The following is a 144179-nucleotide window of genomic DNA, read 5'->3' on the forward strand; positions in this document are numbered from 1 at the left end:
ATCGAATGTTAGCCACGTGTTACTCAATATTTAATTCAAACCAGCAAACAGTCAGGTTCAGGTTCAGGTTCAAGGTTGAGGCATGGCCTTTGCAACGATGCCAGTCAAATAGGCAAGCTTTAAAGTTCATCCTACTCCTTATGACGTCACAAAGACGCATAACATTCTTCCTCTGATAAAATATGTTGTCAAAACATCTTACAAGGGACTGCCTCTATGTATTTTGAAGAGAATATATTTCTAATTCCATTAAAAAAACAATAAGCGTTTGAAAGCGAATTTAAGGAAATTCGGGCAGGTTTTTAAAAACAGCAACTTAAAACTCTCCGGCACCTTCGCTTGGCAGAATATTCTAATCCTCTGATTGGCTGCATCTTCTCAGTGGTGATTGGCTGTTGCCTTTGTTTACAAATTTACACGTATACATCTAACATTGTAGCCAAAACCCAGTTAATTATTATTTAGAAAATTACCTATTTAGTTAGCTTACGTATTTGAACAGGCTCTATTGCCTATTTTTGATAATGAATTAATAAAAAAAACTAGTTTTTTTCATAAAAATTGTAATTTTGAAGGCTTAATTTAAATACATTAAGTATAGATATTTTTTCACTACCAAGTTGAATTCATTCATAAAATGCGAATGTATGACGTCACATACAACCACCAATCACAGCATAGAACAAATCAGCCAATGAGACACCAGATATTTCTTGCTGAAGAAACGCATATAGTGGGAGGGTTCTCTGCACTATGGGCTGCTGTTGGCAAACGAGTCAAATTCACAAGAGAATTTTCTATCTTAGTCCTTATTTTACACATATAACATTATCAATGATATGTTGTGAAGTTGTTTAAAAAAAAAAAAAACAGTCAATTTATCTAGAATATGTATACTGCTGGCATTTACCCTACCCTTCATGGCGACATATTTCCTAATAAACGTATGTGATTTGGTAATCATTTGTTTAATTACGTTATACTTGAAATGTAACAAAATGCGAATTAAAATTACGTATGTCATCATTTCACTATTTAAACTTGATATAATAATAGCTCGCTCAAACCAGCTAACAAAATAAAAGACAAGCTGTAAAATTCTGCCACCCTTGATGACGTCACATAGAGGCATTTTCAGAAAGAAAATAAGGATTTAGTAATCACAACCTATGAAATATGTTATATATAAAAAAAAAAAAACTCCAGCTTCGCCCACCATAACTATGGAAGGAGATTTAGACAGGATTCTCGAACAATAGATTACTCGTTTTACACCAGGACTTTCTCTTGGCGGAAAATTCCTCTCCTTCAATTGGTCAAATCTTCCTCAGCTGTGATTGGTGGGTTCCTTCCTACAGGTTCTCTCTCTCTCTCTCTCTCTCTCTCTCTCTCTCTCTCTCTCTCTCTCTCTCTCTCTCTCTCTCTCTCTCTCTCTCTCTCACACACACAGACACACACACATTTCTTCGTATAATATCGGCCTACAACAAGATTCATTATTCATGCTATTACCAAATTAATTTAATAATTAATCTTTTTTTAACTTTTAGAGCATGTAGATATCTAACTTAAGATTTGTACAGGATTTCGAACAGCAACCCATAACGCGCCGGAATTCCCTCTTGACGAGATATTACAGTCCTTTGGTAGTTTCCTTCGCCAACTTTAACTACGCATAATGTGCGTCCTATACACGCTCACATTTATCATCGTAGCCAGAACACAGTCAAATATTCCTTAGAATAAAACGTATTTGTTTATCTTATACCCTTCAACAAGATTTATTATCTATTTATTAATCAATCAATACCCATTTTAAGTGCATTTCTGTAAAATTTGTAATTTTCAATCATAATTTATATGCAATAAGTATGGATTTTTTCCTCTTACCCAAATACACTCATGACGATTGTCTGACGTCACATATAATAACCAATCATAGTTAAGAAAGAATCAGCCAATGAGACGCCCGATATTTCCCGCTAGAATGCACAAGGGGAGAGAGTTCCTCTGGATTATGGGCTGCTGTTGGCGTACTAGTTAAATTTGTGCGAGGCATTTTGTTCAAGCGCTCTAGCTAAGAAATGATTTAGTGAGATACGAAATCTACAGGAGTGAGTCATTTCATTTAAACGTTCTAGTTAAGAATTTTGTTCATCCTAATTCATTTTATACATATATTGAGGATATTTAAGAAATATTTTACTTTCTCCGATATCTTCTAGATATCATTCAAATTTTTATACATTACATAGTTTCCCTTCAGTAATAACACTTCCTTCCTGAGTGAGAAACACATATGTTTTTATATAAATCTTATTACCACCATTATTTCCATCAGTCATTATCATGATAATTTTGAATATTTTGTGAGAATTTTGAGTTCATATTCATTGATTTTATAACAAAAAAATAAACTACCTCAAGTCAGAAGGTTAAAAAGAAGACATAGTGAATAGCAATGTATAGGTATGTATAGACCTGAATTTCTTTTTTATGTTTTTGTTATAAACTTTATCAAAACAATAGCTATAATACAGAATACAGACGAAGTGGCCTCGTTGTCATTATTATTATCATTATTAGCAAAGCTACAGCACTAGTTGGAGAAGCAGTATACTATAAGCTTACTGTAGGCCTACTTGTTGATCAGGGTAAAAAACTTTACTTGAGAACATACAATCAAACTGTACTGTATTGTCAAAATGTTTGATTTTCCCAAATTGATGAATCTATAGTCTAGCATTGGGGTCTGAGAGGCCGTTCATGTTCACTAATTCAGTGATTATCGTAACAGCGCATAAATAATGAATATGTGGTTACCCCTTCCCTTGATGCCCTAAGAACGTACCTATTTTGCCTATTGGTTAAGTCCAGCCATGTGTGAATTGTAAAACATAACACAATACGTGATAAGTAAATGAAACTGTTATGCTTTTGGTATTTTATGTCAGTCATCAAACGACTAAAATTAAATGAGAGCAGTACTGAGTTTATCATGGTGGGAAAGACAAACAGCGTAAGAAACTTGGGTGATATGCAAATAAACATAAATAGCGACTCTGTCCCGATATCTAGTATAGTTCGTGACCTGGGCGTATTTCTTGACTACTATGAGATTCAGGGCCTCTGTAACACGGTTTTTTCGCAATAACTTTTTTTCTATGAATTTCATAAATATAACGCTTACTCAGAATGCACATTATATCTACACATAAATTTTGACTATATTCTGCATTACGTAGGTTGAATAAATTTGGTACTTTATTAAGTAAAAGTGACGATTTTTGAAGACGGGCCAACTTACTCAGGGAAAATGTTTCGAACGCACTCGTTACGTAACTTATGACGGCATTTCTTCTGTCTTTCTCGATCGATGATTGGCTATACGTAACGAAGGCTCTACCTCTGCCAACAATGACACAAAAGTTTAAATAAAAGCAAAGCAGTACACCTTTATGAACTCTGAAACCTCTCCACTGATAATTGTCATAATGAACAAACCAACAAAATATGTTAATAAATACAAAAATACTTCGATTATTAGTCTAACTCACAAAATAAGTTTCCTAAGAAATTACAGTCTACTTATAGGTCACAATCAGATTGACAAGGTGTAGGGAATAGTTGGTAATTTTCAAAAACGTAGTGAACAAGCTTGATTTGATAACTGCTATATCCAATGTCAAGCAATTTTTATTTATTGTCTATCTACCTACCTATTTACTGTAAAAAAAAAAAAAAAAAAATTGCCGGTACCGTATTTTGGCTTTAAACCTTCACCAATAATTATCGTCAGGATGATGACTTCATGAGGCTCCACCCACTTTGGCCTGGTTATAATTCAGGATAACACTGAAGGCTATCATGGGCATTGATGGATCAGAAAATTTAAATTCTGGCTATAAAAACTCATTTCTCGAGTAGTTTTAAGAAGTGCTAAATGATCCTCAAGGATCCCAGCAGTTGGCCTAAACGTTTAATACTACTGCTACAGTAGTATTACTACGCTAGCACAGATACCCCACCCACATTTATGTATCGTTCCGCCATTCATAAAGTCTTTGTAATGTTTTTTCACTGTGCAATAAGCCATGGTCTCCTCAGAAATTAAGTTTAACATTAGAAGATAGGTTATTTCATTAAGCTAACAAATTATGGCAACTGGGTATGTTATTGCCGATGTTGAAGCTAAAGATAAAGTATGGTATCATTCCTTCATTGCATTTTCATCTTTACTACTATTTGTTTGGCTACATGTAGTAATTATTTTAAAGGATAAATTAATTATGTTCACTTTACTTCTATAAATTCCCATTAGATGTACAAATAAAACTCCTAAAAATATTCCTGATTTATTTACAAAATGCAGTCATGCCCAAAACATAGCCAACACGGTCGTACGGACTAAGAAGAAGAAAAAAAAATATATATCGGATGATCCGTTGGTCTGATAGAGAGTTTAGCACAAAAATCTTATTTTAACAAAAATAGTTATATAAAGACTGTTTACATACAATCTCTCTCTCTCTCTCTCTCTCTCTCTCTCTCTCTCTCTCTCTCTCTCTCTCTCTCTCTCTCTCTCTCTCTCTGGTGGCATAGTGAATAGTTAATGGAAATGTTCAAAAGCCTGAATGACATTACAAGTATTATAATCATGTTACGCTAAATACAAATCAGACCATAAACATTGGATTTAAACTAGAAACTGAATAATTACCTATTCAGGCGATAGTAAATATGGCCACGGGCTTTCTCTTGACTGTATAAAGTTGCAAGTCGTAAGACAAATGCAGTTTTGCAACAACGGGGCAATTCCAATTCCTGTTAGCCATTCTTGACTGTTATGGGTTTCAGAGCCGATGGAACAAGGTGAATGGGTGTCTGGTGGATGGGCGGGGCAAAATTTTGTCAAAAGGTGTTTACATACCTTACGTAATGAATGTTTTCGACTCTTGGCTCGTTATCACTGGCTATGGCGTCGACTAGATCATTTTTACTCTATAAAAATTAAAACTATCGGGTTTAGGTTATTGATAATGCTGACAAAATTTGTGTGTGGTTGTAAAATATACATATGTCAACTTTCAGCTACATCCGATGCTTTGATAAGGAGCAAAGTCCAAAAAACCGTGTTACAGAGGCCCTGAATCTCATAGTAACTTGTCTCTCAATGCTCAAATAAACACTGTAGTAAAAACTGCTGGTTATCATCTCGGAAACATTGCTTTTATAAGAAAATACCTGGATGAAAATTTTGTAAGGAAACCTGTGATAAACTGTATTATTTCTAGGATTGACTATTGCAACTCCATCTATTACAATTCACCAAAAATGCAGCTTTGGAAATTACAAAATATAATAAACTGAGGAGCATGATTGATGAAAGGTGTCCCACCTAGAGAAAGAATCGCCCCTATACTAATTGATTTACATTGGATGTCGATTAAAGCGATAATTTAATCTAAAATATGTACAATAACCCACCAAGTTATCAAAACCGGTCGTCCAAAATACCTAAGAGAATTGCTACATATTGCGCAGCCAACAAACTATTGGAACCTAGATACATGTCTAATGCAGGCTCCATAGCCTTTAAATATGCGAAATGTTGTAATTCATCTCGTGTGTGTGTATAACATATATGTGGGTGTGTGTATGTATAATGATGTTGTACTTACCCTTGTCTATTGCGCATGAAATAAATAACTCAGAGAATTTCAAATAAGGGTTATTTATGATACTATTACTAAATACGTGCCTTTCATGCATTCAGCCACAAATAGTTTATGATTTCAAATGAAATATGTGTCGAGAATACAGACATACGATTTTTTTTTCTTTTTTAATGGCTACGTAGGAGTTAATACAATAAGAAAACAACATAAACCACTAGTCCATTGAAGGCGATAAGAGTTTATATTGACCCTACTCTACTTATCTGTGATTACAATGGTTTTGGCACCACTGCTCGTGACTATCATAGATTTACTCTCAAATGTTGAATCCTATATAGTTTTTGACTTTGCGCAAGAACAGCGTCGTAGGAAAAACTAAAAAAAAACAAAAATACCTTAATTAAAGAATGAAACCTGAAAATAAATATAACTGACAAAATTAATATTTTCCACCAATATGCTGAGTTTAACAATCAAACTTTTATTTTTAAAAATCCCAAGTTTGATAGTCAAACTATTTTTTTGAAAACCCCAAGTTTAATAGTCAAACTTTATTGAAAACCTCAAGTTTAGTTTAACAGTCAAACTTTTTTTTTCCTTAAAATTGGGGGATCGTGACTCACCCCCTCTGGACCCGCTAGTGGCTGTACTTGTTTGAAAAAAAAAAAAAAAAATCTGAATACAAACCCAATATAATTCCTAGCTCGCAACTCACGGGTGTCTGCTCACAGTCCAAGTATCATAAGTTTTATTGGAGATAGATCAATCTATCTTATCGCGTACAATTTTCTACGAGAATAAAATCTGAAAAAATCAAAATTTTCCATGATGATGAAAAATCAGGTAGCAAGAAAAATATTATGTAAATGACGAGAGAGATAGAACTGTAGAGATCTTTAGATATGTACATTTTCTGTTTACATGGCTTGTTTACAATTACATTGTTTATAACCCCAGGTTTCACGTTCTTCATTGCTCAATCCACAACACTATTAATGTAGGCACACCACTAGATATGCAGTTTTTTTTATGTAATGTAGATTATTTCCTTCCTTGCGTTTACCTTTGTCAAGGTCATGTGTATATTCAGTTACCGATTTTATTTAACTTTATCTTGGATCTAACTACATATTTTATTGGGTAGTAGGTTGGTCAGGGCACCAGCCACCCGTTCAGATACTACCGCTAAAGAGTTAAAGGGTCTTTTGACTGGCCAGACAATACTACATTGGATCCTTCTCTCTTATTACGGTTCATTTCCCCTTTGCCTACACACACACACACACACACACACACACACACACACACACACACACACACACACACACACACACACACACCGAATAGTCTGGCCTATTCTTTACATATTTTCCTCTGTCCTTATACACCTGACAACATCGAGATTACCAAACAATTCTTCTTCACCCAAGGGGTTATTGCACTGTAATTGTTCAGCGACCACTTTACTCTTGGTAAGGGTAGAAGAGACTCTTTAGCTATGGTAAGTAGCTCTTCTAGAAGGACACTCTAAATTCAAACCACTGTTCTGTAGTCTTGGGTAGTGCCATAACCTCTGTACCATGGTCTACCACTGTCTTGGATTAGAGTTCTCTTGCTTGAGGGTACACTCGGACGCACTATTCTATCTTATTTCTCTTCCTCTTGTTATGTTAAAGTTTTTATAGTTTATACAGGAGATAATTATTTTAATGTTGTTACTCTTCTTAAAAGATTTTATTTTTCCTTATTTCCTTTCCTCACTGGGCTACTTTCCCTGTTGGATCCCCTGGGCTTATAGCATCCTGCTTTTCCAACTAGGGTTGTAGCTTAGATCCTACTAATGATAATAAAATGTAGTCGCAAACGCATATATTTTTTTTCACAGCCCTTATAGAAATAAAACACTTTCAATAACTAGTGAGGAGCCGTTACAAAGTCTGAAATCTAACAGTTGACTGGCAACCGGACACTTGACAAACATCGGGAAACGTGAATTTGGGTAATACTATTGCACAACGTGGTTACCCTATTACGTTTACCCTTTATTGCACTTTAACATTACCACTTTACCAACATTGAAGTTCATCGTCAAGAACGAATTCAAGTTTACGGCCTTTCGTGTTTTAAGTAGAAATGGAGGTGGGAGACGTTATTGTGTACGAGGGCTCGAATTTCTTCAGACAACGCTTAACGTTAGCCACTTTGAGTGGTAAAACGGTCAAAATCAAGAATATTCGAATAAAAGGGGAAGAGCCAGGCCTTAATGGTAAGTGTATGTTAGTGTCTGTTATATTCTTCTAAAGCATTTTAGGATGCGCCATACATCTTTCATATCTGTCTTGGGATAGAGTTCGGGGTGTCTGCCGTTTTTGGGGACAGGGATATCTTTCTTATTACTAGCCAAATCGTATTTCATTATGGGGTTGATGTTCTTTACAATTTTCTAACATACCATAATATGATGTTATTTTATCATTTTGAATAATAGCACAATTTACCTTTACCACGGCAATATTTTCTAAGTTCATCATGGTCCGTACGCAAGTCACGGGTAGCTCCTGCTTAGTTTCCAACTTTCCCGATAGATAGAGCCCGTGTCATCCCAGTCTAAGAATCGTTCGGTTTTACAATTTAATATTGTCCCGTCAATCTACATATTTACCCCTTAGTTAAGTATGTAGTTTTTAAGGACACGTCATGTATAGTGACATTTGATACTGCTGGGATATTTATCATGAAATGTTATGTTAGAAAAAGGCCGTTACAATGCGTCATACGCTGAAGCCACGCCCAACTTACTCGGTCGTAAAACTTCCCGCAATCATTGTTTCCTGCCTGATTATAATAACACACGTTTGGCGGCGCTCGATTCGCATATCAGCTGGTCGCGCAAGCATGAACAGTTTTCGATGTTCGTACGTATGTTTTCGCTAATTCCAACAATTTTCATTTTAATCTCTTGTTAAGATTGTTATTTCGTTCGAAATCGTCCCAAAATTATGCCGAATACTATTTTGTTTTATATACAAACAAAGGTTAGGTTATCCAACATCTAGTTAAGATATTTCGTGAGATAAAGCCAGTGTCAAACAAAGCAACCGAACTAACCCTTTCGTGGGCCGCGTGATTTCAAATTTTTAATCCCCCCCCACATGACCCGAGATTGACCTACAGCCGACCCTTTCCAACTCTAACCGCCGTGATGGATAGACCTGTTCCGTATAGTTTCTCTTTGAGTGATGTTTTCGAGTTTATCTCCCGTATTGATCAGATTGATGCAATTAAGACTCTCAGATATATACATCTACGTGATTTCACTCGTGTTACCCCCGAATTCTTTCACTATTTATTTTGAGAACCGGAGGATTTTGGTTTTAGCGACTACGAAATTTAAGGTAAGCCTGAGTAACCTATAATATGATCATGTGGATAAGATATAATTTTGAGTGCTGCCCAAAGTTTTTTTTGTGTAGGAGAGAGACTTACGAAGGGGGTCCGGGGGCTTGCCCCCGGGTAGGGGTAGTGACCTGGGAACTACTAGGATTGGTTAGGTTGGATTTGTGGGGTTTGTATGTTAGCAACAGTGTTTGGGGGGTCGCAGGGGGGCGTCAGCCCCCCTGTTTAGTTCACGATGAAGGTAAGGACATGGCTTGTAGGTCAGGTTAGGAGGGGAATTTTGGGTTAGTTGTCCATTTTTCTTGCACATTTCCGACATCCATGACCAGAGGGGTCCTAGTATGTAGATTGTTGGGACAAGCATTTACAAAACTAGTGATTTTAATATTTCATTCCATGATCATTCCCGCGAAAAAGAGCAGATTTTCCTACTTAGTTTCCAACTTTCCCGATAGATAGAGCCCGTGTCATCTCAGTCTAAGAAACGTTCGGTTTTACAATTTAATACTGTCCCGTCAATCTACATATTTACCCCTTCGTTAAGTTTGTACTTTTTAAGGACACGTCATGTAATCATTCCCGTAAAAAAGAGCCGATTTCGGATATTTTTTTTACTCGATTTCAAGAAACATTCGGTTTTACAATTTAATACTGTCCCGTCAATCTACATTATTTACCAAATCATTCCCGTAAAAAAGAGCCGATTTCGTACTTTTTTTACTCGATTTCCGGCCGGTCAAAGGGCTGTCCCCAAAAACGATTATTGAACAGTGCAATAATCTTTTTTTTGAAAATAAGACTTTTTAATGTATTCTGGGAGCCTGTGTTGTTATTACTCGGTTGTGACGGACTGTGACTAATTAAAATGTAAACAAATGCAAGAACATCACCGAACCTAAGGTTCCCACCTAACCTAACTTAGGAGCCGTATCCTTACCTGTGGGGCGTCTGCTACCCCTCTTAGACCTCTGTATCTTTACCTGTGGGGCGTCTGCTACCCCTCTTAGACCTCTGTATCTTTACCTGTGGGGCGTCTGCTACCCCTCTTAGACCTCTGTATCTTTACCTGTGGGGCGTCTGCTACCCCTCTTAGACCTCTGTATCTTTACCATACCCTAAGGCTAAGTCTCAACCATGGGTTTGCTTCCCAACTGGCTTCACTCATGGAAAGGTGACACCAATTCATAAAACTAACTCAAATTATTGTATTTCAGATCAAAGTGAACAACATTTTTTCCCCATATATGATATTAATTTGACAAGTAATAAGAGAGTTTACACCTGTCCTAACCAACTACATACTCCCAGGTGGTAGGAGGCTCTTGTGGCATGTCCTAAGATGACAAAAGGAGTAATTTTTTTTTTTTTTTTTTTTTTTTTTTTTTTTTTTTTTTTCAATTCTGTTAATAGAGGTGAGATGGAATTCAAAATTGTGAATTTGCAAAGAATTATTCAATTATGCAAGTTCCAATGCCCTAACTAATATTGCGGTGTTCTATAATGAAACCCGTTTTTTCAATGTTAATTTTACTCATTCGATTATTCACAATTAGAAATATTGCCACAATTTTAGTACTGTGTTGCATGTTATGGTAGGTATGCTAAAATATATTTATTCCATCACAGATATAAACTTCTGAGTCAATCAATTTATTCTTACACAGATATAAACTTCTGGGTCATGTAATGGGGTTACTTCTGTTTTTTTTTTTTTTTTTTTTTTTTTACGGCCAGACTTAAAAAAAGAATCGATAGATTGGGTCATGCTATGCTACTATGCAGCCACTGCGCATGATAGGTTATGCTTGGCTCAAGCGTCTAGCCACCCTTTGAGATACTACCGCTAGAGAGTAATTCAGTCCTTTGTCTGGCCAGAAAGTATTATATTGGATCCCTCTCTCTGGTAACAGCTTATTTCATCTTTGCCTAGACATACACAGAATAGTCTGGCCTATTCTTTCCTCATACACTTGACAACACTGAAATTTTCAAACAATTCTTCTTCTCTCAAGAGGTTAACTACAGCAATTGTTCAGTGGCTACGTTCCTTTTGATAATTGTAGAAGAGATACTTTAGCTATGGTAAGCAGCTCTCCAAGGAAAAGGATACTCCAAAATTAAACTATTGTTCTCTAGTCTTGGGTAGTGCCCTAGCCTCTACCATGGTCTTCGACTGTCTTGGGTTAGAGCTCTCTTGCTTGAGGGTACACTCAGGCACTATTCTATCTTATTTCTATTTCTCTTGTATTTTCAAATTTTTATAGTTTATATATAAAACATTTATTTTAATGCTGTTATTGTTCGTAAACTTCTTGTAGTTTTTCCTTATTTCCTTTCCTTGCTAATTTCCCTGTGGAGCCCTTGGGCTTATAGTATCCTACTTTTCCAACTAGAGTTGTAGCCTAGTAAGGAATAATAATGATAATAATAATAACACTTCTGGCCGTGCTGGCAGTTGGACGCACTGTACCTGTCTTCACTCCTACGATCAGATAATCGCATCACCAGCTCATCACCCTTATTTTTGCTTGTGCTTGTGTCTGTTTTTATGACGTTATTTGTCACTTGCATTGTTACTGTAATTGTATTTGTGAATTAGAGTGTATGCCTTTCAACTATTTTGACCTTGATGCATTCCTGTCCGGGCTGTAATGGTCGCCTTGTGGAACTTTTATGAGTCGGTTAGATGTGGATCTTCACCTGGTATGTCCATCATGTAGAGGAAAGAGATGTTCGGTCGAATCTCCATGTGAGTATTGTAGGGTGTGGTCATCCTCATGGTGGGATAGATATCGTTCTCGTTGGAAGAAGAGAGCCAAGAGAAATCGTTCTCCTCCTTTTCCCTCAGTAAATGATGAGAAGAAACACAAGTTACCAGTAAGTTGGGCATTGAACGTTATCTCCCTACCAAGTTCTGCATGTCAGAATCCCTCAGAGGTTACTGTCAAAGAGGACGATGTCCCTAATTTCGTGAACATATCTCCCAGTGTCAGTAATGTGCATTACGAAATTGAACCTGTTTTTATCGATCCCTTGGCTACGGAAGCTATGTTCCCTGAGCCAGATTCGCTGGATGCTTCTATCCCAGACAATGCATCTTTGTCTAGATCCCCCTCAGCCCCACGAGTGGGCTGATTACGCCAATAAGATGTTCCTTTAAAAGTGTCTCCTATCAGAACAATATCTTCTTGCCTGATACACTTAAGGGTCTTCAGCAGAAAACTCCTCTATAGTGGCCAGACTGCTTTGGCCATGTCCCTCCCTCCAGATTTAGCAATACCTTCATGCTCCAAACAGGCCTCTTCTCCCAAGCTTCCAAAAGCTGGGAAGTTGAGTGTAACTATTCCTGCCATGCCTACAATTTCTTTCAAGAATATCATCCGGCCATAACGTTCAGTTGTTCCGTAACCGAAATATAAACCACGCTATTTACATTGGGTTTACCTTTTAGCGCAGCTGAAATGGCGAGCCATTAGAATTTAACGAGGGTGTATTACCCCCACGCTAGTTAGCGGGGGCTAGGGGAGTGGTAGCTTGCTACCCCTCCCCCCCCCTCACACACCGGTGAAGCTCACTTTCACTTTTGGCTTGGACTGGGACAGACGTCTCTGTCTTTGTCCTCGCTTGGCAGCCATTGTTTGTTTTGTCTTTACTTAATCACTTACTTTTCTTTTACTCAATATATATGTAAATATTTTTCATGTTTGTATATATATTTGAGTATAGAAATTAGTAAGTTTCCTTTTCAGAGTTGTGTGTGTAGTGTACGATATCTCCGTGGAGCCCTCGGCAGTTTAGGCCACCACGGTGTAATTTTATGGGTTGCGGTCGAGTTTGACTTCGGTCTTTCTGTCTCTCTCGCTTGAGGTCGTTCACCCTTTTACTACGTTTACTACGCCCCTTGTAGCTTCTTTCCCGTGTGGGGGGGTTGCTACGCCGTACGTTTTGTCTCAATTAGTTTATGAATCTAATTGTATTTGTTAATTTTTCAGCTTTGTAGAACGATTCCTTTCGGGGTTTTCGTTCTTTCTTTAGTGTTCATTCATTTTTAAATTACATAATTACATAGTTTCATAATTATAATTGTTATAATTCTGTTTTGGTTACAGCTCTCCTTCCATGAGTGTAAGTGGTTGTGAGGGCACGTGCCTGTTGTGTAATTCTTGTTTCCTTTCCCTCGGGATTCCTCTTCGGAGCCTTCCCGGGGGAATGAATGTTAACTAATGATTTTTTTTTATTTTTTTACAGTTACCGATCTAGTTTGTTTCTGTAATATGGCAACAGTGTGAGCTGTCTTGTTGAGGCCTGGGGTTTCGGCTGTTGCTGCCTCCCCTTTGGATTTTCGTCAGGGGCGTGTCTCCTTCTACTGGAAGTACTCCCGTGACGTTTGACAGCTCTCCAGTTCATTTTAGAACTCTCAGGAGGCTTGCCTCCTTGGGTGGGTAACTTTCCTTCCGAGGGAAGTTCTTCCTGTCCAGGCTTGAGTTTTTCTCCTTTTGGGGGGTTCTTCTCTTGCCTTTTTTTCGTGCGACTATGCTCTTGGTGCTGAGCGGTCGCACCTGCAGTTTCGCTCAAGGGGCTGGGCAACTGCAGGAGTCCCTCTTCGGAGGATTGCTCCTTTTAGGTCACTGGCTGACCAGTCCCTTCTACGTTTCTCTTTCGTTTGCGAGAGCGTACACTCATAGAGACTCCTCTTCGGAGGATTCTTCTGCTGCTGTTGGCCTCCTTCGCCGTAAGGCTCACCGTCCGCCTCGTCGTAAGGGCCTCTCATCTCCCTATAAGGGTGCTAAGAGACGCCTTTTTGAATCTCCGTATGCAGCCTACAACTCCTTCTTCTTGATCTTCCGCCCCTGGTGCAGATGGTCAGCAGTCTGACCTCGTCTTCCGACGGGCAACGGTCTTCTCGACGGACAATGATCTTCCGACGGACAATGATCTTCCGACGGACATCAGTCTCCCGGCGGACAGACAACGGTCTTCCGACGGACATCAGTCTCCCGACGGACAACGATCCCTTTGGGGCAAAGGGTTGCCTCCCACAGGGGTTCTTTCCTTGCGTGTCAGGGTTCCCCTGCGCGCCCTTCTGCTCTCCTGCTCCTGCTCAGTGTTAGCGCACAGGCGCTCTCCTGCTCCTGCTCAGTGTTAGCGCACAGGCGCTCTACTGCTCATCAGCGCTTTCCTGATCATCAGCGCTTTCCTGATCGCTAGCGCTCTCCTGTTCGCCAGCGCTCTCCTGTTCGTCAGCGCTCTTCTGTTCGTCAGCGCTCTCATGATGATCATCTCTGCTGTTCCTGTTGGTTCCTGTTACGCGCCCTGTGCGCCCACGTTCGCCCTCGCTCTCTAGAACTTCGGTTCAGCTCTGGGTCAAGGACTCTTCTTCTACGCGCAGGCTTCCACGCGTTGCCTTCTGCTCGTCAGCGATCACCAGCTCGCCAGCGTCCTCAGACGCGTCAACGTTCACCTGCTCGTCAGCGATCTCCTACGCGTCAACGATCTCCATCGATCTGCAACGCGTGTCAGTTCCCCTGACCACCATCAGTAGCGATCTAGCGCTCGCCTGCTGTGGACCACGATCTCCGGTAGCTGAGTCTTGCCGTAGATCTTCCTCCTGCTCGCCAGCGCTCACCTTTACTTCTGTCCTTCTGCGCGCCAGCTTTCTTCAATTGCCAGCGCACATCTGCGCGCCCTTCTTTGCCACGCACCAGTGGGCGCCAACGGGTTTCTGACCTTCTAGGATCGCCTGATTAACAGCTTGCTTCAGCACTCACCTTCCTGATGCACCTGCACCTTCTGTTAGCGCAATGCGCGCTAACCATCACTAGTCTCTCGCGTTGGCAATCTCCTACGCGCCCGCGCATTTCTTCACCTGCGCGCTAGCGTTTTGTTAACGCACCACCGCTCGCCATCGCTTGCCAACGCGCCTTCACTCTCCTACGGGCTGTCGCTCACCAGAACGCGCCATCGGTCTCCCGACCGCTCACCCGCGCCACGTGCCCGCGCGACAGCACGCCTACGCTCATGCGCGACCGCGCACATGCTCACCAATGTTCGCCCTCGCGCGGACGGACGGTGTTCCGTCGCGCGAGCCGACTGTGTTCCTTCGCACGAACGTCAGCTTAATTCTTGCAGTATCCATTGCTCGCCTATGGGTTATCGCTCGCCGACCACCAGCTCTCGCCCTTCCTACCATGCTCGCCCTCCTGCGCTCCTTCGCTCACCTTCGTTTGCGTTCCTGCGTGCCCGCGCATGGGCGCTTCCACGTTTGCCCACGCGCAATTCATTGATTTACCATCGCGCGAGCTCCAGGGCGATTGCGACCGCGATTCCCATTGGGGTTTTCGCAGCATGGCCAGCCTGGCGAGTCTTCTGGAGTGTATTTCCAGAACACGGCCTCACCCCGTAAACGCAGAGCATGGCACATGCAAGAATAAGAAGAATCTTCTGGGAGGTCTGAGCAACATTCTTTTTTCCAGAACCTGGGTTAGCCCTTCCCCGTCATTCTCTGGAAGGATTTTGGGGGGGGGGGGGGCTTTCCGTTTGAGATTTCTCCATCGGCCAAGGGGTGACTGTTTCCCCCTTCCTCTTCTCCATCTCGTGAAAGGGGCTTACCAGGTCCTTTCCCTCCTCGGTTACGACCCGAGGTTTGGTTCAAGGAAGCTACAGGAAGGTCATGGGTACTTTCCTCCTCTCGGGCTCAAGCACCTTGGCGTTTCGTCGTCAAGTATCGAACTTGCGGGCAAACTCGATGTTGGACCATCTGGACGCAATGACCGAGGGCTTCCTTTCGGGTGTCTCATCCGTGGATGTCGACAACCTCAGACACTCTTCCATCCTTGAGAAGTGTTTGTTTGTGCCCAAGGACAGAGACATAGACAGTGGCTGTGCGGAGTAAGTCGACTTCCGTTTTCACTCCTCCAAGGCGCTTTCTTCCAGACCCTGCAGGGCTCCAGCGCCTCTTTCTTTCAGCCACGTCGGCCTAAATTATCGGACCGGCTACGACTACTGAGACAAGGTGTCCAATTGCAGTTCCCTCCTGTCAGGAACAGATGGCACGGGAGGCTCTCCCCGGAGGGGGGGAGGGGATAGTCCTAGAGGGAGTGGCAGAGTTCACGTACTCTAGGATTGGCACCCCCCCCCTTGCAGGTTTCACGCTGAGAGGATGCCTAAGGTTACTCATCCGGATAACAGCTTCCCGATGCCCATTCCTGCACGATCTCTGTGATCAGCCAAGGATATCGCGCCTGCCGTCTCTGTCAGCGAATTCAGTGTCTCTGAACCTCTATGCCATAGGGTCGGCAAAAGTTTGCCCGTTTGGGCAGAATGATCCATGCCTTAGGAGAAGGTCCTCCATAGGATCATCGACGGGTTCACCCCCGGCTTCTTCAGTCGATCCTTTCTTGTAAGGAAGTAGCTGAGTCGGGAGTTCCGTAGTCGACCTCTCAGCCCTGATCAAGTTTGTCGAACAAACTTCGTCCAGCGTGGAACAGCAGAATCGATCAGACTGGTAACGAGGCGACAGGACTCCTTAGACCCTGGATCGGAAGGACGGGTACTTTCAGTTTCCATTCCATCCATCTTCCAGGAAGCTCGTGGAATTCAGCCTAGACTGCAGGTATTCCTGCTTAAGATGCAGTGTGGCGATCCCGCCGTGGCATCGCAGGTTTTTTTCCCCAGAAAACTCTCCCTGCTTTCCTCATGGCCGCTCAGGTGCAGGCTTCCGCCTCCTTCGCTTTTTGGAGGTCTGGTCAACTCCGGTAGGCTCGGGTTCGACCTTCTTCAGCGCCGGGACAAGCTTCCGGATGCTTACCATGAGTGGGGGTTCATGGTATTTTGCTAGGAGCCTTCTCTTCTTCTGCCTCAACATCTGGAGTATCTAGCCATAATATTGAGTCAACAGCCTTACCACGTTGGAAACCTCGCTTCTCGTCCGTCCAGCGAGGTTAAGCAACGTCGGTTCTGGTTGGTACTTGGATGGGTGACCACCTGGGGACGCCAGATTCTGTGGCCACCTCCTCCGAGCCTTCCCTTCAGTTGACTGTGGCAAGGCTGAGGAGAGTCGCAGTACCTGTTCTCAGTCAAGCAGAGCTTTCAGCCCTACCTTGGAACGTTTCCTAGTTCTTTTTTCCTCCTTGACCCGTCTATAGTTCCGAACGGTCGCCTCAGGATAAGTTCCATGTGGGGCGGTCCAAGTTCCAGTGGTTTCAAGCAACGATTAACCGGACTTTCTGGCCCCTATGGGACCAGCGGAACGATTAGACCTGCAATGGGTGTTGACCTATGGAACCCCTTGATGGGAGTGGATATTCTCGTCCTTTCCCCATATTTTTTATGCTGTTCTCGGACTCGTTAAAGAAAAGGGGTGGGGGGGGGGTTCCGGTCCAGGCCTCTGGTCAGGACCTGAAGGATACCTCTCCATCATTCAGGCAGGCTTAGGGGCCGTAGTCTGGCCCCTCTACAGATCCTACATCTCCTGCTGAGTCGCTCCGTGCGCGTCGACTTCATGGTTCTGGCGTGTTCTAACCAGCAGGGGACGCATTTTCACACCTTCGCATCTTGCAGTAGAGATACCGAGATGATTGAGATACACTCAATACCACCATCGGCTCTCTCATTCCAGGCAGAGGAATGTTCTCTCCGACTATCCGAGCAGAGCCTCGTAGAGAGAGTGTACCTGGGGGTCTTTGGCCTTGAGTAACCAGCAAGTCCTGGTCTGGGGGACCTGATCGCGACAGCTTGGAACCTCAAGCTTCCGCTGTTCTTCCCCCCAGTCTCAGACCCCGAGACTCTGGCAAGATGCATTCCGGTGATGGTGGGACAACATCGACGCCTGCGTCTTCCCTCCTTTGTTGTCTGTTGAGAATGGGTCTCAACAAGACCAGGTTGTCTGTCAACCTTTCAATGGCCCTGAGAGCTCCACTGGGACTATGCGCAGAACGGTTTCCGGACCCTCTGCTTCCCCTGACGGAACTCCCGGGAGAGCTTCTCCCATGGCACAGGCTACTCAAACAACCACACTGCAACATCTTTCATGAGCCGGGGCGTCGCTTCGGCTTCATGCCTGGAGACACTACGCCTCCTCCTCAAGAAGAGACAACCCGCTAGAGTCGCGGGACGGAGGTCGCGTCATCTGCGATGGTCATCCGCAGGGGTCTTCCAGGCGAAGTGAAGAGTCTTCGGTGGTTGGTGTCTTGGGAGATATACCTCTTCTCCAGCAATAACGATCTTATTGCCTTTCGGCGGGAGGAAACTCCTTTCCGCTTTCGGCAATGAAGCCTGTCGCTCAGCCTTTCCCTGACCTTCAATCTTAAAGGAATAACTTTTTCCTTCCCGCTGGACCTTTCCTTGCTCATGCGAAGCTGCGAATGTCCCTGCCCTAGTCGGAGTGAGACCTCCAACATGGAGCATGGTTCGGACTTTTTAGTCCCTTAAGAGATCTTCTCAAGAACCTTTACGTCAGGCCTCTGATCGTATTCCGTTTTGGGGCTCCTTCTCACTCTGGCCGCGGCCAGTGTGTAAGCAATCTTCTTGGTCTCGTACGACTCTGCCCTTTCTAAGGAATGGGGGAAGGCTACATTCAGGTTCGCTCCTGAGTTGTTGACTAGACTCAGAATCTTGGGGTCCCGGCCCTTCGGTCCAATTCCTTCAAGATTTTGAGTGTCTATTCTGTATCTGATGTCGCAAGACCTTCTCCTTCTTGTCAGTAAAGGAATTGAGAGGTTAGCTTTGGGAACAGCTGCAGTTTGTCCTCAGTTGCAGCCGGTTTGGGAGCACAAGGACACGGGGGAGAGTCACCAGTATACCTCTTCAGCTCGGACTCAAGGACATTCATCTCGACCTGTCTCCAGACCCTCCCCCGTAACGTCGCTCTACAGCACGATGTCGGATACATCGCAACGTCCCCCGCCTTAGAGTAATACTACTCTGTGACGCAGGTTCTACAAGCTGGAGTCTGGAAGCGTCTAATGACCTTCGCAGCCCCCTTCCTGCAGGGCGTGACCCACAGGAGTTTCGATACGTTTTCTATCGCACTGTGGTGGCTACACAACAGCTGGTCTAACCTCAGGCTCCTTTTTGGACAGGTAGCAGAAGGTTGAGGGCATTGTTATCAGGTTTTAGTCTGCATGAACGAAAGAAGTATGTCTGGCCCTAACTTCTTTCTTCATCATCCCCTCTACGGGGAAGCAGCATCCTGGTCTCTGCATAGCTGACCTCGAACCTCTGCAGGTAAACCATGCTTCCTTGTGTTCCGAGTATTGAGTCAATACTGTCGCGTCCCCCATACCCTGACGAGGTGGTATTGGGAACGTCCTAACCCAGAGTTCCTTCTGGAACTCCAGGTCAACGGCCTAGGACGGGTCACACTTCTTCCTTCACACACAAGCTTATGTAGGCCACACGGTTCCTAGTGGAGCAAGGAACTTGTGAGGTGCTGGGACTCCTTTTCTCGGGTGCAACTCACTCGGATTCCGAGTCCCCGGGTAAAGCCAAAGCCAGTATGGCTGGGGACTTTCCACCCTACTTAAGGGGTAAGTCACCCAGTGTAAATAGCGTGGTTTGTATTTCGGTTATGGAACAAATGACGAATTCGAAGATAATTTGTATTTTTCCTAACCATACAAACCTTAGCTTTTTAAATATTAAACTTAGCCGGTGAATATATAAATAGCTGACGTCTCCGACGGCCCGACAGATTCCAAAAACTCACGAGCGATCGCCATGAAGGTTGCGGGTGTGTCCACCAGCGCCGACTATCGGCCAGATACCGCATATACTTCTCAACCACTCCAGTTCTTCTCTGTCGGTGTCACCGACAACATTGGTTCCGCTCGCTCTAGACTTCGAGTTTTCTACCGAATTGGTGAAGTACTTTGTTTTGGGTTTTATTGGCTTTCGCTGTGTTGGTGTGTTTCTTCAATAAAACTCTTGAAACCTTATTTGCTTTTGTTTTTTATTGATGAACTTGGCTTTACTTTGGATTTTCTCTGGTTGTTCATAATGGCTGACACTTCTCCTGTATATCGCAAATGTGCGAGAGATTGTAACAAACGTCTTCCGAAAGCCTCTATCGACCCTCATACTGTTTGTTCTAATTGCCGGGGTAAATCCTGCCAATTAGGAGATCGGTGTGAGGAGTGCATGGTTTTTTCGGAATTCGAGTGGTTAGAGTATGAAAAGTATACTCGTAAGCTCGAAAGAGATAGGGTGAGGAGAAGCTCATCTAGATCTTTAGAATTTTCTTCCTCCCATGCCCCTGAACCTAATCCTTCCCCTGTAGTGGTAGTTTCTGAACCCCCTAGTAGCACTCATGAACCTTCAATGCGCGATATGTTTTTAGCTATTCAAGCATTAGGTGAAAAGGTTGAAACCTTAGCCTCGGACAGGAACCAGCTTATGTCCGATGTTAAGTTGTTAAAGTGTCAAAGTGGTAAAGCAGAAAATCAAAGTGTTAAAGTGGAAAGTGCGCAAAATGTGTTTAGTGTTGCGACCGAGGGTTCGTCTGTTCGTGCTTGTCGATCCCCTAGTCCGAGACCTCTTTCAGGCTCCCCTGCACCAGGGAGAAGAAATGTCGTAGGACTTAGGGAGCGAGAGGTGTAAACCGACGTACAGACGTTCCCTCTTTGGTATCAGACGTTTCTCATCAAGAACGTCCTTACCATAAGACGGGGGAGACTAAGTTCTCCTCGTCTTCCGACGACTTGTCGCATAAGAAACCTTGGCATAAGGTTTCTAGACCCTTAAAGCGCAAGTCAGTCCCTTCAGGACAGGTCCAGCATCCTGGCTGTAGTCATTAGGGCAGCTCTGACCACTTGCAGTCATCGGATGGCTGTTCGCCTGTTAAGCGAAAACGTAACACGGAGTCCGAGGGTCTCGGTAGGTGCGATGATTTGCATGCACAGACGTTACTGACGTCACGGCCCGTTCCTGCGGGACATGCAGTCTAAACTTTCCTCCTTAATGGAAGATTACGAGCATGAACAGGTTCGCAATGATCCTTTGCTTGCGGTTCGCCAGTACGATAAGCGTAACTCTGGCCTTCAGCCGCCTAAACGAGTGTTTTCTCGTCCTTATGATGTTAACGCTAACGTTTCTAGTGCTTTTAAACGCGATTCTGATCGTGTTCCTCGTCATTCACGTCAGTCACGTGACGTGGAACCCCCTTTGCCACAGTCTTGAGCTGACGTTCAGCAGCTGTCACCGCAGCCCCGCACTGACGTTCGTCGACCGACTCCGTTACCCCGACGTGACGTTGAACGTCTGTCACCGCAGTCAGAGGTTGTTTTTCCTGCTCAGACCCTGCAGTCAATGCAGTCTCGACGTGATGTCGAACGGCAATCAACTCAGGCTGTTGTTGTTTGTCAGTCACAAGACTTTCAGTCTTTGCAGCCGCGGCGTGACGTCGTTTCCTCAGCTGTTGCTGCTGCTCCGTTGCATGTTGACATAGCCTGTCAAGCGTTGCCTCCTCGGCATGTCTCTCCGTATCGCGAGACTCGGCTGTTGTCGGACGAAGTTCCCTCGGATGAGGAAGTCGTTGATCCCCTTCCTACTGATATTCCTTTGGGGACTTTTTCGGATAGAGAGGAGCCTAAAGTTGCTCAGCCCTCTCTTGATTTTAAGAAGATCATGCTTATTTTTAAGGAGCTTTTTCCTGATCATTTTGTGTCTTGCTGCTCCTCGTTCACCACCATCAGAGTTCACGCTGGGCCTAGCTGCTTCGACTCCGTCGTTCACAAAGTTAGTGCTCTCTCGCTCTTCTAAGAGAGCTTTGCGTTTATTAGACGATTGGTTAATGACCAGGAGGAGTTTGGGGAAGTCAGCTTTTGCTTTTCCCCCTTTTAAACTGGCTTCTCGCGCTCGCGCGAGCGTCTGGTATGACACGGGAGAAGTTCTCGGCTTGGGAGTACCTGCCTCTGCCCAGGGAGACTTCTCAAGCCTCGTAGACTCTCCTCGTCGTCTGGCCATGAGACGCTCGAAGGTTTGCTGGTCCTCTTCAGACCTAGATCATCTCCTCAAAGGAGTTTATCGGGCCTTTGAAGTTTTCAACTTTTTGGATTGGTCGCTGGGAGCCTTGAGCAGGAAGATCTCCTCAGCAGACCGTGATGTCTCTGTGCAAATTATGTCCTGCATGGACAAGGCTATCCGAGATGGCTCTAATGAACTCGCTGCTACTTTTACGGCAGGAGTTCTTAAGAAGAGGGAGACTCTTTGTTCTTTCCTGTCTGCAGGTGTCACTCCTTGTCAAAGGTCAGAACTACTCTTTGCTCCATTGTCTTCTGCCCTGTTCCCGCAGCAGTTGATTAAGGATATCGCAGCGTCTCTAGTGCAGAAGGATACTCATGATTTGATGGCCACGTCTGCTCGTAAGGCTGTACCTTCGTCCTCTTATGTCGTCAGACCTAAATTTGATACTCCAGCGACAAGGTTTATCCTGCCCTTTCGTGGCAGAGCTCCCAGTAAGGGAGGCTCTCGTGCCGATAGTAAGAGAGGTAAGAGGAGAGGATCTAAGTCCTCCCGTGGCAGAGTCTGACTGCCCACGTCCTCAGACAGCAGTAGGGGCCAGATTGACCAACTTCTGGCAGGCCTGGGAGAAGAGGGGTGCAGACCGGGAGTCTGTTTTGTTGCTAAAGGAGGGTTACAAAATACCTTTTGTACGGAGACCTCCTTTAGTAAAAGATCCGATAGACCTCTCTCCCAGGTATCGAGAGGAGTCGAAGAGACAGGCATTACATCTGCAGGTGTCTCAGTTGCTAGAAAAGGGGCGGTGGTGAAAGTCTCGGACCTTCAATCACCGGGGTTTTACAACCGTCTCTTCCTAGTTCCAAAGCATACAGGAGGTTGGAGGCCGGTGCTGGATGTCAGTGCTCTCAACGTGTTTGTTGTCAAAACAAGTTTACGATGGAGACCACCAAATCCGTTCTAGCAGCAGTCAGAGAGGGAGACTGGATGGTCTCTCTCGACTTGCAGGATGCGTACTTCCACATTCCTATACACCCAGATTCTCAGCCGTATCTAAGGTTTGTATACAGGAATGTGGTGTGTCAATTCCGAGCACTGTGCTTCGGCCTCAGCCCTGCTCCTCTTGTTTTTACGAGGCTCATGAGAAATGTAGCAAAATTCCTACATTTTTCGGGGATCAGAGCCTCCCTGTACCTGGACGACTGGTTACTCAGAGCGTCGTCCCGTCATCGCTGTCTGCAGGACCTACAGTGAACGTTGGATCTTGCAAAGGAGTTGGGCCTATTGGTGAACATAGAGAAGTCTCAGCTGACTCCCAAACAATTCTCTATTTGGGGATGGAGATACAGAGTCTAGCTTTTCGGGCTTTTCCGTCTGCCAACAGGATAGAGCAAGCTTTGCTCAAAGTCTGTCTCATGCTAGAGAAAGACCATTGCTCTGTGAGAAGCTGGATGAGCCTCCTAGGGACGCTTTCATCCCTGGAACAGTTTATCTCTCTAGGGAGACTTCACCTACGCCCTCTCCAGTTCCATTTAGACTCCCATTGGAACAAGGAGAAAACTTTGGAGGCGGTCTCGATCCCGATCTCCGATCCAGTCAAGACTTGCCTGGACTGGTGGGACAGCAATATAAGACTTCGAGAAGGTCTGTCTCTGGCAGTCAAGAACCCAAACCGTGTGTTATTTTCAGACGCGTCGGATTTGGGTTGGGGGGCGACTCTGGACAGTCTGGAATGCTTGGGTCTTTGGACGGCAGACCAGAGGAGCCTTCACATCAACTGCAAGGAGCTGTTGGCAGTCCATTTAGCACTGACGAGTTTCGAGAGTCTGCTTCGAAACAAGGTGGTAGAAGTGAATGCGGACAATACCACGGCCTTGGCTTACATCTCCAAGCAAGGAGGTACTCACTCCCACGCTCTTTTCGTCATCGCAAGGGACCTCCTCATCTGGTCAAAAGATCGAAGCATCTCACTGTTGACGAGGTTCGTCCAAGGGTAGTTGAACGTCTTGGCGGACTGTCTCAGTCTGAGAGGTCAGGTGATCCCTACAGAGTGGACCCTCCACAAGGATGTGTGCAAGAGTCTTTGGATGACTTGGGGTCAACCCACCATCGATCTCTTTGCGACCTCGCTGACCAAAAGGCTCCCGACTTATTGCTCTCCAGTCCAAGATCCAGAGGCGGCCCACATAGATGCCTTTCGGTTGGACTGGTCTCACCTGGACGCTTACGCATTTCCACCATTCAAGATCCTCAACAAGGTGTTGCAGAAGTTCGCCTCTCACGAAGGGACAAGGTTGACGTTGGTTGCTCCCCTCTGGCCCGCGAGAGAGTGGTTCACAGAGGTACTTCTATGGCTGGTAGACGTTCCAAGGAGTCTGCCTTTACGGATGGATTTCTTACGGCAGCCTCATGTAAAGAGACTTCATCAAAGCCTCCCCGCGCTTCATCTGACTGCCTTCAGACTATCGAAAGACACTCAAGAGCTCAAGATTTTCGAAGGAGGCAGCCAGAGCGATCGCGAGGGCTAGGAGATCATCTACAATCAAGGTCTACCAGTCGAAGTGGGAGGTATTTAGAGATTGGTGCAAGTCCTCCTCTATTTCCTCCTCCAGTACCTCTGTAACGCAGATTGCGGATTTTCTCCTGTATCTGAGAAACGGTCGCTCCCTCTCTGCTTCCACCATTAAAGGCTATAGAAGCATGTTGGCTTCTGTTTTCAGGCATAGAGGCTTGGATCTTTCAAATAACAAAGATCTCCAAGAACTCCTTAAGTCTTTCGAGACCTCTAAGGAGCGTCGTATTTCAACTCCTGCTTGGAACTTAGACGTGGTCCTACAGTTCCTAATGTCAGACAGGTTTGAGCCTTTAAATTCAGCCTCCCTGAAGGATCTTACCCTCAAGACACTGTTTTTGGTGAGCTTGGCTTTGGCTAAAAGGGTCAGTGAGATCCATGCTTTTAGTAAGAACATCGGCTTCTCGACGAATAAAGCTATATGTTCTCTTCAACTTGGTTTTTTGGCCAAGAACGAACTTCCGTCTCGTCCGTGGCCTAAATCTTTTGAAATACCTAGTCTTTCAGAGATCGTAGGTAATGAAGTTGAAAGAGTGCTGTGCCCCGTTAGAGCTCTTAAGTTTTACTTGTCTAGAACTAAACCAATACGAGGTTGTTCTGAGGCTTTATGGTGCTCCGTTAAGAAGCCCTCATTGCCCATGTCTAAGAATGCGCTATCTTACTTTGTTAGACTTTTAATCCGGGAGGCACATTCTTATTTAAGTGAGAAGGATCGTAGTTTGCTTAAGGTCAAGTCTCACGAAGTGAGAGCAATAGCGACTTCGGTGGCTTTTAAGCAAAATAGATCCCTTCGAAGTATTATGGACGCGACCTTTTGGAGAAGCAAGTCAGTGTTCGCTTCATTTAACTTAAAAGACGTCCAGACTCTTTATGAGGACTGCTACACACTGGGTCCATTCGTTTGCAGCGAGTGCAGTAGTGGGTGAGGGTTCTACCACTACATTCCCTTAATCCCAATATCCTTTTAATCTTCTCTTGAAATGTTTTTAATCTTGTCTTGGGTTGTACGGAAGACTAGGAAGTCTTTCGCAATCTTTTTGGTTTGGCGGGTGGTCAAATGTTTCTTGAGAGCGCCCAGATTAAGGTTTTTGGTTTTTGATGAGGTCCTGTTATAGGGGTGTTTGCCCTGGATATAACAGCTCCTGGGAGTCTTTCAGCATCCTGAGAGGATGGCTGGGCTTCGTGAGGAAAGCGGACTAATGAGGCAGAGTAATCATCAGAGTCAGCTTCCTTACCAGGTACCTATACTTGGTTTTTTATGAAATATTTGTCAAAAACTCTTGAGCATATACGCCTTTATTGTATTAATACTGGTCTCTACCCACCACCATGGGTGTGAATCAGCTATTTATATATTCACCGGCTAAGTTTAATATTTAAAAATGATATTTTCATTATAAAATAAATTTTTGAATATACTTACCCGGTGAATATATAATATTAAAGGCCCTCCCTTCCTCCCCGATAGAGACCCAGCGGACTGAGAAGAACTGGAGTGGTTGAGAAGTATATGTGGTATCTGGCCGATAGTCGGCGCTGGTGGGCACACCCGCAACCTTCATGGCGATCGCTCGCGAGTTTTTGGAATCTGTCGGGCCGTCGGAGACTTCAGCTATTTATATATTCACCGGGTAAGAATATTCAAAAATTTATTTTATAATGAAAATATCATATTTACACATATTTGCCTGGCAGCCCTGTCCCCCAAGACAAGTCCTACCTCTAAGTGAAAGTGAGCTTCACTGGTGTGTGAAGGGGGGAGGGGTAGCTAGCTACCCCTCCCCTCCCCCCCCCCCCGCGCTAACTAGAGCGGGGGGGGGGGGGGGTAATACACCCTCTATAAATTCTAATGGCTCGCCATTTCAGCTGCGCTAAAAGGTAAACCCAATGTAAATAGCCAAGGTTTGTATGGTTAGGAAAAATACAAATTATCTTCGAATTTGTCATATTCAGAGGGATGAATGTGAAGTTGAAACCCCCCCCCCACTCCCCACCCTCCAGTAACCTAGGCAGGCTAACATGTCCAAGCAAGTTGTCACTCCCAAACGTCATGATATCACTGTATGCGCCGCTAGCTTAAAGCGTGGGAATATTCCTCCCCGTCATGATGATGTTAAGAATATGATTACTGTACATGTTCATCAGATGTTAGAAGACGTAATAAACCATGCAGCGTTCCACCGTAGTTTTTAGTTTTTTAAACTCTCAGCCAGGAACCAAAGAGATAGAACCTCACCCTATGCAGGTAAGAACCTTGTCTCTTATGCTATAGACAAAATCTGTAATTGTCCGAGTAGATCCCATTCTTACAATTGGTCTGACGATCATGACTACAGTACAGTACCAGGATAAGCGTTCTTCGGAACGCTATTTTTTTTATAGGAAATTCTTTACAGGTACAGGAAGTGTATCGTGGGCGTGAAAAATTTTCCCCCTTCCCAAAAATTATCCCCACATCCAATGTAAAAGAATGACTTGGCCGACGCCGTAGACATGATCCGTGCTGTAGATGTTCATAAAGACAGAATACTGAGAACTCTCTTTCGCCTCGTAAAATGAGTTCCGAGAGAGACTTTTAACTCCTCTGTTTCTTGATCAAGACATAGAAATGACCGCTCTTATGATTGGAGTAACTTAGACTCATCCCACTCCTTCTCTGTCTCCTCTTCCTGTATCACTCGGGAGAAAGGAAGGATAAAGAGGTTTGTTAGATCAGAAAACCCTCAACAGGATATCACAATTGGCGATTCCCCTGAGAATAACTTGACGTGTGAGAGTACAAGCTCTGATGACATACGCCCTCTTGAGACCCCAGTATCGAGCTCGGAAGCGTCTCATTTTATTAAGATCATGAGCCTATTCCATCACTTATGAGGCCTGGATGAGCCTCCCTAGCACAGACTGTTAATTGACGATGCGTCATCAACGATATATTCCTGCTGTCTCAGAACCCCAGACTTAGCTAAGTTACCTTTTCAATTTCTTAGATTTACTCTGGTAAGGGCCATTATTATTCACATTAAACATTACTGCATATTTTTGCCAATTAGGCTGTGGCTTCAAATACCTATTTCCAAAATGTGACCCATATGCGATGTTTTGGTAGGATTTTATCAACGAAAATCAATTGGATATGGCCCTGAAATCCATAGTAGGAGTCCTTTGGGTTTCTGTCACACAGAAACTTTGGGTTCTCGCTACATGGAACTTTCGGGTTCCAGTTATGTTGAGCCCTCGGGCTCGTAATGATGGTTACGTTGAGCCTTCGGACTCTCTTGCCATCAGTCACGCTAAACCTTCGGGTTCACATGGCAAAGAGATTTTGGTCTCCTGTTACGTTGATCCTTCCAGCTCTCGTAACACTTGTTACATTGAAGCACCGGGCTCTCGTCATGTTGATCCTTTGGGTTCTCGTGGCAGGGAAACCTAGGTTTCCCGTTTTGCTGACCCTTCGGGGTCTGTCAACCCTGGTTACGCTGAGCCATCGGGCTCTCGTGCCTCTCATTACGATGAGCCTTTGGGTTCTCGTGGGAGGGAAACCTAGGTTTTCTGTTGCTCTGACCCTTTGGGATCTCGCAACCCTGGTTACGTTGAGCCCACGGGCTCTCATCATGATGAACTCTCGTAACAGGGAAACCTCGGTGTCCCGTTGCGCTGACCCTTCAGGGTCTCGCAACACCGGTTACGGTGAGCCCTCGGGCTCTCGTACCAGACACTACATTGAACCTTCGGGTTCTCTTAGCTGAGAGCCCTCTCCTCGTCGAGCGAATCCTTTGGGTTCACGCGGTCACGCCGAACCTGTCGGTTCTCGTGACCCTCGTCATGCGGAGTTCTATTCCCATGACAGAGAGCCTTTAGACTTGAAGAACCTTCGGGTTCTCGCAGCCCTCGTCCTGTAGATAACCATCCTATAAGATTTGGCAACACTATCTCAGAGTCTTCGTCATTTGGTTTCTTATGGATCGCACGACCAGGAGTTATGCTCCACGGTAGCTACTCCCACTACTATGAGATTCAGGGCCTCTGTAACACGGTTTTTTCGCAATAATTTTTTATCTATGAATTTCATGAATGTAACGCTTCTTCAGAGTGCACATTATATCTACACATAAATTTTGACTATATTCTGCATTACATAGGTTGAATGAAATTGGTACTTATAATAGTAAAAGTGACTTTTTTTGAAGACGGGCTAACTTACTCAGAGAAAAGGTTTCGAACGCACTCGTTACGTAACTTATGACGGCCTTCCTTCCCTCTTTCTCGATCGATGATTGGCTATACGTAACGAAGGCTATACCTCTGCCAACAATGACACAAAAGTTTAAATAAAAGCAAAGCAGTACACCTTTATGAACTCTGAAACCTCTCCACTGATAATTGTCATAATGAACAAACCAACAAAATATGTTAATAAATACAAAAACACTTCGATTATTAGTCTAACTCCCAAAATAAGTTTCCTAAGAAATTACAGTCTACCTTATAGGTCACAATCAGATTGACAAGGTGTAGGGAATAGTTGGTAATTTTCAAAAACGTAGTAGACAAGCTTGATTTGATAACTGCTATATCCAATGTCAAGCAATTTTTATTTATTGTCTATCTACCTACCTACCTATTTACTGAAAAAAAAAAAAAAAAATAGCTGGTACCGTATTTCGGCTTTAAACCTTCACCAATAATTATCGTCAGAATGATGACTTCATGAGGCTCCACCCACTTTGGCCTCGTTATAATTCAGGATAACACTGAAGGCTATCATGGGCCTTGTTGGATCAGCAAATTTAAATTTTGGCTATAAAAACTCATTTCTCGAGTAGTTGTCAGAAGTGCTAAATGATCCTCAAGGATCCCAGCAGTTGGCCTAAACGTTTAATTCATGTATACTACTGTTGCGCCACTACTGCTACAGTAGTATTACTACGCTAGCACAGATACCCCACCCACATTTATGTATCGTTCCGCCATTCATAAAGTCTTTGTCATGTTTTTTCACTGTGCAATAAGCCATGGCATCCTCAGAAATTAAGTTTTCAATATTAATCTTACCCGATGATCATGTAGCTGTCAACTCTGTTGCTCGACAGAAATCTACGGTCGGGATACGCCAGAGATCGCTATACAGGTGGGGGTGTACACAACAGTGCCATCTGTGAGCAGGTACTCAAGTACTTCTTGTCAACAAGAACTCAATTTTTCCTCTGTCGTGCCACCGGCTAGACCTACTTGGATACGCTGTTGATTCTGGAGTTATTGTTCACGATTTGGTGATGTATTTGCTCTAGAGTTTAGCCTTCGCTATTCAGGAAGCTTTATCATTAGCTTAGCAAGCTTTTGGAATTAATTTGATTTAATTATGGTGACGAAGAGAGTATGGACTCTCTTTCACTTTTAAATGGCCGACCCTTCCCTTAGACGGAAGTGTTGGTGTGGAAGAGAGTATAGACTCTCTTTTACTTTTTATACCCACCCTTCCCTTTAATGGAAGTGTGTTTAGGTTTTTGGTAATTTTGCTTAACAAAGTTATAGTTTTATTTTATATCTCTCCGCCATTTATAGGCCTCTTCGATTAACTTCCATTTATTATAAACTTATAAAAATTAATTTTTATGTTTGTTTATATGCGACCTTTCCTAATAGTAGGCGGTCCTTACTTGGAACTGAAGTTAATTAACATTGAGCCCGTCATATCGTTTTTCCTGTTAAGAATTTATGCTATTTTAATGTTTTTGAAAGAATTTCTTTGATAGTCTCGTACTGTTTTCAAAGTTGAACTAACGTTTTGTTTAGTCTCCGCAGTTGTTGACGTTCAGAACGTTCAACTTGCGCTCTATCGTTACGATAGAGAGAGAGTATTTCACGGTTTCACGTTGCAGTAAGAGTAAACCGATTCTAGCGTTTCGTTCATTCTTTCTTAGCTTAAATGGTTTTAATTCTAATAAAGGAACTTTTTATTTGGGAAACCTTTCAGTTTTTTTCCTTTAACAAATAATATGTTTTAACGATATATATAATTGGGCTCATCTCTCAGGTTCTAAGTCAAGAGAGAGAGAGAGAGAGATAGAGACGGAGGGAGAGAGAGGAGGATAAACGTTTCGTTCAAGCGGGTAACGTTTTTCTCGTTTTTTGCTCTTCTCCCTAGTCGCTATAGGGGAAGAAGGTAAAACGTTTCTAGAGTTTTATTCTTTTTCCCAGGCTTTATGCGGTGAGAGATTTTAAACATAGTTTATTTGATCTAGTGTTTAGTCTCTTTTCCAGCCACTGAATTCTTTATCTTTCATTATGTTTTTCTGTTACATTGTAATACTGTTTTCGCAATTACTACCTTTTAATGAAGGATAGGATTGCGTGTTTCAGGTACAAACCACTTAAAGTTTCGAGTTCAGTGAAATAAGTGCAAACAGAAAATCAAAAGTGATAAAGTGATATGCGCAAAGTGTTACAGTGTTGCGTTCGAGGGTTCGTCTGTTCGTGCCAGTTGTTCACCTAGTCCGATACCTCTTACAAGCTCCCAAGCCCAGGGGAGAAGTAATGTCGAAGGACTTATGGTTTTAAGTGCAAGTCGGTCCCTTCCGCGCAAGTCCAACGGCCTAGGTGTAGCCACTGGGTCAGTTCGGACTTGCTGCAGTACGACAACTGCACACCTCCCAAGAGAGGCAAGGTGGTACCGCAACAGGCAGTAACTCCGTCTGTTGCCGCACCAGCTGTTTTAGACCCTCAGTCACAACGGACAGTAGCTCCGTTTGTTGTTGTCTTTCATAGACCCTAGTGGTCCATGCTGCAGACTATACAGTCTCAGCTTGCTCCTTCATGCAGGAGTATCATGCTGGAAGGTTGACAATGCACCTGTTAACCTACAACCCGCCGAGGTTGTGCGCTCAGCAGATACTGCGGCTGCCTGCTCCCACCCTCCACCTGTGAGAGCTCCACCACCGATGCGCAGTCCACCCTGCCAGACGCATGTTCTTGCTGCACCATCTGCTAACATGCGTGAGCTACCGCATCAGCAGTGGGAAGGTTCTGTAGAGCTGCCGGGTTCCAGCACTATGCGGCATTCTCCGCAGCCCATGCAGCATGCTCTGCATACCTTACAGCATGCTCCGCATACCATGCAGCATGCTCTGCATACCTTACAGCATGCTCCGCATACCATGCAGCATGAGCCGCATACCTTACAGCATGCTCCGCATACCATACCGCATGCTCCTCAACCCACCGCAGCCCCTCCCACGCTCCAGCACTCTGCTTTTGTTGTTGCCAGCTCCCACACTCCGACTGCGGAGAAGGTTGACGATGCACCCGTGGGCCTACACCTCCCACGGTTGTGCGCCCGGCATGGCTTCCTGCTCTCACACTCTTGTTGTGAGAGCTCCTCCACCCATGCACAAGTCAACCCTGCCAGATGTATGATGACTCCCACACACAGAGCACTCCGTTGCCGTGCGTGAGCTACCACAAGCTGCCGTGTTTTGACACGGTGTGTCAGCCTCCGCAACACACTGTGGTTACCGCCACTCGCCAGCAGCAAACTAGTCAGTCAGGAGTTGAGGCTTCCCCACACAACTTTGGTTGTTGCCAACTCACAAACTGTCATACAGTTACATGACGTTGCCTTCTGGTCTGCTACTTATACACCAGTGCTGTATGTCCTCACGCTCCTGTTGTGGTTGACAGTTCAGTTTTTGACAGTTCACAGACTGTCAAGCAGTTTCATAACGTTGCCTTCTGGTCTGCTGCTTTTGCACCAGTGAAACCCTCACTGAGAGAACCTAGCTTTTCTCGGATATGGTTCCTGTAGATGAGAAAGTGCTGTTCTCCCTCCTTCTGATATTCCCTTGAGGACTCTGTCATTTGGAGAGGAGCCTTAAGCTGCTTAGCCTCCTATGGACTTTTATTTAAGCATAACATGCTTCCAGGGAGGGTAAATGGTTCCGCTTCAGTCACTAACCCCGTCTGTTGCCACACCTGCTCCCATAGACCTTGGGCTTTGTTGCAAGACATGCAGTCCAAGCTTAGTCCTTGATAGAGGATTTTTTACGGAGTCAGTGTGTCACTGGGAAGACGTTCAACAACCAGCAGAGGTGTCTTGTTGTGACGCAGTGCGGCAACCTCAGCAACCCGATAAGGAGTTGTCTGTACTACCCAGACAGTCTAGACAGTTTCGGGTTGTCGCTGTACTTCCTCGCTTCCCCATGGTTGACAGTTCACAGACTGTGCAGCAGTACCATGATCTTGTGTCCGGCTCCGTCACGCATCCACCAGTGCGACCGGATTCAACGAGTCAGACGTTGCCCACTCCGTTGCCGTTTCCTCATCAGTTTCGGATGAGGAACCCTCTGATGAGGACATGGCTGAACGAGAAGATCAATCCCCAGCCCTGCTATCCATCCAGAAGATGCTGAAGAAGGAATACGGCCCTGTCAGGCTGTGGATGAGTCTGGTTAGGACACTGTCATCCGTGGTGCATTTGGTGTCACTTGGAAGACTACATCTCCGTCCTCTTCGGTTTCATCTAGCTCTTCACTGGAAAAGGACAAGACGCTACAAGCGGTCTCGATCCCGGTTTCCGGAAGATAAGTCTGGTCTAACCTGAGGAAAGGACTTTATCAACCTTTTATAGGGTCTTCCCCTGACTGTTCAGACTCCCAACCACGTTCTCTTCTCAGACGCATCGGACGTAGGCTGGGGTGCGACCTTAGGCGGTAGGGAATGCTCGGGATTATGGAACTCGCGTCAAAGGACAATGCATTTTAACTGCAAGAAGCTTCTGGCAGTAAGTCTGACCTGGAAAAGCTTCAGGTCTCTCCTTCAAGACAAAGTAATGGAGGTCAACACGGACAACTCCCTGCTTTGATGTTCATCTCCTAGCAAGGAGGGACCTACTCTCTGACATGGTGCGAGTTCGCTAGTGACCTCCTCTCCTGTTCAACAGGTCTTGACTTTTCACTAGTAACAAATTTCTTCCAAGGCAACTTGAATGTCTTAGCAGTTTGTCTCAGTAGGAAGGGACAATAATTCCAACATATTGGACCCTCCACAGAGATGTATGCAAGAGACTTGGGTCACTTGGGGCCATCCAACCATGGATCTCTTCGCAACCTCGATGTCCAAGAGGCTCTCAACAGACCCAGCAGTGGTTCTTTTAGATGCCTTTCTACTAGATTAGCCTCATCTAGATCTATATGCATTCCCTCCGTTCTAGTTTGTCAACAAGGTACTGCAGAAGTTCGCCTCTCACGTTGGGACAAAGTTGACACTAGTTGCTTCCCTCTGGCCCGCGAGAGAATAACTTACCGAGCTACTTCGATGGCTAGTAGACGTTCCCAGAACTCTTCCCCTAAGGGTGGACCTGCTACGTCTGCCACGCGTAAGAAGGTACAGTACTCCAAGGCCTCCACGCTCTTCGTCTCACTGCCTTCAGATTATCGAAAGACTCTCGAGAACTAGAGGTTTTTCGAAGGAGGCAACCAGAGCGATTGTTAGAGCAAGGAGAACATCCACCCTTAGAGTTTACCAATCGAAGTGGGGAATCTTCCTAAACTGGTGCAAGTCAGTATCCGTATCCTCGACCAGTACCTCTGTAACTCAAATAGCTGACTTCCTCTTATATCTGAGAAAAGAGCGATCTCTTTCAGCTCCCACTTTCAAGGGTTACAGAAGCTTGTTGGCATCAGTCTTCCGTCACAGAGGCTTAGATCTTTTTAACAATAAAGATCTACAGGACCTCCTTAAGTCTTTTGAGACCACGAAGGAGCGTCGTTTGGTTACACCTGGTTGGAATTTAGACATGGTTCTAAGATTCCTTATGTTAGACAGGTTCGAACCACTTCAATCAGCCTCCCTGAAAGATCTCACCTTTAAGACTCTTTTCCTGATATGATTTACCAGCTAAAAGAGTCAGTGAGATTCATGCCTTCAGCAAGAACATCGGATTTTCATCCGTAACGGCTACATGTTCTACATCTTGGTTTTCTAGCCAAACACGAGCTGCCTTCTCGGCCTTGACCAATATCGTTCGTTATTCCAAACTTATCGATTTGGTTGGAAAGGAACTAGAAAGAGTATTATGTCCTGTAGAGCTCTTAAGTTCTTTTTTTAAAAACCTTTATGAGGCCCGTCTGAAGCTTTATGGTGTTCAGTTGAGAATTCATCTTTGCCTATGTCAGAGAATTCTTTATCCTATTATTTTCAGACTGTTAATACGAGAAGCTCATTCCCTTCTGAATGAGGAAGACCAAGCTTGGCTGAAGGTAAGGACACACGAAGTTAGAGCTATCACAACTTCCGTGACCTTTTAATAAAATAGATCTCTGCAAAATATTCTCGACGCAACCTTTTGGAAAAGCTAATCAGTGTTCGCGTCTTTTATCTTAAGAATGTCCAGTCTCTTTACGAGAACTGCTACACTCTGGGACCATTCGTAGCAACGAGTGCAGTAGTGGTGGGGGCTCCACCACTACAATTCCCTAATTCCAGAACCTTTTTAATCTTTCTCTTGAAATATTTCTGGGTTGTCCGGAAGGCTAAGAAGCCTTTCGCATCCTGGTTGATTTGGCGGGTGGTCAAATTCTTTCTTGAGAAGCGCCTAGATTAGAGGTTGTGATGAGGTCCTTTAGTATGGGTTGCAGCCCTTAATACTTCAGCACCTAGGAGTCGCTCAGCATCCTAAGAGGATCGCTAGGCTCAGTAAGGAAGACGTACTTAAAAAGGCAGAGTAATGGTTCAAGTCGACTTCCTTACCAGGTACTTATTTATTTTATGTTTGTTATTTTGAATAACGGCTAAAATAAGATACGGGATACTTAGCTTCTTTGTTAACATGTATGCTGGTCTCCACCCACCACCCTGGGTGTGAATCAGCTACATGATCATCGGGTAAGATTATTATTGAAAAATGTTATTTTCATTAGTAAAATAAATTTTTGAATATACTTACCCGATGATCATGAATTTAAGGACCCGCCCTTCCTCCCCATAGAGAACCAGTGGACCGAGGAGAAAATTGAGTTCTTGTTGACAAGAAGTACTTGAGTACCTGCTCACAGATGGCGCTGTTGTGTACACCCCCACCTGTATAGCGATCGCTGGCGTATCCCGACCGTAGATTTCTGTCGAGCAACAGAGTTGACAGCTACATGATCATCGGGTAAGTATATTCAAAAATTTATTTTACTAATGAAAATAACATTTTAACATTAGATGATAGGTTATTTCATTAAGCTGACAAATTATGGCAACTGGGAATGTTATTGCCGATGTTGAAACTAAAGATAAAGTATGGTATCATTCCTTCATTGCATTATCATCTTTACTACTATTTGTTTTGCTACCTGTAGTAATTATTTTAAAGGATAAATGAATTATGTTCACTTTACTTCTATAAATTCCCATTAGATGTACAAATAAAACTCCTAAAACTATTCATGATTTATTTACAAAATGATGTCATGCCCAAAACATAGCCAACACGGTCGTACGGCCTAAGAATAGGAAAAAAAAATATATCGGATGATCCGTTGGTCTGATGGAGAGTTTAGCACAAAATTCTTATTTTAACAAAAATAGTTATATAAAGACTGTTTACATACAATCTCTCTCTCTCTCTCTCTCTCTCTCTCTCTCTCTCTCTCTCTCTCTCTCTCTCTCTCTGGTGGCATAGTGAATAGTTAATGGAAATGTTCAAAAGTCTGAATGACATTACAAGTATTATAATCATGTTACGCTAAATACAAATCAGACCATAGACATTGGATTTTAACTAGAAACTGAATGATTACCTATTCAGGCTATAGTAAATATGGCCGCGGGCTTTCTCTTGACTGTATAAAGTTGCAAGTCGTAAGGCAAATGCAGTTTTTCAATATTTAACTTAGCCGGTGATTATAATAGCTGCAACTCTGTTGCTCGACAGAAAAACTCTACGGAAAAATTCGCCAGCGATCGCTACACAGGTAGGGGGTGTACTCAACAGCGCCATCTGTCGTTCAGATACCCATTACTCATTGTAAACAAAGAACTCAATTTTCTCTCTGTCGGGCTACCGGCAAGACCTACTAATTCGCTGTTGCTAACTGGATTTGTTTTCACAACTATTTGGTGAAGTACACTATTCTAGTTTTGAGCTTTCGCTATGCAGGTGTTTTTACTTCATCTTAAAACTTGAACTCGTTTTGGATAGATTTAATTACGGTGACAAAGAGAGTATGGACTTTCTTTCACTTTTAAATGGCCGACCCTTCCCTTAGACGGAAGTGTGTTTAGGCTTTTAGTAATTATCTTATCACGTTATAGATTTTCCTATATACAGTATATTTTATATCTCTCCGCCTTTATTAGGCCTCTTCGATTAACTTTCCATTTTTTATAAACATATAAAAATAAATTTTAATGCTTTGTTTATATAGACCTTTCCTGAGAGTAGGCGGTCCTAACTTGGAAACCGAAGTTAATCAACGTTGAGCCCTTTATATCGTCTTTAGCTTTTAAAGAGCTAAGGATTTAAAACTTTTTAAAACTGTTTTCAAAGATGAACTAACGTTTAGTTTTTTATGCTACGCAGTTGTTGACGTTCAGGACGTTCAACATGCGCTCTATCGTTACGATAGAGAGAGAGTGTATCACGGTTTCACTTTGCAGTAAGAGTAAATCGATTCTGACATTTTGTTCATTCTTTCTTAGCTTAAATGTTTTAAATTCTAATTTAAAGGAACTTTTTATTTGAAAAACCTTTCAGTTTTTTCCTTTAGTCAAATAACATGTTTTTTTGACGATATATAATTGGGCTCTCCTCTTAGGTGCGAAATCAAGAGAGAAAGAGAGAGAGAGATAGAGACGGAGGGAGAGAGAGGAGAGAAAACGTTCCGTTCAAGCAGGTAACGTTGTTCTCGTGTTACTCACGTCCCTAGTCGCTGTACGGGGAGGAAGGATAAAACGTTTTAGGTTTTTATTCTCGTCCCCAGGCTATGTGCGGTGAGAGATTGAAAACGTAGTTATATGAACTAGTGTTTAGTCTCTTTCCCAGCCACTGATTTTTCTTTTTATCTTAAAATATGTTTTCTGTTTTTTGCTGGTATTATGAGCTTGCATTATACGACTAATTTCGCAATTACTACCTTTTAATGAAGGGTAGAATTGCGTGTTTCAGGTAGAAATAAGTGCAAAACAGAAAATCGAAGTGATAAAGTGATATGCGCAAAGTGTTACAGTGTTGCGTCCGAGGCGCAAAGTGTTACAGTGTTGCGTCCGAGGGTTCGTCTGTTCGTGCCTGTCGTTCACCTAGTCCGGGACCTCTTACAAGCTCCCAAGCCCAGGGGAGAAGTAATGTCAAACGACTTATGGGTTCGAGAGGCTTTGACCAACGAACAGACGTTTTCCCTCTATGGTATCGGGTGTATCTTACCAAGATCTCCCCTACCATAAGACGAGAGAGACGTTGTTTCTCCTCGCCATCCGTAGGCTTTTCGCATAAGAAACCTGTCACAAGGTTTCGAAGCCCTTAAGCGAAAGTCAGTCCTTTCAGGACAGGTCCAGCGTCCTGGTTACAGCCATTAGGACAGCTCTGACCCTATGCAGTCATCGGATAACTGCTCGCCGCCTAACAAAAGCGTAACACAGACTCCGAGAGTCTTTTTTTTGTAGGCAAAGTGTTGCGGTCACAGACGTTACCCTCGTCTATTACCACAACCATTTCCGTTGATCCTTAAGGGGTTGTATGGCAAAACATGCAGTATATGCTTGCCTCCCTTATGGAAGACTATTCTGCCGATTAGTCCGTTGAGTTTAGCCGTTTATCTCATCGATATCCTGGCTTTCAGCCAACCTAACGTTCCTTTGTGCTTACTGTTGACGTTGGCGTAGCTTAGTCACGTCAGTCAGGTTGTTTAGAACCACACTCAATGCGATCTCGTGTGGTTTTTCAGCCGCATTTGGACGTTAGGCCACTGGCTTATGCTCCTGTTGACGTTTAAGACGTTCACTAACAATCGGAGTTGACTTGTTTTGACGCTGTGCGTCAACCTCCGCATTCTAGAGTTGTTTTGACTGCTCAGTCTAGGCAGTCAAAGCAGTCTCGAGTGGACGCTGTGCGTCCTCAAGCACCTGTTGTGGTTGACAGTTCAGTTGTTGACAGTTCACAGACTGTCAAGCAGTTACATGACGTTACGTTCTGGTCCGCTACTAATGCACCAGTGAGAGACTCAGCTTTTATCGGACAAGGTTCCTGTAGATGAGGAAGTTGCTGTTCTCCCTCCTACTGATATTCCCTTGAGGACTCTGTCAGATGGAGAGGAGCCTAAAGCTGCTTAGCCTCTTATGGACTTTAATTAAATCATGATGATTTTTTTAAGGATCTTCGTCCGGATCTTTTTGTAACTGCTGCTCCTCGTTCGCCTAAACGTCAGAGCTTACACTAGGCCTAGCTACTTCGAAGCCGTTGTTTTTAAGCTAGTGCTCTCTCGCTCTCCTAGAGAGCGTTACGTTGGCTAGGCGACTGGTTTTTCACCAGGAGGAGTTTGGGGGATACAGCCTTTGCTTTCCCTTCTTTTAAACTGGTTTATAGAGCGAGAGTCTGATATGACACGAGAGAAGTTCTCGGCTTGGGAGTTCATGCCTCTGCCCAGATAGACTTCTCAATTCTGGTAGACTCTCCCTGGCGCCTAGCCAGGAGACGCTCCAAGTTGTTTACAGGTCAACTTCACAGCTGTTGTCGAGCCTTTGAAGTTTTGCTGTACTATTATGTCACGCATAACAAGGCTTTCAGGGATGGTAAACGGTTCCGCCTCAGTCGCTAACCCCGTCTGTTGCCACACCTGCTCCCGTAGACCCTAAATGGGCTTTGCTGCAAGACATACAGTCCAAGCTTGCGTCCTTGATAGAGGACTTAAATGCGGAGAAGAACCTTCTGGCCAACAACCTTCCAACCGGTCGGTTGTGCGCCCTGTTGACGCTGAGGTAACCTACTCGCGTCTGCCAGTTGAGGTGGTTACTCCACCGATGCGACCCAGGGTGGGTTGCCAGCCGCACGTTGACATTAAGCGACGCTCGGAGGTGGTTGTTGACGTTCAGGACGTTCAACAACCAGCAGAGGTGACTTGTTTTGACGCAGTGCGTCAACCTCAGCAACCCGGTAGGGTGTTGACTGCACAACCCAGACGGTCTAGACAGTCTCGGGTTGACGCTGTGCTTCCTCGCGCACCCATGGTTGTTGACAGTTCACAGACTGTGCAGCAGTTCCATGATATTGCGTCCGGCTCCGTCACGCATCCACCAGTGCGACCGGATTCAGCGAGCCAGACGTTGCCCACTCCGTTGCCGTTTCCTCATCAGTTTCGGATGAGGAACCCTCTGATGAGGACGTTGCTGAACAACAAGACGATCAGCCCCCAGCCCTGCTATCCATCCAGAAGATGCTGAAGAAGGAACGCTGCTCAGTCAGGCTGTGGATGAGTCTGGTAGGGACACTGTCATCCGTGGATCAATTTGTGTCACTAGGAAGACTACACCTCCGTCCTCTTCAATACCATCTAGCTTTTCACTGGAAAAAGGACAAGACGCTAGAAGCGGTCTCGATCCCGGTTTCCGAAAAGATAAAGTCTTGTCTGACATGGTGAAAGGACAATATCAACCTAAGAGAGGGTCTTCCCCTGGCTGTTCAGACTCCCAACCACGTTCTCTTCTCGGACGCATCGGACGTAGGCTGGGGTGCGACATTAGACGGTCGGGAATGCTCGGGGATATGGAACTCGAGTCAAAGGACAATGCATTTCAACTGCAAGGAGCTACTGGCAGTACGTCTGGCCTGGAAAAGCTTCAGGTCTCTCCTTCAAGGCAAAGTGGTGGAGGTGAACTCGGACAACACCACGGCTTTGGCGTACATCTCCAAGCAAGGAGGGACCTACTCTCTGACGTTGTACGAGATCGCAAGGGACCTCCTCACCTGGTCAAAAGGTCTAAACATATCACTAGTAACGAGGTTCATCCAAGGCAACTTGAATGTCATGGCAGATTGTCTCAGTCGGAAGGGACAAATAATTCCAACAGAATGGACCCTCCACAAGGATGTATGCAAGAGACTTTGGGCCACCTGGGGCCAGCCAACCATAGATCTCTTCGCAACCTCGATGACCAAGAGGCTCCCAATATTTTGCTCACCAATCCCGGACCCAGCAGCAGTTCATATAGATGCCTTTCTCCTAGATTGGTCACATCTAGATCTATATGCATTCCCTCCGTTCAAGATTGTCAACAAGGTACTGCAGAAGTTCGCCTCTCACGAAGGGACAAGGTTGACGCTAGTTGCTCCCCTCTGGCCCGCGAGAGAATGGTTCACCGAGGTACTTCGATGGCTAGTAGACGTTCCCAGAACACTTCCCCTAAGGGTGGACCTTCTACGTCAGCCACACGTAAAGAAGGTACACCAAGGCCTCCACGCTCTTAGTCTGACTGCCTTCAGACTATCGAAAGACTCTCGAGAGCTAGAGGCTTTTCGAAGGAGGCAGCCAGAGCGATTGCTAGAGCAAGGAGAACATCCACCCTTAGAGTCTACCAATCGAAGTGGGAAATCTTCCGAAACTGGTGCAAGTCAGTATCCGTATCCTCGACCAGTACCTCTGTAACTCAAATAGCTGACTTCCTCTTATATCTGAGGAAAGAACGATCTCTTTCAGCTCCCACTATCAAGGGTTACAGAAGCATGTCGGCATCAGTCTTCCGTCACAGAGGCTTAGATCTTTCCAACAATAAAGATCTACAGGACCTCCTTAAGTCTTTTGAGACCACGAAGGAGCGTCGTTTGGTTACACCTGGTTGGAATTTAGACGTGGTACTAAGATTCCTTATGTCAGACAGGTTCGAGCTGCTACAATCAGCCTCCCTGAAAGATCTCACCTTAAAGACTCTTTTCCTGGTATGCTTAGCCACAGCTAAAAGAGTCAGTGAGATTCATGCCTTCAGCAAGAACATCGGATTCTCATCTGAAACGGCTACATGTTCTCTACAACTTGGTTTTCTAGCCAAAAACGAGCTGCCTTCTCGACCTTGGCCAAAATCGTTCGATATTCCAAGCTTATCGTATGGTTGGAAATGAACTAGAAAGAGTCTTATGCCCTGTAAGAGCTCTTAAGTTCTATTTAAAACGAACTAAACCTTTACGAGGCCCGTCTGAAGCTTTATGGTGTTCAGTTAAGAAACCATCTTTGCCTATGTCAAAGAATGCTTTATCCTATTTTATCAGACTGTTAATACGAGAAGCTCATTCCCATCTGAATGAGGAAGACCAAGCTTTGCTGAAGGTAAGGACACACGAAGTTAGAGCTGTCGCAACTTCCGTGGCCTTTAAACAAAATAGATCTCTGCGAAGTATAATCGACGCAACCTATTGGAAAAGCAAGTCATTGTTCGCGTCTTTTTATCTTAAGGATGTCCAGTCTCTTTACGAGAACTGCTACACTCTGGGACCATTCGTAGCAACGAGTGCAGTAGTGGGTGAGGGCTCAACCACTACAATTCCCTAATTCCATAACCTTTTTAATCTTTCTCTTGAAATGTTTTTATTGTTGTTTTTGGGTTGTCCGGAAGGCTAAGAAGCCTTTCGCATCCTAGTTGATTTGGCGGGTGGTCAAAGTCATTTCTTGAGAAGCGCCTAGATTAGAGGTTTTGATGAGGTCCTGTTGTATGGGTTGCAACCCTTGATACTTCAGCTCCTAGGGGTCGCTCAGCATCCTAAGAGGATCGCGAGGCTCCGTAAGGAAGACGTACTTAAAAAGGCAGAGTAATTGTTCAAGTCGACTTCCTTACCAGGTACCTATTTATTTTGTTTAGTTATTTTGATAACTTCTAAAATGAAATAAAAATTCTTAGCTCATATGATGTAAACATATTTTGCTGGTCTCTACCCACCCTCCTGGGTGTGAATCAGCTATTATAATCACCGGCTAAGTTAAATATTGAAAAATGTTATTTTGATAATAAAATAAATTTTTGAATATACTTACCCGGTGATTATAAATTAAAGGACCCTCCCTTCCTCCCCAATAGAGACACAGTGGACCGAGGAGAAAATTGAGTTCTTTGTTTACAATGAGTAATGGGTATCTGAACGACAGATGGCGCTGTTGAGTACACCCCCTACCTGTGTAGCGATCGCTGGCGAATTTTTCCGTAGAGTTTTTCTGTCGAGCAACAGAGTTGCAGCTATTATAATCACTGGGTAAGTATATTCAAAAATTTATTTTATTATCAAAATAACATTTTGCAACCACGGGGGCAATTCCAAATCCTGCTAGCCATTCTTGACTGTTATATGTTCCAGAGCCGATGGAACAAGGTGAATGGGTGTCTGGTGGATGGGCGGGGCAAAATTTTGTCAAAAGGTGTTTACATTGCTTACGTAATGAATGTTTTCGACTCTTGGCTCGTTATCACTGGCCATGGCGTCGGCTAGATCATTTTTACTCTATAAAAATTAAAACTATCGGGTTTATGTTATTGATAATGCTGACAAAATTTGTGTGTGATAGTAAAATATACATGTCAACTTTCAGCTACATCCGATGAATTGATAAGGAGCAAAGTCCAAAAAACCGTGTTACAGAGGCCCTGAATCTCATAGTAGGTATCCTCCTCTTGCTCAAATTCAGTCACACTGCGCTGCATAATATATTAGGAGTGTCAGCGCATGACATATCAGTGTCTCGATCTAGGGAGGGTTATTGCAATTTTCTTTCCTTTCAGAACCTGACTCACCTCGCCCCCGTGGTTGCTTTGTCCTCGAAAGAAGTACCATCACCTTTTCTGGCTGCAGAAGTTGAACCTTCCGTTAGGAGAAATGTCCATCATTCTTTCCAGTCTCATAAGCTTCCACCACCCCAGACACATCAGTCGCCCACGCGACAATGCCCAGACCCTTTAAGGGGAGGCCTGTGCCAATCTTGCCTGCAGGTAAGCCTCCTATAGGCAAGAGCGATAAGAACCCTTTCGAGGTTCCTAAGCCCAGGAATCCGTGCCATCCCAAGGACCTCCCTACGACCCCCCATGGCTGCGAGCATTACTGTATTATGTAATGCGGCAAGATGTGACGTGGGTCATGTCCCGTTCCCAGTTCGTAGTAGGCACTCCTGGGATTCCTTTGTTGCCACCTCTCATTCCCTGGGCTTCTCCTCCTGCCGATTCTAGGAAGAGTTCTGAGGATTCTGCTCTGGCGGTTCCCCCTTGTAGAGAGAAACTCTTCTCCCCTCGGAAAAGACCTCGGGAAGAGAACGTGTCAAAATTACAAGGTAGTTCCTTGAAGTTCAAGGTCCCACAGGCTAAACCAAAGGGGAAGAGGAAGAGGATCAGTCCTTCATCCCCTAAGGAAGATTAGGCGATTTGCTACAGGGACTCTTTCCGTCCCTCACCGGTCGAGATAGTGCCTAAGGGGGTATGACCTTCGACCAGGTGTGACGTTCCCCCTCCTGCTGCAGATTCCCATCTTTTCTGCAGACCAGCAGAGCTTGCAAGACCCTCGCTGATGGAGGATCGCCTGCCCCAGAACAGGGAACCCAAGGATTTGTTTTAAGATTCCTGAATCCTCGGCTAGGCTTCCCCCTCCTCTGCCGGTTAGGCAGTTGGAAGTGAGCACGTCTACAGCAGGCACCCTGTATCCAGCTTATCCTGATGACGACTTGGACCCATTCCGGGTTCCTATGGGTGAGTGTTTGGAAGTGGAAGGGCAGAGCGATCCCGAGGACGACGCTCTGCCAGCTGCCGTTAGCCTAGGGGAGAAGAATAAGTCTGAACTGGTTCATCCTCCTCTCTCCATTCCAGCTCATCCTCCAAGCTTCTACCTCCGCCGTATGTTTTTCAGAGGTACAGAATTATGAAATCCTCGGAGAGTCTTTGTCAACTTTACCTCTTGATCATTCCATAGAGGCGCTTTCGAGGGCCACACTCTTCGAGAAGCTCACTGGACTTCCGGTCTCGTTCTCGGCCTCCGAGATACTCGACCAGGAGAAGGTCTCTAAGAACGCCATACAGGCAACTTCACGGCTCGACTTCTGGTTGGGATCTTTAGGACAACTGATTCGATCTAAGGATCTGTCTTGGCGGTGGCAGAGCATTCTTCGAGGCAGGTTTCCCGTTTGGGAAAAAGATGGTGCTTACGGTTCTTCGCCAGGGGCGGAGGTAGAACCTTGCCTTAAGCAAAGTTCTCCTTTGGGAGAACAAACCTCTTCGGGCGAGGTAGATCTCGAGCTGGAGCAGTCTCTCCCTTGGGCGGAGCCAGCTCTGCGTTCCTCTCCGGAGTTTCATAGGATGGAAGATTTTGTGACCCCTCACCATCTTAGACGTTCTTTTCCTCGAGCTGTGAGGAGATGTCTTTTTGAACCTGCGGGTTCTGCTCACATTGACCCTTCGGGGTCTCGTAACAATCGCCTTTTGGGCTGGCGTGATTGTGAGCTTATGGGCTCTCCTCATCTTGAGCCTCCGCGCTCCATTGACTCTGGGAGACCTTCCGGCCTCCGTCACACTGAACCTTTTGGGGGTCTCGTGACTTGGAACTTTCAGGTTCCAGTTACGTGGAGCCCTCGGGCTCTCGTAACGATGGTTATGTTGAGCCTTCGGGCTCTCATTCGATCAGTCACGCTGAACCTTTGGGTTCTCGTTACAGGGAGTTATCGGTCTCCCGTTACGTTGACCCTTCAGGGTCTTGTAACTCTGGTTACACTGAGCCCTTGGGCTCTCGTGCCTCTCGTTACATTGAACCTTCGAGCTCTCTTGACTAGGAGATCTCAGTTTCCTGTTGCGTTCACCTTTCGGGGTCTCACAACCTTGGTTACGCTGAGCCTTTGTGCTCTCGTCACGTTGAGCCCTCGGGCTCTCGTGGCAAGGAAACTTTTTTTTCCCATTGCTTTGACCCTTCGGGGTATCGCAACCCCGGTTACAGTAAGCCTCTGGGCTCTCCTTCCGGGCGCTATGTTCAACTTTGGGGTTCTCGTAGCAGGGAGTCCCCTACTTCCTGTTGCGTGAATCCTTCGGTTTCACGTGGTTACGCTGAGCCTGTCGGCTTTCATGACCATCATCATGCCGAGTCTCACTCTCAGGACAGTGTCTTCGGACTCTCGTCACGCAGAGCTTTCGGGCTCTTGTGACTGGGGCTATGTTGAGCCTATGGACTCTCCCAGCACTCGTCCTGAAAATGTCCAGCCTCCTCCAGGATTCGGTGGCACATTACCACAGGGGTCTTGTCATTTCGATTTCCATAGGTTGCGCAAGCTGGAGTCACGCTCCAAGGTTGCTCTTCCCCTTGGGATTCCTCCTCTTGCTCCAGTTCAGTCATGTGCTGCACCGTGCGACACATCAGCGTCTCACGATGCGTTGGCATCTTGTGTAGGAGCAATAGCGCATGACATGTCAGTGTCAAGTGTCAGAGAGGGTTCTTGCGATTTTCCGTCCTCGCGGAACCCATCTCGCCCCGCCCTTGTAGTTGCTTCGTCCCTGGACGAAATTTCCTCTCTGTTTTTGGCTGCAAAAGGTCTCCCTCCTCAGGGTGAACCTCCCGCCAGGAGAGATTTACGCCAACCTCTCCAGTCTCATGGGCTTCCACCAACCCAGAGACAACCGTCGCCCACGCGACAATGCCCAGACCTTTTAAGGGGAGGCCTGTGCCGATCTTGCCTGCAGGTAAGCCACTTACAGGCAAGAGAGCTAAGAATCCTTCAGAGGTTTCTAAGCCCAGGAATCTGTGCCGCCTTAAGGACCTCCCTCCCAGCTTATTGGCAGCCCCCGACCCCCCATGGCTGTGAGTATTATTTGATGTAATGTGGCAAGCTGTGAAGGGGACCTCTCCCCATTCCTAGTCCGTAGGGGGCACTCCTAGTATTCCTCTGTTGCCACCTCTGCTTGCCAGTGCCTCTCATCCAGCCAACCCTAAGAGGAGTATTGAGGACTCTGCCCTGGCAGTAACCTATTATAGAGAGAAACCCATCTCTCCTCACAAGAGACCTTGGGAAGAGAGCGTTTCAGATCTTCAAGGTAGCCCCTTGCAGTTCAAGGACCCACAGGCCAAACCAAAGGAGGAGAGGAGAAGGATACGTTCTTCACCTCCCAAGGAAGACCGGGCAATTTGCTACAGGGACTCGTTCCATCCCTCTCCGTTAGAGAGAGTGCATAAGGAGGCACGCCCTCCGACCAGGTGTGACGTGACCCCTCCTGCTGTGGACTCCCATCTTTCCTGCAGACCCTGTAAGGCCCTCGTTGATGGAGGAACTCTTGCCTCAGCGCAGGGAACCCAAGGATTTATTCATGATTCCTAAGTCCTCGTCCAGGTTTCCACCACCTCTGCCTGAGAGCCAGCACGTCTACAGTAGTTGCCGTCTCCAGCTTATCCTGATGACGACTTGAACTCACTCCGGGCTCCTATGGGTAAGAGCTCAGAAGTGGAAGGGCAAAGCGATCTCGAGGACGACGCTTTGCCTGCTGCTGCTAGCCCTAGGCTAACAGAGGATGAAAGGAACGAGTCGGAACATGGCTTCTGGCAGGTGCTATCCTGCATTCGCTCCATCAATGGGCTGCCAGAGCCATCGGCAGCCCCTCTAGATGGTAAGGAGATGGTCTTGGACCAGTTTTATGGTACTCAGAAACCACTGAGGGCCAGTGCAGCTCTACCCTGGTCAAAGTGCTAAACAGAAGGCAGTCCCCCAGGCAACTGGTTCTTCCTCTTTCCGTTCCAATTCATCCTCCAAGCTCCTCCCTCCTCCATATGTATTTCAGAGGAGGTACTACGAAATCCTCGGTAAGTCTCTCCCTACTTTTCCTCTCGACCACTCCATAGAGGCACTCTTGAGGAGCACGCCCTTCAAGAAGCTCATGGGACTGTCGGTCTCGTTCTCAGCCTCTGGGATACTCAACCAGGAGAAGGTTGCTAAGTTTGCCATGCAGGCTACTTTGTGGTTCAACTTCTGGTTGGGTTCTTTAGGACAAGTGATTCGGTCCCAGAACTGGTCTCTGGAGTCCTCCAGGAAGTCTATTGAGACTTTCTTATTGTCTGGTACTCAGGCCATTGAGTTTCTCTCCCATCAGGTAGTGAAACTCTTGGCCATCACCATCCTGAAGAGGAGGGATGCTGTCATAGGAAGAGTCCAGAGACAACTCCTTCAGGTCGAAATGGTGAGACTTAGAAACACACCCTTCGAAGTTAGCTCTCTTTTGAACCCTGAGGATGTCAAGCGGGTGGCAGAGAGGTGGAACAAGTCCAGCTAGGACTCCCTCATCCAGGTCTTGACAGCCAGGCCATACACTTCTCAGTCACAGCGGAAACCAGCTCCAAAACCGCAGGCGAAAAGGGTTAGAGACCCTAAACAACAGGGTCAGAAGGGGTCTAAACAGGCCTATCAAGAAAAGAAGTCCTTTCATGGAGGCAAAGGGAAGAAGGGATCCAGCCGAGGTTGATCCCACTAGAACAGGCATTCTTCCGATACGACCACCTGTGGGGGTATGCCTGCAAAGCCGCAGGTAGATTATGGGGCCGAGCCTTGGACAACCAATGCGATTTGTTAAGGGTATCGCATCTCTCTCTCTCTCTCTCTCTCTCTCTCTCTCTCTCTCTCTCTCTCTCCCCCCTTCCACTGACTTGAGTGCCTCTTCCATCGAACTCCTATGCGAAGGGATCTGCACAGGCAGAAGTCCAGACCATGTTGGAGAAGGGCGCTCTTCAAGAGGTCCTCGATGGGTCCCCAGCCTTCTACAGTCGACTCTTACTAGTGAGAAAGGCATCGTGAGTCATCGACCTCTTAGCTCTGAACAAGTTTGTCGAACAGACCTGTTCAAAATGGACATAGCCGACACAGTCAGACAAGCAATAAGACCGCAGAACTTCAAGTGCACTCTATATCTGAAGGTCACGTACTTCCAGATCCCAATCCATCCGTCCTCCAGGATGTATCTAAGATTCATTCTAGATCAGAAGCATTACCAGTTAAAGGTGCTGTGCTTTGGTCTTTCCAGAGAACCCCTGGTCTTCACAAGTGTGTTTGCCCTAGAGTCATCTTGGGCTCACAGAGTCGGCATCTGTCTCTTAGGATAATTGGACAACTTGCAGACTCGGATGTGGTCCTTCCTCGCCACTGAGACGAACCTCTTAGGTTTTGTCGGGATCTCGGGATTGGGGTATACCTAGAGAGTTCTCATCCGCTTCCCTCTCAAGAACTGGTATACCTGGGGATGCGAAGACACCCTAAGGCACAAAGCTTTCCCATCAGATGAAAAGATTCAGAGGCCGAGAAAGGTAGTACAGTCCTTCCTCAGACGAGAAGAGCTCCCAACACTAAGTAGGCTTTGCCTTCTCGGCCACCTGACTTCTCTGACCCGACTAGTTCCCAACAGTCGCCTGAGGATAAGATCTCTCCTTTGGCTCCTGGAATCCCAATGGAGTCAGTCTAGTAATTCCAGGGATTGTCCAGTCATATAGAACTAGAGGAACAGTCGGACCTCAAGTGGTGGCTGGCTGATCCAAACCTTTGCAAAGGGGTCGATCTTCTCGTTCCTCCCCTGAAATTGATGCTCTTTTCAGATGCATCAAAAGAAGGGTGGGAGCCCACTTCCTACACCACTACATCTCTAGCCAATGGTCCGAATCAGAAAGGTACCAGCACATAAACCTCTTGGAGATGAGGGCTGCCTTCCTGGCCCTCAAACAGTTCAGCCAGTTCCTAGCAGGGCACTCAGTGGTATAGTATTGGTGAGCGACAATACCATGGTAATAGCTTATGTAAACAAGCAAGGCAGTACCTTTTTGCTGCAGCTGTGCCATCTAGCAATAGAGATACTCCTATGGGCAGAAGACAACTTGGTGACCCTATCGACTCGCTTCATTCCAGGCAAACAAAATGCGCTGCAGACAATCTAAGCAGAACAACTCAGTGGGGACCGAGTGGTCTTTGAATCGTCTAGTAGCCAACAAAGTGCTGACTTTGTGGGATTCCCCGACTATGGATCTGTTCGCAATGGCCCTGAACTTCAGTCTCCCATTATAGTGCTCCCCAGTCCCAGATCCCAAGGTTTTTGGCATGATGCTTTCCAACAACAGTGGGTAAACCTGTACGCATACACATTTCCTCCGTTCTGTCTGATTACAAAAGTCCTCAACCAGGTACGAGCAAGCAGCAACTTACGAATGACTCTGATAGCTCCACTAGCCATCTTGCAGAGTGGTTGCCGGACCTCCTGCAGCTCCTCACAGAGATCCCAAGGGAACTCCCTCCATGGCACAACCTGCTCAAACAACCCCATGCCAACATTTACCACAGAACTGTAGCTTCGCTTCAGCTTCACGACTGGAGACTCTCTAGCACCACCTCACACAGAGAGGCTTTTTGCAACAAGTTGCGAAAAGAAGGGCTGAACACCTCAGACGATCGAAAGAGGCAGTTTACCAGGCAAAGTGGTCAGTCTTCTGTGGTTGGTGTTGTAGAAGGGGTATCTCTCCCCTTGATGCCTCTGTTCTAACTATAGCGAAGTTCCTTGTACACCTTCGGGAAGATATGCTTCTCTCGGTCTCGGCAGTCAAAGGCTACTGCTCAGACTTGAGTCTCGCCTTTAGACTGAAAGAAGTAAATATTTTCTCCTAGTTGGAACTTTCCTTATGCATACGTAGTTACGAGCTTACTTGTCCCTAGTCAGAGCTTAGACCTCCTTCTTGGAACGTGGTTCAGGTCCTTCAGTCTTTGAAAGGCATCCCCTTACGAACCATTACACCAAGCTTCTGATCGCCAAAAGAGTTTGTGAACTGTATGGTCTCTCTGCTGACGTCTCCCACTCCAGGAGATGGGGAGAAGTAATCCTCAGCTACGTCCCTGAGTTTATTGCAAAGACTGAAAATCCGGGTGTGATGGACTCCAGGTTCAGCCTATTCCAGATAGATAGTCTTCATTCCGTAACCAAAGATCCAGACCAACTGTACTATGTCTAGTAGGGAGTCTGAGGTGTTACTTAAAAAGAACAGCAGCAGCTCGCCCCTGTGTGCAAGCACTTTTCGTTAGCACGGGGAAGGTCAAGAGGAGTGTCACTAGGAATAAAATTTCTTCTTATATCAGGGAAGTGATTAAGAGAGCTCTCAATCCAGACCATCCTCTGTCCAAACAACCCAGAGCTCATCACGTTAGGGGTATTGCAACATCCCTGGCAGTCAAGAAAAACTACTTTGTGTCGCAGGTACTGCAAGCCAACGTGTGGAAGCATCATACGACCTTCACCACCTACTACCTGCAAGACGTAACCCACAGGAACATGGAGACTTTTTCCATTGGTCCTATGGTGGCCGCACAAGTGGTCTAACGCCTCAAGCTCCTTGACGGATAAGTAGCAGAGAGTTAAGGGCTGAGGTTACCCAGCTTAGTCTGGGGTGAATGAGTAGAAATGACTGACTCCTTTCTTCCTTTCACCTTCTCCCCCACCCTGGGAAAACAGCACAGCAAGCCTTGGTACAGCTGACCTCCCCTCTCTGCAGGTAAGATTTATTTCCCTTGCCCATTTTAAGTATAATAATAATACTTTATGTAGCTCTCGCACACAAGCTTCTGCAGGCCACTACCAATGTGTTACCCTATACTGGCACATGATTTTAGCGAGGGTAGGGTTCCTACTACTTCTCAATCTTGGATTGAATTAGAGAGAACCCCGGGTCATAGCCAATGCCAGTTGGTAAGGTCTGTTCCTTCGTCCCCAGTCGGAATTTAGACCACCTTCTTGGAACGTGGTTCGAGTTCATTCTCTGAAAGCTCCTACTTATGAACCATTACGCCAGGCAACAGATTGCCACCACGTGGAAGGTTCCTACTCTCTCTGGCCTCGGCCAAGAGCGTTAGAAAACTGCATGCTCTATCATCTGCTGTCTACCACTCCAGGAGATGGGGAGAAGAGACTTTAGCTATAGTAAGCAGTTCTTCTAGGAGGACACTTCAAAAACAAACCATTGTTCTCTAGTCTTTGGTAGTACCATAGCCTCTGTACCATGGTCTCCCACTGTCTTGGGTCAGAGCAAGGAGGTTGGTGGAGGTGGCGCAGATAGTCAATGATGGGAATCAGTAAAGCCAACCGTAAAAGTCGACCCCCCCCCCCCCCCCCGCACCGTGGGCAGAAAGGACCTGGGAGGAGAGTAATCAGCTATCGCTACTCTTGAGTATTATGATAATCCTAAGAAAGATCAATTCCTTGGACAGGGAAATTGAAGATGAACAAAGCGATAAAAATGTCGTTTGTAAACGGATAATTCCCTATAATGTTTTCATCAGGTACAAGGATTTAAGATAAAGTGACCTCTAGTCTCAAAAGTGAAGTAGTCAACTCTAGTTTGACATACAATTCATTTAGGAAGTGACTATTGGCCACTAAAGTGTATCCGTTTTTCATACGTCTGACAACTTCTCATTTTATTTTGCCCGTAATTTTGCTGAGAATTTTTTAGCAGCATAAAAATTTCTGATCTGCAGGTATTTTTCCGCCAAAGCTTAATAAGTAAAACAATGTGATTATTATGTGGTTCAGTTTTGTTCATATGCTTAGTGTTTTGAGAATATATTTATAAAAGTATAATAATCTGATACAGATTAAAATTTTTTGTATACAAGTACCCTTTTTATACAATTTCATATGGGTATCACTGCCAATTTCTGAATTTCTTTTCACAGAACAGGCATATATTTATCACGTCATCAGATGGGTGTATTAGAGCACCTTTAATTTTCAATCTGATTAAAGAATGCAAAGAGCTGTTATATCAGTACCAGTAAAAGCCTTAATACAGTATATGTTTGACACTTGAATAATTTTTCGGTTTTAAAGACAACGAATCCTGCAGTATAGGCAACAATGCTGCCTGAACACAATGACAAATGTTGACTACTGTATTTGGAAGGTACACTTAATCATCATTGTCATCAAAATCAGCTGCTTATTTTATCTCTAAACTTTCATCATTCAAAATTTTGTTCCTTTCCATTAAAGAATTTATGGCTTAAACAGAAGTGTTGTATGAAAGAGCCTAGTCCTTAACTTTGCTTGAAACTGAAAGAATGTTTACTGATTCCAGAGGTATGCAATTTCCTTTGAGCACATCCTGCAAGTCATTATGAACTAAAATTCGTTTGCAAGCCGCAGAAAACTGACTGGCAGTTGGGTTGTTATTGCAACCTCCCATAGTTTTTACTTGACAAAAAAAAATGAAGGAAAAAAAAAAAAAAGAGCGTTCCAGGTGTTATTGGCTCATCTTATGCAGAAACAAGAATTTTAATTGGGGTTCAGGACAACCTATTAGATTGTCATATATTTTTATCAAACTCAGTACAGTACACAAATTAATCCAAGAAAGCCAATTTTGCGATATGAATTCAACAAAGGTTTACCACATGGAAGTTAAAGTTGTCTTGGATATAATTCAGTATGGCCCAAAAAATCTTTCGTTATCCTTTTGTATTCGTCTTAAAATCCCACCCACAAAATTCATTGAATTCATCACATCAAATAAATTGTTTATAATAGTAATAAAATTGATTGACGCTTCGCATCCCATGAACTCCACAAAATTGTTATGAGGACAAAACTGGATTGATTTTGTGATAGATTGTCCTGCAAGTTTAACATTCATCCTTCTTTTTTCTTTAATCCATGCCTGATGTCTTGATCTGAATTAATTCGCAAAATGCCAACCTCCGCCTTCTTGAAGCTTATGTAATATTTCAATGAAATCCCACTTGATAAAGTTTCCCTCCCCATCAACAAAATTTTTTCCCCTGATGAATTCCTAATAAACATTCGCATATGGCAAGTTTAAAAAATTATAAATATCTGCTCTTGTGTCAGTGGATGAAGAAATTAAGTTTTTATATTTTCAGAATCAAGACTGCAACCAAGTTATTTGACCACAGCAGCATTCGTTGATAGTCCATCAAAAGTCAAAGAGATAATTTTGACCCCCCACTGAATGCATCATAGCCAAACGTTGCCTTAACAAATTAACACGTTCAGCTGCACCTATTCCGTTTATCAAAAAATAGCCTATTGATAATTTCTTGCTGCATTCACTAAGTTCACTATGAATACAAATGCTTCTCTTGCAACTCGAATGCTATCATCATCCAGTTCAGTATCCATGTCAACAAAACCGTAAGATCTTATGCTATCCCACTCGATTTTTGCTTAATTGCTATTTCATCCATTACCAATGAACACAATAATGGTTTACTGGTTTTCAGTGTTGTATCAGCTTTCATCTACAATCTTGAAAATGAAAAACTAGTGAATCCAGGTTTTCCATCAACTTGTTGGTACCATTTTGATAGAGTTCGAGGATGTGGTAAGCATAACATTAAAAAAAAAAGCACATGCCAATGAAATGTAATAGTAGGATTTAAATTTTTGTCTAATCTTGATTACATTCATAAGCATTATACAAGGTCGGCATTATTAACTGAAGAGCATTAATAGTTTGTGGCATGTCGATGCAGATGATGGACGTATAATTAGCTCCCAGCCATCAGGTCGCGACCTTTATACCTACACTTGGCCGAGACGGCCGACTTCACTTAATCTGCTTGAGGGCATCTCCAACCATTTAACCTCCTTGGGTTAGAGTTCTCTTTCTTGAGGGTGCACTTGGACACTATTCTATCTAGTTTCTCTTCCTCTTGTTTTGTTAAAGTTTTTATAGTTTATATAGGAAATATTTATTTTGATATTGTTACTGTTCTTAAAATATTTTATTTTTCATTATTTCTTTTCCTCACTGGGCTATTTTCCGTGTTAGGGCTGCTGGGCTTATAGTATTCTGCTTTTCCAACTATGGTTGTAGCTTAGCAAGTACTGTAATGATACTGATAAGAGTAAGTCACCTCTATAAATAGCGACGGGTTTGTATTTGTGATGGAACAAATGACAAATTTGTAAGTAATTTGTATTTTTCCTAACATTGAAACCTGAAGCTAATTATACAAATTGGCCCACCAGCCCTATCCCCCAAGAAGTCCTGCCATAAAGCAAAGTGGTTACTCAACCCAGGTGTGTGAGTGAGCAGGGTAGCTGGTCTACCCCCACCTGGTAACTAGGGGGCTGGGTGGTTACCCCTTGCTAAAAATTGTTCTAAGTTCGTCTTTCAACTTCGCCGAAAGGTAATCCCCTATAAAAAGCTCCAGGTTTGTATATTAGGAAAAATATAAATTTCTCACAAATTTGTCATTTTTGTGTCAATATGATATGTTTTGTAGGAATAATCAGTTATTTAATCTAATCTTTTTTCTTTTCAATTTAACTTCAACATTATTATGAAAGATTATTGTTCACATTGCAGAGTATGAAGCAAATTTTATACGCCTCTTGGACAGACTTTGTAATGGTAGTCATATTGAGGTAAATGAAACTGGAACATCTGTTCTTTATAAGCCTGGTGTTCTGATGGGAGGACGCATAGAACATACTTGCTCAAACAAACGGGGAATAGGGTGAGTCGTTTACAAGTTTTTTTTTTTATACTGTATTTAAACTTTTGAGAGACACTTAGTAGTACCATGCATTGACAAATGTTCGATTGATTTTTTATTCCAGAATAGCATTTATTTATAAATACAGAAAATTTTCAAGATGTCAACCATCCCTTTATATTCTGTAGTAGTCAGTAAAGTTAGTTTTGGATCACAGGTTTCTTTATCAAAATCCAATTATTAAATACTGGCTAGACTACATTATGATAATATATATTTGTTCCGACGCTAATACAAACTCTTTCGCTCTTTACTATATGATGTAAATTTATTTCTTAAGGCTGGCTAGAAACTAGCCATAAACTTTTACGTGATGTAGACCAACCACCCCACCCCGTTCACACAATCACTTAAGTGAATAATATTACTTTTTGTTTTTGGCTGTGTTAATAATGAAACTATCTGTAAACAAAAGTACAGTATTCTCGGGCAAGCGGGTTTTACTTTTTTCTTTGGCGCCTTGTTACCTCCCTGTGGCCTCAGCTCATTCTGTCTTCTTCAGAGGATGAACAAGCAAGAGTGTCATCGTTGACTCTTGGATAACCCTCAGTTTTGGAGGGCCTGGCTGCTTCCCCTAGCAATATGGCTGTGCCCACGACTTCAGGGGAGTCTCTCCCATTTACGCTTATCAACTCTTACCTTCCATGTGACTTTTAGGTCAACCCGCTAAAGAACGACTCTTGGAGTTGCTGATTCATAGGACACAACGGAAGCACAGGGGTCGTCCTGGGTCTCCCCACCCCCAGAACCTTTGTAGGGGTTTTCTCTCTAACAGGTCTCGTGCCCCTCGCTGATGCACTTTCCGTAAATTCATCGGCAGCAAAGTTGTTGCAGACGGGTTCTCTCCAAGTGCCTATCCGGCTGAGGGGCATTGCTCAGCATACCTAGCACACTCAACGGCTTGAGCTTGCTCAGCACACTGGGTTCCCTAGGCACCTCCCTGTCTCCGCAGGGACAAGTTCCAGCTTCTCCCCTTTGTGGAGGAGTCCTTCGCAACTCCTTGGCAGCAGAAGAGTTGCTGGCAAGGTCTCCCTAGAATACTTCCCTGGTGAGAATGCTAACTAATTTTGGTCAGCCAGTAGGCTGGATGTACTCACTCAATGACCTGAGCTTGCTCAGTGCTCCAAGTTCCCTCGGTAGGAAAGACATGTTTGCGCTATTCCTCCAACGTACAAGAAAGGTCCCCTTTCTCTCCAATGTGAAAGGGGTTCCTCACTTGAGGGGTTTCCCTCTCCAGTCTTAACAAGTCTCGTAAGATATAACCATTCAGGGTTATTGCCACAAGCCTTTACTCCCTACGAGATGGAGCCAGCTAGTCCTAACATTCACAAGCAATGGCAAATGAGTGTTTGCTTAAAGGTGCATGTTGACACACAATTTTGTCCGTCCCTCCTCTCCAACTGCGGACAATCTGATCGCTTCGCCTGCTGCATGTGCTGCTTTGCAGACGCATGCACGCTCGCAAACATGTTCATGATGCTATGACTTGTGAATGATCAATTCCTTTTGAACTACGGGCTGTGATCCTGACTTCAAACAAGCACTCTGATCTTTCCAGCAAGACTCTCCTTCCTCTCTGTTCATATGAGAGTATCCTCATCTAGATGACACATTGTCATATTTTGGTCTTTTCAAGTTGCGCTACTTTGGTAGTGCTTCCCACGATATGCAGTTGAAGGAGTTTAGTACACACTCCCTTCTTGGAACCTAACCCAGCACTCTCCATTGATGGGCGGGTTTAAGCACAAGTATCAACCTTGCCGCTTAATACCTCGCTTGCCTCCAGGAACTTGTTTCACACAAGTACTGTACAGGGTTATCGGTTCCCGATGATTTCATCTTCTTTAAACTTCATAGAGTCTGCGCATACGTTTGGCAGTCTTCTTCATCGGCTCTCCAGTCCTTATCAGCATTCATGAACATTTTCTTCGCGCCACAACCACTACTAGCACGACTTCTATTAGTGGGCTGACATGCCCTGTGTCTCTGTGACGAAGTCACCTCTTACGCTTTCTACCTCTTCCCTTGCATTACTTTATGGTAAATGGTTACCTTACAAGCCGACATCTTCATTAATTAGACCTTTATTAGTTGGACATGCACTATCACCTACAGTATATACCGCCTCTAGGCAGGTAGAACATAGTTCTACACAGCGGGCGTCGCAACAGAAGTCTTCTGACCACTCTCCTCTGCCGCTTTTCTCCTGTGATTCAGAACAAATCTTGTGAACATAATTTGTTCCGTAACTGGAATACAAACCACGCTATTTATTAGGGGTTATACTTTCGGCGGAGCTGAAATGACGAGCCATTAAAATTTAGCAAGGGTTAACTACCCACACTGCTAGTTAGGGGGGTGGGGGTGGGGTAGCTTGCTACCACTCCCGTTCACACACCTGTCATTTAGTCACTTTACTTTTGGCTCGGATTGAGAGCGGTTGTTTCCTCTCTCCTTCCTCGCCTATTCTGGACTGCCATTAAATTTTTTCTTTTAACTTACTTTTTCTTATACTTGTATATACAGTATATGAAAACATTCTTAATGTTTATGTATATATATGTGTATAGAAATGTGATAAGTTTCCTTTTCAGTGTTTGTGCTATGTGTGTGATAGATTTACGACGACACTTGCGTACATTAGCAAGGCCAGCACAGTTCCACTTCGTGGGGAACGACCTCTCCCTCTTTGGTCTATCGGTCTTCCCGTCGGCATATAACTGTTAACTTGGCCGCCGCAGGGGAATCGTCATTGCCTGGACCCTCTTCATTCAACTATTGTCTTCGCCTTTTCCTTTTTCCTACGGGAAACTTGGATTTCTGAGCGAAGGGAATGTGGCCTCTCAAAGATTGACTACAGTCTTTCTCTTCTCGAGGTTGTTCACCTTTACAACAACAGTGTACTATTGGGGAAGCTCCTTTCCCATGCGCGGGTTAGGTTGCTTTTCCGATTGTTTGTCTCAATTATTTTTAGTGAAGATATAATTGTATTTTAACTTTTCAGCTTTGCTCCGTGGGGAACACTTCCCTTCGGAGGGTCAGTGGTTCTCACTATTAGTGAATATTCTTAGCTGATTTAAATAATTGTAATTCTGTTTTAATTACAGTTCCTCCGCTCCCCCCTTCTCCCGTGGATGTCGACTGGGGAAGGAAGGATGTAATACTTAATTTTATGTTGTTCCCTCGGGGTTCCTCTTCGGAGTTCCTCCCTAAGGAATTTGTTGAATAATTAATTTTTTGTCGGCGCAATACTTATTTTATGTTGTTCCCTCGGGGTTCCTCTTACGGGTTCCTTCATACGGAATTTCTGTTAAATAATTAATTTATTTTTTCCCAGTTAACTATGCAGTTTTTCTTCGTTCGACTAAGAGTGCCGACGAAGCAGAGCTGTTCTGTTCATGCGTGGGGAATCTGCTGTCACTGCCATCCCTCAGAGGACGTCGTCATGGGCGTCATCCCTTCAGATCATCTTAGAACGCTAAAGGAGGTTCGCTTCTAGGGGTTGGACAACATCCCTTCTGAGGGAAGTTTCCTCCCCAGGTGTAAGGTTGTTTCTCTCTTCAGAGGGAGAACTTCCCACATCTTAATAAATTCATCGTCTCCGGCTGCTGTTGCTGCCTTCGCCCAGACTTCTCTCCCCCCTTGCTGAGTTTCTCTTCCTTCAGGGGCGGAGCACGGTCTTGGCACGTCGCTTCTATGAAGTGCTTACATCTCTCGTTCGCAAGAGAGGCCACTCATAGAGACTCCTCTTCAGAGGATCGCTACTGTTAAAGGTCAGCTTGCTGATCCACCGGCCCTCAATGGGCGTCTTCTAGTCTCTTCTACGAAGTGTTCACCTCTCTCATTCGCGAGAGAGGCCACTCATAGAGACTCCTCTTCGGAGGATTGCTACTGTTAAAGGTCAGTTTGCTGATCCACTGGAACTCATGGGCATCATCACGGGTGTCTTCAAGTCTCCGAGAGAGGCCACTCATAGAAACACCTCTTCGGAGGATCAAGCAGACCAACCAGGACCTACCGATCTACCAGCGCAACCTTGTACTGCAACGTAGTCCTTTGGACTTCGGTCCTGGACTCTTAACGCGGACCTTTTTACGGTCCCCATCGGTGGATGATTGCCCTTCCAAACGGCACATCCCAGTTCCTGATCGTCCTGCCAGCTGACCTGGCAACCTACTAGCGCTACCTTCGCGCGCGCCCCAACAGTCTTCCGTGCGCGCCCTCCGACAGTCTTCTGTGCGCGTCCTCCGACAGTCTTCAGTGCGCGCCCCTCCGAAAGTCTTCTGTGCGCGGGCGCCTTTTGACAGCCTTCCGCTTGCTGGCGCCGACGGTCTCCTGCGCGAGCACGACGAAGATCTTCCGCCCGCGCACCAATAGCCTTCCGCGAGCGCGCCAACAGTCTAATGCGCACGCGCACCGATAATCTTCTGCGCGCGGCCGCCGTTGATTTTCCACGCGCGCCAACAGTCTACCGCGCATGCGCCCCGAAGGTCCTCCGAGCGCGCGCGCCCCCCGACGGTCCTCCGGGCGCACGCACGCCCCGACGGCCTTCCCCGCACGCGCGCGCCAGTAGTCTCCACCTAGTACTCACGCCAATGTACCCGCCCTTGTGCAACCAGTCACACGCTTCGGCGCATTCTAGAGAGAATGCACAAAACTACACAGTGCCTTACTGCGCGCCAGCGCTCTTCTGCACTTTCCTGCGCAGTTACGGTCTCAGATCCAATGCACCAGCTCTTGTCTAAGAGCCAGCACTTGCCTGCTCTCCAGGCAGAAATTGAGCACCAGCATCATCCTGTGTGCCATCGCTCTAGTACTCTCCTACACACTCAAGCAATAGGCAGTGAACAGGAATAAAACTTTTTGGACAGGTCACCATTGCCCCATTCCTCCCTGCAGACACATAAACATTGCCACCGGGAAAGAGGAATAAGGCTTCACAGAAGGATTCAAGATCCTGAAGATTCCATCCTACAAGGGGAATCGAAACAGGGAATCCTGGGTCCCTGTCTCTTCTGAAGTTTCTTTTTTCCTTGACAGACCTCCATCAGCAAACGGGAAAACATCAACAGTCTGATCTCTAGATCACTGTTTGCTGATGGCAAGTTCATAGTTTACTGATCACTAGGTTGCTGATCACCAGATCGCCAATTGCTAGCTCAATGCTGATCTTTGACCTCTAGTCCCTCCAATGACTAAGGATCTCCAATTGCTAGCGTTTCCAATCACCGATTGCTAGTCAATAACCAGTCATCGGCTTGCTGATCACTTGATCACCGATGGGCAGCTCATCTTTCTTCGATCATTGAACTCAGCTCGTTGATCTCTGACCAGCCCATCCTTCAGCTTGCTCATCTGACCAACCAGGGGGGACCATAATCAGCTTGCTGATCTCACCATCGGCTCACAGACCGCCGATTCATCGGTCATCGGCAATTTGCCAGCAGTTCGTGACTCGAACTTACTAGTCAACTGCTTCCTGTAGTTTCCTAGATCATAAGGTGTACAACATACTTCTCGCTACTGGCCATTCGCCATCACAAACGTTCGACAACCCTCATCAACGGCTTGTCGACAGGGAACTACTTGCGAGCACTCTCCAACTGCACAGTAACCACGATACCCAACGGTTAACCATTGATTAACATTTGCCAGATTGATTCTATTCTAAGGAATAGCATCAATCCCATCAGGGCGCATGGTAAGGCCAAGCGTTGCCCTCCTTCTGTTAGTTAAAGGAATTCTCTCTAAGAGAAGAATTCTTACACTGGGTATTGCGCCTGATCCTTTACAACACAAGTCAAGACTCCAGCGTCGACAGTCTTCCATGCAAAAGGATCTGCAAGGAGTTGTCCCTTTGGGTCTATGTCCACACCATGTTGGAGTTTGAACAAGGGCTAAGACCTCAGGTCTTCATTTGCGCACTGGACTTAAAGGACACTTACTCCCAGGTCCAAACCATCCATCTAGGAATGTTGGAAGATTCAGTCTAGACTAACAAGAAACACCAGTTCAAGGCATTGTGCTTCGGTCTTTCCACTACACCCATCCTGGTCTCACAGGATCGGCTTCTGTCTCCTCTGTCTCGGGACGACTGACTGACCTTAGCAGACTCAGAGGCAACCTTGCATTAACACCGGAACTTCTGAAGTCTTTTTACCAAGATCCAGTGATCATGGTAAACCTATGGAAGTCTTCCCTACTTCCCTCTCAGAAGACTGGTGTTTCTGGGATTGATTCTAGACACCAATCTCCACAAAACCTTCACGAAACGAGAGCGACTCCCATTCCAAGAGACTTGAGTCAGAAAAAGAAGAGAGGAGGGACCATAGTGCTGCACCACACGACCTCAGCCCTCTGGACAGAGCCCGAAAGTACCTTCACTTGGATCTCTTAAGAGATGAAGGCTAACTTTCCGGACCTTCAGCAGCCTCATCGGTTCCTAACAGACCACTCAGTGATGTGATGGACGACACACCACACACCACATAGAGACTCACATTGACAAGCAAGAAGGAACTTGCTCGTAGCCTCTTCCAATCTAACAGTATAAACACTTAGATGGGCCAAAGTCCATTCGGTACCACTATCAGCCCCCTTCATTCCAGACTGGAAGAACGTGCTCGCCGACAATCTGTTCACGGCATCTTAGATAAGGTATACCGAATGCACTTTGGATCGCTATGTAGCCAACAAAGTTCCGACTTTACGAGGTCCTCCAACTAGGGGTCTGTTCGCAATGCTCCTGAATCTCAGGCTGCCGTTGCTCACCAGCTCTAGATCCCAAGGTTCTCTGGCAACAACGGTGGGTACAACAATGACGTTTACGTCTCGTCCCTGTTTTATCTGGAGAAGGGCACTCGAGGAGGCTAGAACATTGGTCAACCTCTCAAGGACTCTCCTAGCTCCGCTATGGCATTATGCAAAGCGGTTTCCAAACCTTTTGCAGCTCCTGATAGTCTCCAAGAGAACCCTCTCCACATCACAGACAACCCACTTCGACACCTACCACAAGCTATAGCTTTGCTAGGATTGTACGCCTGAAGACTACCCAATACCTCTTTGTGAAAAGGTTGTCTAGATATCTGAGGAATTTCTCAGCATCAGTCTACCAGGCAGTATAACGTCTTGTGTGGTTGGTGTCATGTGAAAGTGTGTGTCTTCACTCGATTCCAGCAATAGTAGAATCCTTGAGTATATACAAGAGGAAAAGACCCCCTATTCAGTTACGACAGGTAAAGATGATCACTCAAGCTTGATCCTTCACCTTCAAACTAAGGAAGGGACACCCTCTCATCGATAGACTTTTCCTAACTCATACGGACTTACAACTTGCCTTTCCTCAGTCGGAATTGAGACCTTCCTCTCTGAACATGGTTCAAATCTCCGATCCCTAAAGGGACCTCCTTATGTTCCACTTCACCAGGCAACAAATTTTCTCCTGATTTAAGAACAAAAATGTTCCTACACACTTGGACAGCAACCATACGAGTCAAGGAACTTAATGGTCTCTCTTTCGACATTGCCTATCATTGAGAAGGGCGAAAGACAATGTTAAGTTTCGTCCCTGAGTATGTCGCCAGACACAGCTTCCAGAGGTGACGGATCCTACACAAGTCTCAACTCTGTAACGGATGATCCAGATCATCCGTTACTGTACCCAGGGTAAGGTATGGGACTTTACCTAAAGAAAACGGCAACAGCCCGCCCGGGTCCCTTCTCTTGTCATCAGCACTGGAAGAGACTACAGGAGGATCACCGAAACATCATCTCTACATGACGACTCACAGTGTCAGGGGCATAACTATGCCCCTGGTCCTTCTTAGCAGATTACTCTGCGATGCAGGTTTTACAAGAAAGGATGTGAATGCTCCAGGTGACTTTCACAACCTTTCTCCTGCAAGACGTGACCCACAGGAACTCGATACGATCTCTATCGGTCCGGTGGTGGCTGCACAACAGCTGGTTGTATACAGTACCTCCAGCTCCTTATTGGACAAGTAGCAGAAGGTTGAGGGCACTATTACCAGGTTATAGTCTGCGTGAATGAAAAGATTTGACTGGGTCTTATTCTTTTCTTCATCCTACCCTCTCGTGGGGAAAGCAGCATCCTGGGTTCTCTGCATAAGCTGACCTCAAACTACTGCAGTTAAAGCATGCTCCCTTGTGTACCTAGTATTAAGCTAATACTGTTGCATCCCGATACCCTGGCGAGGTGGTATTGGGAAGTCTTGGTTACATCAGGTTTTTCTTACATAGACTTGGAATAACTTTACCTAGATAGTCACACTCCTGCACGTCTCAACACAGCTTGCATAGCAAGGTTTAGTGAGGGCAGGGACTCCTTATTTTTGAGTACTAACATACTCAGGTAAGGAGCCCCCGGGCAAAGCCAAAAGCCAGATTGGCAGGGACGTCCACCGTTCCTTATGGGTGAGCCACCCCTAATAAATAGCGTAGTTTGTATTCCAGTTACAGAACAAATGAAAAATTAGTAGATAATTTGTATTTTTCCTAACTATACATACCTTAGCTATTTATACAAACTTGCCCCCCATCCCTATCCCCCTTTAAGTCCTACCTCCAAGCAAAGTGACTAAATCACAGGTGTGTGAACGGGAGTGGTAGCAAGCTAACCCCCCTACCCCTGCTAACTAGCGGTGTGGGTAGTTAACTCTTGCTAAATTTTAATGGCTCGTCATTTCAGCTCCAACGAAAGTATAACCCCTAATAAATAGCTAAGGTTTGTATAGTTAGGAAAAATACAAATTTTCTACGAATTTGTCATCTTTAGGGGTTATTTGCTTCTCTAATCTCAACAAGTTTGAGACCTTATCGGATATCTCTATCACAGTTTTTGGGCAGATTCCTTTGATCTTCTCGGCCCTTCACATCTGCATCAGGAGACATAACCTTGTGGGGTTATTCCCTTCTGTCATCCCTCAGCCCTGTTCTATTGATTGAATTCAGCTCTTGCAATTTATAGCAACTTAGATGCAAGGATTCCTCTCGTCATGCTCTCTGTCTCCATCAGCCTAGGCATCCTCAGAACTTGTACAAGCAAAATCAACCCTCTTTCCGTGGGATTCTCCTCCGGAGAGGCTATACGACCAACCCTTAGTTTGACCTCAATCTTGTTCGTTAACCCTCTGACAATGAAGCTCTCCCACAGCCTGTGTTCGCCCATTGGCCAATGTTCTTCTCTACAGATAACTCCTTTCTTGTCCTCGAGTTAGGTTTGCCCCGTAGTGGGCAATCCCCTCTTACGAGTTCGAAGTACTAATCTCTTTTCGACAAGGACAAGAAATCCGCAGCTCAGCTACAAGAGCATGCACATCTCATCCACCCACCTGTTGAGGTGTAAGAGTAGTTCTCACCTTAATCTAAGCAAATTCAAACATCCAGTCAGACTCCAGGACTCGGGTATTATGTCTTTTTAGCAGAACGATGTGTTTTATCATGTATATCCAAGCTTATATAGTCATTTCTTTCCTATAAAAGTCTCCAGTTTTTGTTTTATCCTCCTGGAACAAGTTAGTTCATCAAAAGCTCTTCAGCAAAGAAAAGGCATACATGTAAACATACGGTTAATTCACAGGACTTCCTGTGCATGTTCGATCACTAGGACACTCCTGGTTTCTAAGACATCCGTCATCAAGGAAGTATCTTCGATCATACTGGTGCCACTCTCCTTTGCCGCCTTTCTCCAGTGATTCAGAAAGAGTCTTGTGAACATAATCTTTTTGGGTTATTTACTTCTCTTCTCTCAACAAGTTTGAGACCTTATCGGATATCTCTATGACAGTTTTTGGGCAGATTCCTTTGATCTTCTTCTCGGGAGACATAACCCTGTGGGGTTATTCCCTTCTGTCATTTCCCCCCAGTTCTATTGATTGAATTCAGCTCTTGCTTACGCTATGGTTATAGCAACTTAGATGCGAGTATTCCTCTTCTCTTGCTCTCTGTCTCCGTCAGTTTAGGCTCCCTTGGAACTTGTACAAGCAACATCAGCCCTCTTTCCGTGGTTTTGACAGCACCTCAGGTTTTCACGAGAGTTTTTACCCTAGAGTCAACCTGGGCTTACAGGATCGGCTATGTTCTCTGAAGTCTTCGGGACGACTGGCTGGTCCTAACAGACTCGGTGGCTTACCTTTGTCACCACTGAGATAACTCAGGTTTGCCGCAATCAGAGGATTAAGTAAAGCTAGCTCGAGAGATATCCCTGCTTTCTTATAAGAGACAAGTTTTCTTAGACATGTTCATCGTCATCAACCTGCTGGAGTTTCCAGAACGATGGGCTCCAAGGCTGGAGATGGCGTTGGTCTCTTCCTTCTAAGAGATGCACTGTTAGCCAGCAGTGGTTACGTCTCATGGGTAACTGTTTCACTCTGGTCCATCGGGCCCGCATTAGACTCCTTCGAATTATCTCTTCATTGGCAGTCAGCTGCTTCAAAGAAAAGGTGGGGGGCTCTTGCTGTACCACACGGCCTCCGGGATCTAGTTAGATTCCGAATGGTACTGTCATTTAAATCTCTTAGAGATGAGGACACCCTTCCTAACGGACAAGGGATAATCCCTTTCTCAGGCAACACTCTTATGTCGACCTTCAACTTGAGCTAAAGCTCGTTGATGGGAAACAGAGGGTGCTACCCGGAGGTTCACCTCCAGGTAGTTGGAACTTTCCCTTCCGAGGAAGAGTGCCTCCACCAGCTGCTGTTCAGAAATCTTCTGGCTTGTGGGAGAATTGTCAACAGCAGCAGAAACTGTTAGTTACCTTTTCCCATCCACAGGAATGACTTCCTTCTCTTGTTTATTCTTCCCTTTGTGGGATTCCTCCATTCCCCGCTCTTGCTCTTTGGAGCAGGCCTCTTTGTTGGCTGTCTTGTCTTGCCTCTCCCATCAAACTCGTCACGCCCAACTGACTCGTCTGCAACTCCCAACAGAGATCCCGAGAGAACTGCCTCCACAGCACGATCTACTCTTATCAGTCACATGTGAACATCTTTCACAAAGCCGTAGCTTCGCTGTGACTTCACGCCTGAAGACTATCTGGCACCTCCTCTCTCAGAGAAGCTTTTCCACAACAAGTTGCTAAGAGGAACTCTAGATTCCTGCATAGATCTTCGGCTTCAGTCTACCAGGCCAATTGGACTGTCTTCTCTAGTAGGTGTCATGGAAGAGGTATCTCTACCATTGATGCCACTATTCAAGTAATAGTGGAGCTCCTCGTTTACCTTCGGGAGGAAAAGCTTCTCTCGGTATAGCGATGAAAAGCCACTGCTCGTCCATGAGCCTCGCCTTCAGACCGAAAGAAATTAACCTTTCCTGTGCATCGGCATTGCCTCTCCCTATGAAGATTCGATCCTACCTTCCCAGTGTCAGAAGGGAGTTCTCCTCCATGGAGTATGGTTCGCATCCTTCGGTACTCCGAACAGTGCCCCACTTACGACTCAGGACGCCAAGTAGCAGATCTTCATCTGAACTCGACCCTCTTAATGAGAGAATGCCTTGATGAAGTCATTGAGCTTCAGCACGGCATTTCATTCCCGTGCTGAATCTTGGTGACGGGCAAGAGGGCTCTCGTACTTCGGGAAATTGCTCCCCCAATTCGAATCTAAATTTCTCTCTTTCATCTTTTTCTTCTGCTTAATATTACTTCGACCTTCTCCTAATTTTATCAAATTTCCTTTCTTTCATCTTGCTGTCCTATCTCTATGATTATTATTTTTCTTAGTTATATATATATGTAGATGTATGCATATATATATATATATATTTTTTTATTTTATTTGTTCATTTATTTATTTATCTATTTTTTTTTCTATTTTATTTAAATGGCGTGGATATTTCCACATTCGTTATTACTGCCTGCTTAGATGAATAGGAGAAGGGATCACGGTTGGGAGGTATTCGCATTCAAAGCTATATATGAGAGTATTGGATGATCTCAGCCATCCCAAAGATGGTTTGGACCTTTTTGGCGGAACTACTCTCAAGGGTTGGGTCATCGGAATCCAGGGGGATCCAATCCTTGAGGTGGGACTCTTGGCTTTTGGCCGGAAGCCCATCATTACAGATATGGGGAGGATGATTCCATATTACTTTGGTCTCAGTCCTAACAGGCGGGTTTAGCTTACACCTGTGCCTCTATATCTGTTTTGATGCTATCCTTCGGGTAGGGTATGGAGTGGACCATCGGGGAAATATACTATAATTGTGCCGATAGTGGAGAATGCAAATTTCCTTTCCAACGTATGATACTTTCTTATAATTCTCAAGCAGGTAGCCCAACAAAACAACAAAAAACCTGAAAATCCCACCCTTAAATATGGACCCTTCAAATACTGACTCCCCATCCCCTGGATTTGCTGACTCCCCCCCGGCACTGTTGACGACTTCTGCTACTGTAATTAAGGAAAACTCTGTTGACGACCTTCGAACTAAAAAGGACCACTCTACTGATGTTAAAAAATCTAGCAATTTGGGTAACACAGGGAAACTACGATTCCTTCATGTTTCCCAAATCCCATTAGAGACAAATTATGATGATATATATAGAGCATTTGAGTGCTATGGATTGATAAAGGAAATAAGGATGCGACTTGGAGATGAAAAATGGGACTCTTGGATATCTTTTGAAAGTCATGATGAAGCGTTTAATGCCATAAGTAATATTAGTAGTATCAAAATTAACGAATTGAACATCATGGGAGCTCTTTGTGATAAGGTCCCAAAGGAATTGGATGTGTACAAACCTGCTGATTGGTTTGAAAAAGATAGAAATGTACCCATGCCTTCACAGAGAAAACCCAAACCACCAATGTGGCTCTTAGCTGAACCTAAAGGGATAATAGGGAATTATTTTAAGATATGTAAGTTTATCCAAAAAAAAAGTAGGAACCATAGCACCTGGAGATATATCTCGTTTTGGGAAGAACAGTTATCTCATCCATGCCAAATCTTCGACTCAGTCTGCAATACTGTCTAACTTACAGACAGGCAGTGATGAAATTACATTGGAAATGAAACCTCATCTAAATTTTAGTTATGGAAGGGGAGTGGTCTTTAATAAGGACCTATACGAATTTACAGAGGAGGAGATACTTTCTATGTGTCCATTAAATGTATGGAAAGTGCATAAGGTTCCTGGAACTTCAATGATTATACTTACTTTCCAGGATGCTGATGTACCTTTCCATATTTGTTCCGTAACCGAAATACAAACCACGCTATTTACAAAGGGTTATTACTTTTAGCGTAGCTGAAATGGCGAGCCATTAGAATTTAACGAGGGTGTATTACCCCCGCGCTAGTTAGCGGGGGGGTAGGGGAGTGGTAGCTAGCTACCCCTCCTCCCCCTCACACACAGGTGAATACTCACTTTCACTTTTGGCTCGGACTGTGACAGACGTCTCTGTCTTGGTCCTCGCTTGGCAGCCATTGTCTGTTTTGTCTTTACTTAATCGCTTACTTTTCTTTTACTCAATATATATGTAAACATGTTTTCATGTTTGTATATATATTTGAGTATAGAAATAAGTAAGTTTCCTTTTCAGATGTGTGTGTGTAGTGTACGATATCTACGTGGAGGCCTCGGCAGTTAGGCCACCACGGCCTAATTTTATGGGTTGCGATCGAGTTTGACTTCGGTCTTTCTCTCTCTCTCTCTCTTGAGGTCGTTCACCCTTTTACTATGTTTTACTACGCCCTTGTAGCTTCCTTCCCGTGTGGGTGGGGTTGCTACGCCGTACATTTTGTCTCAATTAGTTTATGAATCTAATTGTAGTTGTTAATTTTTCAGCTTGTAGAACGATTCCTTTCGGGGTTTTCGTTTTTTCTTTAGTGTTCATTCATTTTTTAAATTACATAATTACATAGTTACATAATTATAATTGTTATAATTCTGTTTTGGTTACAGCTCTCCTTCCGCGAGTGTAAGTGGTTGTGAGGGCACGTGCCTGTTGTGTAATTCTTGTTCCTTTTCCTCGGGATTCCTCTTCGGAGCCTTCCCGGGGGAATGAATGTGTACTAATATTATTTGTTTTATTTTTTTACAGTTACCGATCTAGTTCGTTTCTGTAATATAGCAACGGTGTGAGCTGTCTGGTTGAGTCCTGGGGATTCGGCTGTTGCTGCCTCCCCCCTTGTATTGTCGTCAGGGGCGTGTCTCCTTCTACTGGTAGTACTCCCGTGTCGACGGACAGCTCTCCAGTTCTTTTTAGAACAGTCAGGAGGCTTGCCTCCTTGGGCGGATAACTTTCCTTCCGAGGGAAGTTTTTTCCTGTCCAGGCTTGAGCTTTTCCTCTTTTGGGGGGTTCTTCTCTTGCCTTTTTTTCGTGCGACTATGCTCTTGGTGCTGAGCGGTCGCACCTGCAGTTTCGCTCAAGGGGCTGGGCAACTGCAGGAGCTCCTCTTCGGAGGATTGCCCCTTTTAGGTCACTGGCTGACCAGTCTCTTCCACGAAGTGTTTCTCTTTCGTTCGCGAGAGAGTACACTCATAGAGACTCCTCTTCGGAGGTTTCTTCTGTTGCTGTTGCTGTTGGCCTCCCTCGCCGTAAGGCCCTCCGTCCGCCTCGTCGTAAGGGCCTCTCATCTCCCTATAAGGGTGCTTGAGGCGCCTTTTTGAATCTCCGTTTGCAGCCTACAACTTCTTTTTCTCGATCTTCCGTCTTGGTGCAGATGGACAGCAGTCTAATCTCGTCTTCCGACGGGCAACGGTCTTCCCGACGGACAACGGTCTTCCCGACGGACAGCGGTCTTCCGACGGACATCAGTCTCCCCGACGGACAGCGGTCTTCCGACGGACATCAGTCTCCCGGCGGACAACGATTCCTTCGGGGCAAAGGGTTGCCCCCACGGGGGTTCTTCCCTTGCGTGTCAGGGTTTCCCTGCGCGCCCTTCTGTTCGTCAGCGCTCTCCTGTTCGTCAGCGCTTTCAAGATGATCTTCCCTGCGGTTCCTGTTACGTGCCCTGTGCGCCCACGTTCGCCCTCGCGATCTAGAACTTCGGTTCAGGTCGGGGTCAAGGACTCTTCTTTACGCAGGCTTCCACGCGTAGCCTTCTGCTCGTCAGCGATCATCAGCTCGTCAGCGATCATCAGCTCGTCAGCGATCATCAGCTCGCCAGCGATCGTCAGCTCGTCAGCGATCATCAGCTCGCCAGCGATCTCCGGATCGCCCACGTGTGTTACAGCTGGCACGCCAACGTTCTCCAACACTTCTGAAGGAACATGGTTCGCCAGCTACTAGCTCAACTGCGGATGCTGATCGCCATCGCGCGACCCTCAACTGCAGATGCTGATCGCCATCGCGCGACCCTCAACTGCGGATGCTGATCGCCATCGCGCGACCCTCAACTGCGGATGCTGATCGCCATCGCGCGACCCTCAACTGCAGATGCTGATCGCCATCGCGCGACCCTCAACTGCGGATGCTGATCGCCATCGCGTGACCCTCAACTGCGGATGCTGATCGCCATCGCGCGACCCTCAACTGCGGATGCTGATCGCCATCGCGCGACCCTCAACTGCGTGCCATCGCACAACCCTGAACGATTGCCCGCTTACGCATGCTGCTCCTCATCGCACCACCCTGAACGATCGCCCTCCTGCAGATGCTGATCACCATCGCACCCTTTCACGCGATCATTCACCTGCGCATGCTGCTCGCCATCGCACAACCCTGAACGATTGCCCGCTTACGCATGCTGCTCCTCATCGCACAACCCTGAACGATCGCCCTCTTGCGGATGCTGATCACCATCGCACCCTTTCACGCGATCATTCACCTGCGCATGCTGCTTGCCATCGCACAACCCTGAACGATTGCCCGCTTACGCATGCTGCTCCTCATCGCACCACCCTGAACGATCGCCCTCCTGCAGATGCTGATCACCATCGCACCCTTTCACGCGATCATTCACCTGCGCATGCTGCTCGCCATCGCACAACCCTGCACGATTGCCCGCTTACGCATGCTGCTCCTCATCGCACAACCCTGAACGCTCGCCCTCTTGCGGATGCTGATCACCATCGCACCCTATCACGCGATCATTCACCTACACATGCTGCTCGCCATCGCTTACCGCCAGCGATCTTCTTCACCTACGCGGCAGCACGATCCCTCGCCGTCACGCCCATTCGCCCGCGCGATCGCGCGCCCCGCGCGATCGCTCGCCTGCGCGCCCGCGCGATCGCTCGCCTGCGCGCCCGCGCGATTGCTCGCCTGCGCGCCCGCGCGATCGCTCGCCTGCGCGCCCTCGCGACCGCTCGCCTGCGCGCCCGCGCGACCACTCGCCTGTGCGCCCGCGCGACCATTCGCCTTTGCGCGACCGTTCGCCCTCGCGCGACCATAGTTCGCGGCGAATTCCACAGCCGGTGGTAGCAGCAGGGACGCCTGCTCCTAGGCGGCACTCGGGATCACCTCCATCCAAGCACAGGTTGGTAGTGCAGGACGAAGACAGGTCAGTACAGCATTCTTCCCACCTTCTTTTCAGGCAGGAACCGTCGTGTCCTCTCCAAAGGATCGCCCGATCCCTTTCACCTTAGCGAGGATTTCGGACTCTGTGTCCTTGGAGCAGCAGACATGGTTTGATCCGCTGGCACGGGCGTTAATGAGGGTTATGAAACCAGCACTCACCGGCCAGGGTAACAAACCAGCGGCTGTCTCTCCTACGCTGAAGAGAAAGAGAGGAGTGGACTTCGTGGTGACTTCCCCCAGGGCGAAGTTGGTTCCCAAGAGGTCGGTCTCGAGGGTCCCCACTCCTGCACGAGTACTCTCTCCTTCTCCCGCCCTGGAAGGATTTTTGGCGGGGGGGCTTTCCGTTGAAGATTTCTCCATCGGACAAGGGGTGACTGCTTACCTCTTCCTCTGGGAGCTTACCAGGTTCTTTCCCTCCTCGGTTACGGCCCGAGGTTTGGTTCAAGGAAGCTACAGGAAGATCAAGGGTACTTTCCTCCTCTCGAGCTCAGGCACCTTGGCCTTTCGTCGTTAAGTATCTACTTGCGGACAAGCTCGATGTTGTACCATCTGGACGCACTGACTGAAGGCTTCCTTCGGGTGTCTCATCTGTGGAGGTCAACGACCTCAGACACCCTTCCATCCTTGAGAAGAGTTTTGTCTTTGCCCAAGGACAGAGACTTAAACATCTGCTGTGCGGAGTAAATCGACTTCCGGTTTCACTCCTCCAAGGCGCTTTCTTCCAGACTCTGCAGGGCTCCAGCTCCCTTTTCTTTCAACCACGTCGGCCTAAGTTATCGGCTACGACAACTGGGACAAGGTGTCCAATTGCAGTTTCCTCCTGTCAGGAACAGATGGCACGGGAGACTCCCCCGGGGGGGGGGGGGGCATAGTCCTAAAAGGAGTTCACGAACTCTAGGATTGCAGGTTTTTTCGCTGGGAGGATGCTTAAGGTTACTCATCCGAATGACAGCTTCCCGATGCCCATTCCCGCACAATCTCTGTGAGTAGCCAAGGATATCGCGCCTGCCGTCTCTGTCAGCGAATTCAGTGTCTCTGAACCTCTATGCCATAGCATCAGCAGAGTTACCCGGTTGGGCAGAATGATCCATACCTTAGGCGAAGGTCTTCCTTAGGATCATCGACGGCTTCACCCCCGGCCCCCTCAGTCGATCCTTTCTTGTAAGGAAGGATCTGAGAGGGGATGTCCATAGTCGACCTCTCAGCCCTGATCAAGTTTGTCGAACAAACTTCGGCCAGCGTAGACCAGCAGAATCGATCAGACTGGTAACGAGGCGACAGGACTCCTTTAACCCTGGATCGGAAGGACGGGTACTTTCAGTTTCCATTCCATCCATCTTCCAGGGTGCTCGTCGAATTCAGCCTAAACTGCAAGTATTCCTGCTTATGATGCAGTGTGGCTATCCCGCCGTGGCATAGCAGGTGTGTTTCCCCAGAGAACTCTCCCTGCCTTCCTTTTGGCCGCTCAGGTGCAGACTTCCGCCTCCTCTGCTGTTTGGAGGGCTGGTCAACTCCGGTAGGCTCGGGTTTCGACCTTCTTCAGCGCCGGGAAAAGCTTCCGAATGCTGACCATGAGTGTGGACTCATGGTATTTTGCTTGGAGCCTTCTCTTCCTCTGCCTCAACTTCTGGAGTATCTGGCCATGATATTGAGTCAACCGCCTTACCACGTTGGAAACCCCGCTTCTCGTCCGTCCAGCGAGGTTAAGCAACGTCGGTACTTGGATGGGTGACCACCTGGGGACGCCAGATTCTGTTACCACATCCTCCGAGCCTTCCTTTCGGTTGACTGTGGCAAGACTGAGGAGAGTCGCAGTACCTGTTCTCAGTCAAGCAGAGTTTTCAGCCCTACCTTGGAACGTTTCCTAGTTCTTCTTTCCTCATTGACCCGTTTATAGTCCGAACGGTCGCCTCAGGATAAGTTCCATGTGGGGCGATCCAAGTTCCGGTGGCTTCAGCCAATGTTTAACCGGACTCCCTGGCCCTATGGGACCAGCGGAACTATTAAACCTGCAATGGGTGTTGACCTATGGAGCCTCTTGATGGTAGTGGATATTCTCGTCCTTTCCCCACATTCTTGATGCGGTTCTCGGACTCGTCAAAGGAAAGGGGGGGGGGGGGCATGTTCCGGTCCAGGCCTATGGTCAAGACCTGAAGGATACCTCTCCATCATTCAGGCAGGCTTAAGGGCCTTAGTCTGGCCCCTCTTCAGATCCTACCGCTCCTGCCAAGTCGCCCCGTTGCGTGTCGACTTCATGCTAACCAGCAGGGGACGCATTTTCACACCTTCACATCTTGCAGTAGAGATACCGGGATGATTGAGATTCTCTCAATTCCACCATCGGCTCTCTCATTCCAGGCAGGGGAATGTTTCTCTCAGACTATCCGAGCAGAGCCTCATAGAGAGAGTGTACCTAAGGGTCTTTGACCTTGGGTAACCAGCAAGTGCTGGTCTGGGGGACCTGATCGCGACAGCTTGGAACCTCAAGCTTCCGCTAGTTTTCCCCCCAGTCTCAGACCCCGAGACTCTGGCAAGATGCATTCCGGTGATGGTGGGACAACTTCGACGCCTGCGTCTTCCCTCCTTTTTGTCTGCGGACAATGGGTCTCAACAAAACCAGGTTGTCTGTCAACCTTTCAATGGGAGAGCTCCACTGGGACTATGCGCAGAACGGTTTCTGGACCCTCTGCTTCCCCTGACGGAACTCCCGGGAGAGCTTCTCCCACGGCGCAGACTACTCAAGCAACCACACTGCGACATCTCTCCCGAACCGGGGCGTCGCTTCGGCTTCATGCCTTGAGACACTACGCTTCCTCCTCTAGAAGAGACAACCCGCTACAGTCGCGGTACGGAGGTCGCGTCATCTGCGATAGTCATCCACAGGGGTCTCCCAGGCAAAGTGAAGAGTCTAAGGTGGTTGGTGCCGTGGGAGATATACCTCTTCCCGTGAGGCCTCTTCTCCAGCAATAACGGTCTTATTGCCTTTCGGCGGGAGGAAACTCCTTTCCGCTCTTGGCAATGAAGCCTGTCGCTCAGCCTTTCCCTGACCTTCAGGCTTAAAGGAATAACTTTTTCCTGCCCGCTGGATCTATCCTCGCTCATGCGAAGCTACGATCGTCCCTGCCCTAGTCGGAGGAAGACCTCCAACTTGGAGCATGGCTCGGACTTTTAGTCCTTTAAGAGATCTTCTCAAGACCCTTTTACGACAGGCCTCGGATTGTATTCCGCCTTGGGTCTTCTGCTCACTCTGGCCACGGCCAGTGTGTAAGCAATCTTCTTGGTCTCTTACTACTCCCCCCCTTTTCTAAGGAAGAGGAGAAGGCAACATTCAGGCTCGCTCCTGAGTTGTTGGCTAGACTCAGAATCTGAGGGTCCCGACCCTTCGGTCCGATTCATTCAAGATTTTGAGTCTCCATTCTGTGTCTGATGTCCCAAGACCTTCTCTTTCTTGCCAGTACAGGAATCGAGAGGTTAGCGCTGGGAACAGCTGCAGTTTGGCCTCAGTTGCAGCCGATTTGGGAACACAAGGAGGACATGGGGGGAGAGTCACCAGTATACCTCTTCAGCCCGGACTCAAGGACATTCATCTCGACCTGTCTTCAGACCCTCCCCCGTCACGTCGCCCTACAGCACGATGTTGGATACATCGCAACGTCCCTCGCCTTCGAGTAATACTACTCTGTGACGCAGGTGCTACAAGCTGGAGTCTGGAAGCGTCTGATGACCTTCGCAGCCCGCTTCCTGCAGGGCGTGACCCACAGGAGTCTCGATACGTTTTCTATCGCTCTGTGGTGGCTACACAACAGCTGGTCTAACCTCAGGCTCCTTTTTGGACAGGTAGCAGAAGGTTGAGGGCATTGTTATCAGGTTTTAGTCTGCATGAACGAAAGAAGTATGTCTGGCCCTTACTTCTTTCTTCATCATCCCCTCTACGGGGAAGCAGCATCCTGGTCTCTGCATAGCTGACCTCGAACCTCTGCAGGTAAACCATGCTTCCTTGTGTTCCGAGTATTGAGTCAATACTGTCGCGTCCCCCATACCCTGACGAGGTGGTATTGGGAACGTCCTAACCCAGAGTTCCTTCTGGAACTCCAGGTCAACTGCCTAGGACGGGTCACACTTCTTCCTTCACACACAAGCTTACGTAGGCCACATGGTTCCTTGCGGTGCAAGGAACTTGTGAGGTGCAGGGACTCCTTTTCTCGAGTGCGACTCACTCGGATTCTGAGTCCCCGGGTAAAGCCAAAGCCAGTATGGCTGGGGACTTTCCACCCTTCCTAAGGGATAAGTCACCCTTTGTAAATAGCGTGGTTTGTATTTCGGTTACGGAACAAATGACAAATTCGAAGATAATTTGTATTTTTCCTAACCATACAAACCTTAGCTATTTACACATATTTGCCCGCCAGCCCTGTCCCCCAAGACAAGTCCTACCTCTAAGTGAAAGTGAGTATTCACCTGTGTGTGAGGGGGAGGAGGGGTAGCTAGCTACCACTCCCCTACCCCCCCGCTAACTAGCGCGGGGGTAATACACCCTCGTTAAATTCTAATGGCTCGCCATTTCAGCTACGCTAAAAGTAATAACCCTTTGTAAATAGCTAAGGTTTGTATGGTTAGGAAAAATACAAATTATCTTCGAATTTGTCATTTTTATTGAAAATGAAAGGATTAAAGTTCGGCCTTTCAAACAAAAGCCCCTGCAATGTTTTAATGGTTTAAAATTGGACACCCATCCAAAGTTTGCAAAAATGGAAAAATGTGTGGTATTTGCTCCAAAACTTATCATGGAGAATGTACACTTGAGGCCAGGTGTTCAAATTGCAATTTGAATCATAAATCAACTGATAGGAGATGCGAACTGTATAAGTTGGAGGAAGCTGCCCTAAACAAATCAAGTTTAGAACACATAAGTGTGGGACATGCAAAAAGAATGTTGAATAAATCAACCAGCTATGCAAAGGCCTTAAAATCAAAGGTAAATTTACCACAGGAGACAGCAACCCCACCTAGCACTGCCAGTAATTCTAAGAAAAGAAATACAACCTCTGATGATAAAGTACTGCATGACAAAGTAATCGTATTGCCTTCTGAGGCTTTGCCACAGCGTATTAAAAATGGGTCATTGCCCATTTCTGTACAGCCTTTGTCCCCCATTACCAACAATAGTACTAACCTCTCCCAGGCCATGTCCTTGCCTGATTTGATGGAGATGCCACCTGACACCAAGTTACCAGGTGCACCTGTATTGGGGAAGGTGCAAAAACCTGGTAGTTCAAAACCTACTAATCGGAAAAGAGAGAGACCTCCATCTCTCTCGCCCCCTTCCATAAGAAATATCAAAATTACGACGTCAAATAAATATGATGATTTGTCTGTTGATATTTCTGATCTGGAAGTCAATTTAAATAAATCGGAAATTCAAGTGGAGGTCCACCAACCTCCTCAACAATCAGATCAAAAAGACAAAAAGAAAATCATAAATTCTAAACCCAATCTATCAATACCTTCTTTAATAAAACCACCTAAAAATAGTGTTAGATCAAAAACTGCTAATGGGAAGACTCCATCCAAGGGGTCAACCAAATTATAATCCATAGTTTTTTCCTCCATTTTGCAATGGAATTGTCAGGGTTTAAGGGCCAAATATGAAGAACTTAAGCTCCTTATTCATGAGCATTCCCCCATAATTATTTGTCTACAGGAGAGCAAACTTGATCATAATACCCCTTGTCCTCGCGAATACATTAGTTATAGAACACCATATGATCACCAAGTGGGGAGCCATGGCGGAAGTCTCATATACGTTCGTCGAGATGTTCCCCAAGTTTCTCTGTCTATTCGTACACCTCTGCAGGCAGTGGTTGTACAGATCGACATAGGGCGAAAATATACAATTTGTTCTCTGTACTTGCCTCCAAATGATAACATTTTGTATGACAACTTAGTGGAGGTGATTCAACAACTCCCTCAACCTTTCCTTTTACTTGGAGATTTGAATGGTAGACATCCTTTGTGGGGTGATGTTTTAGCAAACACGAGGGGAAATATCATATCATCAAATGTGGAAAATGAAGATGTGGGACTCCTTAATACAGGAGAGCCCACACACTTTCATGTCCAGACAGGTACCTTGTCATGTATTGACCTAGCAATCGTAAGCTCTAATTGCCTAATCGACTTCGATTGGAGAACATTAGATGATTGGCATACTAGTGATCACGCACCAATCATTATAAACACCAACAATGGTCCACCTTTACAGGGATCGCCACGATGGAATCTTGACAAGGCGGACTGGGATAAATTTCGTGAGCTAAGCGAAATTGAGGGGGATGCAGGACAAGTTGAAAATATCGATGATGCCATAGACTTACTGAATGGAACTCTCCATACAGCAGGAGTCAATTCAATTCCAAAAACAACAGGGTTATTCAAACGACGACCAGTCCCGTGGTGGTCTTCAGAACTAACTGCCCTGCACAGAGCCACAAGAAGATCTTTAACACGATTGCGTAGACGCAGAACTGATGAGAATTTAATTATGTACAAGAAATGTAGAGCACAGTTCCGTCGTGCCATGAAAGAAGCAAGGCGCCAGTCATGGATGTCTTTTGTTTCCTCCATTAACAGTAGAACACCACCATCTTCTGTGTGGAGGAAAGTAAAAAAGATAGCTGGCAAATTCACCCCCAACCCACCACCAGTGTTGAAGGTGAATGGCCAGTATGTAACTGAAGCAAAGGAAGTTAGCAATGCCCTGGCTAATCATTTTTCAAATGTATCCAGCAAGTGTGAAGGAGCCCCTGGTCACCAGTATAGGAGCGCTGAAGAAAAGAAAATTTTAAATTTGGCAACAAGAAGGGAAGAGTCGTATAATTCTCCTTTCACTGAAAGAGAATTTGATTCCGCACTTGCTCATTGCAATGATACAGCCCCTGGACCCGATGGAATTCCATATGCAATGATTAAACATGTACATTTTAATACAAAGCTATTTATTTTAAGTATTATTAATAGAATATGGTATGATCATAGTTACCCAAGTGTTTGGGAACTAGCCATTATTTTAGCCTTTTTAAAACCCGGTAAAGACAAGTTTTTAGCAGCAAACTATCGTCCTATTGCATTGACATCTTGTTTATGTAAAATCATGGAGAAGATGGTCAATGCAAGGCTGATGTGGTACCTTGAAAAGAAAGGTATTTTATCACCGATTCAATGTGGATTCCGAAAAATGCACTCAACGACCGATGTGTTGATACGACTAGAGTCTTCTATTTGTGAAGCCTTTGCTTCCAAACAGCACCATGTTACAGTATTTTTTGACCTTGAAAAGGCATATGATACCACATGGAGATATGGTATACTTAAAACCATTCATGAATTGGGATTGAGAGGAGAGCTGCCACTATTTATTCAGGCATTTCTTTCACGTAGAGTTTTTCAAGTGAGAGTTGGGGAAACACTATCTGAGAGTAAGTGCCAGGAAGAAGGAGTTCCTCAGGGTAGTGTGCTGAGTGTAACCCTTTTTGCACTAGCAATTAATGGGATATCCTCAGCCATTCCCCAGGATGTTCTCTCAACATTATTTGTGGATGATCTCTCAATATCATTTGCTGGCACCAGAATGGCAATGGTTGAGAGAAAAATCCAACTATCTATTGATAAAATTATCCAGTGGGCTGACATGAATGGATTTAAGTTCTCGACAAGTAAAACTACCGTTGTCCATTTTTGTCGTATCCGGGGAGTACATCCAGACCCGGATATATACATTAAAGGTCAACGGATACCATGTGCAAGAGAAGCTAAATTTTTAGGTTTGATATTTGATTGTAGGCTGACATGGGTTTCTCACTTAAAAGCATTAAAAGCTAAATGTGTTGAAGCTCTGAATATCTTAAAAGTATTGTCCCATACATCGTGGGGGGCAGACCGCAATACTATTTTAAAATTATACAAGGCCTTGATTTTTTCCAAAATTAGTTATGGTTGTGAGGTATATTCTTCAGCCACCCCAAGCCGGTTAAAAATATTAGACTCGATACATCATGCAGGTATTAGATTGTCTACTGGAGCTTTTAAAACCTCGCCTATCCCAAGTCTCCTTGTTGATGCTGGAGAGTTACCTTTAGACCTTTACCGAATGTCTTCCATTCTTCGGTATTGGTTTAGATTGCAAAGACTCCCTAACTCTCTCGCCTTTCAGACTGCAAGCCTTGTAAGACACGCATCATACTTTGAGTTGCACCCAAAATCTCCTCAACCTTATGGCTTTCGGGTGAAACGATTATTAAATAGTCTGGATATAATTAGAAATAAGGTACTTCCATTCAAGGTATCACCAACACCTCCTTGGAAGTTACCAGAGATATCTTTTTGTAAATATTTTATTGGAGATAAGAAGAATATGTCAGACCTAGAAGCCAGGTCTCTTTTTAATGAACATGTTAGAGAACATAGAGTATCAACTTTTATCTATACTGATGGCTCCAAATCTGATGCTGGCATTGGATTTGGAGTACATAGTAATGGTTTTAATTGTAGAGGTGCACTTCCTCTGACCGCTTCCATATTTACTGCCGAACTGTATGGCATATTAACCGCTATTGAGAAAATAGCGTTGGAGAAGGAGGGTAATTTTACAATTTTTAGTGATGCAAGGAGTGTCCTTCAAGCTATGGAAGTTTTTAATTCTAATAACCCTCTAGTTTTAAAGATTTTAGAATGGCTTTTCATTATTGGACGGAGAGGTATAACAGTTCAATTTTGTTGGGTTCCAGCACATGTAGGTGTGTCCGGGAATGAGAAGGCAGATTCATTGGCTAAGGAGGCTGCATCAGAGTTGCTGCCCAGAAGGTATCCCATTCCCTGTGATGATTTCTTACCTGACATCAAGAAATTGGTTTGCAATAAATGGCAACAGCAATGGGATAGTCAAGATGGCAATAAAATGCGAGAGATAACAAATGACATATCTCCTTGGAGGTATAATATGATGCCCCGAAAATGGGAGACGTCTCTTTGTCGTCTCCGTATTGGTCACACTCGGTTGACACATGAGTTTCTGCTGAAGGGCCAACACCAACCGTATTGTGACGACTGTGTAGTACCTCTAACAGTAAGGCATTTGTTGACTGAATGCCCCAATTATAACAACTTGCGGAATAGATATTTGTTTGAGGCTCGAGGTGAGGGTGGCAGGTTCATCCTTGCCAAGATTCTTGGAAATGATGTGTCCTACCATGCAAGTGGCATTTTTAGATTTATTTCAGAAGCAGGTCTTCGGAAAAATATTTAACTTTTATGACATTCAACTTTTATGATTTTAATTGAATACTCTCTTATTTTTTATTTTATTTCATCTTTTATTTTTGAATACATAAATTAAATGTTACCGGCGTCAATGACCTCAGATGTCAGGATGCCTGAAAACTTTAAATCAATCAATCAATCAATCATCTGAACTCGATGACATCTCCAGCTCATGTTGGCTTTGGCCAAGAGAGTCGGCGAATCCCATGGTTCGCCTTCAATGTGTCTCATTCATGGCAATGGGCCGGATAATACTCAATTTCGTTCCTGGCAACTTGGATCCCAGATCCAAATCCTTGGAGTGGGAGTCCTATGTAGTATGACCAATGATCCAGATAACCAGCTACTATGCCAGGGAAGAACTTGAGGTTCTACCTCAAGAAAACTACAGGAGCTCGTTCCCAAGTGTCAGCACTCTTCATCAGCTCGGGGAAGGTCAAGAGTTAGATCACCAAGAACACGTTCTCGGTTTGGATTTGTATGGTTAGGACCGAGTATTGAAACCTGATCCTTTTCCTCATAAAGGAGACCTACTAGACCTCATAACGTTAGTGGTTGGCGTACGACCCTAGTGTTAACGAAAACTTCTCTGTGACGCAGGCCTTGACAGTGGGTGTGTGGAAGTGTCAAATGGCCTTCACCGCCCACTTCCTGCAAGATGTGACCGACAAGAATATGGAGATATTGTCCATTAACCTTGTGGTGGCTACAAAATAAATGCTTTAAACACCCCAGGCTCCCTGATGGACAAGTAGCAGATGGTGGAGGGCTGAGTTTAACCATGGTTAAGTCTGGGATGGATCACCAAAAATTACTGGCTTTCTTTCTTCCATCTTTTCCTCTGGGATAACAGCACCTACGCTACTCTGCAAAGTTGGCCTCTGCTGTCTGCAGGTAAAACCATTTCCCTTGTGTAACCTGGTATAAAAAGATATAATTGTTTCTTCCCCATACCCTCTGGCATGGTGGGATTGTGTAACATTGTCTATGGTTGATTCAAAGATTCCTATGCTTCTGAGAATTCCTACCTAGACTAGTCACACTGCTAGTCTCACACAATTACACAGATTGCTCAGGCCGCTAACCATGCTTAGCACGGATTTTTATCGAGATGTGAGGGTTTCTCCCTGTTAGGTGCGGAACACATACGGGAAAACCCCTGGTCAAATACCAGCTAGTTGGTTCATTCCACCCTCTTAAGGTTTGAGTTAATCCCTATAAATAGTGAGTGTTTGTATTTAGTGTCGGAACAAATGACAAATTTGAAAGTAATTTGTATTTTTCTCAATGATACAGACTGGTAGCCATTTATACAAATTAGCTCGCCATCATCTGTCCCCTGATAAAAAGTGACAAGACAACACACGTGTGTGTGGGAGTGTGGTAGTTAGCTGCCCCCTCCTCCACCCGTGCTAACATGCTTGCTTATACCTCGCTAAATATTTTATGGCTAGTCTTCTAGCTTTTCCAAAATTATAATCCCTATAATTACCTACAGGCTTGTATCATTAGGTAAAATAAAAATAACTTTCAAATTTGTCATCCTTCATATATAAACTATAAAAATTCCAAAAAACTAAGAGGATGAGAAATAAGATAGAACAGTGTGTCCGAGTGTACCCTCCAGCAAGAGAATTCTGCCCCAAGACAGTGGAAGACCATGGTACAGAGGCTGTGGCACTACCCAAGACTAGAGATCAATAATTTGATTTTGGAGTGTCCTTCTCATATAAGAGCTGCTTACCATAGCAAAAGTCTCTATTCTATTCTTACCAAGAGGAAAGTTGACACTGACCAATTACAGTGCAGTAGTTAACTCCTTAGATGAAGAAGAATTGTTTGGTAATCTCCATGTTGTCAGGTGTAGTGTAGTACTGTCTGGCCAGTCAAAGGACCCAATAACTCTTGTGCTAGTATCTCAACAGGTGGTTGGTTCCATGGCCAACCTACTACCTTAATGTCTTTTTAATCATGAAATTTTTAGGGCTTAAAGTTTGATATGAAAGATACACTATTGTACTTTCATTTCAATGAAACTTCCTGGAATTCATGTGATATTTATTCTTTAATGGAAAGATTTAACTAGAATAAAATAAATATATTTTGGCCTTGTCATATGTACAGTTTAACCCTTTTTTCAGCTGTAAAAATAGAGCTGATAAACAGGTCTGTAGTTTAAACTGCCTCCCCTTAATCCCCTTAATCCTCGTTCATTTTTAATTGCAGCCTCAACCGGTTATATTTATCATATAAAACTTTGGTTGTTGTGTTGCATCTGTCACAGCTTCATGTATCAAAACCTTCTTTATTGCCTGAACTGATTTTTTTGCTGCTCCAAATTATGAAAAGTACTTTTGTAATGACAATTGACTCTCTTTTCCAACAGATATTATCTTGAGCCAGTCTTCATGTTGGCTCCATTTTGCAAGATACCAATTAATATTACCTTAACAGGGGTCACAAACAACAAGGTAAAATTAAGGATCTTTATTGTTTAACATGTTATTTTTAATGTTTGCCCTTTTTTTGTAGTTTTGAATTTCTTATTGATAGAAGTATAAAGTTGTTTGTAGTTTCAAGTTTTTTCATGAAAGTTTGTCACATTTGCATTAATATACTGTACTGCCATAATGTAATTAAAAAAAAAAATTACAATGATATGTCCATTTAGAGAAACAATGTGAAAATTTTCAAATATCTTTCTTGCAGTTAGATCCATCAGTGGATATGATCCGTTCATCATTATTGCCAGTTCTGAAAAACTTCATAGTTATCGATGAAGGATTGAGTTTTAAGATGATTCGTCGAGGTTTACCCCCATTAGGGGATGGTGTTGTTAACTTCACATGTCCCGTGAGAAGAACTCTAAAATCTTTCCAGGTACAGAACTAGTTAATGGATTTATTTCTTGATTCTCAGGACTATTAAAGTGCATTACTGTACTACTTAGCAATACTCAATATTGTACGTATATTACCTTAAAAGAATGAATTTGGGAATTTTTTACTTTTATAATACACATTGGAAATTAAATTTTATTTACAAAACCATATTAAGAACTTTTACATCTGAGTATTCAAACATAGCTATTATTTTTTTTAGTCTGTTGATTAATTGTTTCAGTGGGTTGAAAGTGGAAAAATTAAGCGAATTCGTGGAGTGGCCTATTCAAGCAGAGTAGCACCTGTTGTATCCAATCGTATGCTTGATGCAGCAAAGAAGGTCTTTTCGAAATACCTCCCTGATGTTTATTTTTTTGTTGACAATGCCAAAGGAAAATCACCAGGTAAGATAACTCATTTTATTTTAGAAATTTATTGAACTGCACAAATCACCTATCAATAACTGTTTTAAAAACTAGTAGGATAAGTAATTGTCATGAGATCTTTGTTTTTTGGTAGCAGATTGTGGGCCTTAAAAAGCTGAAAAAAAAAATAATTTCAATTTTAACACAAAAGAGCAGGTGAGAGAGAAATGTGTATAAACTAAAACCACTCGGTCATTAGAGTTGCTCCTCAGCAAAAAACGGAAATCACTTGGTCATTAGAGAGTTGCCTCTAGCCAAAAGGGCATGCACCTCTTCTGTGGTCAAATTTATTCTGAAAACTATCAGCAATGAATCAAGAGTTGTTCCGTACCTGGAATACAAATGACGAGCCATTAATTTTTAACGAGGGTTAACTACCCATACCGCTAGTTAAAGGGGGGGTTAGGAAGGGTAGCTTGCTACTGCCCCCCCTCACACACCTGTGATTGAGCTCACTTTGCTTTCGGCTCGCATGATGAACGGTTGTTGCCGCTGTTAATCCTCACCGACTTTTGGCAGCCATTAATGCCATTTTGTTTTCTCTTAGAGTGTGTGTGTGAAGTTGACTTCTGTGACCATGCGCACCTTCCCTGGACTCTCCGGCTACCCTTGTGGAACATAAATGTCAGCGGTCGAGACTGATCCTCACTCCCTTTGTCCTTCTTACAGAGGTCAACGGTGTGATAGTGTCAACAAGTGTAGTGGTCTTCCTCCCAGTGGGGGAGGTTTTCACAACGGCGGAAGAAGTCCAAGCGGGTTATTTCTCTTTCAAAGGTTGCTTTGAAGGGAGAAAAACCCTTCCATCACCATTTCTGTCGCCTGTAGAGCCTAATATAGCTCCTCCAAAGGGCGTAGCTACGCGCCATCACTCTCACCCTGCGCACCACGCGCTCAGACCAGCGCTCACCAGCAGCTCGTCACTCTATAACACTTCGGCGCACCACTCGACCTGCTCGCACTCACAGATGGCAGCAGCCTCATGCGCTTGCGTGCCAACATGCGCTTACGTGCCATCATTTACCTGCACATCAGCGCTCTCCTGCGCACCACGTGGCCACAATCACCTGCACTCTCCTGTGAGCACATGCCCAAGGTCGCCCACGTGCCAGCCCACCACAGCGAACTTGCGCTCTCCTGCGCAACCCTGATCTCCATTGGGTGAACTGCTGGATTGGAGAAGACCTGCGTCCCTGGCACCACAGGTAGCAGTTCCTTTAGGTTTTTTCCGAATATGATCTGGGATGGTGACATGCCGGTTTCCTGGTCTGGTGTGTTCCTGTATTGGAGTAGGCCTGCTGCTACAGATTCAGTACCTAGGCTGCCGTACTACCGATGTGTGATGTCAGGAGGCGTTTCATGGACTTGACTGCTGCCTCCGCCCGCCCATTTGCCTGGGGGGGGGGGGGGTATGCAGATGAGAGACTGTCTGACTCCCCAGTGCTGCAGTGGGCTCTGGGTCTCCCTTGCAGAGAATTCAGGTCCCTCGTTGGTGCTTAGTTTCTGGGGCACTCTGAAGGTAGCAAAGTAGTGCAGGATAGCTTTGCTGAAACCCCTGGCCCCTACACCCGATGTCACAATGTAGGGCCAACCACTTTATCTGTCGACAATGACCAGGTAGCCAGTGCCTTTCATTTCGAAGAAATCCACTGCAATGGCCTGAAATACATCCCCCAACATGCTTGGCAATTATTCCTTGTGTTTTCAATGTCCTGGGTGAGTCCTGGCCAAAACACGGAACCCTGAGCTCTGTTTTGCATTTTGTTGGTTCCTTGGTGGGCCACGTGTAGGGCTCTCAATATCTCACCCCGTGGTGACGAGGGTATCAGGACTCTTATCCATGATGATGACGCTATCCACTGTGGAAAGCCTGTCCCGGTACTGCCAATATGGTTGTAGCTCTTCAGTTGGTTCGTCCCTTGTAGATGGAAACCCGTTTTCAATGAATGGTATCGGACTTTGCAGGCAGGGGTCCACAGCGGTGCTTCCTTTGACTCTTTCCCATGTGACAGCTCTGATTGAGTCCGTTGTCGACTGTACCACTGCTATCACAACAGCTTCCATGCAGTCTAGGTGGTTGGGTGTCGAGCGAATGGCAGTTAAAGCTGTTATCACCTCCGATGTGTTTGGCTGTTTATTGGGTGAAGGGTTCCTTGATGTGGCGTCTGCTGCGGGTATGTCTTTTCCTGACGCGTGAATGATTCGGTATCTCCACCTAAGTGTTCGCTGCTTGAGTCGGAAGAGCCTTGGATTTGTGATGGTGTCTAGTTCTTTGTCCCCTAGAATTTTCACGAGTGACTTGTGGTCCGTTGCTATTATCAAGTCGTAGCACCCCACGGTGAAGAATCGGTTGTCCTCGAGTCCCCATGCTACAGCCAGGGCTTCCCCCTCAATTGGTGCATATCCCTGAGAAATCACGATCCTGCTAGGGTGGTCTTCCAGCTATCTAGGCAACATCCTGGTGTGAGGGTCTCGCATGTACAGTGTTTCTGACGCAGCTAATACCGTATTCCGACTTTTGACCAATCTGGGTTAAGGCATGTTGGCTTGTCTGGGTTGAAGATCTCGACCCCCTTCTTGATTTCGCGTATAATTGCGTGGTAGTGAGGGTGACATTCCCCAACATGCTTTGCAACTATTCCTTGTGTTTTCGATGTCCTTGGTGAGTATTGGCCAAAACACGGAACCCTGAGCTCTGTTTTGCATTTTGTTGGTTCCTTGGTGGGCCACGTGTAGGGCTCTCAATATCTCACCCCGTGCTGCCGAGGGTATCAGGACTCTTATCCATGCCGATAACGCTATCCACTGTGGGCAGCCTGTCCTGGTACTGCCAATATGGTTGTAGCTGTTCAGTTGGTTCGTCCCTTGTAGATGGAAACCCGTTTTCAATGAATGGTATCAGACTTTGCAGGCAGGGGTCCACAGCGGTGCTTCCTTTGACTCTTTCCCATGTGACAGCTCTGATCGAGTCCATTGTCGACTGTACCACTGCTATCACAGCAGCTTCCATGACATCTAGGTGGTTGGGTGTCAAGCAAATGATTCGGTATCTCCACCTAAGTGTCCGCTGCTTGAGTCGGAAGAGCCTTGGGTTTGTGATGGTGTCTAGTTCTTTGTCCCCTAGAATTTTCACGAGTGGCTTGTGGTCCGTTGCTATTATCAAGTCTAAGCATCCCATGGTGAAGAATCAGCTGTCCTAGAGTCCCCATGCTACAGCCGGGGCTCCCCCTCAATTGGTGCACAATGCTCTTCTGCGTCCTTGAGAAATCGCAATGCTGCTAGGGTGGTCTTCCAGCCATCTAGGCAACTACCTAGTGTGAGGGTCTCGCATGTACAGTGTTTCTGATGCAGCCAATTCAGTATTTCGACTTTTGACCAATCTGGGTTAAGGTATGTTGACTTGTCTGAGTTGAAGATCTCGACCCCCTTCCCGTTTTCGCGCATAATTGCTGCCTTCGACCTCTGGAATGCGTTCTTGAGTTCCGTGCCCCACTGGAAGTGAACCTTTGGGCTGAGTAGGGGCCTGAACGGTTCTATTAAGTCAGTTGTTCTGCCATAGTCTGATACTTGGTTTACTAGTCCAAACCACGACCGAATGTCTGTGATGTTCTTTGGCCATGGGAACGTTGCAATTGCGTTCAGGTATTTTGGTAAGGGTTTTACATTAGTTTCTCCAACCTGGAATCCTGCAAAATCCACCTCTCAAGATGAGAACTGGAACTTGGCTGGGTTGATAATGACACCGTTCTTTCCAAGTTCCAAGTAATTTATGACACGCCACCAGTGTTCCTGTAAGTTTGAGTCCCACAGTATGGTGTCATAGACGCATTTTGTCTTTCTTGGGATGTCCGCAATAATCGCGTCATATCGTTGTGTGTACACGTTCTGTGATGCGAGAAAGCCCATGGGTGCACAACGGTAGTGGAATCGTCCCTGCTGAGTGAGGAAAGTTTCTTGTGTCACTCCTCTTCGCGGATATCAATGGAGTGAAATCCGTTCCATGCGTCAGTGACCGTTTTGTATACACTAGAAGGTACTGCTCTGGCTTGCTTTATGGGTGGGATGGTGTGATGTGTTTCCTGAACGCAATGTTGATTTAGGGGCTGTAAGTCCATAATGCAGTGTGGTGTGCCATCTGGTTTTTGTGTGAGAACCATGTTGTGTAGCCAGGTCACTGGTGAGTTGGGTGTTACGGGTTCAATCACACCCAGTGCTACGTCTCTTTCCAGTTCGGCTGCCACCTCTTTTTGCCAGTGTACCGGTACGTTTGGGGGTTTCCTCGTCACCGTTGGTTCTGCCTGAGGGTCGATGATCTGTATCTCCATGGGTGGTCCGGTCATTGTTGGCAATGGCTGGTGTGGACACATGTTGAAGGTTAACGATGCATATCGTTCTAGTAGCCACGCTTTCATATTTCCGGTAAACTTTGCTAACGGTTTGAACGGCAGGATGGCTGATTGTCGGGGAGGTGGAACGCGATGTGGGCATCCGCACTCTGCGAGCGAGTTGTTGCTGTGGGACCTCCCTCCATTTAGACATATTGCGACCCTGCCTGTGGGGGGGAAATCCTGGTCAATGATGTCAAGCTTCGGCATAGCTGCTCGGCTGATGTAAAACTTGTTGTCGATGTCCGTGACATGCAACGTGGCAATTGTGATGTGTGCTCCTTGCTCATTCTTGCCTGATAGTATGATGTGTATGGAGCCGAGCATATTGATTTCCTGATTGTTGCCTGCTTAGATGCGTCTGTTAGCTGGCTTAAGGTGTTGCTGGTGTAGACCCATCTTCAATAAGATTAGCAGCTCCATCAGACACGTCTGAGCCTCGGAGTCCACGACCGCCATAATGAATGAGGATTTGTTCGGCGTCTTTTTGTTGTAAGCAGCAGGGTTCACCGATATGCGGATGGTAGCATTGGGTGAGGTAAAACTTCATTTGAGTTCATCCCTGACGCGTATACTATGTTGTCGTCCGCTTCTGTGTCCTCTTCTTGCAAGCGATGGAATAATGCCCCTGCTTAATTACCTGCCAACGATTGCTGCGACTAACGTTGCCGTTGGACATTTTCCCTCCAGCATACTAGGCATGACTTTAACTCCTTTACTTTGCCTCTCACTTTTCCGAACTTTGGAGTGAGGGGTCCACACTGGCAACGAAACTGATGTTTTGAAGTGTCTTGTTTGTCACCCTTTTTCGGTGTGGTTGAGGGGGTGTGTTCGTTGTCATTTTTGCTAGTTTCCTGTACCTGCTGGCTGATACTGATGGGTTTGCACTTAACATGGCCTGGCTAGCTGTTTCCTTGCTGTCGATGAGTGTTACCGTTTCGCTTACTGTCTTGTTATCGACCTGTGAGGTTCCCAATACATCTCTCTTGATTTCTTCATCTTCAAGGCCGTTTACCAGGATCAACTTCACAATCTCCTCTGTGTAGTCGCATGTAATCGTCTCTGTGCAGGTGTTGCACTGGTGACGGTCCATTGACACACATTGGCCACCCCACGCAACATTGCCACATATTGCCTTACAGGTTCACCTGGGGGCTGAATGGTTTGCTTTAGACCACACTCAGTACTGCTAGACATTTTATTGCCGCTAGTACCTCCACCTTGGTCTCTGTTGTGATGGCCGGGTCCTCTCTGAATAGGGCAGCTTCAAGTTCTGGTTCACAACATGCGAGCAGGTGAGTTGTTGTCTGGTTAGGTGCTAATGACATTTCACCGAGAAACATTTCCCACCGCCTTGTGAAAGTGGCCCAGTCATCTTTGCCGACACTTTCTTTCAGTAATGGGCGGTTATTTTTGGGAGGTTTCTGGCGTGATGAGTCTTCGTCATGCTTGTTCTTCTGATGTAATTGTATCAGTGCTATGCACGTTGTCATATCATGGGGCCGTTTCACCTCCGTGCACCCAGGAGCCTCACACCTCAATGACGTGGCCATGTCTGTACGTCTTGCATCCTTGTCTACAATATTTCTTCAAACATGGTCAAGTAGACATTCGTGCATTTGATGACTATTTGAGGTACATGCAACGAATGTTTGAAGCTGAAAAAATAAATGTATGTAATTACACACTTATAATGGTTATAAAATAAAATGGGCTACCATACCTGTGATAGGCCATCCTGCTACATACATATAGATGCATATAAATATGACCTTCCTGTGGTGTGCATAGATATGGGATATGCGCTGTCATACTGTATACAGTATATGTATATACGCTGTGATGCGTGCTTTTATTCACTGCCAGACCTGCATAAAATTACTCATTGGAAGAACTGTAAAATGGGCCCCTGATTGGCCTACCCAAATCTGACTCTCATCTGGCTGCTATGTAGCTTGTAATATAAATATAACATAATTGTCCCTCTGGGCTCATAATAATAATGCACCGTCTTATACTGTTACTTACAAATAGATCAAGATAATATTCCTAAGATCATTGTAGTGTAACAGTTCCGGTAGCTGTGGCTTCCCTCGCGAATCTGTTTATTTCCCTGTTTACCTTTTTCCCCCCAAGGTGGCGCACATGCCGCTTGCCCGCCAAATTTGACCTGTCCTAACTCATTATTCCACATTAGTATTTTATTTTTTAAAATTTCATGCCTTGGTAAAGGAGTCATTAATATTTTTTTTTAATTGCTGTTCTTCCTCTTTAGCCAGAGTCATAGAATTATCTGATGAGGGTGGTTAAATCATACCTTCAAAGTATGCCGGAGTTATTTAGCTTCCTCTCATCTCTGTATCCACAGTGGTTCTTAGAATTAGAGTTATGACGGAAAACGATCCTTGTTATGTATGTTGAGGTATTTCACAGATTAGGGATGCTTATGGAGTCCATGCCATGTTATCATCCTTTAAATATATTAAGTTGCACTAACAACTCTTTTGACATTCTCCAAGCTAGCACCTAAAATGACAAAATTCTCTGTTTGTATCTTCATAACAATCTCAAGTTTATTGCCTATGTTTTATTTATTAAATGGTTACTGTATGGGACTAGTAATGTATATGATTATGATTTCCAGGAAAATTTGTTTAATGTTGTAAAGGCATTGCTTTTTCAGCCAAGAGTACCTTACTCTTACAATGCTTGCCAAACAGTGGTTCGTATTAATTTACCTTGCCCAAACCCCAGGATTTGGTTTGTGTGCTGTTGCCGAGACAAATAAAGGAACTTTCTTGAGTGCAGAATCTATGTCTAGCTCACCCAAAGAAGATAAGGATATCAAGCTTCCAGAAGAGGTTGGAGAAGAAGCAGCTTGGAGACTTTTGGAAGAAATATGTCGAGGAGGTTGTGTTGATTCAACATGTCAGCCTCTCATCCTATTATATATGGCTTTAACAGCTAAAGATGTTTCAAAAATTGTTTTAGGACCCTTGACTCCCTATTCGTAAGTATATATTTATCATTTTCTCTTCATAGTTATTGAATTTTTCAAAATTCTCTGCATAGTTATAAATTTAATTTTTCATTCTGCTGCTCCCAAGATAATCTCCTGCATAGGCTACCTAGTTTTCAGCCACTTTTTGTATGATTATATAACTTTCTTCACTCTGCCAGACCTTGAAAATAATCTACCTTTAGCCAACTGCCTTTCAAACATATCTTGTCCTTGTATGTAAACACGGCAGCGTTACCTTTCCCTGCCACACCTCAAAGAAAATATTTTCTTTCTTTAGCGTCCCTCATCTCCTCTATAACTTTCTTTCCTCTGCTAGATCTTGAAAGTAATCTTCCTTGCTTTCTGGCCTTCTGCCAGAAAACTAACCTCATTTTGTCATTGTGTAAATTGTTTCACTGTAAGATCCTAGAAGATAATCTGCCTTCCTTAACTTGTCTTTGTATATTTAGATTCTTACACCTCTGAATTCACACAACATATTTTCTTTTTTTAACATCTTCTTTCAACATGTTGCTATAATAAACCAATGCTTACTAAAAATGTCTTTACTTCTCTTTTTGAACTTCTTTAAATTGCCAGCTTTCTAGTTTTCCGCAATAAGCATGTGTCACAAATAATACACATTCTGTTTGTTCATGTCTTGAGTGTATCTCTTTAAACTTCTGATAGCTGTGTGAAATAATGGAGAAATTATAAAAACTTAAAAGTACTTTTGAGCTTGTTAAACTGCATAATTATTTATTTTCGATAATCTAAACCACTTTTTTTTTCCAGAATGCATTTTTTACGATGTCTTCGCGACTTTTTCAAGGTGACATTCAAAATAGACGAACACCTGGATAATTCACTAAAGATTTCAGATGATGATGAGGAAGATTTAAAACTAGGTTCAAAAAAGCTGTTATTAACTTGTGTTGGAACTGGTTACACTAACATCAGTAAAGGGCAGGTTTAAGAAATTTATGTTTAATGTAATATGTAGGCAGTTGTAATAAATTTATATTCCTATCAAGTGTTTTTTAAGACCTTAAAATAAGACTATTACTGTAAAAAGAAAAAATTATTAAGACCTTAAAATAAGACTTACTGTAAAAAGAAAAAATTAACAAGATCCAAACATACTGATAACAGTGATGCAATATTACATCTCAACCCATAAATGATGTAAACAACACACAATCTCAAAACCTTGGCTTAATGTTAAAGAGAATGTGCTAATGACAGACCCACAGTAAAACAACAATGACTATGTGCTAAAGACAGACCAATAATATTAGAAAAATAAAATAAATTCAATGGTACTTGGTAATATTGGGAAAAGGTTACAAATTATGCTAAATGAATGATAAAAATACTGTACAGGAGGAGATCCTCTAGTTACTTTACTAACAGATTTCTTCTTATGATACATAACATACATACTGCTTCAAGAGAAAAAAACAATCTTTTACCATTCAAAAATTGTTGTAAAGTACAGTACTAGAAAACAATAAGTAAAATTTAAAAATTCCTTACTTTTATTCCAGTGGCTGGCGTGCACACAGGAAGGGGCATTGCAAGTGGTTGATAGACAAGCTTATTGGGAGAAGGAAGTGGAACGTAACTCGCGTCAGAACAAAGTACTGGAGAATTTTCAGAGGTTCAGGTGCAGGCCTCTCTCCCTTTTTAAAGTATATACACAGGTTTATCTGCAGGGATTACATCTTCTCATTTTAGATTTTGTAACATATCCACGACACCCTAGACATCATAAACTTTTCCATGCTGGGATCCTTCAACTTAAACTTTGCCATAGCTCCCTCAAGCAGGGCAAAATTCTCTGCCAATGCCGAGGCTGTAAATTTTTTGGGCTCTGGGATCAGGGTGTCTTCTGCAGTTATCTGGCTCTCCAACTCGGTGAGGAGGATCCTCAACAGACAACTTCTCTCAATGAGATACCAGGAGGTCGGTGACATCATCGGCATCCACCTCAAGATCCAACAGCTTACTTAAAGTCGACAAGCTTCTTGGTGACAGCCTGAATTGTCACCTCAAAGAAAGAAATTGCTGACAAATTGGTGGCAAAGCTTCTTCCAGACACCATTCATGTTGACTTTGTTCTTGATTACATCTCAGTTGTAAAACTTCCAGAACATCTTGAGGGCTATGTCCTCCTCCTCTGTTACCTCCAAATTCATAGCAATTGTCCCTGCAGAGGTAGTAGGCCTTGAAAGAAGCAATTACCCTTTGGTCCATAGACAGTAATTGGAAAGTAGTGTTTGGTGGTAAGTAAACCTTTACATTGGATAGGACCTGCTGAACATAAGACATGAAGGGGTTAAAAAATCAGTCCTCAAATAAGAGAGTCACCATGTCTTCCTATTAGACTTCCAGATGATGGGTAGCCAACTCTTCCAAACCCCCTTGAGTGCCCAGCGATTCTTAGCTTGATAAACCAGCATAAGCTTCAGCTTGCAGCTTCCAAGAAGGAAAGTCAGTTTCCTTGCCAACTTTGTACCCTAGTGCCATCTTCACCACCTCAGCAATGTACGTTCGGTCCAGCATACACTCCAAAATAAGCCTGTCTCGTCCACAAAAAGGACTTGATCAGCAAAGAACCCACCCAATGCATCAGAAAATTCATTTGCTGCTTCATTATCATCAGCATTAACAGTTTCACCTTGCACTTTAAGGTTATGCAAATTAGTATGAGCCTTAAATCTCATAAACCATCTCTTACTGGCCACAAACTCCTCACTTTCACTCCCTTCCCCTTTTGACTTTTCAAGGTCTCATCACATACGTCTAGTCTTCATTTGAACCACCATATGGCTCACTGGGATACACAGCTGATTTTCATCATCCATCCAGATCACTAATCACTAACAACCTCTCTTCATCTTAATCATGAGACCACTACATTGTTTTGTATTAATGGTTTATCCTTGATGATTGCAATCCACATCCGTAGCATGACTTGAGGCCTAACGCATGATCTACGGTACAGTATGTTCGTAGGGGGTCTCTACTTATTCATTTTGCTTTACTATGTCCACTTTGATTTCTATCGTAATGGATTTTCTCTTCTTAGATGCACTGCAATCAGAAGTCTCATTTATGCTTTCCAAGCATGATGCTAAGTGAAAAAAGGCACAAAAATATCCAAAAATTAGCAACACCGAAATCCCAAATGTATATCATGAGCAATTTGGCAAACTGATGCTATAGTGATACATAACACATTACTAAAATGATAAGGGAGCCTGTTTGTAATGGTGTATTGCCTTAAACCAGGGACCTCCCGTATACAGTACTGGATAAGATGAAGACACAAAAAAAACAAGGGGTTTGACATTGGGATTCAGGCTCTATATAATCCATCATAGCACCTCTTATGCGGAAATAAATGTGACATGTCAACATATTGCCGAGAACTAACACTGGTACCGTATCGAAGCTGAGGCCACCTGGTCGCTAGTATGCGCTCGACAATCATCATTTATATTCCGAGTAAGCATCCCTTTCTTATGCAATGCTGAGGGTGGTGTCTTGGAGACCTTTTAGCACCTCCCTAAAAATGTTATTTTCCTTAGTAAAATAAATTTTTGAATATACTTACCCGATGATCATGTAGCTGTCAACTCTGTTGCCCGACAGAAAAATCTAAGGTCGGGATACGCCAGCGATCGCTATACAGGTGGGGGTGTACAACAACAACAGCGCCATCTGTCGAGTAGGTACTCAGGTACTTCTTGTCAACAAGAACTCAATTTTCTCCTCGGTCCACTGGTTCTCTATGGGGAGGAAGGGAGGGTCCTTAAATTCATGATCATCGGGTAAGTATATTCAAAAATTTATTTTACTGAGGAAAATAACATTTTTCAATATTAATCTTACCCGATGATCATGTAGCTGATTCACACCCAGGGGGGTGGGTGGAGACCAGCATACATGTTAACATTAGAAGCTAAGTATCCCGTATTTCATTTTAGCAGTTATTCAAAATAACAAACATAAAATAAATAAGTACCTGGTAAGGAAGTCGACTTGAACCATTACTCTGCCTTTTTAAGTACGTCTTCCTTACTGAGCCTAGCGATCCTCTTAGGATGCTGAGCGACTCTTAGGTGCTGAAGTATGAAGGGCTGCAACCCATATTAAAGGACCTCTAATCTAGGCGCTTCTCAAGAAAGAATTTGACCACCCGCCAAATCAACCAGGATGCGGAAGGCTTCTTAGCCTTCCGTACAACCCAAAAAACAACAATAAAAAGCATTTCAAGAGAAAGATTAAAAAAGGTTATGGGATTATGGGAATGTAGTGGTTGAGCCCTCACCTACTACTGCACTCGCTGCTACGAATGGTCCCAGGGTGTAGCAGTTCTCGTAAAGAGACTGGACATCTTTAAGGTAAAATGATGCGAACACTGACTTGCTTCTCCAATAGGTTGCATCCATTACACTCTGCAGAGAACGGTTCTGTTTGAAGGCCACTGAAGTAGCGACAGCTCTAACTTCATGTGTCCTTACCTTCAGCAAAGCATGGTCTTCTTCCTTCAGATGAGAATGGGCCTCTCTAATCAAAAGCCTGATGTAATAAGAAACTGCGTTCTTAGACATCGGTAAAGCAGGTTTCTTGATAGAACACCATAAAGCTTCTGATTATCCTCGTAATGGCTTTGTACGTCTTAAATAGTACTTAAGAGCTCTTACTGGGCAAAGTACTCTCTCTTGTTCGTTACCAACCAAGTTGGACAGGCTTGGGATCTCGAACGACTTGGGCCAAGGACGAGAAGGAAGCTCGTTTTTAGCTAAAAAACCAAGCTGCAAGGAACATGTAGCCGTTTCAGATGTAAAACCTATGTTCCTGCTGAAGGCGTGAATCTCACTGACTTTTAGCTGTTGCTAAGCAAACGAGGAAGAGAGTCTTTAATGTGAGATCCTTAAAAGAGGCTGATTGAAGTGGTTCGAACCTTGCTGACATCAGGAACCTTAAAACTACGTCTAGGTTCCAGCCTGGTGTGGCTAACCGACGCTCCTTTGAGGTCTCAAAAGACTTAAGGAGGTCCTGTAGATCTTTGTTGGTGGAAAGATCTAAGCCTCTGTGGCGGAAGACTGCTGCCAACATGCTTCTGTAACCTTTGATCGTAGGAGCTGATAGGGATCTTACATTCCTTAGATGTAAAAGGAAGTCAGCTATCTGCGTTACAGAGGTACTGGTTGAGGAAACTGCATTCGCCTTGCACCAGCTTCGGAAGACTTCCCATTTTGACTGGTAGACCTTGAGACTGGATGTCCTCCTTGCTCTGGCAATCGCTCTGGCTGCCTCCTTCGAAAAGCCTCTAGCTCTTGAGAGTCTTTCGATAGTCTGAAGGCAGTCAGACGAAGAGTGTGGAGGCTTGGGTGTACCTTCTTTACGTGCGGCTGACGCAGAAGGTCCACTCTTAGAGGAAGAGTCCTGGGAACGTCCACTAGCCATTGCAGTACCTCGGTGAACCATTCTCTCGCGGGCCAGAGGGGAGCAACCAACGTCAACCGTGTCCCTTCGTGAGAGGCGAACTTCTGCAGTACCTTGTTGACAATCTTGAACGGAGGGAACGCATACAGGTCTAGATGGGACCAATCCAGAAGAAAGGCATCTACGTGAACTGCTGCTGGGTCCGGAATCGGTGAACAATAAATCGGGAGCCTCTTGGTCATCGAGGTAGCGAATAGATCTATGGTGGGCTGACCCCACAGGGCCCATAGTCTGCTGCAAACATTCTTGTGAAGGGTCCACTCTGTGGGGATGACCTGACCCTTCCGGCTGAGGCGATCTGCCATGACATTCATGTCGCCTTGAATGAACCTCGTTACCAGCGAAATCTTTCGATCTCTTGACCAGGTGAGGAGGTCCCTTGCGATCTCGAACAACTTCCTCGAATGAGTCCCTCCTTGCTTGGAGATGTACGCCAAGGCTGTAGTGTTGTCGGAGTTCACCTCCACCACCTTGCCTAGAAGGAGGGACTTGAAGCTTCTCAAGGCCAGATGAACTGCCAATAGCTCCTTCCAGTTGATGTGAAGTGTTCTTTGCTCCTGATTCCACGTGCCCGAGCATTCCTGTCCGTCCAGTGTCGCACCCCAGCCCGTGTCCGATGCGTCCGAGAAGAGAAGATGGTCGGGGGTCTGAACAGCCAATGGTAGACCTTCCTTGAGAAGAATGCTGTTCTTCCACCACGTCAGTGCAGACCTCATCTCTTCGGATATAGGAACTGAGACCGCTTCTAGCGTCATGTCCTTTCTCCAGTGACCAGCTAGATGATACTGAAGGGGGCGGAGGTGGAGTCTCCCTAACTCGATGAACTGGGCCAGCAATGAAAGTGTCCCTGTTAGACTCATCCACTGCCTGACTGAACATCGGTTCCTTCTCAGCATGCTCTGGATGCACTCTTGGGCTTGACTGATCCTGGGGGCCGACGGAAAAGCCCGAAAAGCTCGACTCTGAATCTCCATACCTAGATAGACAATGGTTTGGGATGGGACGAGTTGGGACTTCTCTACATTGACCAGGAGACCCAATTCCTTGGTCAGATCCATAGTCCATCTGAGATTCTCCAGACAGCGACGACTTGACGGAGCTCTTAAAAGCCAGTCGTCCAAATAGAGGGAGGCTCTGATGTCTGCCAAGTGAAGGAATTTGGCAATATTCCTCATCAGTTTGGTAAACACAAGAGGTGCCGTGCTTAGGCCAAAGCACAGGGCTTGGAACTGGTACACGACCTTTCCAAAGACGAACCTTAGGAAAGGTTGGGAGTCTGGATGGACGGGGACATGAAAGTACGCGTCTTTTAGGTCCAACGAGACCATCCAGTCTTCCTTCCTGACCGATGCTAGCACCGACTTCGTCGTCTCCATTGTGAACGTCTGCTTGGTGACAAAAGCATTGAGAGCACTGACGTCCAGCACCGGTCTCCAGCCTCCTGTCTTCTTCGCTACCAGGAAGAGACGGTTGTAGAAGCCCGGGGATTGATGGTCCCGGACTATGACTACCGCTCCCTTTTGTAGCAAGAGAGACACCTCTTGCTGCAAAGCTAGCCTCTTATCCTCCTCCTTGTAGTTGGGAGAGAGGTTGATGGGAGTAGTTGCTAGAGGGGGATTGCGCCAGAACGGAATCCTGTACCCCTCTCTTAGCAACTTCACAGACTGAGCGTCTGCACCTCTGCTCTCCCAAGCTTGCCAGTAGTTCTTGAGCCTGGCTCCCACTGCTGTCTGGAGAGGAAGGCAGTCAGATTCTGCCTTTTGAGGACTTGGAACCCTTCTTCTTTTTGCCACGATGACTGTCGGCACGGGTACCTCCTCTGCTGGAGGTTCTGCCACGAAAGGGCGGGATGAACCTAGATGCTGGTGTGTCCATCCTAGGTCTAGGCACGGAAGGTAAAGAGACTTTACGTGCGGAAGAAGCCACCAGGTCATGGGTATCCTTCTGGATCAACGAGGCAGCAATCCCCTTGATCAGCTCTTCCGGAAAGAGACACTTGGAAAGCGGAGCAAACATCAACTCCGACTTCTGGCATGGTGTGATCCCCGCAGACAAGAAGGAGCAAAGATGATCTCTCTTCTTAAGCACTCCAGACACGTACGAAGCCGCAAGCTCACCAGACCCATCCCGAATGGCTTTGTCCATGCTAGACATGATAAGCATGGCAGAGTCCTTATCCGAAGGGGAAGTCTTTCTGCTTAACGCTCCAAACACCAGTCGAGGAAGTTGAAGATCTCAAAAGCACGAAAAACTCCCTTCAACAGATGGTCCATGTCAGAAAAGGACCAGCAAATCTTAGATCGTCTCATAGCCAGCCTGCGGGGAGAGTCAACCAGACTTGAGAAGTCGCCCTGGGCAGAGGCAGGAACTCCCAAGCCGGGTTCCTCTCCCGTGGCATACCAGACGCTAGATTTGGAAGCAAGCTTATTAGGCGGAAAGATGAAGGCAGTCTTCCCCAGTTGCTTCTTGGACTGCAACCACTCTCCCAGTACCCTCAAAGCTCTCTTGGATGAGCGTGCGAGTACGAGTTTCGTGAAGGCAGGAGCTGCTGACTGCATGCCTAAAGCGAACTCGGAGGGAGGTGAGCGCGGGGTTGCAGACACAAACTGTTCCGGATACAGTTCCCTAAACAGTGCAAGGACTTTCCTAAAGTCTAAGGAGGGAGGCGTAGACTTGGGTTCTTCAATGTCGGAGTGCGGATCGTCCAAATGCGCAGCTTCGTCGTCATCAGATACTCCATCATCCAAAAGCTGAGGAGGAAGTGGCAAAGGTGGAGCAGAAAGCTGAACGGCTGAATCCGGCAGCACGGGTGCATGCGTAGCTGCACTGGATCCAACATCATGCCGCTGCTGATCAGTCTGCGAGCTGGCAACAACAAAAGCGGAGTGCTGGTGCGTGGGAGGGACTGCCGTGGGTTGCAGGGACTGCCGTGGGTTGCGGAGACTGCCGCATTGCGTCAAAACACGGCAGCTTGACAGCACCTTCCCACTGCTGATGCGGTAGCTCACGCATGTCATCGGAGGTTGCCGCATGAACATGCGTCTGGCAGGGTCGACTGCGCATCGGTGGTGGAGCTCTCACAGGTGGAGTGTGGGAGCAGGCAGCCGCAGTATCTGCTGAGCGCACAAAAGTGGCAGGTTGTAGGTTAACAGGTGCAGTGTCAACCTTCTCAGCACGATACTCCTGCATGAAGGAAGCAAGCTGAGACTGCATAGTCTGCAGCATGGACCACTTAGGGTCTACCGTGGTTGGTGCGACAACAGACGGAGTGATTGCCTGCTGCGGAACCACTCTACCTCTCTTGGGAGGTGTGCAGTCTTCGGAAGACTGTGGCGAGTCCGAACTGACCCAGTGGCTACACCTGGGCCGTTGGACTCGCTCGGAAGGGACCTTACGCTTGAGAGGTCGTGAGACCTTGGTCCAACGTTTCTTCCTAGAAACTTCTTCCACAGACGAGGAATGAATGGGCTCACTCGTCTGTTTGTGGATGGGACGATCTCTGACAGATACGTCCGCAACCACTGAGGGTACATCCGTACGCTGATCAAGGCCTGTCGAACCCTTTGGTCCTTCGACATTGCTTCTCCCCTGGGCTTGGGAGCTTGCAAGAGGTCCCGGACTGGGAGGACGACTGGCACGAACAGATGCACCCTCATGCGCAACACTGACACTGACACTGTTCACCGCACTTGCACTCACTACACTTCCCACTGCACTCTTCGCTTTCAACTCTTTGACATCGGCCAAAAGTTGATTCCGGTCATTAGCTAATGACTCCACTCTGTCACCAAGAGCCTGAATGGCACGCATCATGTCCGCCATGGAGGGTTGAGCACTAGTAGCAGGGTCGGGAGTCACCACTACAGGGGAAGGAATAGGTTGAGGGGCATGGGTAGAGGAAAAATCAAACGAGCGAGAAGAACTCCTCCTGATCCTATCCTTCTCTAGCCTACGTGCATTCTTTAGGAATTCATTAAAATCGAATTCCGAAAGCCCAGCGCATTCCTCACATCGATCTTCCAATTGACAGGATTTACCCCTACAATTGGAACAAACGGTGTGAGGATCTATAGAGGCCTTCGGAAGACGCCTAGAACAGTCCCTAGCGCTACACTGCCTGTACTTAGGGACTTGAGAATGGTCAGACATCTTGAATTCTTGAAATAGCCAAAGGGGGGAATCCAAAATCTAGCAAAGTTCATCAACAATTAATCCAAATCTAATCAAAAAGCTTGATAAGCTAATGATAATAGTTCCTGAATAGCGAAAGCTAAAGTCTAGAGCGAATACATCACCAAATGCGTGAAAACAACTCCAGAAACAACAGCGTATCCAAGTAGGTCTTGCCGGTGGCACGACAGAGGAAAAATTGAGTTCTTGTTGACAAGAAGTACCTGAGTACCTACTCGACAGATGGCGCTGTTGTTGTTGTACACCCCCACCTGTATAGCGATCGCTGGCGTATCCCGACCTTAGATTTTTCTGTCGGGCAACAGAGTTGACAGCTACATGATCATTGGGTAAGATTAATATTGAAAATGAGGTTTTTCCTGCTTCAAAATGCTTTTTTCTCTGGGTTAATGTGTTGTGTGGTCTCCAAGAACAAATACCAGAGAAACATGAAATTTTTTTCAAGTAATTTGTATTTTTCTAAACTACAATCCTGAGTCCTTTAATAAAAGTGTGATTTCAGAGTAGTTGGAATGCAGTTGTTAAATATTTATAACAAGGTGTTGATAGTTGATAGCCCACTGATAGATAGTGTGACCTTCACTTAGGACTTACGGGGTGGATGAGGTAGGAAGTAAGACTTAAAGGAGTTTTTTATAGTTAGAAAAATGCAAGACCCTGTGTCACAGGTAAGATGAGGAAATCGAAGACCAAACAAATCATCCTTCAACAGGATATTTATCCTAAGGAGAAGGACCTTATAACCATTCTGGCTGGTATAAATTCCCAAGATGTCCACCCACTTGGAACTAGGGAGTTACAAAAATGTTGACTCCTATCCACTTCTCAGTAACTGAAGAAGAAATTAAGATGATCTAAATTACTTTCTGGTGACAGTTGGTCAGTGTAGAACATTTGACAAAAATATCTGTCCAAAGAGAGTGGTCATTATAAATTAGGTAATCCGTTCTTCCACTTTCCCCTTAGCAAGGAGCATGGGGGAGATATTCCTATATTTACTCATACAGAAAAGCTGCTTGGTACAGTAGCTTACCTGCATCAACGTCCAATCCACCTAATAACGGCATGACTATCGCACCCCATGGGAGGAGAAGGAAAGAAGAAAGAGGGACAGACTTTCTTATCTCTCAACTAGACTGTCGTTGACTGCTGCTTATCCCATGAAGGGGGTAGATTTGCTACACAACCTGCTACCACAGGACCCAGTAAAAACATATCCAAAGACTTGTGGGTATTCTCTCGCAGATAGTGAGCGGTGAAGGTTGTCAGTCGATTCCAGACTTCAACACTTGACTCACTAAAAGGTTCTTAAAGGCTAGCATATAGAACTCATGCCTCTGACTTTGTAAGTGTGAGGCCAGGTGGTCTCCTCTGGATCTCCAGCCGAAAGAAAATATGCTATCCTAATAGTTTCTTGAAGCCAAAAGAAAATTATTCTTAAGAGAACTTTTTGAGTCTATCCGTACTGATGAAAATATTTTGTAACTGTGGTCTGACTGGCCGTTTCCACTTCAGATATCGATAAAGTGCCCTCACAGGACAAAAAAGTTACTATCTGGATCATTGGTTGCCTTTTTAAGAGGAAATTAAATCTTATTCAATGTTCTGCATCTTTGTCATGTACTCTGGAACAAGGGAAAAAGAACTCATTTTCCATCTCTCCTTGTGACTTCAGCCATACAAGGTACAGAAAACTTCTACATGTTTTACTAATGTTAGAATAAGGAGGGAAACAGTCTTGACCATCAGATCTCTATCTCTATGAAGCACATCTTAATCGTTCGTAGGGGCTTGTCTTTAAATTCAGTGTAGTCAACACCTTGTTTATTACCCATCAGACATGGCAGAAACGCACAAGCGTTGATGCTGTCCAATGGATGTTGGAGGGCATCTTCTAACACTGCTGTCAGGTCTGGTACTGGTGAGTAAAATACAATGAGTTTCTTGTGAAGGCGAGTTGCGACTAGGTCGATTGACAAGGAACCCCACAAAGTTAAAAGACTCTTAGCCACTTGAGGATGAAGATCCCACTTGGAACTCACAGCCTCTCCCTGGCAACTAAATTTGTCGGTTATCACATTCTTTCTGCCTGGAATAAAACGCTGATAAGTATACTGTATTGACCATTGCCCAAAAGTGTGCCTGCTTTGCCAACTTGCAGAGGTGCTGTGACACAGTAGTTCCTTGCTTGTTAACTAATACAGTACCACTATTGTAGTGTAGTAGCTCATCAATGCTACAGAGTGGTTTATCAGATGCTGTTAGAATAACTACAGAACCAGCATTGCTGATTTCATTTCCAACAAATGGATGTGTAGGCGTTTCTTCTTGTTGGACTCTCATGTGGTCTGATTCCCAAGGTGTGCGCCCCATCTCTCCCTTGATGCATTTAAAAAGAGAAGCATTTCTGAAGGAAATTCCAAGGAAATGCCTTTGCAGAGGTTTTCGTCTAGCCGCAAAGCTAGGTCATTCCATACGCCTTGCTCCACCAGAACAGGATAATGAGAAGGATTGGTGGTTGCTGACCAGTCTCTCTTCAGATACCACTGGAGAGATCTCCGATAGATACCAGAACAGAACTACTGTAGTGTCTCCAGTGATGTGAGGTGTCCTGGTACCTGTTGCCAATGACAAGTTGGCAGTGATTGCTGAGAGAGAAAAGCCTGCACTACTCTTCTGAGTCTGCTGATGGGAAGACCTTTGCTAACGTTGTATCTACCAGCATACCCAGGTACTCCATACTCTGCTCTGGTATGAGATGAGGCTTCTCTTAAACTTAATATGATACCCAAATTGTAGCCAAAAAGCAAGCAGCATGTCTTGTTGTTGTTGTAGTAGTTTTCAGGAGGAAGACAGGATCACCCAATCATCTACTGTAGATATACGTAGTACTAAAGTAGACAGATGTCATTGGTATGAGCTCTAGCTGATACCAGAGTGAACATATCAGAGGCAGTGGCCCATCCAAAGAACCTTGAACTGGAACACCTCCCCGTCGAAGATGAAACATATTTTCTGTGGAATCGATGGATTGGAATCTGAAAGTGTCCTTCAGATCCATACCAAGCATGAAGTTGTTCCTCCTTGTAGCCCGTACAGTACTTGGCATCTGTTGACTTCACTAGGAAAAGCCAACTGAAAAAGCTTGAAGATCCTTCTTGTACAACCTGTAGTGTCCTTTTCAAGCATCTTTTTTACTTTACCCTGAAGGTTGAGGACTTTGGTAGAATTCGGAGGGTATGATGACAATGTTGTCGCATTCCGAGTGAGAGGAGAGAAGGGACTGGTGAAAGGTAGATGGTAACCAGAACAATGAACTTTTGCCATCCACTCTTTAGCTCCATGCAACTGGCACTTTGCCCACTGGCTCAACAGGCATCCCGTAATTCATGGCAGCCTCAGGAGTGGACTGCCACTTTTAGCATTGCCCGAGTCCTCTTCTTGACTGCCCTGTCCAAGACTTTCTTTGGCTTAGGTGATGACCATGAAGCTGAAGAAACTCTTTTGGACTTCTTTCTCCTCCTCCTGTAAAATACTCTGACCAGTGCAAAGGTGGCCAGGCCATACACAAGTCACAATGAGAGGGCTGCAAACAGTCATGCCCCTGCAAATACAGCATAAAAGAATAGGAGTTCACTTCCTGCTGGGACATAAACCTGCAACTACGACCAGGTTGATCAGGACGGACTACATGCCTACATGTGTTGCCTCCATACCAATCACATAGATACAGTACAGTAGACTGAAAAATAAAAATATTAATACAAGCATAGCTTTGTCAAGCACACAGAATACCTGTGAACTTCTCTGCGACTGAAATCAAAGTGGCTACCGAGTGTGCTGGCCTATCCCTTGCCAGTAACTGCCAACGCCATGCTATAAATTTTTAACAGCCATAATCCAGCTACATTGAAATCATACTCCTATTAAAGGAACAAATTAAAAGTAGGCATGTGTGCCCAAGATTCACACATCGCTAACCAAGCAAATTATTAAATTCTACATACTTGAACACAAATTAACAGATTGAAACTTGCCTCATAGAAGATCCTAGGGTGGGAACTAAATGCTTGTCATGGTCAGTCTGTTTAGGGGCCAAGATGAGAGGATTCCTCTTTAGTAGGGTTACCTCCAGTAGGTGCTACGGACAAACAGAGTACCATGCACGCATGTTGAGACCTTGGATTTGTTTTGGGAAGTATCTTATAAATACTTCATGTCAAAATCAACCAATATAGTTCTGTATATCCTGAAATTATTTATTAGAAAAAAAATGACAATGAGGAAGGAATTTTCTTGCATTGTGGGTATTCAGAAATGGACTACCTTCTGCAGATGCCTGCAGTGTAGATAAAGGATAGAGGTTGCCATCCTTCTACTTAAGGCCATGATATGAAGAGGATCCTGTCTTTATAAAATGGAGGCCAGGAGTCAGAATCAGGAGGTAGCCAAGAGTGATGCAGCAAATTCACTGATTCTTGCTCCTAAAGCTAACGCTATTAGAAAAATGGTATTTCAAAGTAACTCCGAGGCAAAAAACAGAATTATCTTACTTGGTCAAAAATTCAATTGGCATTTCTCTGGCTCCTTTTCCCAGCATTTGCTGACAAAAATTGCGAGATTATACACCGGCCCCAAAGAAAAAATAACATTGGAGATAATCCTGACCTGCAAATGTTCATTGTCAAGGTCCTTTACCCCTTTGAAAGGTACCAACACCCTTCCCTCCTCTCACCTACCTCCAAGTGCTTAATTTTCTCTGGAAAAAAAGCCGAAACACTAGGGGATTGGGGCTCTGTCTAAGAAAATTAGGATTGTTGCATTTCATCCTCACAAGGGAACTTGTTTATTAACTGGAGTGATTTTAGCTTGAAGGTGTGATGCTGGTCTCTTCAAGGGTTGTCTTGTGAAATGCTGCTGGTCATATAAATTGAAGGTTCTCCCCTCTCTCACAAGGGACCAAAACCTTTTCTCCACCACTGTAGAAGTGAAGTATTAGCTGTATGAGCATTAGCCTCTCTTTATCCACTAAGGATTGAGGTAAAAGCGATATACATAGAAAGTTGCTATAGAGGAACTCCTCCACTTCTACCTTCTCCTTATTGAAATTAGCCACAATATGGCATCCTATCTCAAATTTAAATTTGATATTTTTTCTGTAAAGCTCCATAAACCTATTTTGCTAGAGCTGCACTGAAAATCTGATACCTGCCGACAGAACCCACTTCCAGAAGAAAGAGACTGACACCAGACTAAGGAGCATGATGGGCACCAAACTCTGCTATCCTGAGATCCTCTGGGATGGACAAAAACCAGTCTCCAAATTGGGATATATATATATGCGAAATCTAACCGAGGCCCTTTGCGTCAATAGGTGTAGGAGGAGATGATGATGAAGATAATATGCTATCCTCCCATCTCTTGGTGAGAAGGAACTCACAAAATCCCTTCTTAAGTTCCATGAAACCCTCAAACTCTTTTGGGTAGACCCTGAGAAGGGGATGCATTCTTTAGATAAGGAGAAGTCTACTTTTGCAACATATCCCTCATAGACTCCAAACAACATCTTTAACATTTTCGCCTGAAAGGGAGTCTTCTGGCCTCGCAATTGTTGTCTCAACCTACACCTGCCAGATTGTTAAAAGGAGACTTGTGCATCAACAGTAAAAACTCTGAAAATGAGCTGCAGGCAGAATCTAGGGGATGGTTCTTTGATACGCTAACATCATTGAAGAAATGTTGCATAGTTTTCAAATACCACATTTGAGGGAATATCAAAGCCTTTAGTCCGAAAATTTTTTAATTCAGGCCACAAAACTAGTCTAGAGCCAGATTTAAGGCAGTTTCTCACTAGGTTTCCCTCCTCAACACCCATAGATGATACTGTTCCCACCAATTCCTCCTTTACTGAGTCAGGAAGACTAGGCTTTCTCTTGAGTCTGAGAAACCAAAGGTTCAGGTACTGCCGAGTCCACAGGCAAGGTGGAATGCTAGAACTTATGGAAAGAGTAGGATCCTAAATGGGACCACCAAAGATAAAGAAGATTGATGCCTGAACTATTTGGGCTGTAATTGTGGCATCCACGGAAGATGCAAGCTGATCGAACCCTAAAGGGACGGAAGCCTGCCTTGAGGAAGCTCAATTACTATATGATAAAAACCACAAATTTCAAAAGTAATTTGTATTTTTCCTAACTATACAAAATTATCAATTAAGAGACAGATTCCAGTGTAACTGGAACTCGGCCGTTCCATTTTCAACAAGGTGTCGGCAGTTACCAGATCTTGGGGGAAGAACCGGCCCCCTTGCCGGTACAATGAACAGGCACTTTGATTGCAAAAGGGGGACTTGGGAAAGGTGATGACAGACTCAGCTTTATTTAGTTATGAAAAATACAAATTATTTTTAAAATGTGATGTGTTACTACACAAATACAAACTTTCGTCCTTTAACTAGGAGACTCATCCTGAGAGAAAATAAAAATTATCACTTTGGATATTATTTCCTTATTTCCATGAACAAGGGTTATATGATACACAATCTATAATATTGCCTCCATCTGATATATCTCCAGATACCAAAACAGCTTCTGTCAAAGCCAACACCAACCTCATGGGAAGAAGTCGTTTACCCAACTGGCTGGCTAAAATTTCGTGATTGCTGATCCAGGACCTGATATGGTGCACAGAATCATAACCTTAACAACTTGTGAACCAGGGTCAAATGTACCATCAGTTTCACAGCCCAGGAAAATGAGTCTGTCAATTAAGACATAAACAAATTGATGGATTTCCTATACATATCCATCCTCCCCCTCGTAAGGATAGTGGAATGAACACTTCTACTTAATAAGAAGAAAAAAGTTGCTAGCTGAAGGTGATGCTTACCTGTATCTACTTCTGTTCAGCTATGTAGGATTCCAACAACTATACCCCAAGGGACGGGAAGAAAAGAAGAAAAAGGACCAAGTACTCTCACTCTCAAACTAGAATTACATTGTAACCATTATCTTAGAAGTGATACTTTTGGTCCTGTAAAGGAGCTGGGGTCACTCGGGACTTGTTGAGCAGCAATCACAGACCTGAGAGAAACCAAAAGAAAATATGTTTAATGACCAGTAAGTGCATTCCCACAAATAATGTAGTGAAAGTGGTCTGACGCTTCCATTCTCCAGCGTCTAAAAGTCAAGAGTAGCACCAACTCCTCTACTCTCATGGGCTCACACCTTAATTTTTTCTGATATTCCTGGGGATCTAGGGTGTAAGGTCTATTAATCGTCTCCCACATCCAAAATGAGATTGTATTCTTGATGGCCTACTTTTTCACTCTGTCAGCACTTACAAACAAGTTCCACAACCTGGGTAGGGCAATCTAGTATTCTTTGAGGCAGCACCTTAGCACTCTTACAGAAAACAAAAGTAACTCTTCTGGATCATCGGTTATATCCCTAAGTGAAGATACTTTATAAGACGAAAATATGGAATCCTGGATAGAAAGATTTTGATTTCTGCTGCAAAGTCAGGAACAAACAATAAATAGACCTGCCTCCAGTGTTCAGAATGAGAGAAAAAATACAAGAGTTCATGTAACTCCCCTATCTGCTTTGTTGAAGCCAGGCCATGTAGAAACAAAGTTTTCTGGTCAAGGTCCCTATCTGAGGCTTGCCTCAATGGTTTGAAAGGAGCTCTCTTAGACTTTAATACCTTATTTATATCCCAAGCTGAAAGTTGAATATCACATGGAGGACAGGTCTGCTCCATACTCCTGACAAATATACAGTAGACAATTTCCACGACAAGGAAATATCTACTCCTCTCAGCCTCAGTACCTGGCTCTGGGCCAAACAATACCCTTTTACCACTGATAACAAGAGGCATCTTTCCTTTCGTAGATAAACTAAAAAATCTGCTGCTAGGGGAATAGAGGTTCTGAAAGGAGAAGTTTGAAAATGTTGATGATGCAATAGGCTTACTGAATGGAACTCTTCATACAGCAGGAGTCACTTTGATTCCCAAAACCACAGGGTTATTCAAACAGTGACTAGTCCCCAGGAAGTCTTCAGAACTAACTGCCGTGCACAAAGCCAAAAGAAAATCTTTAAACTAAATTGCATAGATGCCGTACAGAGAATTTAATGATATACAAAATATGTTGAGCACAGTTCCGTCATGCCATGAAAGCAGCTAGCTGCCCGTCTTTGATATCTTTTGTTTGCTCAGTCAACAGTAGAACACTACCATCTTCTGGATGGAGGAAAGCAAAAAAGATAGCAAGGAAATTTACCCCCAACCAACCACCAGTGCTGAAGGTGAATGGTCAGATGGAAATAAGATGAGAGAAATAAAAAATTTTATATCTCCTTGGAGGTATAGCATGATGCCCAAAAAGGCATGTCTGTGCTGTATCGCTCGAAAAGCCTCTCTCTAGGAAGAGTTGCTGGATAACCTCCACCCATGAAGTGATATGGAATCCACTGACTTATGGAACCTCAGCAAGTGGGGCTGACAGAGCAGGTTATATTACTGGGAAAGCTCTCTCAGAGCCTTTACTAATACTGTACTGTAGATGCATTAGGTCAAAGTACCATTCTGTTTAAAGTCTTTGGAAGAAAGTAGTTGGTTTATTACCCTTTGGAGAAGGCATAAGGGGAGGAAAACCATAGAAGTCGAGGCCAGCCCATGGGTCCTAAAACAGGTCCTCAGACTACAGGAACAGGTCCTCAAGTGCTGTTAACAAGACTAGCACTGACGAGTAGTAAACTGGCAGTTTTTTGTATAGGCTTGTAGAGAATATGTCCACTTGTTAGGAACCCCACAAAGTCGGAGTTTTGTCACTACATGGGGATGTAAAGACAATCCTGACCAAGTATTTGATTTTTTTGACTCAACATGGCTGCTATAACATTTCTTTTGCCATGAATGAATCAAGCTGAGAGGACTACTATGTTGTGAATTGCTCATTCATGTGCACCACCACCACTATCTGACATAACGTCTGTGATACCGTGCTTCCTTTTACATTGATGTATGTCACTAGGGTTGCATTGTCATTCATCAATGTACCCGAGTGACCGACTAAAACTTGAAAATGTTGAAGCACCAGATTATTATTATCGTTATTATCACTGGCTAAGCTACAACCCTAGTTGGAAAAGCAGGATGCTATAAGCCCAAGGGCCCCAACAGGGAAAATAGCCCAGTGAGGAAAGGAATCAAGGTAAAATAAAATCTTTTAAGAACAGTAACAATATTAAAATAAATATTTCCTATACAAACTATAAAAACTTTAACAAAACAAGAAGCAGAGAAATTAGATAGAATAGTGTGCCCAAGTGTACCCTCAAGCAAGAGAACTCTAACCCAAGACAGTGGAAGATCATGGTACAGAGGCTATGGCACTACCCAAGAATAGAGAACAATGGTTTGATTTTGGAGTGTCCTCATAGAAGGGCTGCTTTTATTTTCACTATAGTTTTAGTTATTTGGTTTTGAGGTTATATAAATATAAATTTAGGATAAATTTTAGTTTAGAAACAATCTGGAATAGCGTATATCTAAAGGGTTTTATGCTTAAAATAACCTAGAGTACCACATTGCATATGTATTTTGTATGGGAGTCAGTAATATGATCAGGGAAGTTTCATATAAATAAAAGAAACTTTAATAATAAAATGCATTTCTATACCCACCTGAAGTTTATATATTTGCTCCTCCTCCGACGCTTCACTGACTACTGGTGTCAAGACAATAAGAAATTGGTTATTTTTTCAACCGAGACTGAAGATGACAATACTACATCCACATGTTGCTGTTCATAGATGCAGGTAAGTCTCAAAGATCTGGCAGTAATTTCAGACGTCTGGAAGCATTTTAAATGTTATAGATGCTGTCTGAGCAAAGATCTGGCTGTAATTTTAGATTTCAGGAAGCGTTGTAAACGTTATAGATGCTGTCTGAGCAAAGATCTGGCAGTAATTTTAGACTTCAGGAAGTGTTGTAAAAGTTATAGATGCTGTCTGAGCAAAGATCTGGCAGTAATTTTAGACTTCAGGAAGCGTTGTAAACGCTAAGAGATGCTGTCTGAGCAAAGATCTGGCAGTAATTTTAGACTTCAGGAAGCGTTGTAAACGTTATAGATGCTGTCTGAGCAAAGATCTGGCAGTAATTTTAGACTTCAGGAAGCATTGTAAACGTTATAGATGCTGTCTGAGCAAAGATCTGGCAGTAATTTTAGACTTCAGGAAGCGTTGTAAACGTTATAGATGCTGTCTGAGCAAAGATCTGGCAGTAATTTTAGACTTCAGGAAGCGTTGTAAACGTTATAGATGCTGTCTGAGCAAAGATCTGGCAGTAATTTTAGACTTCAGGAAGCGTTGTAAACGTTATAGATGCTGCCTGAGCAAAGATCTGGCTGTAATTTTAGACTTCAGGAAGCGTTGTAAACGTTATAGATGCTGTCTGAGCAAAGATCTGGCAGTAATTTTAGACTTCAGGAAGCGTTGTAAACGTTATAGATGCTGTCTGAGCAAAGATCTGGCTGTAATTTTAGACTTCAGGAAGCATTGTAAACGTTATAGATGCTGTCTGAGCAAAGATCTGGCAGTAATTTTAGACTTCAGGAAGCGTTGTAAACGTTATGGATACCGTCTGAGCAAAGACCTGGCAGTAATTTTAGACTTCTGGAAGCATTGTAAACATCATATATACTGTCTCCCTAGTATAATGGAAGGAAAGAAAATCAGTAGTTTTTAAAATTCCTAAGGGGTATATCGACATAATCAAGCTTCTACAGACAAAAGCAATATGAACGTTAGACTTATATACAGTGGAACCTCTACATCCGAACGTATCTACATCCGAATTTTCCAACATCCGAAGTAAAATTCGAGCGAATTTTTGACTCTACTCCCGAATTTTATTTCGACACACGAAGTAAGCAATTTTCGTCGTACCAGTTGTATCCGAATTTTTCGACACGCGACGTACAATTCGAACACGTTCCTACTCTACACCCGAATTTTTTTTTCGACACCCGAAGTAAACAATACTCGTATGCGTAGTCGGTGCTCATAGCGCCTGATGTGTTTTTTATTTCCGCCAATAGAAGGCAGCACTTCAACCTCGGAGGGACCCTCAATTAGCGTGGCTTGGGTCAGTCCTCTGTTCTCGTTGGTTTTCTGTGGTTGTGCCCTGTGCGTTCTGCTATTAATCGTGTTTTAATTGTGATTTTTTACGTTCATCCTTTTATGGTATTTTACGAAAATCATGGATCCTAAAAGGCTTAGTTTCGCAAGTGGTAGTGGTAGTGGTGAGAAAAGGAATAAGGGAATGCTTTCTTTAGAAGTAAAGCAAGGAATTATTGAAAAGCATGAGCATGGCGTCCGTATGAGTGAACTTGCAATAAGTTCCGCGCAAATAAAAGAGGTGTTAGGAAAATAACAAGACGTGGTCGACTTCATCGACAAATACCATCCAAAGAAATTGCAGGTTTGTCGTGTAGTTGCGCAGTTTGATGATGTTTCCCTAACTTATTTTCGAAACATTCTGAAAAGCTGTACCAAGCAACTTTCTATCGATAGCTTCTTTAAAAAAACTACGAAGCGAACTTGTGATGAAGAGGAAGGAAGTGGTTCAAAGAAAACAGCAAAGAGTGAAGAGAAAAAAATTCAATCAATTTCAAGTGTAGAGAGTGAAAGTGATTAAAATTAATCATCAAAAAGAAAAAAAGAAAAAGTAAAAAAAAATATATAAATTATAAAAAAAAAAAAATAAGCTAAGTTATGTTAAAGTTCACTTAGTGTAAGTTAGAATAAGTTACGGTAGTGTACATTTATCGTGGTTAACCTCTCTACCTCCTCGCCGCCCGTCTGTCTCCTCTCTGCGTAGCAAGACTAACAACACCTGCGCTGGAGTTTCTAAGGTAAAGTGACGCTAAAAACCCGTTTCTTATTTATAATTTTTTGCTAATTCTTCTTATTTACATGTCTATTCTTCTTATTTACATGTCTATTATCTAATTTAGTGTTCATTATTCTCATGGGAAAATTATTTGTAGTAGTTTATTAAGAAGTTATCATAGGTTTTTGGGCTCAACCACGGATTAATCCTATTTCAATGTATTCTTATGGGAAAATTCGTTTCGACTTCCGAACATTTTCTACATCCGAAGTTGGTTCTGGAACGGATTAAATTCGTATGTAGAGGTTCCACTGTATAAATAAAGTTCATTATTGAAATTTTGTTTTTTCATTTGGGGAAACTTCTTTCATTCATGCTCAAATGTTTGTAGTGATTTAACTCATTAATTTGATATAGTGCACGAAAGTCAGGCCATGATGATATTGGTTAGATATTCGAAACAAAAATATCTAGCATAATTCCTAAACTTTCTAAAATGTAATGCTCCCAAGGAAAAAGATTTTCACAGCATGAACCAAACCAATTAAAACATCCTCCATTCTGACAAGGTTACACAAGCATACACATAACATAGAATAATAGAATTCTCTCAAAAGTTTATTGCAACTCAATAATTTACCAGTTTTAAAATTTTATAAATTCTAATACAGTAGTAAACTTCAGATAATTTTACATTATGAGCTCTAAAAATAAATAAAACTCATGATCATAAGATACAAACTTAAGAAATTGTTAGACAATGGAACAATACTTTCAATACCCATGGTTACAGAACTCATACCTAACTACAGCATAAGTTTGATTTGTAAAAGTCAGATTAAACATTTAGCCCGATTAGGTTATAAATACAATCTCGCATTGATCAGCAACTCAGCATCACCTTGATAATTGCACAATACTTTACATGGTTTGCATAAAATTTTAGCACCTACAAACCATGAACTGTCAGGTTCAGTAGGAAAAATGCTATGCATAATAGAAAAATCTTACAAATTCAGCTAACAAGAATGATTATTAAAAATAAAGCTTTATTTGACATAAATTAGCATAAAATTAATAATTGCAAAAGTGAAAAAAAAAAATAATGTAAAGAAATAAATAACACCAATTTTCTTTACCTTTAGAATCTTGTCATGATGAAATGCTATCAGGAAGCCTGGCATAATAAAATCTAAACACAAGTATCAAATAAGTTACAGGTATTTCTAAGTATTGCCTAAAATTTGCAGTGGCACCTTTTCAAACATTTATTTGAAAAGAAAGTTTCATGCAAGAAAGCTCTATAAAATTAAGTAAAAAACCATAACAGAAAATAGTGGTTCTGTTTTTTTTAATTTTAAAAATTTCAAATACATACACATAGTGAAGAAATTGCTTTAACAGCATTTGGAGTGTGCTGCATAGTATTCCCTCATTTTTAAGTATTGAGATAATGCATTACAGTACTGTATCAGTTTTCCCGTAAATGTAGGCTACAGTACTGTATACCTCTTGTCACATAAAGTAACCCAAATATATGTTTCAAGTCCACTGTGAATACATATAATCATTCATATCTTGGTAATAGATTTTTTTTTATTTCAGCATTTAAAATAAAAAAAAAACATCACAAATAGCCCATTCACACATTCTAAACTGCATTTATGGTGTTTTGCATTACAAAAACCCTAACATTAAACAAATCTTTCCTAGATATTTTGAATACTAAATTTTGTAACTTACTTTAAAACCGAATTTTACACTATCTCTGCCATTACTTGGTAACAGTAAAACCTAAGCAATTAAGATATATATAAAAAAATTATGTAATGCATTGCATGCAAAAAATATGACAATGCATATTTTACCCTTTGTCTTTATGTAGTATTCAAAATATTAATGAGTAATATATGAAAACATAGTACAGTATCTTGTTTTCCAAAGATTAGTGTTCTAGGTTTTTTATTTTAACATGAGTGTTGATACTGTATGGAAAATAATATTGCCGTATACAGTATACCATAAATTGCATTAGTCATGCTACTCCCCTATTTTCCTTGTTAGCACCCAACTAGAAATGCAACTTTGGGACATGAGGCTGATCTCTAGCCAAACTAAAATAACAAATTACCAGTGATCTCACTTACAGCTGAAGTTCCATGAAGACGATCTCTAGCCAAACTAAAATAACAAACTTGTTGATCTCTCGGTTCAAGTTTCACAAACTGCTTTGTGCTGCCGAGTAAAAATTATTTGCGAAGCTTCATATAAACAGAGATGATTATCATAAATGATTCATGCTTAACATTTTTTCAGATGCCATTAAACATTAGGATATTTTTCTATCCAAATCTGTACTAGTACTGTATAAATATATATTATATAGTAGTCAATTCATCATTATCAAGTTTTTCCCTCCCATACAACCTTCCTATTCAATTAATTGTTGCTATAAAAGATAGTGATATTTTGGGCTTTATAAAATATAAATTTTCAAAATAAAACAGTACAGTAATGCAATAGTAGTATCCGGTTCACATAAAGGATCCTGTGAATATGTGGGTAAAAATAAAGAACCTAATTCTAATGAAGATTCAATCAATTATCAGAACTAAAATGTGAAATTTAACACAGCACTTCTTAATATGCAAGTCCTAATTCAAATTAACTGTAATTGATATGATAAATACAAATATATACAAAACTAATACATAGATATAAATGCATTACTGTATATCATTTACTGTTATCATGCCAGAAAACCATTTACTGTACCAAAGCCCAGTAAAATTAAGCCAGCTTTCATACAAGTTGATTTTATAAACTGCTAAACTATGAAGTTAGTTTCTTTAAATTGTGACCAAAAATATGCAAAAAAAGACACCCATATTCAGAATGAGATCTAATACTGCTGACAGAATGCATAAGTTCATCTTTTATATAGAATAGATGCTCATAAATTTTCATAAGCAAAAATTGAATTATATGATTGAATACTGTACTGAACTATATAATGTAAATAGATAGGGAAGACAATCACTAATATAAGTAAATACTACAATAGAGTAAACAAAGAAATATTCTTTAAATACCTCATTATGTATTTAAATTTCTCTAATGTAGAGGACCTATGTTGAAATCATGAGATTTGACGAATCATGAGAAATTGTAGGAAGACATCAGAAACTTTTTGAACATCAATATTCAACACAGAAGCTGTGAAAGAAAAAGTCAATGCACATCTAATATACTAAAGAGTATTCGCTATGAAGACAAGACAGTATTTCAATGAAAACTACATACCATCTCAACAAATAATGATAAATGTTGGAAGCTTCTAATCTGATTTAAAATATGTAAACAACAAAGCTAATAAGTATACATAAAAACCCTTCCACATTTTTCTATTTTGCCCAAACATATTCTAACATATCTGTAATAAAGGCTTTTCACTTGGGTAGTATTACAACCCCTGTAAAAGAGCAGCCTGAACTTCTAGTCCACTACAATTTAGTGAGTAAACTTTAAGAATTATAACCATAAGCGCATAAAATGAATGATGAGTGTTGCTGTAAATATGAAGTACAATATTTTATTGAAAGATCCAACATTATTTCAAAAATATATTTAAGAAATAACCAAGCATTCATTAATCTCAGTCTCACATTTCTCACATTATATAACCAAAATGTCACCTTCAGGCACTGAAGCACATAAATTTTTTAATTTTGTTAAAAATATTCATGTAAAAATATGCACTATCAATTTCTTTTATCTAGTCACTACCCCAAGTTTATCAATCGTTAATTTTCAAAATTACATCAACATTCATATCTTCAGTTTTACCATTTAAGGCATCTTTCAAAACAAATCTAATGTTATGCTTAGAATTTTTCTTCACACAAACACCACTGTCAAGGCACACATACATCACAGTAAATATATGCAACAATGCTCCACTACTTTCCTCAGAATTGAAGCATACAGCAACAGGAAGGTCCGTTGATTCTAGAAGTTCACCTTGCATGGATGACACAGTTATATGCGCATCTACAAAATAGATAATGATATACTGTAATAAGAGTTTTCAATAGAAAATTAGTCATCAAAATATATGAATTCTGAATGGGATATTTATGTACATACATACATATACCAAGGCCCTTCCCCCAATTTTGGGGGGTAGCCGACATCAAACAAATGAAACAAAAAAGGGGACCTCTCCTCTGTACGTTCCTCCCAGTCTGACAAGGGACTCAACCGAGTTCGGCTGGTACTGCTAGGGTGCCACAGCCTACCCTCCCCCGTTATCCATCACATATGAAGCTTCACAACGCTAAATCCCCTACTGCTGCTACCTCCGTGGTCAACCAAGGCTCCGGAGGAAGCCGCAGGGCCTACCAGAACTGCGTCACAATCGCTAGCCATTCATTCCTATTTCTAGCACACACTCTTGCCTCTCTCACATCTATCCTCCTATCACCCAGAGCTTCCTTCACTCCATCCATCCACCCAAACCTTGGCCTTCCTCTTGTACTTCTCCCATCAACTCTTGCATTCATCACCTTCAGCAGATAGCCATTTTCCATTCTCTCAACATGGCCAAACTGCCTCAACACATTCATATCCACTCTAGCTGCTTACTCATTTCTTACATCGTTCTCACCCTCACTACTTCGTTCCTAACCCTATCTACTCGAGATACACCAGCCATACTCCTTAGACACTTCATCGCAAACACATTCAATTTCTGTCTATCCGTCACCTTCATTCCCCACAACTTCGATCCATACATCACAGTTGGTACAATCACTTTCTAATACAGAACTCTCTTTATATTCATGGCCAACCCTCTATTGTTTACTACTCCCTTAACTGCCCCCAACACTTTGCATCCTTCATTCACTCTCTGACGTACATCTGCTTCCACTCCACCATTTGCTGCAACAACAGACCCCAAGTACTTAAACTGATCCACCTCCTCAAGTAACTCTCCATTCAACATGACATTTAACCTCGCACCACCTTCCCTTCTTGTACATCTCATGACCTTACTCTTACCCACATTAACACTCAACTTCCTTCTTTCACACACCCTCCCAAATTCTGTCACTAATCGGCCAAGCTTCTCTTCTGCGTCTACAACCAGTACAGTATCCTCCGTAAACAACAACTAATTTACCTCCCATTCATGGTCATTCTCGTCTACCAGTTTCAATCCTCGTCCCAGGAGGAAATAGAGTAGGTGGATGTAAAAGGAAGCTAGTAAAGGTTGGAGAGCTAATAAAACCGGGAGTAAAAAGTATTTATCAAGAAAGGTTAAGAATGGCATATGACGCAGTGAAAGTAAGAGAAAATGGTAATTTATAGGAGGAGTGGAAGTTAGTAAAAGAAAATTTTGTTGGGATTGGAACTGATGTGTGTGGCAAGAAGTTTGTTGGAGGCAGCACGAGGAAGGGCAGTGAATGGTGAAATGAAGGAGTGAAGGTAATAGTGGAAGAGAAAAAGAGGGCTTTTGAAGAATGGCTGCAGAGTAACAGTGTAGAGAAGCATGAAAGATATAGAGAGAAAAATGTGGAAGTAAAGATATTTATGTAATAAAATAAAAACTTATTTTACTCATCCCAAAGACTCATAGGCAGAAATCAATCAAGGACCATACATATTCAAAACTAATTCAGTTCATCGTACATGCCATCATGTCCGTTGTCTACAAACAGTTGATCATATCTCTTTTAAGGATAAATGAGGCGCTTTTTTCTTACGTACTAATATTATACCAAATCCCTCTACACGCTGGGAGGAGCTAGGAGAAAAAAAAAAAAGTCTTTTCGTTCTTTTTTTTTTTTTTTTTTGGGCTATCCCAAAAATTAGGGAAGTGCCTTGGTAGATAGATAAATTGAAAAAAATTTTGCAATTTTCTTAGAAATAAACAATCTTTAAATCCTTAACCTTTACAAGATAAGATGCCATCTACAGAAAGACAATTGGCATCATATTATAATCCTACTTGATCTTTAAAAAATGTACTTGACCATTTTGATTTATTGTGCTTATAATGCCCAGATTCAGAGTTATGAAGCTTCATCTGTGGTGGATAACGGGGAATGGTGGGTCGTGGCGCCCTAGCAGTACCAGCCGAACTCGGTTGAGTCCCTTGTCAGGCTGGGAGGAACGTAGAGAGGAGAGGTCCCCTTTTCTGTTTCATTTGTTTGATGTCGGTTACCCCCCAGAATTGGGGGAAGTGCCTTGGTACATGTATGTATAATGCATCATTGATCATGGACAGGGAGGGTTAGTACTGTGTTCAGTCTCACAGGTTGAGGAATAGGCTTTCCATCAATCGAAAGGATAACTTTGTACTATTACCTTAAATTACAAAATACTTTTGTTTTGTTTCATTTATTGATGTCGGCTACCCCCCAAAATTGAGGGAAGTGCCTTGGTATATGTATGTATGTATGTACAAAATAGTTTAGCTTCTCTGAGTACAGGTTAGTGTGTTTATTTTGTTTAATAAAATAAAAAGCCATTTGTTTCCAGCTACCACTGGCATGAAATTAAGACCCTTGCTTGAACCCAACTTTAAAGAACTTTCAAATTGCTACTGTTAAAATTATCATTATTATTATGATTATTGATAAATTAGTTTAAAAAGATCGGTAAATCCAGGTAAAGATCCTAATACATCTCCAATAAGAATTTTTTTAAAATGAGAAGTGAAAAGTGGAGAAATGTCGAGATGGAAAAGTTGGAAAACTGATCTAGAAGTCACAAAACAGAATGAATTAAATAAAAAATGCAATGCAGCGGAGGGGCTGAAGGGCTGCTGAAAAACCTTCAGTACCATCCCACCTACCTGCAATATTGTTTGAGTGGTAAAGGTTAATGGGACAAAATTCCCACTTCAGGCACACTGACCTTAATGAAAACATCATTCCTACTTTGTGAGGCATTGCCAATAACAAAACGTCAAGAATACATGGATCTGCACAATCTTATCCATTTCAAATACCAGAGAATTGTCTCGTCCTTTCTAATAAACATATTCTGAGCAGAAATGGCAAAAGGTGCGCATAACATAAACACAAGATATATCCAATATTGACCAATCCTTTGGGAGCAAATAACCTAGTATCAACAGGAAAATCTGAGGAAGAGGTGGTGGAAATGTTTAAAAAGCGAAAGAGTGGAGGGAACAGGATAAAATTAATATAGGCAAAACAAACCTAATGGTGACTAGAGAGAAAAGGGCTATGTGATTGAGTACTGTATGTAATAGATAGTGTCACAGGAAGTGAAATGGATTACAATATCTACATGGAGTAAGATTTTATATGCCCAGTATATGTGCAACAGGAGTATATGGTAAAAGAATAAGCCCTACTGTAAGTAGATGGGCACATTTCTGTTACATTGAAGACACACCAGACTGTGAAGCAGGAGGTGGTAATAAAAATGCCCCATCCATAGAGGGAAAAGACTTATGATGTGCACACAAGTCCTTCGCTACTCTGTGTACAGAAGCATAAGCACTGACAAAGAAAATGTAAGAGGTTTTGATTGTGTATGACCTTAGAATTCTTTTTATTCATGGCTGAAGTAGAGAAAAAATATAGCATTTACGGGGGCCAGCCAGAATGCCAATATATGGGGGTATAGGAAAACACAAAATCCTGAAAAAATTCATTAAGCTTCGTATGGCGATGGAGAATGCGTATACAAAATATTTTGTCAAAATTCCTCTTACTTTCATAGTTACAAGGTAATTAGTAAAATTAACTCAATAATCAAAACATTGTTCCCCACAAAACAATGCTGTATTTCTTCTGTTATCGTAAATTTTTATAATTATTACATTTTAATGTAAAAGAAATTGTGAACAATGGCATCTGTATAGATTCCACGAGTCACAAGACACTGTATTACATGGTAAATTACACCCTTTGCCCTTCAGTCCTACCACAAACCTCATAGAGAGTACGTGTTTGAGTTGGACCTTTGACATTCACTCATTTTTAAGTCTGTTTTTCTCATTTTTGGCAAGAATATCATCATTTTAAAGAGGAAAAGAAAATTTCAACATCTCGGTAACATAAGGAAGAAGAAAATTCGCTCTAATACGAGTTCAGAAGTGGGTAATATCTTCGAAACTAACAGAGTTAGAGAAGGAGAGAGATAATGGAGTAACCATCTCGCCTAAAGATGCAAGGAATTTCATCATTTTAAAGAGGAAAAGAAAATTTCAACATCTCGGTAACATAAGGAAGAAGAAAATTCGCTCTAATACGAGTTCAGAAGTGGGTAATATCTGCGAAACTAACAGAGTTAGAGAAGGAGAGAGATAATGGAGTAACCATCTCGCCTAAAGATGCAAGGAATTTCATCATTTTAAAGAGGAAAAGAAAATTTCAACATCTCGGTAACATAAGGAAGAAGAAAATTCGCTCTAATACGAGTTCAGAAGTGGGTAATATCTGCGAAACTAACAGAGTTAGAGAAGGAGAGAGATAATGGAGTAACCATCTCGCCTAAAGATGCAAGGAATTTCATCATTTTAAAGAGGAAAAGAAAATTTCAACATCTCGGTAACATAAGGAAGAAGAAAATTCGCTCTAATACGAGTTCAGAAGTGGGTAATATCTGCGAAACTAACAGAGTTAGTGAAGGAGAGAGATAATGGAGTAACCATCTCGCCTAAAGATGCAAGGAATTTCATCATTTTAAAGAGGAAAAGAAAATTTCGACATCTCGCTAACATAAGGAAGAAGAAAATTCGCTCTAATACGAGTTCAGAAGTGGGTAATATCTGCGAAACTAACAGAGTTAGTGAAGGAGAGAGATAATGGAGTAACCATCTCGCCTAAAGATGCAAGGAATTTCATCATTTTAAAGAGGAAAAGAAAATTTCAACATCTCGGTAACATAAGGAAGAAGAAAATTCGCTCTAATACGAGTTCAGAAGTGGGTAAAATCTGCGAAACTAACAGAGTTAGAGAAGGAGAGAGATAATGGAGTAACCATCTCGCCTAAAGATGCAAGGAATTTCATCATTTTAAAGAGGAAAAGAAAATTTCAACATCTCGGTAACATAAGGAAGAAGAAAATTCGCTCTAATACGAGTTCAGAAGTGGGTAATATCTGCGAAACTAACAGAGTTAGTGAAGGAGAGAAATAATGGAGTAACCATCTCGCCTAAAGATGCAAGGAATTTCATCATTTTAAAGAGGAAAAGAAAATTTCAACATCTCGCTAACATATGGAAGAAGAAAATTCCCTCTAATACAAGTTCAGAAGTGGTTAATATCGGCGAAATTAGCGGAGTTAGTGAAGGAGAGAGACGATGAAGGAGCGACAGTCTCGCCTGAAGAAGCAAGATATTGAGCAAAGGGATCTTCATTTATGATCAAATTATGATAAATAACTTTGTTTTGGTTTATTAATATCTAAAAAGGAACATAAAATTCATATTAATCACGATTTATTAATATTGTCTCTGTTTAAATACAAAGAAAAAATTTGAACGCCCGTATTTCAAAACTATACTTATTGACCTTCAAATTCTATCTTCCTCCTTATTTATAAGGAGGAATTTTGGTATATAACTTAAAAAAACATTATAAAATAACAAAAGGTTGCCCTTTTTTTCAAATTTTTTTCCTCGATATTTAAGGTTTATTTTTTTACCATTATGAAGAAAATTTCTATCTAGCGAAAAAAAAAAAAAAAAATTCATTTTATTGGAGGTCTACATCAGATCTATGTAGGATAGTAATAGCAGATCTTATCATCAATTATAAAGGCAGGAGATAGAATTAGAAAAATACTCATTTGCCGGATAATTCGCCTTTGTGTCGCAAAACTGAAGATCAGAGGCAAAAATCCTATGCAGTTTGGAAATGTCTTAGGTCACCTTAGTATGTGGTATGAATGTCAAAGTCCTGTCCTTAAAAAACTACATTAGCTGGCCGGCCCAATTAAAAATGAAGAACCTGAAGAGAGATGGTATCAAAAAATGGCTGATAACTCAATGATCGAGATGGTTTCAACATGTGACGATAAGGTAGAGAAACAGATACAAAAGCCTCATAAATGTGGAAGTAATGGGTCTGTAAATACAACAAATACTGTAAAAAAACAGTGATATATCTTCATTGGGAGTTCAGAAAGAGAGTAAAGGAGAGAACTCATTTTATATCTAAAGGAGAAGTGTTATTAAATGCAAATTTTCTCACTACACTGCTAGTAAGACAAACCCTCATTTCCTGGGAAAATCCTCAAACATTAATTATTGGTTCCTTGGGAGTCCAAGATATCTGCCTGTTACTCGACTGCACTTACAAGATGTTAAGATAAAAAACAAGAATTTTGTTAGTTATATAATACCTAATCAAAGCTTAATAATATAGGTTGAAAATAAAGCAACCTTTCAAAATTAAAATGAATATACGACTAATAAAGGTTGACAAGGACATACCTTCTGTTGAGAGTTTCCATAAATTTGGTGCATCTTTATTCAAGGTCATGCCAGAGGGTAGTGCCAACTGCAGTCTCAAAAGTACTTCAACATTAGTTCCAGGTGTTACCTCCACTGTAGTTTCATTGATAGAAGTATCTGGGATTAGCAAATCCTGGCTAGAGTAGTCACTCTCGTCATACATTTTCACATTCAACTGCAAAAAAAAATTATATGAAGTACACTGGCTAATTTAGTAATTATATTACAATTCTACACAATGGTTTCTAAATACACAAATGACTATAAAACTAGTAATATTTTCAATACAGCAAAAATTATTTCCATTTCTATATGAGAATCTCATTACAAACTTATACAAAATGGAGAAACTTAGAAAAATAAATTCTAGTACCTGGTATCTAATGATGAGATTTATGGTAGCAAAGCATTGGTTAAATTCTATCATATGAAAATAGAATCTTAGAAAAAGGATGTCCCAAGGCCAAAAAACTGACTGGTACAGTACGTAACAAGCATTAAAATTATTGGGATCGATACAGTAATGAAAGAGGACAATAAATAATAATTTAGAGCGCCGTTAGAATGGAAGTACAAGGACAACTGCTAGTGAGAAGGCCCAAATTATCATAGAGAAAGGAACCAGATTGGAATTCAGAAAGAGAAGATGGAGAGGAGTAAACTCCTGACACATCTAACCCATCAAGGAAAATCCTGATCTAAAGCCTCAATGATGATGGTGTTAAATCAAATAAAAGACAGCAGAAAAACAAAATTTTAAACAGAAAAACAATTATCTTTCTATGGAAAATATTATAGGAAATACCTCACCTCTGTCACTTGATTATCCTTCAAGGACATTACTTTAATGGAATGATTATTTGTGTCTGCAATATATAAGCAACCATCTTCCTTGCAGACACATATACCACCAGGTTCATTGAACTGAAATTAAAAATAAGTTGTAGATTATGTGTGTATACTTTAAATATATATGCTTACCAGAATGCATGAACTATCACATGAGGTTGGGCTGCAGATAAATAGAAGAAAGACAGATAATGAGAATGGAGTATGCAATGGAAGATGAAATATCATTAGATGGAGACAGGATTAAAAAAAAATATTATGTACACCAGTGTGATATACCGTATTTCCCGTGTCATAAGACGCACCATTTTTCCTGAAAAAATGCCCTGAAAATTATCCTGCTTCTTAACACTAAGAAAAAGTTGTATAGGGGAGTTTGACAACCTCTAACACTTAAGCAATGATATACAAACAATCACATGCACCACACATATACAATAAGCCAACATAATTATCATTCATATGTAATAAATAAATCTATTTTGAATGCACATTCTTTAATAAATGAAGGTAATTTGACATTTGTTTTTGTTTGGTGGCTAGTCAGCTGATGACTCACCAAAGCAGTTGATTATGCAGTATTTATCTATTTCTCACATTTTGTTGATATTTTGTAATAAAGAAATATTTTGGTAATGATTTGCTGCATGTATTCCAAAATAATACAAATAGTTTTTGCTCAAAAGAAACTGGAAAAAACAGGGTTACCAAGCTAGTTGTGAACTAACAAGACCTACTATCACACAGACGACAGAAAAAATATTCCAACTTGTGATATTTCTAGAGAACTCTTTATTTATCAATACAGTACGTAATTGATTTTGTATGAAAGTTTATTCATGAATTTGGGAAATATCACTAGAAATTTACTGCTCTACCAAAATTTGATCGGGAGCATTTGGCAACTCTGCTTCATGTAAACAAACAATAGAAAATATTGCTACGATGGTAGCAACTACGACTAGTTTAGTGATTATCGACATGAATGTGTAATAAAATTTGATTAACAGGTGTACAGGTAATCAACATTTACCTATTACATTTCATAATACACCCAGAACATGAAAATTTACTGTGCCAGCCGAAAAATCCCTCCGTAGAATCACTGACTAGGAATTGCTGCTACGATAGGTTGCAAAATGCTCAATTTCTTTTTTTACAAAAATTCCTTAGCTAAATATGGTGCATCTTATCACTTGTAGAGTTATGAGACGAGAAATACGGTATATATTACCTTACTTTCATTTCATCCTTAAAAGTTATATACAGTATTAAGCATTTAGCTACCATACTGTAAACAACCATTCACAAAATATTTTATACTAATACAGTAATTGTTCTATTTAAACAAACGCAACAGTTCTTCAGGCGGGATAAAGTTACCTGTACACGCTTGAACCAGTACAGTACTGACTGCCTTCGAAGATGTAAACAAAGTTGTCAAAGGTAGCTTACATATTCCTTCATATGTAATCCAGTATTTATAAAATTTTCTGTTTATGCTATGCATAATACAATACTGTATTTACTAGTTTCATTGATAGAATTTTTTACTTTTGTAATTTTTTATTGGAATTGATCAAAATAAGATTGTGTAAAACAGTGAAACACACTTAATATTTGTATTTAATATTTAAGGATAAGCAATGTAAAGTTGGAACTGAGGTACTACGCTGAACTGAGGTAAAGAGGGGTACAACTGTAGATGCACTAAAAAAATACTGTGCCTGAATCTTATGTATATACAGTACAGTAAATCTATAAAATTTAAAAAGATTTTCCAAGTTCCCTAAATACAGACCTCACGTTATACTAAATTACATGGAATAGTACTAGCGTTACTCAAATAGTCATGAGTAAAGAAAAATATTCTAGAAAGAATCCATTACTGTGGGTAACCCCTGCAGACACTGTCACAGCTATCACTTGTATCTTGAACAAGCATAAGAACACTAAATCAAGGAAATGAGGGAAGGGATTCCCAGCAAAGGGTTTTATTAAAGACAAAATTATTGGAACTTTTATAACCTGTATGAGGTCAAAATATAACAAATTTGGAAATAATTTGTATTTTTCCTAACATACAAACCTGAAGCTATTTATTAGGGTATTACTTTCGGCAACGCTGAAAACCAGCCAAGACAATTTTAGTGAGGGATAATTACCCCATCCGCTAGTTAGCGGGAGGGGGTTGGGGTAGACTAGCTACCCCACTCACTCACACCTGTCGGTTGAGTAACCACTTTTGCTTTCTGGCTGGACTTCTAGGGGGACAGGGTGGCGGGCCAATTTGTATAAATAGCTTCAGGTTTCTATGTTAGGAAAAATATAAATTATTTTCAAATTTGCTATTTGTTTCGACACAAATACAAACCTTCGCTATTTATTAGGGTGACTTACTCTTAGGAGGGAGGAAGTCCTTACCAACTGGCCTTGGTCATGACCCGGGGTCCTCTCTATTTCGATCTGTGATCGATAGTAGAGGGAACCCTACCCTCGCAAAAATCAAAGTAGTTACAAGGTAACTCGCTGATAGCGGCCTGCAGAAGCTTGTGTGAGAGACTCGTGGCTTGTCTTCACGTAGGAACTCGAGGATTCTAAGTCATATCCAATACCCTCCCTCAAGAGGTATTAGTGACATAAAGTATTCATTCATACCCAAGATGCACAAGGGAAATGATTCTTACCTGCAGAGGGGTGAGGTCAGCTATGCTTCGGTCTTGCGGAGCTATTTCCCCAGGTGGGGAGAAGGACTAACCCGAGTAACCTCAGCCCTCAACCCTCTGTTACTTGTCCATCAAGGAGCCTGAGGCATTAGATCACTTGTTGTGCGGCCACCACAGGACCAATGGAGAAGGTTTCCATGCTCCTGTGGGTTACATCTTTCAGGTAGTGGGCTGTGAAAGTCGTCTGACGCTTCCACACGCCCGCTTGCAATACTTGTGCCACAGAAAAATTCTTTTTGAACGCCAGAGACGTTGCAATGCCTCTGACATCATGAGCTCTGGGTCGGTTGGACAGAGGAGGATCTGGATATAGAGCGTATTCGATTACTTTCCTTATCCAGGAAGGAATAGTATTCCTCGTGACCCTCCTCTTGACATTCCCCGTGCTGACAAAAATGCTCGTACACGGGGGCGAGCTTTTGCTGTTCTTAAGTAACACCTCAGACTCCTTACTGGACATAGTAACAGTTGGTCTGGATCTTCGGTTACAGAACGAACTCTCTATCCAAAATGGGCCGAACCTGGAGTCCGGCACATCCGTATTTTGAGTCTTAGCTACAAACTCAGGGATGTAGTTGAGGATTACTTTCCCCATCTCCTAAAGTGGGAGACATCAGCAGATAGACCATGAAGTTCGCTGACTCTCTTGGCCGAAGCCAGAGCGAGCAGGAACACCGTCTTCCACATGAGGTGGAGATCGGAGGCCTGGCGTAGTGGTTCATAGGGGAAGCCCTTCAGAGCCCTGAGGACCCAAACCACGTTCCAAGGGGGAGGTCTTAGCTCTGCCTGGGGACAAGTAAGCTCGTAACTGTGTATGAGCAAAGAAAGTTCCAACGAGGAGGAAATATCGACTCCTTTCAGTCTAAAGGAGAGACTCAAGGCTGAGCGGTAGCCTTTGACTGCCGAGACCGGAGAAGCATTTCTTCCCGAAGGTATACAAGAAACTCCGCTATAGTTGGAACAGAGGCATCGAGGGGTGAGATACCCCTTCCACGACACCAACCACAGAAAACTGACCACTTCACCTGGTAGACTGCCTCTGTGGATCTCCTGAGGTGTCCAGCCATTCTTTTTGCAACTGGTTGCGAAAAGCCCCTGTGTGAGGAGGTGCTGGATAGTCTCCAGGCATGAAGTCGAAGCGAAGCTAAGGCTTTGTGGAAGATGTTGGCATGTGGTTGTTTTAGGAGGTCGTGCTGTGGAGGAAGCTCCCTCAGGATCTCCGTGAGGAGATGCAGAAGGTCCGGGAACCATTCTGCGTGATGCCATAGCGGAGCTATGAGGGTCATTTGCAAGTTGTTGCTTGCTCGTACCTGGTTGAGGACTTTTCTCATCAGACAGAACGGGGGAAACACGTAAACGTCCAGGTTTATCTACCGTTGTTGGAAAGCATCTGGCTAAAGAGCTTGGGGATCCGGGACTGGGGAGCAGTACAACGGGAGACTGAAATTCAGGGCCGTTGCGAACAGATCCACAGTCTGGGAACCCCACAAAGTCAGGACTTAGTTGGCTATCAGAGGATTCAAAGACCACTCGGTGCCAACTATCTGAGTTGCTCTGCTCAGCTTGTCTGCTAGCACATTCTGCTTGCCCGGAATGAAGCGAGCTGAGAGAGTCACCGAGTTGTCCTCTGCCCATTTGAGTATCTCTACTGCAAGATGGCACAGCTGCTGCAAAAATGTACCGCCCTGTTTGCTTAGATAAGCTACTAGCGTGGTATTGTCGCTCATCAACACCCCGGAGTGCCCCGCCAGGACCTGGTGGAACATTTTGAGGGCCAGAAAGGCTGCCCTCATCTCCAAGAGATTTATGTGCTGGTACCTTTCTGATTCGAACCATTGGCCAGAGATGTAATGGTGCAGCACGTGAGCCCCCACCCTTCTTTTGATGCATCCGAAAAAAGAATCAATTCCGGGGGAGAGACAAGAAGATCGACCCCTTTGCAGAGGTTCGGCTCCGCCAGCCACCACCTGAGGTCCGACTGTTCCTCTAGCCCTATGCGGACTAGGTGATCCCAGGAATCGGAGTGTTGGTTCCACTGGGATTTTAGACACCACTTGAGGGATTTCATCCTGAGGCGACTGTTGGGGACCAGTCGGGTCAGGGAAGAGAGGTGACCGAGAAGGCGAAGCCAATACTGCACCGGGAGCTCTTCCCGACTGAGGAAGACCTGTGCTATCTCCCTCAGTCTCTGGATCCTTTCGTCTGATGGAAATGCTTTGTGCTTTAGGGTGTCTAATCACATGCCTAAGTATACCAGTTCTTGAGAGGGGAGCAGTTGAGACTTCACGAGGTTTAACACCATCCCCAGATCCTGGCAAAACCTTAGAAGCTCGTCTTGGTGGCAGAGAAGGGCCGCCTCCGAGTCTGCCAGAATCAGCCAGTCGTCCAAGTATCTTAGGAGACGGATGCCGATTCTGTGAGCCCAAGATGATACTAGGGTGAATACTCTCTTGAATACCTGGGGTGCTGTGGAAAGACTGAAACACAGTACCCTAAACTGATAATGCTTCCGATTGAACATGAATCTCAGATACTTCCTGGAAGACGAGTGAATTGGGATCTGGAAGTATGCGTCCTTCAGATCTAGAGTGTACATGAAGTCCTGGGGTTTTATCGCTTATCTGACTGTGTCGGCCGTCTCCATCCTGAAAGGTGTCTCTTTGACAAACCTGTTCAGGGCCGAGAAGTCGATGACTGGTCTCCAGCCTCCAGACGCCTTTTTCACAAGGAAGAGTCGATTGTAGAAGCCTGGGGACCCGTCGAGGACTTCCTGGAGAGCGTCCTTCTCCAATATGGACTGGACTTCTGCCTTGAGGGCCAACTCCTGTGCGGATCCCTTCGCACAGGAGTTCAATGGAATCGGCACTCGAGTCAGTGGAGGGAGAGAGCGCGTGAACGGGATACGATACCCTGAACGAATCACCTCGACTGTCCAGGGTTCCGCCCCGTGGTAAAGCCATCTCTGCCAGCAGCTTTGCAGGCATCCCCCCCACAGGTGGACAAATGGGAGGATTGCCTGTCTTATTGAGACCTGCCTCGGCCAGATCCGTTCTTACCCTTTCCTCCACGGATGGACTTTTTGCTGTGAAAGGCCTGCTTTGCACCCTTTTTACTCTGCTGTTTTGGGTCTCTAGCCCTTTTTGGCTGCGGGTTCTACTGTTCTTTCCGCTGTGGCTGAGAGGGGTAAGGTCTAGCTGTTAAGACCTTCTGGATGAGAGAGTCATGACTGGACTCCCTCCACCTCTCTGCCACCCGCTCGACATCCTCGGGATGGAACAAAGAATTGCCCTCGAAAGGAGCATTTCTCAGACTCGCTATTTCGGCCTGAGGGAGATGTCTATAGAGCTTGCCTATGACGGCATCTCTCCTCTTCAGGATAGTGTTGGCCCAAAGGTTCACTACCCGATGAGAGAAGAACTCGATGACCCGAGTGCCGGACAAAAGGAAAGTCTCCAAAGACTTCCTGGAGGACTCCCGAGACAGGTCTTTAGACCACATCAGTTGTCCTAAGGATCCTAACCAGAAATCCAGCCACGAAGTAGCCTACATGGCGTACTTCGCCACCTTCTCCTGGTTTAGAATTTCAGAGGCCGAAAAGGAGACGAAGTCCCGTAAGTTTCTCGAAGGGGGTGGCCTTCGAGAGTGCCTCTATAGAGTGGTCGAGAGGCAACGTTGGAAGAGATTCCCCGAGGATCTCGTAGTACCTCCTCTGAAACACATACGGAGAAGGTAGGAGCTTGGAGGACGAGTTGGAGCGGAGAGAAGAGGTGGACCCAGTTGCCTGGGATACTGCCTTCTGTTTGGCACTCTTCAACCCCTTTGACCAGGGCAAAGCTGCACTGGTCGTATGAAGTTTCCGAGTGCCATAGAACTGGTCAAGGACCGTTTCTTTTCCATCTAGAGGGGCTGACGATGGATCTGAAAGTCATTGATGGAACGGATGCAGGCTAGGACCTGCAAAAAGGCGTGTTCCGACTCCTCCTTCTCATCCTCCGTAAGCTTAGGGCTAGCGGCTGCTGGCAGAGCGTCGTCCTCGAGATCGCTCTGCCCTTCCACGTCCAAGCTCTTATCCATAGGAGCCTGGAGTGGGTCGAAGTCGTCAACTGGATAGACTGGGGATAGGGAGACTGCCGAGGAGGTGCTCGCTTCTGGCTGCCTGGGAGGCAGTGAGGAAGGAAGCCTGGCCGAGGATTTGGGGATGGTGAACAAATCCTTAGGTTCCCTCCCACGAGGCCGGAGGTCCTCTGTCCCCAAGGGCCTAGAGGACTCCGTCGGCTTACAGGTGGAATGTAAGTCCGTTGCCGTACAGGGTGAGTCCCATCCGGTCGCAGGTTGTGCCTCCTTAGACACTATCTCGACCGATAAAGGACGGAAGGAGTTTCCATAGTAAGTAACCCTATCCTCATTGGGGGGCGAAAGACGAATCTTTTTCCTTTTCCCTTTTGGCCTGGCCTGTGGTGTCTTGAACTGCAGGGGGCTATCCTGAGGTTCATGCCTAATCTCCTCCAGAAGTCTTTTGCGAGGGGATGACCGTCTCCCCTTGCCAGAAGAACCCGCCTGTGCGGGATCTCCCGAACTCCTCCTAGGATCGGAGGGAGGAGAGGACCCTGGGAAGAGAGGAGGCGATAAGGGGATCCTAGGTGTGTCACCTAAGGACAGAGAGCAGGGAATGATTCCTTTCATGGCTTGGCGCATTACACTGAATAAGGTGCTAAGCCACCGGGGGTCACTGGCTCCTGAGGAACTAAGGGGGAGGTCCTTAGGAAAGAACCGCTCCCTGGGTTTAGGAACCAGGCCAGGTTTCCTAACCCTCTTGTCTGATGGAGGCTTCCCTGCAGGCAAGATCAGCTCAGGCCTACCCTTAGGGATAGGGTCTGGGCTCGGTCGCACAGTTGACTGTTGTCTCTGTTGAAGCCTAAGGGGCTCGAGAGACTGATTGTGAGCGCCAAGATGGTCGTGCGCTCTTGCGCCGAACTGTTGGTAGGCAGAAGGGTGCTAGTGCGAGCGGCCTTTCCGATTGCGCACACCTTTTTCGCGAGAGGCGCGCATGAGGTTGTTCGCGCACCTGGCGCGCATAAGGTTGCTTGTGCACATGGCGCGCATAAGGTTGCTTGTGCACATGGCGCGCATTAGGTTGTTCGCGCACATGGCGAGCAACAGGATGTTCGCGCGCATTAGGTTGTTCGCGCACATGACGAGCAACAGGATGTTCGCGCACATGGCGAGCAACAGGATGTTCGCGCGCATTAGGTTGTTCGTGCACATGGCGAGCAACAGGATGTTCGCGCGCATAGCGAGCAACAGGATGTTCGCGCATATGGCGCGGCATAGGATAAACCCGCGCGCCATGTTCGCCATTTTGTTTGCGCGCCGATACGGTCGTGCGCGCCGATTCGGTCGTGTGCGCCAACTTGGTCGTGCGCGCGAGAGCTCTCAGGTTAGTGAGAGAACTCACTGCTACGCTCACCCGAAGGTTTACGATAGCTTGTGTTGTGTGAGCGCGAACGATCAACACAACGAGTTTAAAAACTCTCTGTCATAATAAGAATGACTCTGGTCACGAGAACCCGAAAGTTCAGCGTGAACTGTGTTGCGCGAACTCGAAGGAGCAACGCAACGAGAAACCGGAGTTTCTCTGTCACGAAACACCGAAGTGTTAGCGCGACTAGAGTTATGAAAGCCCAAGGGTTCAGCGTAACTCAGGTTACGAGACCCCGAAGGGTCAGCGTAACGAGGAATCGAGGTTCCTCTTTCACGAGATCCCGAAGGATCAGCGTGACTGACGGTACGAGAACCCGGAGGTTCAACGTTACCGTCGTTACGAGAGCCCGAGGGTTCAGCGTAACAGAAACCCAAAGGTTTCAAGTCGCGAGAGCCCTAAGGTTCAGGGCGACGATGACCAAAAGGACTCCCGCTGTCATGAGAATCCGCGGGATCAACATGACTAGAGCCTGAAGACTCACGATCACGCCAGCCCGAAGGGTGATCGTCACAAGACCCCGAAGGGTCAACGTGAGGAGAACCAGCAGGTTCAAAAAGACGTCTCCTCACAGCCCGAGGAGGAGAACGTCCAGGGTGGAGAGGGGTTACCCACCCCTCCACTCTACGAACCTCCGGAGAGGAACGCTCAACAGACTCCGCCCGAGGGGGAGACTGATTTAGGTCTACAGATAATTCCTCCGCAGGGGAGAAGAATTCACCCGAAAGAGAACTATGCTTATAACAAGGTTCTCTTTCGCCCCTGGAGGAGAACCTAAAGCGTAAGGAGATTGCCGATGCACAGAGGCAATCTTCTCTCGCGAACGAGAGATATGTTCCCCCGAAGGAGAAGCTTGCCTTGGAGAGAGCCCTGCCACTGCCCCTGGTGGGTTAGCTAACTCCTCGGCGTCAGAACCAGACTCTTGGCCTGACCGACGGGCAACAGCGCCTGTGCCCAGAAGAGGAGGATCAACCTCCACAGAGGAAGGATATGACCGCCTTCTCTCTGCTCCCCTTTGGAGGAGTTCGAGGAGAACTTCCTTCGTAGGGGGACAATCGACGCCCAGCGATGGCCATAAAGACACAAAGTCTGGAAAAGAACAGGTGCTCCCTGGGGGAAGAGAAGGAGCTGACTCACTAGGGGAGCCGTCACCTTCGTCTATCCCACAGGGTTGACCTGGAGTCTCAAGCCCTGCGTTACTGCTCGACCGTGCCCCGGAAGGGCCTGATCGAGGATTAGCTTCGGGCAGAGATTTGGGTGTAGAGGAAGCAGAAGCTCACGATTTCTTCGATTTCGAGGAAGACACCGAAAGCGAAGATTCGCGTTTAGACTTCTTCTTACTCGCAAACCTCTCCCACAGGGAGGCAGGCCACTCCCTACACTCGGAACAGGTGTTGTCCCACGAACACAGAGTTTCCTGGCAAGCCAGGCATAAAGGGTGTGGGTCTGTCTCCACGGACGACGACATGCAGGTGCCGCAGCGGCGGCCTTCAATCCCTGGACATGTCCGCATAGTGGGGATAATAACCAAACACACACCGATACACACAAAAGACAAAGGAAAAGTAATAAAGTCAAGGCAAAAGTGGTTACTCAACTGACAGGTGTGAGTGAGCGGGGTAGCTAGTCTACCCAAGCCCCTTCCCGCTAACTAGCGGATGGGGTAATTATCCCTCACTAAAATTGTCTTGGCTGGTTTTCAGCGTTGCCGAAAGTAATACCCTATAAATAGCGAAGATTTGTATCTGTCGGAACAAATAAGTAATAGCAAGAGATCAACGTGAATCATGAAGGATAGTGTAGCTGGCTCGTAAAGAGGCAAAGCCAAAATTCTGATTCTTGAGTTAAAATCTTCTCTGATACAGTTGCTAATAATAATATTAAGGGATCTAAGAGAACCGCCAGGGAACAGAATAGCCAATTCATCACTAGGCAAGGCTACTCGTTCAGTTCCCAAAAGGTAATCTTAGCCAGGGGTGAAGTGGTATGAACATCAAGTGTTACATAATAAACAGGAAGGCAATTTTCTAGTATATCAATAAATACTACAGAAAATGAGGCCCACTTTCTTGCATTGGGGTGAAAACCACAATGCAGACTTAACTCCAATGAGGATCATTAACCACCTCAGCAATCTTTCAAGTTAAGAATGTCGGAGTGATGAAATCTGGAGCTGGAACTGGCACATGTCCTGTGAGAACTGTCAGTTAGGTCATAATAGTGCTTCCACCATGATGTCCATTGAGAGAATGTCCCACGACTTGAATGTGCCATCTTTAAGGTAAATGTCCAATGGTGGGTTTCCTCTCTATCCACCAGCTTGAGGACTTGCATTATTGTGTGGTTTCCCGGAACGCTGAGGTTGCTGCAAATCCACGTTTATCACATGCTCGAAAGGGGATCCCTAGCGACGCTTCCCGAATATAAATAGGCTCTTATGATAGTTTATCTCTATCAAAAAGAGACGTTGCTCCTGAATACATACTATCAGAGTGATCAAGAGCACGCAAACTATGTGGTTTAGGAGACGAGTACAACTAAGTGGTTTAGCAGAACGCTAGGGTTGCGGCAACCCCATCTAGATCATATGCTCGAAGGGGGGTCCCTAGCGACGATTCCCTTGAGGATGCATAGGTTCTTATAATATTATTTATACTTGGAAAAAGGAAGTATCACTGACTACCTTCATCCAGAGCAGCCAGAGCTCTTGAACACAAATGGGGGAGCAATATTTCCCAGCTATTTGTACTCGCGCAGCTCTACGAAACAGAATAACTACTTGTTCATATCGTGAAAGAGTTAACCCGAGATCTTTTTTTAGCCCGAGTCTCGCTTGTTCATTGAACCAAAGACGGGACAAGGTGACAGCTTTCTGATGTCATTTTATAGCGAGGCGGAGGGGCACTTCACGGCGACTCTTCTTCATGTTAGGCCTTAGTCGACAGTGTTTCCACGTTCAAGAAGAACTTTGCTTCTGATCTGAGGGCGTCCACAGAACATCCTTAGTATCCCTGGACAGGGATCTCAGAACACACTATTCATCCCTAACTTCTTGAGAAACAAACTCGCAAAAAAGTTGGTGTTAGATCGTTCTGTACACCCCAGGACTTTGAGGGGTAAGCTCGAGAAAAGTTCAAGTAAATTTCCCCAGATCCGGTTCTCATTCTAAAAGGAGACTATGATTGTCTCAGGAAAAATAGCATTTTCTGCGTTGGGTTTCTGAGGTAAGGAGACCCTACAAGTAAGCTTGTTTACTTAGGAAGAAAATAAGAAGTCAGAGTAAATGGTAGTAAGATCCTTGACTTTAGCACTTCTGACTGGGATTGTGAGGATAATCTTAGGAAATAATGAAAAACCCTTCTTACTCAATAGTAGAGGGGGATTACTCCTATGAGACTGTTCTGTTCACCACAGGCCTTGGTAACAAGGGCGTCGATAGTTGTTTTGGGCAGGAAACTCTAGTATCTCAGACCAGAGCCTGCTTTAAGATCTATACTAGATCTGAACTTTCATGAAAGCTATAGGAACTGTTTTCAAAATTGTTAAGCAGTCCTTAGCCAAGGTGACAATGTCTTGGAACAAACTACATACTAGAATCAGCCTAGTAAGGGTTCTTCTTGACTTGGACAGCCTTCATTAGTTGATTAACTTTTCCCAGGAAAGATGTTTGTTAGGATTCTAAGTGACGTGTCATGCAAGCTCATTGCGTATGGTCTAAGAGTGATCCTCTTTATTCGGTTCGGAGGTCTCTTTGGGCTCATCGTGAGATGTCCCAGATCTGGTGATCGTTTCTTATTCATAATAAGTTGAGATGTTCATCTTACTCCTTTGTATCTCCTGGTCTTACAATCCGGCAGTGAGGGAGGACAACGTTGACCATTACCATAGTGCTGGCTGAAAATGGTGCTAACCTTAGTCACGCCCAATGACAGAAAGAGAGAAGGAGAGTTGATAAGGTCTGAATTCCTATGAACTGTAGCATTTCTAGGGGACACCTGTCTAGAGCATTTCGTTAAGACAGCGTCGCACTTCTTCAGAACACAATTTCCCCACAGGAAAACGTTCTGGTGGAGGAGGAACTCTATGGCTTTAGCTCCAGATCTTTAGTTCCTTGAATTGTTCCCGTACAGTCTCATCCTTGAGGTTCCTCTAAATGGCCCCAGACCAGTGGTCTATCTATAAGCTGGTCTGAATGGATACCAAGGCAGCTACCTCCACGTCTGCCAGTTCCGAACCTGATATCATGGCTGGTAGGTTCAGAGACTTTCCGCCAGAATTGAAGGTACCAAGTTAGCCACATCTGGATCAAATAGAAGAGGGCTCTGAAAAGCACCAGAGTTAACGTAAAAAATTTTCTGGCACAGCAAAAGTAATCCGAAAGTTTCAGTGTCCTACTGTACTCACTTTTAACAAGTTTTCAGCATCGAGAACTTGGGAGTTCTAAACTCAAATGTGTCTTTCGTCTGGTTTGGAAAAGGCCACATCAAACCTAAGTCTGGGGGTCTAAGACTGCAGGAAAGTATCGTCGATGGCGCACCGTCGGGAGGCTCATCCAAAGAATTAGGCTCATGATCCTAATAAAATGAGAGGCCTCCAAGCTCAATACTGGGGCTTTATGGGTGGCCATATCAGAAGAGTTCTACTTGCCTGCACCAAGGTTTTCTAGGGAATCATCTACAGTGATGATATCCCAGTGAGAAATTTCTGTCTTAACAGCGCTCTTTACTTTTTCTCCAACATCCTTCCTTTACCTTGAGTAATAACGGGAAGAAAAGGCAGAAAGAACATAGGAGGAGTCTAGTTTGCTCTCATTGTAAAAGCGTTCATTTCTATATCTTGATTGACAAACCGTGGAATTAAAGTCTCTCTTGGAATTTGTTTTACGAGGTGACGGAGTTCTCAATACTCTGGCATTTTGAACGCTTATGGCGAGGCCTATGTCTGACAATCTGTTCTTCTACCCCCGATGGCGGAGTTATATTCAGGAAGGGGAGAAATTTTCCGTACCTCTTATCTACTTTCTTGAAAATGAAGTGTTCTGAAGAAAACTTATCCTGATAATCATGATCGTCAGACAGAATGTAAGAACAGAATCCATCTGGATGATTAATGGGTTTGTCTCTAGCATAAGACAAAAGGGTTGTGCCACCCGTGTGTCACGCGATCGTACTTATTAACGGCATTTCTCTTTTTGGTAAATATTATCCTTTGTATCTTCACTCTCCCCTCGCACTGACAGCAACTTGCATCAACCTGTCTGCTTTTCTCATTGTTAACTGTTAACAGAACTGGTTGTTGGTTGGACAAGAAATAGCATATTGTATTTTGTGACCTTTGTGATAGGCCAAGAGTAGGCTGTGACTCAGTTGCTTTCATCTCACCTTTGAGTCACAACCTACTCTTGGCCCGTCACATTATAAAACGGCAGGAAGGTGTACCACCCGTGTGTCACACGATCATACATACAGTAGTAACGACATTTCTCTTTTTTGTATATATTATCCTTTGTATCTTCACTCTCCCCTCACATTGACAGCAACTTGCATCAACCTGTCTGCTTTTCTGTCAGTTTTATAAACTCTTGGCTATGAACCAACAAGTTAGAACTTCACCTACATAAATAAGAACCCTGCGACGGGCCAAGAGTAGGTTGTGACTCAAAGGCGAGATGAAAGCAACTGAGTCACAACCTACTCTTGGCCCGTCACAGGGTTCTTATTTACGTAGGTGAAGTTCTGTCTTGTTGGTTCCTGGCCAAGAGTTTATAAAACTGGCAGAACTCTATATTTCTGAGGAGATGGATTATTACGTCCTATAACATCAGATGGATGTTAGTTACATTCTTAGCATCATCATGATGCAGAGGAATACTCTAACGTATCATGATTGTGGCACATTCAGCGATGCCATCACGCTTAGACATCAACATGTCTGGATACATTGGCACACTCAGATTAAGGAGTCTGAACGTTCAGCCTTACAGAATTCTTAGAAGAATTTCTTGGAATAGCAGGAATAGTTAACACTTAACTTTCCAGTATTAATAAGCTTGGAAGGAAAAGCCAATTTTGAGTAAGAAGGTACTGTCAACTCTGATGGGGGGACACAGCCAAAGCAGTTCGAACACCCTAATAGAAAAGAGATGATTCTTTCCTATCTTCACCTTTCAGGAAACGTAAAGGGGAACCCCCTGAACAGACGATCATTCGATGCACGTCAATCATGTCCGTCAGAACATAATTTTGGCCACCATCCATATTTCTTAGGGAGGATGTCTTAACCTTGATGCATTGCAAGGAAAATTTCTCAAAGAAGTAAAACTAGCATATGACCTGTCCTTGCAGGGAATGCCCTGGAATGAGTCTTGGGCGTGAAGAATTTTAGTTGTAAGCTTGTCTTGCGTGTGAAGAAAATTCTTCATGCACAGCAAGGTTGGTGCTCATGATTACATCATCATGCAACGACAGTGACGTCATCCTGTTTAGATACAACGGTGCATTCATATTTGTTAATCTGAACATTCAGCCTAACTGTATTTTCCGAAGAAATTCTTCGTAGGGCAGCAATAGTTACACTTAACTTCACAGCATTATTAGGCTTGGAAGGAGAGATCTGCTTTGAGCATGAAAGCACTATTAACTCTTGGGGGGGGGGGGGGAGCAGCTGAAGCGGTCTGACCACCCTCCTAGTAAAGAGATGACAAATCTTTTGATTCATTCCGGGCTCTCTTTAGAGCCGGTTTCTGCCTCGTACCCCTAGGGGTACAAGGCAGGCTTTTCTCAATGACATGATCTGGAGACTGGTAATCATGACCTCCCAATAAGGCTGCCTTGATAAAGGGGGAAATGACAGGCTCAACTCTAAGGTCCCTCCAGGAATGAGGAGATGCTTTCACTGTTCTGATAAATATAAAAAAAGTGAAGGGAGGTTCTCGCCGCATCGAATGAGATTTCTCTAACTACCATTGAGAGGAAACTCAGCAACGTAGCGAACTTGTTATGTTTCCTGTGTCAAGAGATGAATCTCTCCCATAGAGTAGATCACTCCATACAGTATCTACATGGAGATTCTCTAAAACATTTTATCTAAGCAAGAAGGACACAGGTTGTGTGTCTGTCTGCCCAGCTCATAAGGACGCCACAATATTCGCAATCCCATCCTAGGAAAAAATGTAAATACTCTGTACTGAGATTTACTGGGCATAAGCACTCACTCACAACCACAACTCACAGTTAATGAATAGTCACTCAAATGGCCGTATATTGAAAATGAAACACAAGTCAAGAGAGCTAAACACTAAAAGGGTAAACAAGAAGAAAGCAAAAGGCTTGATCACAGAGAGTAAGTGAGAGAACAACCTCTTCATTTTTCAACTAGCAGTGTTGTATAGACACACTATGAGCAAGCTTGCTCCTTCCGCATGCAATGCATTTACCAAGCACAAACCATGGTGTAATCAAACCAAATTTTTTATTGACCAGTCATAGAAAACATGATTAATAGCAACCCCATATAAATGACTCTAGAAGTTTGTATTTACATAGGAATAATGAATAATTCATGCAGACAAATTTTGCCTGGTTACCCTAATCCTCCTATCTCTTCAAATTTAAACCCTTCTTTTTTCCTCATAAGTTCTCCTGCTCGTGCATTTATATTTACAATAAGATCCAATTATCATTACATTATTTAAAAACCTTTATCTAAAAATAAAATGTTCCAACTTACCTGAGCACTTTCCCCAATACCCTCAGAATTCCCTGGTATACCACTCCCAGCTATAGTTGTCACTCTATAGGTTTTCCCTTCAGGTTGCACAAATTTTATCTGTAAATAAAATATTTGATACTGAAATGTCCTGCACTCTTTAAACTAATTTTTTTTCTGCTTTTTGCATTCCACAAATTTCTAATCAGTTCCATATGGCAAGCATAAAAGTTGACTGTCCCTTCAAATGAATTTGCCAAATTTTTGCTTAGTGTGACAAATTAAAATAAAATATACAAATTGACAAATTTGGAAATAATTTTTATTTTTCTTAACTCTACTAACTTGGGTTCTTAACTATGAATACATGTTTCAGTGTGAGCTGGATTTAGCCATACAAACTTTCACCCAAGGTGTAAAGAACCCTCAGTTAGTTAGTGGGGTTAGACCACCCTCCCTGCTCAAAACACTCACCCAGTGACCTCTCTTCACTTTTGATTGTAGGCAGGACTTCTTTGGGGAAGGTGATGGCGGGACAAGTATGTGTAAAAACTCAGGTTTATAAATTTAAGAAAAATCCAAACTACTTCCAAATTTGTCACTTGTTCTGATACAAATACATACCTTTGTTCTTTATTATGGGGACTCACCTCTATGTGGGTGGAAGTCAAATTCCAACTGCCTGGACACATTGCCATTGTATACAATTCTCAGCTTTATAGAGGATGAGGATAGTATCCTGACACCTCACGAACCCTCAGCCTGTCAAAGCTAGAGAGCTGGCTGCCTGACAAACCATGGTGAGTGAGCAGAAACTTGCACTGTGACTTTACCATGTAAGTATACAGAATGAGTTGAACCACACTCATAATTAAACCTAGACATTGCCAAACTCCCCCTCGCAAGAGATTAGGGACATAACAAAATACACATTTCTGACCACAACACTACAGTAATATAGTGCTTCCCTGCACTTGTAACAAGGCAACTGCGTAGTGTCTCCCAATGCTGTGCCCCCAGGTAGGGAGAAATGAAATGAAGAAAGGACCAATCATTCTATCCATTAATCCCAGATTAAAACCTTGTAACATCTGCCCTCGACCAACTGCTACTAGTCCTGCAAGGGAACTAGGGTAGCTAAATCACCTGTTGAACAGCCACCAGATCCCAGAGTAAAGGTATCTAGGATCCTGTGGATTATATCTTGCAGGTAGTGGGTGATGAAAAGGGTTTGCCTTTTTCACACGCCTACTTGGAGTACTTGCGCCACAGAAAAGCATCTCTTAAATGCTAAGGACGTGCCCAGGCTCGATCTCATGAGGTCTGACGTTTCTACTCGGTTATGCAGAGTAAGGACCAAGATCGGAGTCAATGCTTCCACTTGACAGAGAGCTCTCTTAGTACACTTGAGAAAGTGCCTTAGCACTCTCACAGGGCATAGTAACAGCTGGTCAGGATCATCAGTTACTTCCTGAAGACTCAAAATCAGGAATGCCTCGAAACTATAGTCTGCTACAGCTGGATTTTCAGTCTTAGCAATAAACTTATGGTCAAAACAGTGTGTTACTTGGCCCCCTCCCCTTGAATGGGCGATGTCATAAGCGAGACCATGCAACTCACCGATCCTCTTTGCAGAAGAGCGTGCAAGAAGGAAGATCATGTTGATAGTCGAGCAATATCTGATGCTTGACTCAACAGTTCAAAAGGAGCTCCCTTCAGAGATCGTAGTACCTTCACTCCATTCCAAGGAGGTAGCAAATCTAACTGAGGGCAGGTAGGCTCATCACTCCATGTGAGTATTGACAATTCCATCAAGGAGGATATGTCAATTCCCTACAGTCTAAAGACTAGGCTTAAGGCTGAGCGATAGCCTTCACCGCAGAGACGGAGCAGTTTTTTTTCTCCTGGAGGTACAACAAAAACTTGATGATCAGGGGTATAGTAGCTCTGAGTGGAGAGACTAACCACAAAAGATTGTCCACTTTGCCTGATAGACAGCAATTCAAGACCTTCTGAAGTACCCCGACAACTGTTTTGCCACTACATGCAAAAATCCTCTTTGTGAGAGGATATGCAGGATAACCAGGCATGAAGTTGCAGGGATGCATATATCTTGTGAAACATCTCTACGTGAGGTTGCCGAAGGAGGCTGTGTAGGGGTAGAAGCTCCCTTGGAATCTCTGTCAGCAGCAGTAGAAGGTCTGGGTACCATACTGCTTATTGCCACAGTGGTGCTATTAGAGTCTTCAATAGGTTGTGGGATGACCTCATCTTGTTGAGAAGTCTCTTCACTAGGCAGAAAAGGTTACAGACATCCAGGTTGTCCCAGGGGTGTTGAAAGCCGTCCTGGAAGGTCGCTTGTGGGTCTGATACGGGTGAACAGTACACCAAAGCTTCTGGTTTACATCGCAAGCAGGTCTATTATCGGCAAATCCTGAAGTCAAGACTTTGTTGGCTATCCAGGGATTCAAAAACCTCTCAAAACCAACTGAGTTCTCCTGCTTAGATTGTCTGCCAAAATGTTGTTCTTGCCTACAATGAACCAAGATGACAGGGAGATAGAATTTTTTTGTCCTCCATCACATAATTTCCACAGCTACATGGCAAAGCTGCTGTGAAAAAGTACTTCCTAGTTTGTTTAGGTATGCCACTACTGCATTGTTGTCCCTCATCAACAATACAGAGTGACCTAAAAGGAGCTGTAGGAAGCGCTGAAGGGCTGCTTTCATTTCCAGAAGGTTTATGTGGCACTGCTAATCATAACCGGACTACAGCCCGGAGGCTGCATGCTGTACAGGCGAGTCCCTCCACCGTTCTTTTGATGCATCTGTGAAAGTAATCAAATCTGGGGGAGGAGAGAGAAGATCTACCCCTTGGAAGAGGTTGGCATTTAGCATCCACCAACTCAAGTCTCTCTTGTTCCAGCCTTACCAGTGGTGGCTCATGTATAGGAACTGTGGAACCGCAGCACCCCTTGTTTTCACTGGATTTTATTAATAATATTCAATAAAATTAGTTTTTTTCCTGCGAAAGGGGAAAAGTGTACCCCCTCCCCCAGGGAAATATCTGTCGGCCACCCACGTAAAGTGAGCAGCATTGTCATTGAGAGAGAGCAAGACTGCAGTCAAGCTCTGTGAAGGCTGCATGCAGATTCCCTCCAAGAACATGTAGAGGGGAGGGCAACAGCAACAGCCGGACTGACAAGTATCCAAATGATGACAACTCCCCTGCGGCGGCAGCAGAGTCACTCAAAAGGCCACTCGCCTATGGGATGACAGTTGTCCAAGGGAGGAAGGGCGTAAGGGAAGGCTCTCCGCCCTTGAGAACCTGCCACATTATGCTGTTACACAAACAGCTACATTCAAAGTAAAGAAAGCTTAAAACATATACAAATAAAAGTTTTCATATATATTGATTAAAAACAAGAAAACAAGATCAAAAAGTCAAAAGGCCGGTCAGTTAGAGAGGATAGCGAGAAAACATCTCTCTCCCTGAGCGAAAAGTAATGTGAAGTACAGTCACAGGTGTATGAGTGAGAGGGGTAGCTACTAAATCCCCTACCCCCACTAACTGGTGGTATGGGTGGTTAACCCTCACTAAAAGTCTAATGGCTTGTCTTTCAGCTTCGCTGAAAATAATACCCCTAAAAATAGCATAGGTTTGTATTAGTTACGGAACCAAACTCAATTAAAATTGTGACAATATAAACAGTTAAAAGGTTCATGGAT

At 44.0% G+C, this 144179-nt stretch overlaps 2 protein-coding genes across 2 annotated transcripts in view; one reads left to right on the top strand and one right to left on the bottom strand.

Moving 5' to 3' along the window:
* Positions 1-7637: 7637 nt before the first annotated feature.
* On the top strand, positions 7638-92615 carry Rtc1 (RNA terminal phosphate cyclase 1). The gene is made up of 7 exons (XM_068383299.1): positions 7638-7944; positions 54914-55064; positions 83283-83367; positions 83606-83776; positions 84020-84182; positions 91340-91595; positions 92382-92615. The coding sequence occupies exons 1-7, from the start codon at positions 7812-7814 to the stop codon at positions 92560-92562; spliced, it is 1140 nt and encodes a 379-aa protein (XP_068239400.1). The 5' UTR covers positions 7638-7811; the 3' UTR covers positions 92563-92615.
* Positions 92616-113794: 21179 nt separating this feature from the next.
* The window catches only part of LOC137650148 (NHL repeat-containing protein 2), a 98877-nt gene continuing 68492 nt past the window's right edge, over positions 113795-144179 (bottom strand). The window contains exons 11-14 of the mRNA XM_068383300.1: positions 140473-140571; positions 124501-124614; positions 123670-123865; positions 113795-117242 (exon numbers count right to left, since the gene is read on the bottom strand). Coding sequence (XP_068239401.1) covers positions 116989-117242; positions 123670-123865; positions 124501-124614; positions 140473-140571 — 663 coding nt within the window. The 3' untranslated portion in view covers positions 113795-116988. The remainder of the gene's footprint in view (positions 117243-123669; positions 123866-124500; positions 124615-140472; positions 140572-144179) is intronic.

This window comes from Palaemon carinicauda, chromosome 11, assembly GCF_036898095.1.
Source record: "Palaemon carinicauda isolate YSFRI2023 chromosome 11, ASM3689809v2, whole genome shotgun sequence".
NCBI lineage: Eukaryota > Metazoa > Arthropoda > Malacostraca > Decapoda > Palaemonidae > Palaemon > Palaemon carinicauda.

Bases quoted from the DNA above. Each gene is read 5' to 3' on its own strand.
- Rtc1 (XM_068383299.1), top strand. From the start codon at position 7,812: ATGGAGGTGGGAGACGTTATTGTGTACGAGGGCTCGAATTTCTTCAGA. The intron at 55,065-83,282 runs GTGAGTCGTTTA...CTTTTCCAACAG, and splicing joins TCAAACAAACGGGGAATAGG to ATATTATCTTGAGCCAGTCT. The intron at 83,777-84,019 runs GTACAGAACTAG...TAATTGTTTCAG, and splicing joins GAACTCTAAAATCTTTCCAG to TGGGTTGAAAGTGGAAAAAT.